The sequence below is a fragment of the Ornithodoros turicata genome, chromosome 8 (assembly GCF_037126465.1).
Source record: "Ornithodoros turicata isolate Travis chromosome 8, ASM3712646v1, whole genome shotgun sequence".
NCBI classification, from domain to species: Eukaryota; Metazoa; Arthropoda; class Arachnida; order Ixodida; family Argasidae; genus Ornithodoros; species Ornithodoros turicata.
This window is the reverse complement of record NC_088208.1, coordinates 1,630,878-1,761,570: the sequence shown is the minus strand read 5'-3', so window position 1 is coordinate 1,761,570 and position 130,693 is coordinate 1,630,878. Positions and strand designations below refer to the sequence as shown.

At 44.7% G+C, this 130,693-nt stretch overlaps 1 protein-coding gene across 2 annotated transcripts; it reads right to left on the bottom strand.

The window, feature by feature from the left end:
* Positions 1-26,171: 26,171 nt before the first annotated feature.
* On the bottom strand, positions 26,172-120,494 carry LOC135366384 (calcium-activated chloride channel regulator 1-like). Of its 2 annotated transcripts, none has more exons than XM_064599066.1 (14): positions 120,422-120,494; positions 91,756-91,921; positions 66,898-67,189; positions 65,382-65,491; positions 63,497-63,670; positions 52,905-53,017; positions 50,169-50,283; positions 48,466-48,690; positions 45,677-45,979; positions 44,627-44,839; positions 39,289-39,559; positions 32,340-32,504; positions 29,194-29,484; positions 26,172-26,880 (listed from the first exon to the last, which is right to left on the bottom strand). In XM_064599066.1, the coding sequence occupies exons 2-14, from the start codon at positions 91,915-91,917 to the stop codon at positions 26,546-26,548; spliced, it is 2,769 nt and encodes a 922-aa protein (XP_064455136.1). In that variant the 5' UTR covers positions 91,918-91,921; positions 120,422-120,494; the 3' UTR covers positions 26,172-26,545. The 2 variants fall into 2 exon arrangements, with proteins under 2 accessions (XP_064455136.1, XP_064455135.1); XM_064599065.1 differs by lacking the exon at positions 120,422-120,494 and adding an exon at positions 100,522-100,599.
* Positions 120,495-130,693: the final 10,199 nt, after the last annotated feature.

Sequence of the window (130,693 nt, the reverse complement as noted above, 5' to 3'; positions counted from 1 at the left end):
AACGCAGTATCATATCACATCAAACTCACCATGACATCGCATCTTTGGCCATCACTCCACCTCAAACTCCACATCACATCACGTCATTGCCCATCACTCAACGTCACATTATTCTGAGTGATGTAATGGTGAATGATCTCGGTGAGGACCATCATGATTAAATTCGCCAACTTATGCAGAGGCGCCCCTTAGCCCTCCCGACCCCGTACCAGATGGGCTTCATACAGAAACCCCACTTGTCGTATCCTAACGTGACCTAGCTGCACATTGAGCTTTGCCACGAACGCCGCAACCTTCCGTCTACTGCTCCTGGCACAACATTATGCATTGCGTCAACATCGGTGCGCTGTTGCGCCAAGTCCTTGCCGTACTTGAGTCCCAGACTTACCTTGTAATTGTGTTTGTGACCGCGCTTGCTGCGCTTTCATTGTTTCTCTAACTGGGCGCATTGCAAGCACACCTTCTATGACCAATGTCTTCTTCTTCCACCACTAGGAACAGTGGCCGCCAGCCACACAGGGCGATTGGCCAGGGTGGCGAATGACCAATGTACCCTGAACACTCAGCTAGAAACCTCTTCTTCCTCACACATCCTGAGCCTCATCCACCAATACCGCGGTCTCCTGAACGTCTCGTTTATTTGTTTTTATTGTACAGACTCTCACTGAATGCGTAGCAGAGTATTGAGACTGCGTCGAATATCCCATGCAAGGGTAGTTAGTCATAGCGAAAAGCTAAAAGAATCGCTTCAGGTACTAACCTTTAGGACGTGTCAGGATGATGGAGCGCAGTAGCCGTAGGGTTGTCAGAAAATGAAATGGTAAACAGTAAAACAGCGGGGCAGGCGTTGCGGAATGCTGCACCCCCTCCACTATAGGCTCCGTGCGCTAACCAGAGGGCGCGGCGAAAATTTGACACGCGCGCCACTTGTGTGGAAAATCGGTATGACTGAACTGAGCGCTGTCTGCTGTCGTGTGTTGCGCAGTGGCGAACACAGCAGCTAGCATCAAGATCAGATGCGACTTGCGACCTCCTAAAAAAGCAAGTTTTTTTTTTTCTTTTTTTGATGTACAACGGTACAAATGTAGAGCAAGGAAGGCTTTATGAGTCCGGACACGTTTCTGAAGTGGGAGATGTCTTCGACACCCGGTAGGGGAGAGGGCGGTAATAGCAACGTGCCTTTTCTCAACTCGTCTTCCCGTTTCAGCTTCATGCATATCTCAGACGTAGGTTTTGTGGTTTTCGACATTTTCCGAACAACACACCCCGAATTATTATTATATTATTATTATTTATTTTGATTTTTTTTTCAAATTCGGCATATTCCGAAAAAGCGGACCGCAATGCGGACGTGAGTATGCTGATATACCCTTGCATTTATTACAACAAAAGATAGGTTTTCCTTGTTTGCCTGTTTTGTACTGACTATAAACAGCATTGTTCATTTAGTATTAAACTTTTGCTTGTTGGTTGTTTCCCTCACTCACAAAATAGCCATTACTTCGCGTGCAATTAAATCGACGCTCGCATTCGGACATCGCGTCCGTCTCGACGGAACCCAGTTGCAGAAAGAATCCGATTTTTAATAAACCATATAAATGTCGATAAACACACCCTGAATTGGCTTGAAAGTAAATGCCGAAAACCACAAACCCATGAAGGGACAGTGCGAGTGTAAAGCGGGAGCGGTGCTGCACTGGCGACATTCCTCAATCTGCACGAATTCGCGTCTGTCACCGATTTGCCACAGTGGCGGGTATCAATCCCAATCTCGAAAGGAACTAACACAAGCCTTATTGTTTTCAGCACCAGTTATTTTCTGCTACGATGAAACTAGTGTTCAAACATTACGCACAGCAGATGACGTGTGTACAGAAGTTTTACCTCGATGCTTTTCATACAGCGTAGCAAAATAGATGATACGCAGCCTGCAGAAATGAAGACGTTCACATTTATTGTAGAACAGGACGCATGTATCACATGAGTAGAATTTGCAGGGTAGATCATACTTCGTTGTCGCGCCAAATGACGTGTATCCACCGTTGACTGTGGCCGCGCTTGTACAGCCGTGCAGGGAAACGATAAAACCTCATACTTCCCTTGGTTCTCGGAGCTGCAAAGGCGCAGCATGCGAGCCATGCGGATTATGGGTACCCAAACGTACTGGTCATTGCGAAAGTCGAAAAAAAATCAACAGCAGCTGCATACGGCAGGAAGGAGAGAGCGGATTCGCCTTCAGTGCCGTTTCGCACCTCCTCGCCGCTTGGGTGGCTTGGGGCGCTGTCTTCGCATCCTCGAAACACTAGCGCACGGTGCCTATATGGACTGTGCGACAAACTGGTGGTGCCGCGATGCGGCCTCCAAAGAAAGTACCTTGCGTGATAGCCGCCGGGTAGCCAGCTTTGCTTACATGTGAAGCGCGGGAGTCTTTTTTTTTGCCACACTGGAACTGTTGCATCGCTAACTGTGTCAGCACCTAAAAGAACTCTTTATTAAGGACCAGATGTTTCATTTCTCGTGATTTCTATGCTTCCAATACCACCGAGGGCACGCAGCGAATAGCGTTTGTGACGCGCGTTCGGCCATTGCATGAGGTGTGCACAACATGAGCGAATATATTCTGTTTCTTTTGTTCTAGTTTCAATGAAACTGAATGAGGACCTGCAAAATGATCAGTGATTTACAGTTGCCACTTTCGTGACGGTGAAACGCCGCTGGATACTGTATCACCGTCAAATGCACCGACCAAACGGCAGCCTATTTCGAGATCATGATTGAGGTGTTTCATCGCCAGTGCCCAGAGCTGATATTGCTCCCGGTAATCTGGTTGACGAGTCTCACAGTGAGAACAGGAGTTCTCCGTTGTCCAAAAGGTTACGCACCGACCATTTCACAGCTGTCGTGCCGCCGGCGGTAGCCGAGGTAAAAACTCATAGAATTTCTTCTTTGAGCGTTATCTGAAGATATTGGAAATACTGCACTACAAGTTCAGACAATAAGTTGTGACCTTACGTGTTTATTTGTATGGATCAAACGGACGCACGATGTAGATTTCAGTGACGACGGTATGTGTGTGCAAAGAGGACGAAAGGAATACAAGACTCTGTCAACAAGATGATATTACAAATGGCTGGAGTCAGAGAAATACAGGTATAGTCTTCGCCAGCAAGCCAGGGGCTTAATCGCTTCATCGTCGTTACGGTCGTTACAAGCTAACGAGTGGCGGGAAATTGAAAAAGGTGGGCACGTGACACATTGCGCGTGACATGTACCACGGCGTTCACGTATCGTGCGAAGAGCGCCGTGCATATGTGTTATCACGTGCCCACCTTTTTAAGTTTCCCGCCCGCCTTTTTGAATTTCCCGCCACTCGTTAGCTTGTAACGACTGTAACGACGATGAAGCGCAAATAACCATTCTCTCGACGTATCACTTACAGGTGCTTTGACCAGACAGACGCCAGTGGCTGTTCTCCTTCCGCACTGTTAGATACATTATAAATACGGTGGTTGCTTCTGTGCAGTTTGTCTCGATTATCTTCGTTCGCGCCCTAGAAAGGTTCCACATTATTTGCACTTTGAAAATTAGCGCTTCTAATTACGACGGTCCCCACGCAAGCTACGGTTCCACTTGAGATTGCATAGAACGGGCGGCGTGGTATCACGTCGGATGCTTCCAAGTTGCCACTGGCGGCGCTGTCGCGACGAAGCAGCGCTCCCCCTTTAGGTGGCGCACGGTCCCTATACAGTGGAGTGCAGCTGTAGCTTCCACAGTTTCGCCACAAAAACCACCGCCCACCTTGACCACGTGATCATCCGTAACGAATCACGACAAAATAGCCGGAAAACGGCGCCAAAAAGCGCGCGCTGGCTGATCGAACTGCGCATGTGCGCTGCGTGCCCTCTCCACACCCTCTCACTCATCTTCTCCCCCCCCCCCTTGTTCCGAGCGCTTCGCCAGGCCATCTGCTAATATTATCGGGAAGCAGAAAATGAAAATCCAGAAGACGAAGGAATTCACATGTACAAATTTATTGACACGGTAAACATATACACAAGAAGCAACATTTGAATGCAAGTAAATCTACACGATTATTACAGAATACTGCAGAATAAATAGTGCCGAGCAACAGAAGGCGTGACTATCATATTATACAATCCTTAAGGAAACCTACTCGGTTTGGAGAAAGTAGATATTATTATACATATATATAGCACATGATGAGTCGCAGAAGCCATCCGCTTCATCCCAGCACAACTGTCGAATTTTCTGGTGACGGGGGCCACATGCTCGTGGATCGCAGGGCCACGAACAGCTGTCGGTGTCTGAATGAAAAAAACAAACAAAGAAAAAACAAGGGAACCTGTTAATAATATGGTAAACCCGAGCACAGGCAACGTTAACTGGCTGAATACGCTCTGTAAGACATGCCAGCGTTACGCGCCTAATGTCGACTAATGCCAAAATTGGAGGAGCACTGCGTACGCGATGCACGCTGTTTTCCTTTTCATGCACACCAGTGTATTATACATCAGACACATTCAAATAGCGGAACAAAACGCAACAAGTAACGCCACGCACAATCATCAACCAGATGATGACTGATAACCGGCAGAAAGTGATGTAATACGGGGCAAGGCGTACCTCCATGCACATAGTTAGGCGACAGTATTAGATGTCTGATCACTGACATGCATCATACGTTTGTCTGCTTACCTTTCATTCAGGCGTTCGTCCATGGCTCGAAGATCTTCGAAATCCACGAAACGAAATCACCGCCTGCTCACATACGTAGACGCGATCTACACAACGGTCAGACCGGCCGGCGCCTCGGAGAAACGAACGCGGGTGAATCCACCGGTTAAATGAGCCTCAGCCCAATCATGATCGAGAAAGGTCACGTGGGGGACGGGAGATAATGGAAAGTAAATAGCCGCAATTTGGCGGGAAATGCCAGCAGCGACACTATTTTCGCGGCGGCGAAACCGGCTTACTGTGCGTCCTCTGCCCTATACGTCTCGTGACCATTATCATGAGCGACGGCGCAGTGGTCGGTCGGGATCACTCTGGTTTACACTTCGCAAAATAAACTTCGAGAATAAACTCCTCAAAATAAATCACGAAAAAATCCACGGTGTAAAGATAAAGCCGTAAAAATCAACTTTTGCGATACAAACGCTTCAGATTCAAACTTTCAAAATAAATCGTCTCTGATTGGTCGACAGGCACGGCAGCCTCGGAGCAGCGAAGGCTTTTGGCTCCCGCGTCTCAAAATAGTTCCGCGCAGGGTGAGGCTTTTTGCGGTGGGCTGGGAACGAGAGTACCGAGTCTGGACGAATCGTTTACTGTATCCTCCGCCGGCTATCAGGATTCTGTTGACACTGCAGTTAATGATTTGCTCTGCTGCTCGCCTGTCAAATTTGAGTACGTCGAACTCTGAATTCGTGTGGTGTCACCGAATGAGTTCCCGGTGTTGGTCCCAGCCGTCCCAGCTATGGTGGACACCTGCTATATTATGAACATTGTCGCGAACATCGCCATTCTCCTGCAGCTGCCTTGGTTGTGAAGTCGTAGAGTTGAAAAGTGACGATCGACGAAAAAGCCTGATTCCGATACCGTGTGGATGTGTTGTGTTTATCCGTCTGTATGTGTTTGTGTGTGTTCCAGCCTCAGAACCGTAGAATCGTGAAATCGGAACCTGCCTGTGGTTTTCCTTGTGAGCCTACGTTCTGATTAACGCACGGAACAGGTACTGGACAGACTCTCGAAATGCATTTCTGCAAATAAGCTGCATATGAATGTGAAGAAATTGTGTGTTTGTTTGCAAGAAAAAAACTATTTTCTCTCGAATGAATAACTTGAGTCAGCAGAGGTCCTAATTTTTTTGTAACCATACGGTAATCTCAAAGTGTAACGAAATAAGATTCTAATTTCAGGAACATCCACATTGATTCGCGCACCTTCCTAGACAACGATTTGCCATGCAAAAGCTGCAAAAGATGTATCTAGACATAATACTTCAAGCACTTTGTTTTCACTGGTCTTTGAATACACTGGAACCGAAGAATGCCATTTTCAAGGTATTAAAAACCATGAAATTTTCTCACAGGAATTTTTGCATCTTTTTTATTCGCGTGGACATACAGTGTAAATTCTGGTTATCAGATGTCGGAACCGAAGAAAACTAAGAGCAATGAAGTAACTGAAATCAGAAGTGTGAGAAATGAATGGCACCCTCTGTTGTATTTGTTTGCCTTCCTTTCTCTCCTATGATCTTCGCATTCAGAAATCCCCAAGTACGTTTATTAGCAGTCACTCTTTATGCCAAGCACCCACGCCAAGAAGAGGTCTAAAATTTACGGTACCAGCTACTTCACTGTATGGTACCCTTGCACCCATTTTTACAGCTTATAAATATTGCGCTGAAATATGAAATCGCTGTAAAACTTGCATCCTGTACGACATTACATTAAATGTGCTGCTTGCAGTTCTGCAGCGTTGTTTCTTCCTCACGTTCGAGTGAAAAGGCAAAAAGAACGCTCCGGGACTTACTCTCACACAGCCATTATTTCGGGGCCATGTCCTCGCACTAAATGGTCACGAGCATACTTTGGAAAACTATAGCGGCACATAGGGAAACCGACATTGCATTTGCACCGACCTTCTATTTCTAATAATTAAACAAGACCTAATTAGTACATTCGCTTCGGATGTAGAACATGTTGTCATCATTTATAACTGCAAAAATATTATTTCTCTAAGAATAAAATATCAGTCCATGGACATGCTATATGCACTGCACCTACTAGAAATTAACCAGTGTTTGTTGAAAATATACTGGTATCTGTGTCTTATGTGATGTATGGCCCACATTTTCTTTTTGACCAGCTATGCCAGTGTGAGAGCTCCTATGCCAGACTAGCTAATTCCTCCTCTTTGTCCTCTATGTGGTCACATATATGTTACGCTACAAGGAAGCTACCTGATACCACAGTACCAAAGAGGTGAATTTACATGAAGACAATCACATAGCAGAGTGAATAACAACCACCATTATTGACTTAGTTTGCTTGGTCGATGACAACTGAAGGTGGCATATTTCTTTCCTCAGATTTTTTTTTATTGGTTTGTTCCAGCTAAAAACAGAAGCCATACACTGAGCAGCAGGGCATAATAAAACCCTCCATAAGCATCACTTTGCCTCTTTGGCTTTGGCAAGCGTGACTTTGCCTCCACAAGCATAACTTTGACATAATTGCTTTGTGCCGTGATATAGGGTACTATGACTGTGTTCGCAGTACGATTTAAAACGTTGGCACCTATAGGGCTAGATTGTAGCCCCTTATTGCGTGCAAATATTCTGATGCCTGCAGAGCTGTAAGCTGTTCTTCCGGGTGAAAGAAAGCTTGAAGACTGCATACGTTGTGGCTCACTGCCAAAGAGATGCGGTTGGAGAAGAAATTACTGGACATAAAGCACAGTGAGGCATGCTCCACCCAGGCCACAAGGAGGTACAATTAATTTGAGCCACCTTCTGTTAATGCAGCCAAAACACCTATTTCCACTGAAAGAAAGACTGTTTTTTTTTTTCTGTTGTGGTTGAAGGGCACACGAGATCATAATAAATTGTTTCCAAAAGCTGTTACGTCGCATTCTGACATGATCTGAGCCAATATGGTCAGCTGATGCTATAAGACCTACAGAAAACACATGCCAGCAGATTCTGAACATGCTATAGGAGAGGGTATGCCCTTGAAATGATGAGATTTGTTCACTTTCCAGATGACTTCAGGTATGTGAAAACAATCATAAATGTTGACAATGCTGTTATGAAGCAGCGACTGCAATTAATCTGTAGAACTGGGCAGAACGGTTCAATGAAGAATTTGTTCAAAGTGTGCTATAGCGTCATACAGATGGGATAGGAATCAGCTGACGAAACATTTTTCTTGCGTAAGAGCAAATACACCTGTAGGTTCTCAAATTTTTTTTTTTTTTTGCGTCCTAGATGGCCTCAACTCACGAACAAGCTGCAGCACATTATGGTGACAATTTTTTTAAATTTTTCTTAAAGAAAAATAAACCTCTAGATTTTCAATATGTTGCAGGAGAGGACTAGTTATACAAATAAGGGAAGATTTCTTTTGGACGACCTATATGTGAATATACTATCTGAAAAAAAAAGTAATTTTTTGCAAGTGCTTGTTATTCTCAAACACATGGTTAAACAATGAATCTAGATCAGCTTGATATTTTTATGTGAAGCTAATCACAAGCAATCAGTTACAGCATAAATAATCTGGGACTCCTTCAAGAATGCTAATGTGTCAGAAATTTATTGTAAACTTGACTCCAAATGTGTTCCTTTCTCGAGTTCTCACCACGTCACCAGATTTATTCTCGTTCTACATACCCTTTGGGATGGCAGAGCCGTGGTTCCCCTCTAACACCAGGCAAGGAAAGCGCACAAATGATGCATATGTAGATGTCAGAAGGAAGCTCGTAAGGGACAACTTCATATTTCGGCACAGTTTAATGTGCCCCCATTGTTCAAGAAAACAAAATGATGAGTTACATTCGAGATATGCATCATCTAAAAAATGCACACAATTTTTTTCAGTGATATTTGACAGAGTCAAGCTACATCTCTGGCTGGTTTTGGCTGGAATAGCCCAGGTTGACAGTTACACAAGCTGATGTATGTCAGCACTGAAAATATTAAGGAAAAAAGACAATTTAAAATGCCTCACTCAATTTACTACTTTTCATAGCTTACACCTTGACAGGTGTTTTTTATCCTAAAATGGTTTCATTGCCAAAATCAACGAGAATGACCGTCATCAGATTAACAAGTTTCAACTGTATACCAAGTAATAACAAACATGTGCTTACTTTTTCTGCAATCAAGATGTAAATTACATCGTTGAGTTGCAGGCTTCAGTGAAAAATCACTGCTTGTGATGTCACTGCTGAGTGAGTACGGCACTGCTAGTGACGCAACATGTGATTCCAGTGTCTTTCACCCCACCCCACGTTATTTCATGAGCAGTTGGCATCAGAATCAATCAGCTTGCATGATGCACTTATGAAGGGTAATTTCATGTGTGCCAATAAACATACTGCAGTGCTAATTTACAATGTAGTTTGTGGCTGTGGAGCACACTCATATTCAGTATGCCATGTGAACTAGGGGAGCATTTTCTGGCATAAACATTAGATGAGTGAAGACCCCCAAAAAATGTAACCACTGTTTACATGCATTTGACAACCCGCATTTTTATTGCTGAGAGGCTCTCTTCGTAGCAAGAGGGAAAGGGTGCTGGCAATGTGGCGCATGTTCATAAGATGTAGAACCAGAGACACACAAAAAAATTGACAGCATATCATGATCTCAATCATGTCATTGTGTCCGTGTTTCTGTCTCCTGTTCTGCATTTGTTAATCTTTTTGTGTAGTTGCTGGATTTTAGCCCAACAGCAGGGGTCAGCAAATAGAGCACATCCAGAACATGCAAGGCATACATTTCCTCATTCTCCGCATTCCTCATTCAAGTAATGTTGAAGAAGTAACCATGCGAAGAAACAATACAACAGTGAAGCTGGCTTCAGTACACTACAACATGTAACAATATACAGTATGCCTCAGTGTTTCCCAAACCGTGTGTCAGGACCCCCATTGAGGCCACGATAGCCCAAACGGGGCCCAAGAGAAAGCAGATGAAGTGAGGGCAATATGCCACAAAACCAAGGAAACTATCTCTCTACGACTGCATTATATTGAAGTTGTTTTACAAAAATGCAAGTTCAGTTCAGCACACAATCAGTCGGGAAACAAGGTAACTCGCAGCAATGCTTTGAATCAAGTGTGCCGCAGTATTCCTCACTGTATCATGACGAGACCGTGGACCTACATCAGACGCTACTTGCCACGCACTAGTATAACATTCATATTTCTTTATTTATTTCGAGAACCCCAAGGGTCCGGAGGACATTACATGGGGGGTGGGAACTGGAGCGTAAGATACATTTACAGCAACTTGATAGAAACAAACAAGCAAACAGAAAAGAACAACACAATTAGCAGTAAGTAAACAGGAAAATAAAGAAACGACGACAATCTTATATGAAAACAAGTATTAAAGCGTGAAACAGGGAGTTCGTTCACATAAGTACAGATAATTAACAAATATGATAAGGGGGAGGTGAAAAATTTCATAGCAACTGACATACAAGCGTGGTGGTCTTGTGGGTGGAGTGAACGGGAGAGGGTGTTACAAAATAGTGTATGGTAGATAATAGTTGCGAGAAGTGATGGGAGGTTGTTCCATTCGATGGCAGTTGAACAAAAGAATGATCTGGATAATGCATTGGTATTACAATGAAAGCATGTGACCTTATTAGTGTGGTGGATGCGAGGAAAAATGACACTCAGGCAGGTGATGGGCGATTGGTACGGTGGCAAGATGAAAAAGAACCAATGGAAGAGGGCTAACTTGGCAAGACGGCGACGATGTTCGAGTGAGTCGAGATTAAGGTTTGATTTTAACGCGGTTACAAGGGATCGAATTTGTAGTCGTTGGAAATGAAACGGGCAGCCCGATTCTGGATGGCTTCTAGGGCGTCGCAGAGATACTTTTGGGGAGGGTCCCAAATAGGTGATGCATATTCCAGCTTGCTTCGTACAAGAGCCGTGAAGGTTAGGAGCTTAAGATGGAGCCCGCCAACCTGAGGGTGCGTCTAACAAAGCCTAGGGAGCGAGAAGCGTTAGTTATTATGTGGTTGATGTGCTCGTTCCAAGTTAGGTTTTAGGAAAGGTGGATTCCAAGATATTTGTAAGAATCTGCTCGGGTTAATGTGATATCACCTAGAGTGTAGGGGAAGGGAGGAAGACAGGAGACCCGTCTTCGAGAAAACAACAAAATGCGACACTGTGCAATGTTCAGAGGCATTTGCCACTCATTGCACCAACGCCGGATTAGTTAAAGGTCACTTTGTAAGGTTAGTTGGTCAGAAGGAGAGAGGATTTGCCTGTACACTACACAGTCGTCAGCAAAGAGACGAATCGTGGAAGATATGCCTGAAGGAAGGTCATTTATATAGAGAAGGAAAAGGAGAGGGCCGAGGACTGAACCCTGAGGGACACCAGAAAACACAGGTACGTCTGGGGATAGGTGGTTGTTGCAAGTAACAAATAACGTACGATTAGTCAGAAATTGAGCTATCCAATGGACGACATACGGGTCGAAGTTAAGCAGATAGAGTTTGTATAGAAGCTTAGAGTGCGGCACCATATCGAAGGCCTTGCGAAAGTCTAAGAGAGCGGCGTCAGTCTGATGATTATTGTCCGCGTGGAGAAAGATGTCGTGAACAAAACTGACTACTTGAGTTTCACATGAAAAGAGGTTTCGAAACCCGTGCTGCAAGTGATAGAAGAAGCATTTTTCTTCAAGGTACTTAACTACGTTGGAGTATGCGTTCGAGAATTTTACATACTATAGATGTGAGTGAAATGGGGCGGTAGTTATTAACGATGTGGCAGCTGCCTGATTTGTGAATAGGGACAATCTTCGCCATCTTCCAGTCCTGCGGTATGGCAGAATCTTGGAGTGACTGAGTAAATATGCAACATAGAATCTTGCTGGAAATAGATCTCGTGTTGTATAGAACCTTCGGGTTAATAGAGTCCGGACCAGCACTCGACGACAGCTTAAGTGACTCAATGATTTTACAAATACCATGAGTGCTGATATGAATGGGGACCATAGGTGACAAGGCGATTATTGATACTGGAGTTTGGGTGTACCCCTTATCGGTGTTGAAGACGGATGAAAACAAGGAAGCGAAAGCGTTGGCGCAGTCGCTGTCGGCGGGTGTCAGTTAGTCTGATACGGTGGGATTTTGGTGGAGATAAGATTTTCCAAAATTGTTTTGGTTTATTCGTCAAGAGAGACGGGAGGTCGATGGTAAAGAACTTATGTTTCACTTCCTTGATCGTGCACCTGTATTCCCGTTCACAGTAGTGAAATTTAGCCCATGATACGTTGTCGCCAAGACGCTTTGCTTTCCTGAATAAGCGCTTTTTCTTGGTTAGCAAGATTTTAAGACTTTTCGTGAACCAAGGATTGTGATCATAAGATTTCACTCTTATCTTTGGAACATTGTACTCGGTAAGGTAGTTTATGTTGTCACGAAAGAGGGACCAGTTATCCTCAATGGAGTGAGGCAAGGTGCCATGAAATGAATTTTCATACAGAGCTTCAAGACCCTCGTTGATGGCTTGGAAGTTAGCTCGAGCATAGTCGTATATGGTTTTATCGTTGAAGTTATGAACATTTGGACTACTTGAAGAGATATCTTAGAAAATGGTCACTGAGACCATCAGTGACATGCAAAGAAGTGATGTGCTCAGGATGGAAGGTTAAAACCAAGTCAAGGGTTGACTGCGTGGCATGAGTTATTCGGGTAGGATGTGGAACGGCATGCGATAGATTAAATGTAAGGCATAAATCCACAAACAGTGTCTCTTGTGAACTCCGGGAAAGATTGCCGTGGAGCAAGTCCCAATTTATTGACCGTATATGTATCAGCGTATATTGAAGGTGTATATTACTGTATATGTATCAGGGCAGATTTCAAGCTTCCTGAGCGCGCACAGACGGTGATCTCAGTTGTCTCGCGACGTAACAGACGGAGAAAGACACCGGCTGACACACAGACATCCCGAAGGCTATGCCCATCTTTGTTGATGCACCCACGAATCCACAGGAAGACTGCCGAAGCTCTCCCACTCGTATTAAGTACCTGTAGCTTGAACTACAAGCAGTTTAGTGCACACTCCACGAAACGAGAACAGCTGATTTCTGCTTTCATGGGCGCGGCCATGCGAGCGGCCATGCGAGCCGAGAAGGACCGTTCAACAGAGGAGCAATTTTAGGTAAGTTCGAACGTGGCGCCAGTCGTCGGTGCAACAATTTCCAGAGTGAACAGAGTTCGATCAGCTCAGATAACGCTTTTTTCATTCTCTTTCTTTCTAGTAATATTTATCATTCTTTTTTATTCATTTCCAATTCTAATTCCAATTCCAGCTCAACCGCTCAGCGCGCTGACACTAGTGCAACGTAGAGTCAATAAATCTTTCGCTTCCTCGTTTCCCTAAGGAGAAGAGTACTTGAAGTATATTCCTGTTGTGTGATTCCTTTTTTCCCTCTCTACGTTCCAGAAACATACGGTTTCTGAGCCAAGACAATATAGTTGCGAGCGCAGTTGACTTACAGAAGTATCCCATACAGATCCCGTACCGTGAAGACCACCACCCCAAACGTGATTGCCACGGTTTCGGTTTTGGCCATTTGCATGTCAAAATTCAGGGATTGATATTTTAATACACGTACGCGTTTCAAAATTTTTAAACGTGGATTTTAACTAGGACAGTCTCTCATATCGGTATCTGGCTTTTGTTCAAGACGTCCTTATTATAGTTAATTAATGAATTTAATTGATTAGTCATCCTTATTAGTCATTACAGTCTCTCTTGGAAAAGATACGCGCCCGTAGAACTCAACTGTGAAAATGACGTGCTCTCGTGACTTTTTTATAAAAGTTTGTCCCCCCCCAAGCTGAAACACACACACACACAAAATAAACGGGGTGCCACATACTTTGTGGTCGTAGCCATATTTTAATGGAGATTTTTTTTAAATAAAACAACTAGGACTCTGTGTACATTAGTTTCGCACGTACGCGTACGCAAGTGGAGGAAAACCTTATCTGCAAGGTATTTTGGCATTCTAATTTGCATAATTCACTAAGATGTATTTGTGTGTGTGTGTGTGTGTGTGTGTGTGTGTGTGAAGCTCTTTTTCTTTCTTCGAGAAACAGAAAGAGCAGAATTGCTGGCAATCGGTTTAGATATGAGATGAATCCTTCATCTATATGCTTCAAATTATTATCCCCAGAGGTGACATTTGTTTTTAGTGCACCGTTTCAGATTTTCCATTATCGAGATACTTCGCTCGCACTACTAACTCGGAAGTCGGCAAGGGGGAGCGAGCCCTAACCTAACCTAACCCAACCTAACCTAACCTGAAGGAGAGCACTGCTGGACATGGAGTTAAAGATTGAGAAGTACGGCATTTTCAAAGAGGTCCTCGGAGGGAAAAATTCGAGGGTGGGGGGTGGGGGGCAGAGCCAGCACTGTGAAAACTCGAGGAGCGGTGGAGTGTTTCCCCTGCCCCCACATTCCGATTTATACCGAAACTAAACAGGAGCAGCTTTCCAAGCTAGGGCTCCGGAACGAACCGACAACAGTAAAAAACAATAAAAGAAAAAGAGGAAGGAAGCACAAAAAAGATATATTCGCTTGAACCGCAACGGGTCAAAAAACATTGCAAACTCGTTTTTCTTGTGCCAGTCATCGGCATTTTTAGCAGCTTTTCTGAACGGTGATGTGGATTACAGGCCCAAATAATCACAAATGAGCAAGCACGCATCCTCGCTGCTTAATTTTTGTTCACTTTACGTCGTTTGAAGTGCAAATTGTTGCGCCTATCACTAGCGCCACATTCGCGTTCAAATTGCTCCTCTGTTGAACTGTCCTTGTCGGCTCGCATGGCCGCGTCCATGAAATCGGCAATCAGCTGTTCTCGTTTTCTGGAGTGTACACCAAACTGTTCACAGTTCAAGGTACAGATACTTAATCCGAGTGGGAAAGCCTCGGCGGTCTTCCTGTGGATTCGTGGGTGCATCAACGGAAGATGGGCATAGTTTTCGGGATGGCTGTGTGTTCGACAGCTGATATCTGTGCGCTGAACTAACTTCTATTTTTTAAAAACAACTTCAATATATTGCAGTCGTAGCTTGATAGTTTCCTTGGTTTTGTCGCATATTGCGTTCATTTCATCTGCTTTTTCTTTTCGCCAACTGGTGTAAACCCTGCTTTGACTATTGCGGCCTCCCTATGGTTTATGTGTCAGTTTTGGAAACACTGATATTGTTACATGTGACACATTGTAGTGTACTGCAGCCAGCTTCACTGTTTGACTAATAATTTGCACGGTTACTTCTTTAATATTATTTGGATTACTTTCATCTGATACTGTACCATTAAATAGGATAGAAATTCATTAAGGTTCAGAATTATTTTTCCTTTGCAATGTTCCCACACTGATCTTGATGACAAGTTGTCTCTCATTAAATTCCTTTTGGGTTGTATTTGACACTGCTTACAGCATAATGTGAGAATGAGAAAATGTATGCTTCACATGTTCTCAGCATCCTCTACAGCAACTGCTCCTGGGCTTAAAATCCAGAAACTACACACGAAAAAAAAAAAAACTGTATAACACACGACACATCAAAAAGGACACGACAAAATGATTGGGACTGTGTTATGCTATACTTTTTTTTTTGTGTGTGTGTGTCTCTGGTTCTGCATTTTTGTGAACATGTGCCATGTTGCCGGCACCCTTGCCCTCTTGTCACAAAAACACCCTCAGACATAAAAATGCAGACAAAAAAGTAGAGAACTCCAACTTAATATAACAAGAGAGAACAATGATGGGGACAACAATGATGGGGACAACAAGAACAAGAGATGGGGACACAGGAAGCTTCTAGAGTCTTGGCACATACGCGGTGACCCCTCGGTTTGTAACAAAAACCGTGGCCCCTCCCCGAACAATACTCCCATCTCCTTAAATAGCTACCGGTTGTGCAGTCTCTCATTCAGTTTGGCACTGATGATGTCCGTCGCATGACGGATGAAACGTCTGAGTAAACCTTGTTATTTTGTTATGTTAAGTCGGAGTTCTCTACTTTTTTGTCCAGTTATGTCGTCTCCCAGCTTTTGGAGTATTTTTGCATAAAGATGCAGGTTGTGAGAGGCACATAAACACTGCTTACATTGCTAACCTGTCTATCACAAGACATGTGAAAGGATTGCCAAATTCAAATTCAGTAATACAAAAATGATCCTGAAATACATAATTCCAATAGAAGGGAGAGTAAACATTGGAATAACAGGTAAAGGTAAAGCACTGAAGTGTTGGCATTCTTCTGATGTGTATGATATACTGCTCTATTTAACCCATGACATATATGTTGTCAAACATTAACTTCTTGCATTCAACATCAAGATGCTATACCTATTCTATCTAAGCGACTCGTCTTTACACGGACACGTGGCACACCATTTTGGCACAAAGATTTGATATCTCTGCTTGTTGGACATATCAAGCAAATACTGTGCCAAAATTGTGTTACCTACATGACATGCTGCATCTGCTGAGATATGTTACGGGAGAAATACTCCTGAAGCGATTAAAGGAAGTGCATACGAGTACATATGCTTTGCAAAGTTGTTCCAAAGTTCCAAGTAGTTGTTACAAAGTATGTTCGTGTTGAATTGGCAAAGCATTAGTCATGTCATAACAAAGTGATAAAAGAAACTAGTGAGAAATGCGAAGCCGCAAGCACTGTTGCATGGCCATGTTCACAATGGGCAATGACGCTTTTCACTTTGTGTACCGCGGACTGACTATGCTCAATGAGTGGTTTGCAGTGTTTATGATTGATGTAGGCCATGGCAACTACCGATGAACTTTGCAGAGTGTGCAATGATATCTTTTGTGAACAAGACAAACCTCAATATATTCCCATGTAATTTTGATCCTACAATTAATTGAGTTGAGGGTTTCAGGTATTTAGGTGTGCACCTCTCTTCTGATATTTAGTGGAAATCACACAGTAGTTACGCATTCTCTAAGCCTCTTAAAAAAATTGTGTTCTTGAAGTGGACACGAAAACTACCTTTCGCAGACAGTACGCTGCTGGCATACAAAACTCTTGTACAAAGTGCCCTGGAAACGGTACAAATGACATCATACTCTTCATCATAAAAACAAATGACATCGCACTGTTCAACAGAGCCACCAATTTGGTACAGTTGAGCTACGCTCAAAGCTAGGGGGGACGAGTTCGCGTCTAAAAGGCACTGTCTTGAGGGGATTACGGTGGTCTCTGAGTGAGCACGCGACTTTCGGTCCTACTTTTCTTTCAAGATGAGGCAGCGAACAAGTGCCCATTCGTGGAACCCAGCCCACCCCTTCCGATTTGTTTCGGTATCAGTCTGTCTACCAATGTCATGATGACATTTATATTCTGTTGAGTTTCTTACGTGCTGTCCGGGACATGTATGTCGGTAGGTATGCCAAGAATTTTTTTATTATTAACCTTTTTTGTAGTTTGAATCCCTCGAAAAACCATTGCATAGCACCAGAACACAAAGGCTACATAATGACCCAGTTTCACCAACCTTTTCAGCATCTGAACTAAGATGAACGGTCATTAAACTATCTGCTTCACTAAAGGAGTTATTACTGAAATATTCACCATATCACCGATGAAAAAAAAGAAGTGTCTGTTAAGTTCAAGAATTGGCAACCCTTGATATTGGTTCAGTTAACCAAAGTTCGTGAAACCGGGCCTATGGAAGTCACCGAAACATTCATCACATCACAAACCAAAGTTTGTAAAAAGAATTGAGTGCTAGCATGAAGTTTTGGCAATTGTGAGTAGCATTTGAACTGCTGCCTATGTAGCTGCAGCATAATTACAAGTAATTCAGAAAAAGTAGTACAAAGTTTGAGGGTATTCTACTCTATCTTCCTCTGCATGGTACTAAAAACTGTGATGATTCCAAGTGCTCATCGTCTTGGCCCAGGTTCTGTAGCAGATTTATCAGCCATTTGTGTTCCTATTTGTGGTACTGTGGCAAACTAGCCACTCCACCCACATACTAGCATTCCTAGGTTACACATAACATGTAGTTGAAGTGTATACGGAGAGGGGAGTCAAGTCCTGTAGATCACATAAACAAAATACACAAAACCGACACTGAAGATTTTTGTTTAAGTTTAATTTGTACAAGCTTGCCCGTGAACCTCCACGCGAAAGCTTCTACAAATTAAACTTAAACAAAAATCTGCAGTGTCGGTTTCTGTATTTTGTTTATATAACATGTAGTTATAAGAGTGGTTTAAACCACCTCGCAGAAGTTGCAGATGTTGTTCATCAACTTTATTTTGAGATGGATAGGGAGTTTCATTGCCTGAGGCAATACTCTACCCCATAGCTGCTTGTGGTGTGAGGAAGGAAAGAATGTCCCATGGAGTCCAAAATTGCCAAAAGAGCTTTGAGAGCAGGCATTCGTGGGCTGATTTAGCCATAGGCCAAGCAATTTTATCTGAAAATGGCAGTTTGGAAAGCTTGGTAGTGTGGGCAATGACACCGAATATACTCTGGGTCTTCTACAGCACTGCAGTGACAGTATCTGAGAGAGTCAACTTGCCTCAGGTGGTAATGACACTGAGTTGTAAATGCCCCATTGAGTCAAGTCCATGAGTCACAGTGCACCATCTTGGCGAGAAGTGTTTTGTGGCATCCAAAAACCAAGCTCTGGGTAAACATTGCTCAGTGTAGACGGGAGGAAAATGTCAGTTGTCCATTGACAGGAAGACTATTTACACAATCCATTGATGTGTTGGTGAACGAGATCTGCTGTCTACATGACCAGTAACAGTCCTTTGCTATCTTTCACTGTGATTTAATTAAACACCTCCCTCATGTGGCGGTGTTCCCGGCACAGTTTTACCTTGCTGAACCACTTTTCGCGGCTCTTATCAAACAACATTAGAGGTTCTTCGTAGGCTGAGGCCGAGGAACGCGAGAGACGTTTACATGATGTTTACGTGATTACCGTCGTGACAAATGGTCGACACAGCAGTTTTGCGGTACGTTTTATATGTTGCTCATCCTGGACATTTTTCGCTACCCGATTTCCTGTCCAAAACAGCTACGACTGCATCAATGTCACTTCACCCATGAATTCCTTCATGGGTTGCACGCGCGTGTTAGCACACCAAGTCGTTACACGTCTGAAAAATACCTGACGAAATCGGCAGAAGAAACATATGCTTTATTAGAGCTTGCAGTGATTATCCTTTTTATGCAGCACATCCCGCAACACCATACGGCTCCGTCGTTACTCCATTTTCTCAAATAGCCTCGTCCCCAATGGTAGCCGAACGGCCGAAGCGTTGTTTTCCTAGTATTCATACGCGTAGTCATTTACGCCTGTAACTTAATTAAATTAATGAATAATTGAGTGATACATGTTGAATACGACACAGAATTGCATAAAGACTCGTTATTCTGGAGTGTGACCCTCTTAAACACTGATTTTCTCACGTAAAACCATGCTTAACACTGGACTGCATAGACCCATTGTGATTTATTTTGACAGCTTGGATTTCAAAGGATTGGAATTTGAAGGGTGGATTTCTTAGCTTGGATTTCAAAAGTTTTATTATTAAGAGTGGGTAACAGGGTACACCCTAACGGTCAATGCATTGCTACAGACAACTGAAAGACTGCGTGACATCATTACATCCTGTCTGAAGAAGACAGCGGCAAAGACAAACACTCCTATTATTTATTGAATCTCAAGATTATTTACTTTGTCCTACTCTTAATGATCTTCATTCTTACATTAAAATTCAACAAAAAAGCACCGTGCATATTAGCGATTTTCACCCCAAAGGCTCATCATGGTCATTAGAATCACAACAGCAGTAAACTACCACTGCTCTTTGAAATAATAAGCGAGACCACTCAACATCATCACCAGGCTTATGTAATACATGGCGCTCAACCTTTTCTATGCTCATACATTCGTTGTCTGAGGCTACACCTGCGAGCAAAGAGGCGCTAAAGCCTGGGGGCAAAGTTCCATTCGCACTCGACGAAGGACTAGACTGGAACATGACTGCATTCCTACTATATTAATGATTATTGCATTGCAGTTTAGAAAGACTATCACAAAAACTACGCTCAACTATAATTTAGGAGCCTTAAAATTCTACTTTCTATGGAAACTGTAATTGCCTGGTTACTTGGATCACTATTAATCAAGCGCTCAATTTTTTCTCTTCCCATTTCAGCCTTGTCACGCAGTGAAGCAGACTCACATCCAAAATAATTAATTTACACTGAGGGTGGCCTGCGCTCAGATGCAAGCATTTCTGCACAAATACCTATAACGGCTGTCTTCAAGATATCGAGCACCCAACAAAATCAAAAAAACATCCCCACTTCCACTAACAGGTTACTATTCAGCTTTTACCAGGAGGCTTTCTTCTGCATAAAAGTAGAGAAAATAAGAAAGAGCAGGAAAAATAACACGCACTTTTGCTCGCATAGCTATAAAAAATAAATAAAATAACGAGGCACACGCTAATAAAATGAGAAAAAGGCACCCATTTCCGCTATCAGATAACTATTGCATAATGCTAAATACACAATTGCATTGTCCCTGCGTGAAGAAAGCACAGAAAAAGGACACACAATTGATCTTAAGCGAGCAGGGAAAGTCGCTTCTTCTCGGACAGCTTAATACCATAGTCTCAATTTTTGCAAAGAAAACGAAGCTTGAATAGCGCTACGAACGTGACAGACACATACTAACAAACAAACAAACACTCCTATTCATTTCTACTGATAGAATTGGAGCTAAAGGTGTGGACCAAACTACAAGAACAAAACACACTGCTTCAGGAAAGCATATTAAATGCACAGCGACAGGACCGGCGTCGGGCACTCTTAAAATAGCATGCCCAAAACAAAGACTTCACCAGGTTCGCGAGGCAATTCATTAAAAACTCTCGGCCTATCCTACATATAGTAATGCAAACGCGATTACCCATACGTCTTTATATTTTTTTATCCAATATTTTATGCAATAGTGCATAAATTTATCGTTCGTGCCACCCGAAAAGGCACACACAAAGCACATACTTGTCAAGTGTGGTCCCAGATTCAGAAAAGCGCGCGCGCGCCCACAAACACACTCACATTTTTGGTAGCCACATCGAGTGTAAACCCAAAGTCAATTCACAGCCGCATAAATCCATATTATTCCTCAGTTCAATAATTATCCTACTATCGTCAAAACGCGGTACAGACATACACGTATACGAATGCGAAACAATAGGGAGTTTTAGTTGGCCACTTCTGCTCCTCCGATAACTTTCCGACTCAGCTTTCTGCAAAATATGCATGCGTATACTGAGTCGGAGATCTCTATCGGCTACAAAAAAATATCGGAATCCCACTCATTCCGAATTTATCGGACTTCTTTCGTGCGAGCTTTCGTGCTCCCACTGAGCTGGAGCATGCGCAGAGCGCTCACTTACAAACAAGATGGCTTAAAACAACAGAAACAATATCGTTCACTTTCGTCGTGCACTGTGAACAATTTTGGTCTGCAACTTCCTGAAATCATGGGTGGGCGACAACCACGGGTACAGCAGCGGACGTCCAGAAGAAAGGATAGTGGACTCTCGACGAGGCGTAGTGTGTGTACTTCACACCTCGTGTGACTTCATTTGGTGACTTCCCACGTCTGGACGCGTAAGCCTAAGTGAAGATGTGCATTGTTTCGCAGACTATTTCTGACCAAAAGCTGTTGCCGGGGCATAAATGCGCACAGAAACATTTAGCGACATTACATCTTCCACAACTATTGATCCAAATGCTTGTAACACGGGTTTCATGCGCATAATGTAACTGGATTCTAGTAAATGAAGTTAAGATTTTTGCGAACAGATGGCGTCCCGCTTGATTTTCCGTATCGGTGGGTCGTTCTCGGTGATTCTTCTTCACTCTTTCACTCAATTCAGCGGCAGATGCCTGACAGCCTGATGCCTAGGTCAGCGTCCCCTGCAGGGACGCTGACCTAGATGTAACGTATCTGGAGACGCACATGAATCTACAACTGCGGAATTTCCATCCGAGTCGTAACATGATTCCCATTCATGTTGAGGCATTCTTTCTTCAGGCGACGAACAAGTTCTTGTCCCGGAATATGACGCTGCGTCGACATTTTCTCTCACGTGTTGTGAACACAGCTCGCTAGCGCGCTTCACCAATCTCAGCTCTCTCCGCCGCTTTGCTCTTAAAAGCGTCTCCATAACGTCTTACCTTCCCGAAGACGACTTCGGCGACATTGAGAAAACAGAACGCACGACGCTTTGAAAACTTCGAGAAACCAACTGACATATGTGCAACGTGCGCGTTCCGCCGGGTAAACAAAGAAGAAGAGGCGTGCATTAGCCGCGCATACTGCAACCGAACTTTCGGAACTTGTTGGTGATAGGAATACTAAAAATGTAAAAAAAGAATCGCAGACGCACACTTTGTCTGTCACACCATATTTTGAAAACGTTGGAGTATTTTTAAAGGTCCTGTTTCCGTTTCCGTGCTAGTATGTATAATCTAATGTAATCAATTCGAAACCGAAACATACCCCGCACCAAGGACATCTCTTGTTGTAAGGGCGCTCTTTTAAAACGACTTGAAGTTGCTCTAACAATAAGTCTGTGCTTTGGGTGTACCTCTGAAGATGTGTGAGTTTTTCGGAACCATATTGCATGTCTTAAACTACTTTGTTGGCCGCTTACCTTGGCACGACGTTGGTTCCTCTTCGCTGTCCGACTTCCATCAGCATGCCACCGGTGTGTGGTCGGCTCGACCACATCACTCCATCAACATATCAAGCAAAGTGAATACTGACACTGGCCCTGATACTGACACTGATACTGATACTGACACTGGCGGAGCAGCAGAGCTGACATTGTAGCACCCTCTCGATAAATCTTTTATTCCAGCGACAGCAGAATGTATTCAAAAAGGCTTCGGGTGTGTAAGGTCAGCCTAAGGAGTGTTGATGGGAGTGCACTGCTCTGTTGGGTACCCAAACTTGCAGTCAGCGATGTAGGAATGATTATTTTATTTTATTTTATTTTAAGTTATTAGCGGCTCACCTATTTAGTGAAGGCCTATGAATACATCTTAAGTGGTGTGGTTTAAAAATGATGAGAGCTACAGTGTGCAGCGAATGATGTTCACATTTAGCCGTTCCACTCTATAGCATTCTTGCAAAATATATGGGTGCAAGGAAATAAAAGCTAAAAGAAGTGAATTCCCTTCTGTATCATAATTGCCGCGCAAAAGCGTGCACCATTTTCCCTTGGACGTATAGCGAACACGCATTCTTTTCTTTTTTGGTTCGCGACGGTCCACTGGCGATATCCTATTACATCCGTAACGAAGACCTAGCTATTAGGGAGTTTTAGTTCCCACTACAATAACACCGATCGATACGATCTCGGAAAAACAGATACGACTCCCGAGTCAGTGCGAATGATTCGTAAAGCGCTTGTCCGCAGTTTTAGTTTGCAGACGAAGAGTCACCGAGAACGACCCACAGATACGGAAAATCAAGCGGGACGGCATCTGTTCGCAAAAATCTTAACTTCATTTACTAGAACCCAGTTACATTATGCGCATGAAACGCGTGTTACAAGCATTTGGATCAATAGTTGTGGAAGATGTAATGTCGCTAAATGTTTCTGTGCGCATTTATGCGCCGGCAACAGCTTTTGGTCAGAAATAGTCTGCGAAACAATGCACATCTTCACTTAGGGTTACGCGTCCAGACGTGGGAAGTACACACACTACGCCTCGTCGAGAGTCCACTATCCTTTCTTCTGGACGTCCGCTGCTGTACCCGTGGTTGTCGCCCACCCATGATTTCAGGAAGTTGCAGACCAAAATTGTTCACAGTGCACGACAAAAGTGAACGATATTGTTTCTGTTGTTTTAAGCCATCTTGTTTGTAAGTGAGCGCTCTGCGCATGCTCCAGCTCAGTGGGAGCACGAAAGCTCGCACGAAAGAAGTCCGATAAATTCGGAATGAGTGGGATTCCGATATTTTTTTGTAGCCGATAGAGATCTCCGACTCAGTATACGCATGCATATTTTGCAGAAAGCTGAGTCGGAAAGTTATCGGAGGAGCAGAAGTGGCCAACTAAAACTCCCTATTGTTTCGCATTCGTATACGTGTATGTCTGTACCGCGTTTTGACGATAGTAGGATAATTATTGAACTGAGGAATAATATGGATTTATGCGGCTGGTGAATTGACTTTGGGTTTACACTCGATGTGGCTACCAAAAATGTGAGTGTGTTTGTGGGCGCGCGCGCGCTTTTCTGAATCTGGGACCACACTTGACAAGTATGTGCTTTGTGTGTGCCTTTTCGGGTGGCACGAACGATAAATTTATGCACTATTGCATAAAATATTGGATAAAAATATAAAGACATACGGATAATCGCGTTTGCATTACTATATGTAGGATAGGCCGAGAGTTTTTAATGGAATTGCCTCGCGAACCTGGTGAAGTCTTTGTTTTGGGCACGCTATTTTATGAGTGCCCGACGCCGGTCCTGTCCCTGTGCTTTTAATATGCTTTCCTGAAGCAGTGTGCTTTGTTCTTGTAGTTTGGTTCACACCTTTAGCTCCAATTCTATCAGTAGAAATGAATAGGAGTGTTTGTTTGTTTGTTAGTATGTGTCTGTCACGTTCGTAGCGCTGTTCAAGCTTCGTTTTCTTTGCAAAAATTCAAACTATGGTATTAAGATGTCCTAGAAGAAGTGACTTTCCCTGCTCGCTTAAGATCAATTCTGTATCCTTTTTCTGTGCTCTCTTCACGCAGCGACAATGCAATTGTGCATTTAGCATCATGCGATAGTTATCTGATAGCCCCCCAGAAATGGGTGCCTTTTTCTCATTTTATTAGCGTGTGCCTCGTTATTTTATTTATTTTTTATAGCTATGCGAGCAAAAGTGCGTGTGATTTTTCCCTGCTCTTTCTTATTTTCTCTACTTTTATGCAGAAGAAAGCCTCCTGGTAAAAGCTTAATAGTAATTTGTTAGTGGAAGTGGGGATGTTTGTTTGATTTTGTTGGGTGCTCGATATCTTGAAGAAGACAGCTGTTGTAGGTATTTGTGCAGAAATGCTTGTATCTGAGCGCAGGCCACCCTGAGTGTAAATTAATTATTTTGGATGTGAGTCTGCTTCACTGCATGACAAGGCTGAAATGGGAAGAGAAAAAATTGGAGCGCTTGATTAATAGTGATCCAAGTAACCACGCAATTACAGTTTCCATAGAAAGTAGAATTTTAAGGCTCCTAAATTATAGTTGAGCGTAGTTTTTGTGATAGTCTTTCTAAACTGCAATGCAATAATCATTAATATAGTAGGAATGCAGTCATCTTCCAGTAACGGCGTTCTGTGTAGTCCTTCGTCGAGTGCGAATGGAACTTTGCCCCCAGGCTTTAGTGCCTCTTTGCTCGCAGGTGTAGCCTCAGACAACGAATGTATGAGCATAGAAAAGGTTGAGCGCCATGTATTACATAAGCCTGGTGATGATGTTGAGTGGTCTCGCTTATTATTTCAAAGAGCAGTGGTAGTTTACTGCTGTTGTGATTCTAATGACCATGATGAGCCTTTGGGGTGAAAATCGCTAATATGCACGGTGCTTTTTTGTTGAATTTTAATGTAAGAATGAAGATCATTGAGAGTAGGACAAAGGAAATAATCTTGAGATTCAATAAATAATAGGAGTGCTTGTCTTTGCCGCTGTCTTCTTCAGAGAGGATGTAATGACGTCACGCAGTCTTTCAGTTGCCTGTAGCAATGCATTGGCCGTTACTGGAAAAGAGAGTAGCAATAGAAAAATGGGGGATGGTCGATGGTTTGCATTTTCCTGGATATATTTACGATGAGCACTGGTTTTGAGTAAGAGGAGTGCGCGCGCGTGTGTGTGTGTTTAGAAATAGTTTGATGGTCTCCTACATTTTCAGATGTAGGGTAGATGGTGTCTTCTACACCAGCCCTGACCGGCGATGATGGAATGTCCCAGCGGGCAGATGTGCGTGACCTCATGCTAGAACCGTGCAGATAGAACCAGCTACGAGACGCGGTAGCGTCCGGCAGTACGGGCGCCTCGTTGACATCCACGGGCCACCACAGCTTCGTTTACATCTCGTTCTAGAGCTTGCCAAAATGTTACGGTCGGCAAATGTCTGCGACAGTACACAGAAAGAGTAAACGTCCTATGGAGCAATACATTGCATATCACCCTGTGGATTTGAAGTGTGAATGCCTGAGACGGAGTTGCGAATCCTTGTCACTGGATGCCGCGCACCTTGTCGAAAACGGTCTATGTGGTGGAAGGCACCATAAAAGTGTGGCTTTAGAACATGCCTCCATATCATGGTAAATGTTTTCTTTATTTGACAACCATGAATGTACATCTCAAGAAAATTCACTACAGGAGGTTCCAAAACAAAAAAAGACTACAAGTTTCAATGGTAATAAAATAAGCAGTACCTTAAACTTATATTGCCTAGTGTGCAATGGCTATTTTTTCTTCGCCAGCAATTCTCCAAAGATAATGATTGGAATCATCGTCGCTATAGCTACATGTAATTAGTGCTGATGTATACGAGAGGGGCAAGTACTCCGATCCAGCCACAGGGGGCACCAAGTTGGCAGTCTTCTCCTGGATCAAGCCGCTGATATTAAAAAATAGAGCACTTGTTCCGGTCGGATGCTAAAAGTAGACGGCTGCTCCGCATTTAGTGATCAGTTCCTACGCTGCGGACACGGAACACATACACTGCCGATTATGATGCTACAGCAGCGTGGCGGCCTAAAAGCAACGGCAATGTTGGAAATCTCGGAAGTTATATTTTGCCCATTTACTGCCTTGGCGACAAAGTACACAGCAGCACCTGGTGACTTGGCTATCTTTGTAACCGCATCACTTGGTAACAACACCGTGATCTTCTGTCTCGTGCCGGGAGGAAGGAGGGTCATTTGTCCCAGGATCACGTGATTCATCTGTAACTTGCCCGCGGAGTCGAAGTTCTGTTGCAGCTGTCTAAGATTCACACTGTAGCGGATGTCGATGTGAGAGGCTGTAATGAAGAAGAGAACGTGTAAAAAAAAAATACGAGAAACAACCTCCAAGTGGTGGTAGTTCTAGGGAGCGCCCCGTGATCTGATCATCATCTATGTGAGTCACGCATGACTTGTCGTATATTGAATCAATGCCAGTAGGAGTATCTCTCTTCTCCAACGTAGGTTACATTTTTGTAATGAAGAATAATAGCAGTGTAACGATTAGTTTTATCGAATATCTGGCTGGGACATAAAGGGACATTGATTGACGTTTGATAATCACGCTTGAAAGGGAGACTTGTGTTTCGTTTGTTAACTTTCCCCTTCTGAGAGATCAGCCAGAAGCACGATAACCTCATCAGTGAGTATCGTTACAGAAAGGAGCTGTTCACTCACACTACTGGCCAATGGAAGGAGTTACCACGAAACCTGACAAGCACGCCTAGCTCCACACCTTTTTCTAAGGCATCTATGGACAAAGTAAGCACCTTAAATAGGCGATTGTCGTTCTTCCTTGTGCTCTCTCTCTCTGCCTCGACCCCCAACTGATGTTTGGCAGTATTCTTCAGAGAAATAAAAACATGAACGTGCCGCAGTGATTTTCTCAAGGACCTGTCTTGAAAGAATTTAGATCGGAGGCGACATTATATCTGCACACATTGTACTGAGCCACAAAACACTGAAACAAATAGTTCTTCTTTCTGTGGCATTTAACGGGAGTCCAAGCCCAGATAGATCACACTTGCGTCCACTCCTGTTAGCAGTATGTAGCATGTGACTTCCTTTTCGTTGCCCGACAGGCGGCAGCGAGAGCTGTGGTGACTCATCAGTTACGGCGTTCCCAGTGCACGTTCTACCGTCTTCGCCGTCATACTCTCGTAGGTGCAAAAAACAGTCTGTTTCCTTTATCTCTGATAACTTGGGATCACCCAAGTTTTAGTTCATGGCTATTTAACATCCCCAGAAAGGTCACCTGCTGTCACAGACGTGGATGACGTGTGCATCCTCAATGCCAGGAAGTCCCATTCTAATAGACGAGGCAATACAATATGCACAAACACAGGCCTGGGTTGCGTCGCCTGCATGTCGAGTTGAAAACCTGCACTGCCCCGGCAACCATGGTCACATCCTAACCATGCTCCTTCTTCTCCGAGTCAATCCTAATGTCGCATGTGCGTGTGTTTAAATGTGTCGCACCTGATGAAGGACGGAAACAGTCCTAAAGCTGGTATTTTCGTAAAATAAATTATTAATGTCCCAGTTTCTTCACATACTACTCAAATACTTCAATTTTTTTCTCTGTTAGCTTGGGTCTCCATCAACAGTCTACTGACAAATTTAAGCTTTTTTATCGCTACCATGGCGTGCATGTCGTCCCTCATTCATCATATCAAGCCACATCCTCTAGGCCGTCAACACACCCCATGGCATAACCATTTAAATGTTTTTGGAGGGGTCAGCTGCTGGCATGGTAGTGAGCCACAACCGTTACAAACACCCAGGCCCCATCGCCTGTAACTTTATCAACTCCTACATTTGAGCAGGAGTGAACAGCGGCAAACCCTCCTGTACCCAAAGTTCAGGACTCAGCTACAACTCGGGGGCAACCTACTCCACTATGTGAAGCCTGTGCTTCTTTTTCTTCTTCTAAATTTTCTTCTTTTTGAATAGCAAGCTGGCATCCCTCTGGCTGGCATGCTTTTTTTTTTCATTGAAATTCCCGACACCACGGTAGATCGGTGATACTGGATTTCAGATATATTTCATTTCAGATATATATGTGTCTTATTCGTGACGCTTCCTCCAGAGTACTTCCAGATTTTTCTCCGGGGCACCGGACTCCACTATGCCCTCTGCCAGGGTGTTCTTTTGATCTTGTCTCACTGACTCCACTGACTATCAGCCCGTATTCGGCGCCAGTCATCATCTCATGATCAGGGCACATCTCATCCCGTCCATCGTCCCTTGGAGAAATGGGCCTCAAGTAGTGAATTTCCCCGTTCATTATCAATAACTTTATCTGCTGTTGTCGTCGTGAAACGTCATGTTTGGGACGTTTCTCCTGGTGATTTTTCAAAATAAATATATAAATAGTTACTGCATCCACTTTTGCATCGACATTCTACGTTGAAAACACCTAAATGTGCTGGAGAGATAAATAATCAATAGAGCAAATTACTAAAAAGCAAAGATGTTACACCGTTCCCATGCATACCGCTATGGCCGACAATTGGGGTAGATATAGTTAGGCATGCTGGCACATACCAGTGTTACTCCCTGCTGTTGACCTTATTAGCTGCGTGAGACAGTCGTATAATAAAACTTCTCACCATGCCCTGAATCCATGTGGGCCCCAGGACACGTCCAGGACAATGTGGTGTTGAGTGGAAGAAACGGTGTTTTTTTCACAACAGATGCTTTAAGGTCCGTGATAGCTCCGGGGGGAATTCTCTTTTCTTCGAAATCTTCTTTGGCTTGAAATGAGCCAGCGTTAGCCACCCTTTGGAACGGGCCGGATCGCTTCACTCTTCTCAGCATGGACTTAGTTCCCTGGGGTGCGCCGCTGACGACATCGAATGCCGCTGTTGAGAATGATTCTGCCATGGGTCCCAGAGTTTTACCTGAAAGAGTGCTTGTTATTCAGAGTCGATCGGTATCATACAGCTAGTCAATAGCATGACTGGATGATTCGTCAGTGATCTGCTGGAAGAATGCATCATCAAGAAATCCCAATATCATACACCAAGTGCAAAGCTTCTTCACCTTACATCAAGTGATCAAGTGATTACATCAAGAGTGATCATAGAGTGAGCGACGCGTCGCTACAGTGCGCCGTTTTTACCTCGAGGGTTTTAGCTGGGATAATCGTAATGCAGGGAGGAAAATATAACACCGACTTCATATCAGTGCAACCTATGGAGGGAACGAATCATTCTCTCCCTAGGCGTCACTGATGGGGTCTACTTTGCATTAAGTCGGTGTTGTTGCTTAAGCTGAGCACCAATTGGGCAAGTATTTGATGCGTTTGGGAAAGGTAGGCGGCGGTTCTACGACAGTTGATAGTCGTATCGATTGTACCTCCCGCTTTCAAGCAATACATGCCTTGTGTATGGGGAACGAGGTCTGTCGTCTGTTTCCGTGAAACCTCGCCTTCGGAAGAATTTAATGATCCTGAATATCTATTCTGTTCGCCCATAAGCTCTGAAAGTTCGCTACCCTATCTTCAGTTCGTTTGTTTTATCGCTTTCTACCGAATACAGAAACTTGTCAACGCATCGCGTAACGGTAGCGAACATATGGCTCACGAAACCTGTAAATTCGTCGTGTAGATGCGCCACCAGTGCCGGATTTAGGGGAGTTCAGACGGAGCAATTGCCCCGGGGCCCCCACCACAAAGGGGCCCGCCCCACCAGTAAAGATCTTGTCCAAGGGAAATCTGTTTTGCATGCCTGAAACGCAGCCCTGAAACGGGAACTTGGTAAAAATCTGTCCTCCGTCCACGCATGACTCCAAATAGCACATTGGATAGACACAGGATACCAGAGGGAGCCCCCACAGCACAGTGCCCCCGGGCCCCCACCACCGTAAATCCGGCACTGTGCGCCACAATTAGTGCCCACGTTAGTGGCCTTGGAGGCCTCGTGACATGTTAACGTAGGCGAGGCGTTGTTGTACGTTTGCATGGACGTGTGCCCTTGGACAGGGTAGTGATGACGGTTGATGGGAACGCAGTCAGATGTAAGGGTGCTTTCCACCAACCATGACTTTCTCCACCAACTTGAGTTGTTTCGAGTCGGCCGACACCGCCAACCACGACCAACTTGATTTGGTCTGAATCGATCGCCAATCGAAAATTTGGGACCCGAGTTCATTCTGTTTTAGCCACTCAACGTCAGGATCATTGCCACGTGAACCTCGAGGGCTTCAAGCTATTTGGTTCCCTCTGTACGGCCGACCATGGGTTCAAGTACGACAGGATGATTGATTTTTATTATTTACTAGCGCCATACAAACATATCAATAAGCATGTTATGGAGATCTTCTTTCGAAATCAAATGACCTCGCTTAGATTAATGGCAGTTGATAAAAAAAAGCCAAGAGCGGATGGAAAGGTTGCCTGTGGGTGGAGTTACTGTTTGTATGTGTGAACACGGAGTTGGCACCGTCTTGAAGTTGGTGCAGAAACTTGGCCTGTGAGAACTCTAGTTGGCTGGTGACTTCCATCGCGAGGAGCGACAACCCGCTACTCCATTGTTGGTGGCACGGTTCCGGCTACCCGGTTATCTTTCAACTGAGGTCAAGGGTTGCTAAGAGTTGCAGTTAACACTCATTCTCTTTTGCAAAGCTTGGTTGGTGACGTGATGAATGTCAAAATGAAATAATCCCCTTTAGTGAAGCAGAGTTTACCGTTAAGTTTAAGTTGACGCTTCAAATGGTGAGCGGCTTTGGTGAAACCGGGTCTAAGACAGCTAAGACAGAGGTTGACTAACGAGACGCGCTTTTCGCGTTGCGACTTGAAGAGGAATACGGAGCTCAGACCTATACTCTGAAAGTCTAAAGCTCTAAAGCCATCTAAACCCGCATTTATTTCTGAACCCCTCTAGTAATTCCCACACCAAAAGTTTCTTTTTTCTCTCGCTTTCTTTCAGCGTTCGCATCGAGACCATATTGAGAACAAGTACGAGAAAAAGACACGAAAACACACGTCATGAGCAGATAGCACATCATAGAAGAGCACGGAAACCTGGAAATTTTGCTGACGTCGGTATTGATTATGTGATACTTCGAAGCAGCCATACCGTGCCTAGAAAACTCTGCTGTCCAAACGCCACTCATCACGTAAGGAGCACCATGGATGATGTCGTCGGTTTGAGGACAGCTGATGCGCATGGTCTGCTTCCGACATCTGCCACGGTGCGTCACCACTCTCGTATTCCGCAGGGGCTGTTCCTAGCACACGACTATACAAGTCCCTGGGGGACCATAATCGCGCTGCAGTCTGTCTCAATATTGCGAATGACGACAATGACTTTAACCAACTTTGGCGACAGAATGAGACCATAAGTTATCCAAAATAGATTGTTTTCGACCGACTGCTGCTATGTATCGCATTATGTTCTTGCTGCAGCACTAGCTGTATTAACGCACAATATTCACAGTTCTAGCGCTTAATTCAATACTCAGCTATGCGTAGCACATTGGTGGTTGTCCCGTGTTCTGTGTGCGACTCTCCGTTTAATTGTGCACTGTTCATCTCCTGCTTATGCTGAAAACTGGACAATTGGAAACGTTCTGTGAATCGCCGTGTCCCCTGATGAGATATCCGATGTATTTCATATCGTTACATGGCAACATAAGATTGATTTGGTCTGCAGACTGGTAAACCTCACTAGCAAAAAAAAGGTTGTTAAATAAATATTGATGATGACATGGTGATGTGATGCTAAAAATACATTGCAATAAAAGATAGCCGTACCTTGTGGCAACCTGTAGTGTGGGATTCCTCTTGCGGGGAATGGACTGTGAGCAATGTACGCCGCGCCTCTGCCATAAACCTTAATGACGACAGCGTATCTGCCTTTCCCATTGAATTTGGTGAAATATCCTGAGTAGACTCCGTCGTCTGGACTTGCGTCACCTCCTGTGAGTGAAATGGGTTCTCAAGATCGCCAACTTACGATAAGCTGTACATGAAGAGCACGGCAATTTTCGTACGACTAATCAAGTTATCGGTGGGAAGATACCATGAGGCGGCATAACATAGGCATGCAACACATTACGGGGAAGCAAGTGCAGACAATTATTGCGGCACCTTGTAAAGCAAATAGTTTTCTCCCATTGCAGTGACAACGGTCTTAGAAATCTCCAATTTTATACAGAAATAACTGCCAACTGTGTTGCCTGCATATGTGCCGGAGAGTAATGGTGAATTTAAAGAGGTTTGGAGTGCACAGCTCCCACAAGTATAGCGCCAACAATTTATATCAAATGTGTATTAAACTGTGGAAACACAGCCCGGAACTACGCTGTGCGGATTCCAACCAGATTTTTTGCAGGATGCGTGTTACGGCACATCTGGCGGCAACAGAATTAGCAGTCACTTCTGCAGGAGCAGTACGGTAACGGAAGTCGTAGTTATTCGCCGGCACGTTACATTTGGTAGAAGGGCCAGACTAACTCGCATTCTAGCGGTTAACCGGCGAATCACCAGACCCCTTTTTTCCTCCGAGGAATGATAATAGGCAAGAACCACTGCCTGTGGAAGAGACACACGGTAAAGAAAGTGGTAGTTAATCGGCGGCACGTTACATTTGGTAGAAGGGCCAGACTAACTCGCATTCAAGGGTATAAGGGACAAATCAGCTGACCCTTCTGTTTCCTCCGAGGAATGATAATCGAGAAGAGACACTGCCTGTGGAAGCGACACACGGTAAAGGAAGTCGTTGTTATTCGCCGGCACGTTACATTTGGTAGAAGGGCAAGACTAACTCTCATTCTAGCGGTTAACGGGCGAATCACCAGACCCCTTTTTTTCCTCCGAGGAATGATAATAGGCAAGAACCACTGCCTGTGGAAGAGACACACGGTAAAGGAAGTGGTAGTTATTCGGCGGCACGTTACATTTGGTAGAAGGGCCAGACTAACTCGCATTCTAGGGTATAAGGGACAGATCAGCTGACCCCTTTTTTTCCTCCGAGGAATGATAATCGAGAAGAAACACTGCCTGTGGAAGCGACACACGGTAACGGAAGTCGTAGTTATTCGCCGGCACGTTACATTTGGTAGAAGGGCCAGACTAACTCGCATTCTAGCGGTTAACGGGCGAATCACCAGACCCCTTTTTTCCTCCGAAGAATGATAATAGGCAAGAACCACTGCCTGTGGAAGAGACACACGGTAAAGGAAGTGGTAGTTATTCGGCGGCACGTTACATTTGGTAGAGGGGCCAGACTAACTCGCATTCTAGCGGTTAAGGGGCGAATCACCAGACCCGTTCTTTTCCTCCGAGGAATGATAATAGGCAAGAAACATTGCCTGTGGAAGAGACACACGGTAAAGGAAGTGGTAGTTATTCGCCGGCACGTTACATTTGGTAGAAGGGCCAGACTAACTCGCATTCTAGCGGTTAACGGGCGAATCACCAGACCCCTTTTTTCCTCCGAAGAATGATAATAGGCAAGAACCACTGCCTGTGGAAGAGACACACGGTAAAGGAAGTGGTAGTTATTCGGCGGCACGTTACATTTGGTAGAAGGGCCAGACTAACTCGCATTCTAGCGGTTAAGGGGCGAATCACCAGACCCGTTCTTTTCCTCCGAGGAATGATAATAGGCAAGAACCACTGCCTGTGGAAGAGACACACGGTAAAGAAAGTGGTAGTTAATCGGCGGCACGTTACATTTGGTAGAAGGGCCAGACTAACTCGCATTCAAGGGTATAAGGGACAAATCAGCTGACCCTTCTGTTTCCTCCGAGGAATGATAATCGAGAAGAGACACTGCCTGTGGAAGCGACACACGGTAAAGGAAGTCGTTGTTATTCGCCGGCACGTTACATTTGGTAGAAGGGCAAGACTAACTCTCATTCTAGCGGTTAACGGGCGAATCACCAGACCCCTTTTTTTCCTCCGAGGAATGATAATAGGCAAGAACCACTGCCTGTGGAAGAGACACACGGTAAAGGAAGTGGTAGTTATTCGGCGGCACGTTACATTTGGTAGAAGGGCCAGACTAACTCGCATTCTAGGGTATAAGGGACAGATCAGCTGACCCCTTTTTTTCCTCCGAGTAATGATAATCGAGAAGAAACACTGCCTGTGGAAGCGACACACGGTAACGGAAGTCGTAGTTATTCGCCGGCACGTTACATTTGGTAGAAGGGCCAGACTAACTCGCATTCTAGCGGTTAACGGGCGAATCACCAGACCCCTTTTTTCCTCCGAAGAATGATAATAGGCAAGAACCACTGCCTGTGGAAGAGACACACGGTAAAGGAAGTGGTAGTTATTCGGCGGCACGTTACATTTGGTAGAAGGGCCAGACTAACTCGCATTCTAGCGGTTAAGGGGCGAATCACCAGACCCGTTCTTTTCCTCCGAGGAATGATAATAGGCAAGAAACATTGCCTGTGGAAGAGACACACGGTAAAGGAAGTCGTAGTTATTCGCCGGCACGTTACATTTGGTAGAAGGGCCAGACTAACTCGCATTCTAGCGGTTAAGGGGCGAATCACCAGACCCGTTCTTTTCCTCCGAGGAATGATAATAGGCAAGAAACATTGCCTGTGGAAGAGACACACGGTAAAGGAAGTCGTAGTTATTCGCCGGCACGTTACATTTGGTAGAAGGGCCAGACTAACTCGCATTCTAGCGGTTAAGGGGCGAATCACCAGACCCGTTCTTTTCCTCCGAGGAATGATAATAGGCAAGAAACATTGCCTGTGGAAGAGACACACGGTAAAGGAAGTCGTAGTTATTCGCCGGCACGTTACATTTGGTAGAAGGGCCAGACTAACTCGCATTCTAGCGGTTAACGGGCGAATCACCAGACCCCTTTTTTCCTCCGAAGAATGATAATAGGCAAGAACCACTGCCTGTGGAAGAGACACACGGTAAAGGAAGTGGTAGTTATTCGGCGGCACGTTACATTTGGTAGAAGGGCCAGACTAACTCGCATTCTAGCGGTTAAGGGGCGAATCACCAGACCCGTTCTTTTCCTCCGAGGAATGATAATAGGCAAGAAACATTGCCTGTGGAAGAGACACACGGTAAAGGAAGTGGTAGTTATTCGGCGGCACGTTACATTTGGTAGAAGGGCCAGACTAACTCGCATTCTAGCGGTTAAGGGGCGAATCACCAGACCCGTTCTTTTCCTCCGAGGAATGATAATAGGCAAGAAACATTGCCTGTGGAAGAGACACACGGTAAAGGAAGTCGTAGTTATTCGACGGCACGTTACATTTGGTAGAAGGGGCAGACTAACTCGCATTCTAGCGGGTAAGGGGCGAATCACCAGACCCGTTCTTTTCCTCCGAGGAATGATAATAGGCAAGAAACATTGCCTGTGGAAGAGACACCCGGTAAAGGAAGTCGTAGTTATTCGCCGGCACGTTACATTTGGTAGAAGGGCCAGACTAACTCGCATTCTAGCGGTTAAGGGGCGACATAGCAGACCGCTCTTTTTCCCCGAGGAATGATAATAGGCAAAAAACATTTCCTGCGTAAGCGACGGGGCCTTTAATATGCACGTCTATAAGCAAGTCGTCCGCTATTGAATAAAACGACCGGAGAGGGCGACGGGATTTAAGACGGGACGTGAGCCATCAAGCAGTGCATGAGCTGAGAAGACGGCTTCCCAGTGTAACGCGAACGGTTTTCTTAGCTTGATTGCAAATGGGTTTCATCGTTCCCTTAGAGAAATAAAAAGCAGTCAATCTGTCCGGCATTCCATTCTTCCAAAGTACTGTCTCTGAAATGGCGGTATCATAAACAATATTCCATTCTTGTTGTAAGGTTAGAGATTCGAAAGGAACCCTGTCAACCTTTTCCAAAAGGCTAATTTCTGGAATATTTTTGGGTCCGAAGTTCACAATGCCCGCTAGGATGTATTTTGTAACTCCTTGAGAGCAACTTCCCGTGTGAGTATTTTTGTCGAGATGCGTCAACATCATGTTACAAAATGGCAGGTTATGGTCTAACGCGGTGTTTCTCAGAAGGAGTTCCGCGGAGGTCCAGCGACCCCGTTTCACCGAACGTGCTACTGTGGGGCATACGCGAATTAATATTGCCAGGACATCCTTGTTATATCGAACAGCGCTCGACATTTCATGTTTGTCATTTGGATTGCCGCCGCCGCTGCTCATGCTGAAGAGCACACGCCTTCATGGGTTAGTTGGGTGCATTTCTCCACCTCTTTCCCGTGTGTGCTACTTGGGGAAAATTTCTGAGCTACTTTCCTGCCTACAATAGACACGAAATTTACAAATAATAGAGACAACCCATGACGCCCTGTCTGTGGGGAAGCACTGTGGACCAATGTAATAATCCGCAATGTATCCCTTTCCGTGTACTATGAAACGGCTGAATAAATTATCAAACACGAGTGACCTGCTGACATCGAAATAGTACGTAATTCAGTAAATTCTAATTAAATATAAATATAATTATAAATATTTGCAACTTTTTCCGATTCGGTAGACAAAAATAGGCTGTACAGGCGAGCATTCGCCGTGAAATCGGGCGTTGTGATCACTGTTTAATATGTCACCGGAGAATTTTTGGGTTAAACGGGCATGAAACAAGCCACTGCTGTGAGACTTTGTGTGACTTTGCTGTGAGAAACATTAATCTTTATGTTTCCGCTCGGAACTGGGACAGTGAATGACAGTGGTATTCAAACACTTGCCCTAGCTCCACAAAAGCTCGTCTTTGTCCCCTGCGTGAGGGATTATAAATGGAAGAGAAATAAGTCGTCACAAATAGCTATCTTTTCTGATATTATGATTGGCTTTTCGGCCGGTTTTGACGAGAACAACAAGTTGTACCACCTCATGAATTTCGGGCAGATATCGGGTTTACCCGAGTTCTTGAAATTCTGTTCGGGAGGGAACTTTCGTGAAAAATCATGTTTAACCCGACAACGAGGAACCCTACGATTACTCCAGTCGTGTCTGTCCGGTGAACTGCCGCTGTTGTTGGAGGCGAACATCATCATTTATCCCAGTTTGAGCGCCATGCTGTGAGGCAACCATGTTTTCTGGAAATTCGAAGCTCGATTGTATCAAAGCACTGACAATTTATAGGATATCTCGGTTTCGAAACAAGGTAGTCATTGCTTGTCCAAATGCAACTAAACAATGTTGCAACTTGGTTATCGCTTGTGTAATAATTGTTGTTTGCACAAGAAAACAGAACATCGAAATATTGAAGCAATAGATTATTAAAATTGAATTAAATGAAAGCGCATATATGTAGGAGTCAGTTCTTGGGCGTTTCTTATTTTGAGTTTATACAAACGACTTGGTAGCATTTGTTGATGTGCCGACAATGTTATATGCTGATGCCACTTGATATGATTTCTTCCCAGCTGTTGTGGATTTGCTTGAGAAGACGAGCAATACATTAACAAACCTGAGTGCTTGGCTTAACTATAATAAATTGTTAGTGAGCTCATCTATGCCACCGTATATTATATTTAGATCACCGCAGGTCGCACAAGTAGATAAATTCAGGATGTGCGTCTTGGTTCTGACGTCATTCACAGACGTTCATAGGTGAGTATTAGAGATTCGACTCGATGTGCACTTTTCAGTGGAATGTACATATTTGTTACATCTGTAAAAAAATCTATTCAGGCACTGATGCAATAGCCAAGATAAATTTATTTTCCTCCTGCATACTTTAGAACAATCTGCATGCCATATATCTTTTTCGTAGAAAGTTTCGCCCTAGCATATGAGAAATAAATAACATGAATAAGAATAAATGCGAACTGCATGTTACGCAGAGGAAAGCAGTACGTATACTATGTTATCACTGCGGAACCACGAGAGCATTTACACTTATGAATATTCCTACAGTGTCAGAATTATTTCATTCCAGGTTATGTACAATTGTATATAATTTGACACATAAGCTATGCATCGTGTCATTCACAACCTTGACTAAAGCCAAGTTACAGCCTCAATACGAAATTATGGGCCATATACCCTTTGTCTACCAAAAATACGTACAAACTATGGATATTTTGCATTTCAGTACTTCGCAGTTAAACTATGGAATTCATCGCATGAGTCTATTCAGGGCTCTATGTGACTATTTATATTTAGAAAACAAGTAAGAAAATATTTCAAATCTCAAAGTTGAAGAATTGTAAAACCATACGAAATTACTGGTCTTATTATTACAGCATATATAGCTCTTGTACTGAAGCTTGTGATATGTGCAATATGTGTAAATATGTTCAGTGATAGTACTACGTTTCTGTACATGCCCTATATGTATTATTTGTTGTTGTCATGTTGTTGTGACGGGGATCAGTGGCACGCGTTTGATCCCTTTCATGTTTTGTCTGAGATTTTATTACTCATCCTGCAATATGTAATGTAAAATAATGTCAAAATAAACAATTTCCTCCCTCCAGACAGAATTTCTTTTAAGTAGTTCGGTAAATCTATATCTGCGTCACGTGACGTTTTTCATGGTGGAACAGAGTAAACGGAGAAACACAGAGGGCTTCGTTTTTCATATTCCTTGCCGACATTCATCTCCTAAAGCTTGATACAACATGATTCTCTGTGCATGTTATGTCTTGTCAGTGAGAGTTTGAACTTGAATTAAATTGCACGATAGAGACTGTGTTCCTGTCACTTTTACTCTGTGACGTTCTTCAAAAGACTTAGACCGATGTTGCATCATGTGTACATACCTGTTCCATCGTCCAAGAGTCGAACGTCTACGCCAGGACCACCTCTTGGTCCTACCACAGTTGCTATCACCTTGGCGCCGAGGACAACGTATTCTCCATATGTAAGTTCCGCATAAATTCTTGCTTCTTCAGGACTTTCGATGGAAGCACTATTCACGTAGGCAATGGCCCTGATTGCCTCCTCAGTTTTCGTCTTGGACGAGATACGCACGTGGAAGTCGGCCACTCCTCCTGCGTCAGTGTTCTCAACTAGCAGCTTCCACGTACCCGCCTGCAAAAGGAAAATTTTCAAGTTCAGACCATGGGAGGATTTGCGTCGTACCGGACTGTACCAAGTCCATATCCAACATGTGCGGAAACCAAATGTGCATGAAGAGGCTTTAAGCAGATGTGGAGAAAATATCTGAACAAAAGTAACTCTGTACAAGCTCAGTTACTGTAAAGAAAACGTGACTAAATTAGCAAATAACTTACAAGTTATGTAAGGGGCGCAATTGGGAGACACGACAGGACATGTCAGGACGTGGCAGCCGTGTCCTGTAGTGCCGAATATCAAGTCACAACGGCGAGACACGTCAACTGCGAACCCGACATCGTTTCGCGACATGTCGAATCGCACGCCGTTTACAACACCTGTCGGAAAGTGTGCTGCCATGTCACACTGGCTGGGCACGGGCAGCCGACAGATACCCGACGCTGTATGTACCCGACGAGTGCAAATGGCGGAGGCGTATTTGTGTTTGCCGCGCTTTCAGTTTATCTTGTTCACAGCAGTGTAGTGAAGCAAAAATGTCAAAATTTTCTATACCGACAAATATCAACATCGTAAAAAAAGTAATTGATAGAATCGATTAAGGTATCGATAAATTATCGATTTTTTAAAAGAAATATTCATATTACGTTGTTTGAAAACCTGTCACGCTATTACTTGATCAATTGAAAAAAAGTTGTCGTCGCATTATTTTCTTCCATGCATATTACCGCACGTGATAGGGGGAATGGCAGGATCGGTTCGCTGTTGGCGGTTGCGACGAACAAAGTGCATTACGAGGACCAATGAGGAACTAGTGGAGAATAACTTGTTCCGGTGAGTGTAGGGGGTGTCTTCAGATCCGCACCTACTTGCCTCCTTATCCTTCGATGCCTGCGAAGACGGAGCTGCAACAGAAAATTCTCGTTGTCGACTGCAGTGTACGTTGCGCACTCAGGCAACTCGTTCCGTCGTTCCGCACGAAATGCAGACCCGGACTATCCACATACTTTTAAAAACTGACAATAATGTCCCATCAAGTGCATCGCATTTTTAAAGGAAATATCAGCATCATGTCGCAAAAGCAAATTAAGATAAAGGAAAAAGCTTTCAGAGAAAAAGCTAGAGGGAGCTATCAGAACTTGATGCGCGATCCTGCACTGGAAGATCTCAACGGATATCGAAGACAGCCATGGCAAGCGCGTGTTCATCCGACAAAAAAAAAAAAAATAATAATAATAGAATGGTGTGGAATAATGAGTGTGCTTGAAGTGTGGTCCGGTGTAATGAGCTGTGATCATAAGTGCTTGAACATAGTTTCAATGTCACACGACACGTGTCATCCGACAGGTTCTGCAGTCACATGACGACACAAGTCTTACGACACCGATTCTGTTGTCGTGTCGCGGCAGTGTCGCGGCAGTATGAGGGTATTGCGGGGTGCCCGATAACAAGCGACATGACACATATTTTGTTGCTGTCGCGGGTGCTGCTGTTTCCCGACCCATTTGACAGGCGACAAACGCAGCAGCTAAGCGATGTTTCAGGAGAAAGATCTGTATTTCCCAATACCTCACGAGGTCAAGTAATTTTAGTTGATCTACGCCACACAACCAAATGGAGCCATCAATTAATAGCGCCAAATTATGTGTACATATATTTTACGGGGTTGTCTCTTTGTGGCAGCTTCCACGCTTTAGTCTTGTTGTTTGTTTGTAGTTTGTTTTTTCCCTAGTTCCGCTGTTTTTACTTTCGAAAGTTCGCATGTTTCCAGCCTAGAAGCTCCAAATTTCGTTTTAATAAAGCAGACTCGCCACCCACTGTACGCCGTGGCCCCCACATCTCTATACTTTATCATTCACTTCAGTAACGTACCGCCAAATCTAGCCGATTTGGGCATACGCAGGGCAACAGTCTCTGACGACACGCGACGAATCTCTACGAATAGTAGATGCCAGATTTTGTAGCCGCGACAGAGCTTTTTTCTCGCTCGAGTGGCGGCGCCGCCATCGATTTTGTCGCTTGTTGCGCGTCGCTAGCGCTTGTCGCATGTTGGGGGGTCCCCACTTATGTCGGCGACATCCTGAGACAAAGACACGACACCACAACACTGCTTTCGACTCCTTATGGCCTCGCATGGTGCTGAACGTCGTGTCGCACCACTGCGACAGGGCCCTAAATTAACTTGAGGTTCGAAAGTTACAAATGAGTTGCTCGGCTCATTCTTAAAGCGACATCTCTGGAGGGTATTCTGGAGGGTATTGCGACTCCATTCGATAGTGTTCCACACGTGTATCATTCGCGTAAAATAGAAGGGGTGAAACGCTTCCCTGTTTTAGCGAAAACGGATTAAATCCCTACGGTTAACCCATATCCGGTTTCGGTATCTCCGTGACGTCACAATTGTTCACGACGACACAACACTCAGCACTTGTTTGAGGTGCAAAGTGAGATTTTCATGTGATACTTGATCCAGTTGGGATTGGCGATTTGTTCAATAACTTATGTTATTCCTAGCTATGTAGCTTGTAACTTTTCCTATGCGGGTGTTGGAGCTGTAAGTGAGTGAGACGCGCCTGACAAATGTTTATGCTGTGTAGGCCAAATCTGTGACGAGAACGAGGTCGAAACTTAACAACACTTACTTGTCTTTTCAAAAGGCATTGGTACTGCACCGAGCTTTTATCCAGGCCTGTGAATATTGGCTACCCCCAACTATTTAAGGGGTTCGGTTTCAGCAAACTCGAAAAATGACACACTCGTTGTTTTGCCATTCGCGTTCTCACTATGCACTAAGGAACACCTATGCTTCATCGCTCAGCATAGAGCTTCACATATGTAGTTAGCAGTCACTGTTAATAAAAAGCAGGAATGCCATGCGCATTGAAAGAACAGAAACAAAAACGGCGACGCACAAGGAACACACGTCCCGCCGTAAGGAGCCGATCAGACGCCGCTAAGGAACGCCCCTGGAAGGAAAGAGAACGCCCCTGGCGTCACGACTCTCCAAGTGCGGCTTTCAGTTGGGGGCAAAAGATCGGAGCCGAATATAAACGAAATATATTGCATGGTGGCTCGGAAAGGAATCATCTGTTGAGGCCCATTTACTTCACATCGGGGGTCCAGACTGTCCTTTTAAATGGTAACCGCATACGAAATTCTCGACGGAATACTGCTGAGCCGACGAAAGCAATGGGAACTTGGCCGATCTCTCGACGACAGCGGTGGACAGCGGAGGCGGCCGCTCACGCGTTATCGTTCCACCAGCGGACGTGGCCGGTATTACGGATGCCCGTGTGACCAACCTGGGAATTGGGAAGGCATGCTGTCGCCCGCCCACTGCTGTCTGAGGGCGCGCTTGTAGCGCTTGGCTCGTGAATATGCTTTCAGCGCAATAACTTCTTCTATGTGTAGCAAAATATGTATCAGTTAACCTCAAGTTCAAGTTTAACACGGACTAAGGAAACGCCCGCTAGGGCGCCACCGTCCGCCGCCGTGGAAATCTGTGCATGCGCGGTTCCTCCAACCGTTTTTCTGTCCAGTTGTCGTGCCGCTGGGAAAGTTGGCCGTTTTTCCGTCGAGAGATCGTCGAATGCGGTTACCGCTTTAGTCGGCTCTAACTGTCTACTTCCTGGATGTCCAAGTACATTTAACTGACGGGGTACTAACAACGGACCTGTTCCGTAGACCCAGCAGTACCTAGCTACCAGCACTTCGGTTAGGAATTTGAACCAACTTAAGCAAACAATAATCAGTTCGTTAACTCCCACCCAATTTAGTTGAGAACGCAATAAGGAAGGCCCGCAGAAGAAGGAAGGCGGGTATATCTCTCTCTTCGATAACATCAAATCAGGCTCCGTTAACCTCATTCAATAATAATGTTGCAAACATCGACGTTATACTTAATCGCCCACCACAGTATTCTTTCTCACGCAGAGCGCATGGTTCAAATCTTCTCGGATATTCCAAGTGTCACCTACAGGCACACGCAAGATCTCCACGATAATCTAGTCAGCTCTAAGGTCAACTGACCAACAAGTCGGATAGCAGGCTGCCATCCCTGGAATGGCCGCAGACGCCAAATATGTAATCCAATGCAAACTGCTTAAGATCACAAATCTAGTTTCTTCGTCAAAATTTATGGTGACTTTGGCTGTAATTCCTATAGCGTCGTTTATGGCATTCGGTGCAACTCGTGTCAAGCACAATACGTGGGTCAAACGAAAACAACTTTTCCGGTCAGATTGAGCAACCACCGGTCGGACGTGAACAAAAAAGCGAACAATTTTAAAGAGCCTTGTGACTCAATTAGAGACTTCTCCCTTTTTATTCTTGAATCAAACTTTTGTTGAGATAGAGGCCGGTAACAACGCGAATCTTACCTCATTTATAAATTCCAATCAATCATTAACGAAGGTCCCGGTGTACCTTGAACAGCAAGGAATCTGGTCGTCTAGATGGGACATACTTTCCTTCTCCTTCTTTGCTTTTTTTTTTTTTTTTGCTTTTCAGGTATACAGCCTAAGCGCAGCTCACCCTGAGCTGGCTCTCCCAGAAGAATGACATCGCAACCCGGACCTAACCGTTGGAATGCTCCAGAATTTGATTCACACGTGACCGGCACGTTGCGTACTTGCACCGATTGTGACGTCACTTACCGAACCCATTTAGGCACTGTGCAACCCCTGCATCCCATTATCCCATTTCTCTTGGCGAAGACAGATTTCTCTTCGACACGATCTTCCTTTTCCCTTTATCTTATCCTTCTCGCAGTTATGCAAGTCTACCGTTACTTTTGAGTATCAGAGACACGTTAATTCTGATTCTTCATAATTCAGTATATCACTATATGTAGACTGCTTTCCCTGAACCCAAAGAATATCCTGCAGGTATTGGAATACAGCCCAAATATTACAATATTTTTTTTACATTTTTTTTAGCCGTAGCTTTCTCTTTAGGTGTTGATGTAGCGCTATTCGAATGTATTCGATTCTTTATTATACGAAGAAATACATATGCTGTTCGTTTTCGATTCGAAAAAACAACATTTCACTATTCGCACAGCTCCAATATGAAAGTAGTCCTTACCGTAGTTGGCGACGGAACATGAATGATGACCCGTGTGTCCGTAAGCTCTCGTGTACCCGCAGTGAAGATCTCTCCTCGGGGATCCAGGAGGGTAATATTGAGGCTGTTGGGTGATGAACTCACAATGGTAACCAGGGTGTCATCACCAACACTATCATCTATAGTGAACTCGATACTTTCTGCACTCGTCGTATTCAGAGACAATTCAGCAATCTGAAAAAAAAAAAGATATATATATACAGTGTGTCCCAGCTAACCGCAAACATATTTTAAAAATATATGACACTTGTTCCAAGATGAAATCAATTGCAATATAGCATATGCTGAAAGGCATTGCTTTGGAGGGCATTAGCAAAGTCGAAAGGCAATGTCTTAATTAATCTGATCATTACAAAAGCTACGAAGTTGTGCCAATGCGAACATCTGTTCCTTTTGGGTCACCTGATATCGTAGCCGTTTTCAGAACAAAAATCCATTCGATAGATCGCCCGCAAAAAATTCGTGAAAGAACGCCATTTTTTCTTTATTTTGTTCATTGCGCATCTTCGCAGACGCGTATTTCCTTCATCCCCAACTTGAGAGGGTGAAGGAGCGGAGTGTAGCCTCATGCGTCGAAGATGAGCTTTAACTTGCGGAAACAAAGAAAAAACAAATGTATCGTGTGACTCTATCGGAACTGGCCTTATTTTGGGTTGTATTTTCTGTTTCCTTTTAATCTTTCACCAGGATGCGAGAGGCGATAGTGTACCCTTTCTCTCCCTCACATTGGGGGTGAAGGAAAGATGCATCTTCTAAGAAGCGTAATCAACAAAATAACGTAATAAAGCATTGGACAGCTGTTTCGGCCACTCGCTCAAACGTCGCCCACGTACGCATTGCTGATAAAGGCCCAATAAGGCTGAAACAGGTGTCCAGTGCTGGATGCTGATGTGGCGACGTTTGGGACTTATAAACACACACACATATATATATAGAGAGAGGGGGGAAAGCCATTAAAGAAATAAGTAAATGTGTTTGAAATTGAACACATGTGTTTGTTGAAACACATACCGTGATTCTCGTGACACATCCTTCAAAATCCCCAGTAACTGCATTTTGAAGAGCAGAGTCCAGAGCGTGAGCGGCGCCTGTGGAGCCTTCGTCATTAAACGTGTACGTCCGTCCCCCTGTCGCATCTGCTACGGCTTCTATCTTCTTTTCCGCATCCTTTCCGAATGCCAAGGCAGATACCTTCACTTTTTCATTAACGAGGTCCGGCAACACGTCTCGCATATATGGGTGTTCGTTTTCTTCGCCATCTGTCATCAGGACTATAGTGCCACCTTCTGCGGAATTCAATCCATATTTAAGAGCCTGAAAAAAAGGTTCATTTGTCACCTAGATAACCACGGATCATAAATACATCTTTATTTGAGACATGTAGATACAGAATACTTTGTACTTAAAGACAGTATTTAAATACTCTAACTACGACAATAAATACGACGAGGAAGATGTCTGCAGAAATAACGATCACCACAACAGCAAACGAAAAATACCGTTTATTTGTTATATCATCATGGGCATTTTAATATTAAAAGTCGCAGACATCTGTTCGGCATCATTTACTGTTGAGGCCAAATTTATCCAATCTATAAGATCTTGCTAGGACCCATATTTGAATATGCTCAAGATCACAACTTGCATGCCAGCCGAATGAAGGTTATTGGAAACAGGGTTACTGTATAAGGAGTCATTTTCGCGTGGAACTAATTTTCGCGAAATTTGCGAGCGCTATTTCCTTCGCGAATATTCGACACCATGATACGTGAACGCGCTATGTAAGAAACTATAGACACTTAGGTTTCACCGTATTGCTTATAAATTGTTCTTTTCCTCGGGGAGTCCAGCCTTCCCGAATCCCACAGTTCCGTGTAGGTGTCGCTCGTCCAGCATAACGTCTATGGGTTTTAGCACGCAGCCTCGCGGGTCGGCCTTTGTACAAGTCGAAACATCACTATCGAGTGCCAATCTGATATAAAAATGAAGGCATAGTTGGCAATTCGGCAGTGACCAGTCGGGTAAGAGTCCCGCCGCCTTCTAAATCAACAGCAAAGACAGATTACACACTTAACTTCCTACAGCTTGGATGTGGAGGACACGCCGTCTAATATATATGCCACAGCAAGCCCAGCTGAGGCAAATTTTGATGTAACCACAGGAGGATTGGTTGTCACAACATCAGGTCGTGCAGTGCGTCAACTTGTAATACTTGACGCATAAGAAGTGTTTCACGTTGTCCCGCAGCAGTATTGTAGCTGTGTGCAGGATAACACCGTTAGTGCTGGTTACTCTGCAGGTCCAAGCGGCATCTGGGTTGCTTTGCAAGTGGAAGCAGCGCGTACCCGCAATACTCACGGTTGGTTGCTGTGAGACATTCAATCGGCACGATTACTCTCAGTTATTGTGCACCGACGTGGAACCGACTTGGTTATACTGTCTGTTAAATTCAAGCTGCGTGGCTATCATGGATTGCTCTGCAGTTGGGACATTCAAGCAGCACGGTTTCCGAGGGGTACCGTAGGGCAGGGCAGGGCTGTCTATTCTGCAGGTGGGATTTAAGGGAGAGGATGAAGAATCCACACCTTGAAACCCGTGACATATGGAGACCGTACTGAGCAAAAAACTGGTGGCGCAGCGCCTTTGGAGAAAGTGCGTGATATCCGTCGGTTAGCCGTTTACTCTCTTTTTTCTCCCTTCTTCTTGTTTTTGCCGCGCTGGAACTGTTGCATCGCTGCTGTGCAAGCAAATGATATTCATTGGAGATGTTCCATGTTCCAGTTCTGATTTCTATGCTTGGAATACCATCGAGGGCATCACATTCGGGCAGTGCATAAGGTATGCACAATATTAACGGATATATTCTATTTCGTTTGTACTCTCTTGGACTCGCAAAAATGATCAATGACCAGATTGGTGACAGAAAAACGATGGTGGACACTATGAACGCCCGGCTATATTTCAAGATAATGATTGATACTGCTCCCGGTAATCTTGTTGAGCAACATCGCAGTCAGAATGCAAGCTGAACGTTGTATAGTATTTCACAACCGTCGAGCCGGAGGTAAAAAGCCATATCAATGGTGTGGTCTACACCGTTCTCAATCTAATTTATTCTGAGGTAATCTCTTTAGCATTCTGACCATATTAGAAAGTGAGACAATGTGTTGTGTTGATTTTTATGGATTCTGTGGCATGCGCGCCGTAACGTGTCACAAGGAATAGTCAAAAACGTCAATGAGAAAAATATTTACTAGCAATCTAGGATTTTGTGAAGCATCGAATAGCCATCCACGCGGGTATTTATTTGGACTCTTTGTTGAGGCCCCTGAAAGAATACACATTGTTCGCACTTTGAAAATTACCCCTTCTGGCTACGGCCACGCAAACTACGGTTCCACAACTCCGGCGTGGTATATCACGGCCCAATTCCACGGAGCACGTTTATATCTCCCCAGTACAGCCCGTAATTAAAACCGCTCGGCCGTGCAAAATATGACCCGTGCTGCATATTTTGTGCACATACTTTTCTACAAGGTCAACAATGTTTGTGTGATTTCCACGCCTTATGTTTCCATTAACAGAATGCGTGCAATATTCTGACAGGATGCGGAACGAGAGTACATTTTCACTATAACATGCGCTATATAAGTTGTTCTAATCGATCAATCAATCAAATCAAGCTGTTATGAATAACGGTGTTAGTTTGTTCTGGTACGCAGACGACTAGATTACGCCTTGCTGCTAGCCACTGCTCGAAGGTACAACCAAAGAAAGGTGATCTAGTGAAGCTGGGTTACCTGCAGTCCAAGTGAGAGACCCGCGCCGATACCTGTACCACCACCAGCTCGCAGACTCTGTATCACGTTAATGAATTCTCCCTGGCTTCTGGAGTCTAGTTTGGTGACACCCTTGAGGAGCTGCGCTTGACCGCTGAAGGTGACGATGGCGACGTCGAATCCTGGCGGGAAGGTATATCGCAGAAGAAACGTAGCAGCATCCTTGAGTGCTTTTATCCTTTCACCCTGAGTTTGTAACACAACTCAATCAATGATAAAGTCCTTACTCTTTATCCTTTACAGAACGTCCGTAATAATGGGGTAAGAACAGCACAGCGATGTTATAATTCAGTTATACGGCAAGGCGGACATGTATTTTTGAAATAGATCAAGACTTATGTAAAATTCATTAAACAACTCGGGGATTTCGGGCGCAGATCAAACCAACTGAAGGCCATTCCATGTGTAACAAATCCTGAAACACGTACGCGTTACAATCTTGTGACTTGGGATTCCATCTAAATATTCTCCCGTTTCAACAGACTCTTCTTGCTACAATTCTTGGAATCTAAATCTGGGTCCGTACGGCGTTGTCAGCATCAGCCGGTTACGTTTTAATGAGTCGCCGGGATGGGACGTGATCGTCACCGTTGTCACAGAAGGGGTACCCGTTTGGAACACCCTGCTTTTGACTATTGTTTCCGTGGACCACCTTTCTTGTTAGGCTCTTCCTGCGGGTGTGCCCATCTAAATTCGTCTATCAGCTCAGGAGATAGCGGAATTACTGTTTGACGGACTTGTTTTGGACAAGGTGGACATAGGCGTACATCTTACACCTCAGGTCTTGGAACTTGCAGTCTCTTCGTCAAGACATTGTACTCATCCGTAAGAAAAATTTGCCTACGTAATCTTGAGCGCGTCGATAAATGAAAGAGAAGCGAGAGCAGATGAAGACAGCAGAAGGAAAGATGGCTGAAAGTCCGATTCAGCTCCTGTATAAAATAGAAGCAGGTGGACATTGATTTCACCACGAAGGTCCATCCTTTAAGGAAAATTGGGTTTAGCGCATCATTTTGGGCATGGATGTGTAATGAAAGATGACATTACATCACGTCAAATCATGGCATGGATCTCGCGCGCCATCTTCATATTGATTAAACGTTTTTGCAGTTCTTGCGAGCTGACTCTTTGCCGAATTTCGATACGTAAATGAGCCCCGGAGACCGCAACGCTCATTTCACGTGAGAGGACCACGTGATTTGGAACGATGGAGATGGTTGAGTTGCGTCTCCGCTGACGCATATGATCGAAGCTCGCCTCACGTACCAAAATTCATTTATGGTTATCTCACGTATGTCACGAGGTCTTTGGTGAATTTCTGAGAGACAGCATGGTTTTCAACGAGGTCTGTCTCGTCCAGAATGTCCTATTTAAGGTGTTGCATTTTATATAATTGATTATCGTATAGTGACGTACTCTCCTAGAGGAGATGTCCGCCTGGCTGTATAACTCACCCATGCAGCACACAACACTGAACCCAACATGGGACACGTTTCGCTGGAACTCTCACCATATTGGTTCATTGGATATAAATTACCGACAAAACCCAAGCTAGTCACTACGAACTAAAGCTTAACTACGAACTAAAACCCGAAAGTACAGAGGAGAATTTGTCTCATTGCAGCCACGTGAGAGGACGACGTCACAGCACTGTTATAGCTTACTTGCATACTTCCCGATACGTCCAGCACAAACACGTATCGCCCGGAGCACTGAGGGCCGTGTTGAATTTCTCTGAAAGTGACTCTTGTAGGTTTGGAGATGTCGCGAGCTTGCAGCCTACAAAATTTACATTGAGAATGGTATTAGTCGAACGAGAGGAAGCAAAAAAGAAAGGCAGCAACAGATGCATCATGATGCCAGTGAGTTAGGGACTTGATAAAAAGAAATCAGCGGCGACTTAGTGGTAAATGCCAGAGAAATGCGTTCATATTAAACGCCTTTTCCGGTCTGTGTTTGGTATCCATTTCCAGTCTAAACCAGACTTCCTGCTGTCCACTAAATTTCCAACTCTACTTCCGGTTCTCGTCTTCCCGTTGTCCGCGTCCGTTCTCTACTTGACTCGTAGTTGGGCACTTTGAAATAGTATATGTGAATCTTTAATTACTGACGGTAACCACGGAGCACCTCAAGTACTCTTTAAGTTCATTTAATTCCCTTTAATTATGTTTCCTTGCTTTCATTACCCCCGATTCCCTTTAACTGTCGTCAATTACCCTCAATCACATTTATTTACATCCGGTAACATTTTATTTAATTTCATCTTCCTCTGAATTACATATATGTTACATTCATCTACTTTAAAGTAAACTTTATTGCTTTTATTCCCTTTGATTACCTCTAATTACACTTCCTGTTAGTTATATTGAACGTCCATCTACACTGTCCCTCTTAGATGAAGAGAATTACAGCCTGATTCCTGGATTACAGCTACCCTTTGCAAGGTGCGCGGAGTCACTTCCTTGGTGTCATTCCGGACCTTTCCTGGTTGACTGAGGTCTCTGAGCTTCGGGGAAAAGGCACGCATCAATGAACTTAAGTTTTTGGCTGGATCTCAATGGGTCGACGTCCAACGCTGAATGATGCCTTGCATTGCCGAGTCAAAGGAGCGGTTAACGGAATCCGAGTCCTATGACGTGCGCTTCTCCACAGGCCCTAATGCCTCCAGCAGATAAGGCACAGCAAGAGCAACGCTGTGTTGTTGTGGCCGCCACCTTTGTTAGTATCGCGGCTCTCGTGCAGGAAACTCGTACCCGGCTGCAATGCCGGTCATGATGCGCCAGTACGATGACAGCGTTGTGCTCTTCACCTTTGCTTCCAGCAGTGCAATGGGATCCACCTGTGGTTCCCGATGTGTGTATCAAAGGCGCTGTTCTATCATAGCATCCAGCGTCTCCATGCTGTAATACTGACAATCACCTTCATTATGTCATCGGTTTCAACCATTTCTAGTGATTCTAAGGATTGTCTGCAGGCTGTTTCACTCAATCTCAGCTGCTATTCCCGCCTTCAAGCGGGTCTCAAGAAGAAACTCGAGGTTCCGTTTACACCAGACTGTATCTCGTCTGTTTCTTTTTACCATGACATTGACGATGCTATCTTCCTGTCTGTCAGGACGTGGTCCCGCAATGTGGCAACTCTGGGATTACAGGAAACACCAGAGCGCGCACCTATTGCTGTGTTCGTCTATTGGATTCAAGCATCTCGAAAGCCGATAGACTGGTCTCTTGGTGGGCGAAAATGCCCTGGTGAAGCTCTCGTAACATCATCGCCCTGGCAGACACTCCCATCCGAAAATTGGAAAAATCAACGCTGGAGGTGCTCGAGGGTTGACTCTTATTTTAATTCCTTGCATTCGATCACCACTATTAGAACACACATTTACAAGTGGATCATGTGTGTTTCTTGCTCAAAGTTAATTATCTTGCTGTCAACTGACGATCTTTATAATTATCCACCCGACCTGACGGCTACATACCTAGCCCGGCCCGAAGGATTCCAAGATTTTCGGCCGAAGCCCGATCTATGCGCTACTCCTCCCTGGCCCAGGGTGTAAAATGGGCTAACTGGTAGCACAATCTCGATGTAGGCCCGGGCTATATTGAGCCAAAATAATGATTTCTTGTTGTGCAACCGCTGCGTTCCTTCAGTGCCGCGGCAACAAAGGCATTCCTCTGGCGTCTGTACACATTTGCCGCAAGTGAACACGAACAAGAGACACCACATTTCCACTGCCATTTTCATTGCATATGTGACTAACTAAAGATGGTTTCCAACGCACTCAGGTGACTGCGATGGAGGCGTTCTCCGTCTCGTGTTGCCGGCGTGACCGCTCTTGTGTCCGACGGGACTCAGCTTTGCTAAGCTGGACATCGCACGCTCCCAAAACGGTTTTGCCGGGCACGCGGATCAAAAAGGCGAAAGCCGACACGAGACGACCCAGTGTTATTGCTGAGGGAGTACTCAGCCTTGCATTCGAATGCAATATTTGAAATCAAAGGGAAAAAAGCCATTCCAAAAGAAATAGTTCGGAACTGTTTCTAAACTTTCAAAAGTTTATAAGGTTACCCTGGGTTGAAATTCACTTTACAGTTGCTTTAAGAAAAGTCCATGTAATATAAGCCACCATAATATAATAAGCCGCATCTAATATATGCCAAACCATAGTATAAGCCACTACAAAATGCAAGCAGTACTTGCGGGTGACGCTCCCACAATTTATGGCAAGCGCATAACACTTTTTAGGGAATAATAATAATACGTGACGAGTAAACGATGTAATTCAAGAGAGCCGCAGAATTTGGAAAATGGCTACCCATGATCATACGGTGATAGCAAAGACATACTTGGCGAAACTGGCATGATTGGCGCATGAATTGCAAAGAGGAATCATTTCTCACCCTACAAAATCTTTGTTGCTACTGATCACTTCCCACGTTGACTTTCCTTGGCACTTTTCATTGTGCTTATTGGGGGCGATGGGGTTGTGACGGCTGTCACAAAACAGGGAAATCTGCGACACAAAACATAATGTAAATATTTTCACATACTAAGAAGTAGACTTTCAATTAGTGAGTCACTTGATGCGAAAAACTTGCTCGGGAAATTAGCAGCACATACTGCGCATTTTAATAATGTCACGAGCGTCAGAATGAAAAAGTTGCGAGCACGGGCAGCGATTTGGTGTGTGGTATATTCGCTGGAAGTGCCGGAGTCATGGACAGAGCGCTGGACAGAGCTCGTTCAGCGGAGCAATAATGACACCCTTTGGAGACGAAACATTTGCGCTTTTGATGAGAACAAGAATTATGATAACACTTGGCCTGTTTGTCAAGTACTAGTGTATTTAGTGCTAGCTGTTTTGTCGCCAATTTCTTTCCCACGAAAACCTTCCCACAGGCGTTACAGACCTCCGACTGCTTACGTCCGACACACTACTTGGTTGGGTTGGGGTAGGGTAGGGTAGGGTAGGGCACTCCGACAATTTTGGGGTATCACACTGTCTTGAATACATGTGCCCCTTGGTATGCAACGGTGTACAACAAGGATGGCAAGTATTTCGTGTGCGACTCCTGTACGCAAATACAAGCATGCTGGGTGTCGTGTCTTGCTCGGACCAGTTCCAGAACACTTTATTGATCACGATGGCACTCGTGCCTCTACACATGCGCCATAGTAGCGACACCACACTGGGCTTTGTTTCGCATATCTGATTAGTAGTCCCCTTGAGATGGTGCATATTTGTTTATGCATTCTAAAGGTGCAGATAGAGTCCGACGTAACTGTGCTGCGCATACGCGCGCTGCACAGTTGCGCTACGCCGGGGGAAATCACACCGCCTATAGCCTAGTGGCTAGCGCGGCCGGCGGCATTTAACGCGCTAGGACGTCGCCCGCGCAGAATAGAACATGTTCTATTTTTCGCCGACAGCGCACGCGCAGTCACATCAGCGCAGTCGCGCTGCTCAAGTCAGAGCGACGTTGCGCATGCGCAACGGTCGCAGGCCGCTGCTGACGCGCGTCTGACTATAAATGTATATTTCCCAGATCGTTTTCCTTCGCGCGTCTGACTTCGGCTGTCGCTGACTGCCCAAAGAACACACACGGTCCTCACGATGTCCTCACAGTGTCATCGTGTCCTCGTCCTTCGACGTATATCCACAGAACGTCCTGAGAATGAAACTCGCGGACTGTCCGTGGAGAATCATTCAGGTACGTCGTGTGCCTATCCCTGTAGGTAGCTAGAGGGACGAGAAATATTTCTTTTTCAGTTTACCTGTTCAGACTCCCTAGACACATTTGTTTTGTTTTGGGCCATATTTCTTTCTGATCGTCATATAAGAGGACGGCTGCGTATTATGTCATATATGCCATTTGATTTGCATCGAACACATTTCAGCGCGTTGTTAACGTTAACTTTTGTTTTGTGTCACTGCTCACTTTAGCTGAAAAGGTTCGTCCACAAAACCTGCCAAAGGTACTATACTGGTTTTACACTGCACCATGCAAGGCAATCAGTCGATTCGGCAAGCAAAACTGCCACCAAACTTTTGAAGCACTTGACAAGCAGTCAGTAGGATAAAGTTATCGAAGCCAATGAAGGAGTAGCTACAGTCGAAATAACTCACGTTTTGCGCAACACATAGGTTTCTTAATTGTCAAAACACGAATGTTTTAATTGGGTCGACTTCTTAGGAGGGGATATCACCTGCGGATCCACCACCATAGATTTTCTATGGAAAAAAACTTTAAGCTCTCGTTCGGTAAATAATGAACGGATTTTCATGAGTCCGGTCTTGTTCGATAGCGTTCGGAAGTGCGCATTGTTTCTCCTTCGAAAATTACTTGTTTTCTTAAGTTATTTTTTAAATACATTATACAAGTTGAACAAAATTGGATATTGGACCCTAAAGCTTTGAAACGCTCTAGTGAAAAAGAGACGAAGGACTTGACAGGACGGATACGGGACCAGAACCGACGATGACTCAAAACCAGCTAATGAACTCGTTATTGCTTCTTGCACTTTCTCTATGTTGAATAAGGTGTTCATTTGCTGCTTTTGAGTCATCGTTGAAGTTTCTTGTCCCCTGTCTCTCACGTCCAGTCCCCACGCTGCTCCTTGGACTCACGGAGTTGTTTCCGTTCAATCGTATACAGCAGCTCGCTTTCCTCCTCTACTTATGTTCATCGACTTTCCATCTTCAGCGACAACAGTGAAAAACTCCCCGTCAAAAAATTTTCTCGTGCGCTGCAGCCATTGCCCGGAGTTCCCAGTGAATGACTGAGTAGAATTACCGCTAACGGTTGCATCTTAAGTGTTCCTCAAGTGACGCAAGAAGGTCACGAATCACATTGTCTCCAAAATTAGTGTTGTCCTTTCTGTCCTCGCTTCCAAGACTGAAACAGCAGGCGTGATAATGCCCTCATTTGCACATTGTGCTGTTTTCTAGAAATCTCCGACAGAAATCTCCGAACACACGGGATGCCTCTAACCAAGATAACCTTCATCGCTGGAGGCTAACAATGTGGAACTCGAGAGAAGCCCACAAATGCGGGAGGATGAGATATGTGTATATAACTGTATTTTAAATATAAATACGCCTAAAAAGGTATTTAAATATAAGTATATGTACATTGTTCTTGTCTTATTTAAATGCGTATTTTAAATGCGTGCATTTATATTTGAAATGCAATATATTGAAATACCGCCCATCCCTGAGCCACCAAGGTACGTAGTCTCGGAGGGTGATTCGTATTTTTCGCCACTGGAATCGGTTCGCAACTGTGGCGAATATCACAACGTATAACAACGTAATGAAACACGTTGTTAACCAAGCCGGTCGAATTGTTCATGTGAGCTACGGCGACGCGTCAAGCAGTTCATGTTAGTTAGGCTCTGCACCTGCACCCCTCGTTAGAACGTTCCCGAGTGGGTCAGTGTAACCTGATATCCAAAGCAAAGTCTTCCAAGGGGTGCATGTGGTCACTGTTTCTGGTGCCTCTGCCTCTCCCTACTTTTTTCTAAAGAAAATAGTCGTCTCTTTTCACAACTTTACTTTGACTTTGGAGAGTGGGGAGGTTCAACGCCAGAGGGGATACTCTACCCCATTGCTGGTGGGAATGTGGAGAATAAAATAACGAGCCCCTTCACAATAACGATCGAAGTCCGATGGTGTCCAGAAATGTCAAAATAGCTTTGAGCGCAGAGCGTTGCTGGGCTGGATTGGGCCAGGGACCAAGCAATTTCGGTAGGGAGAACGGGCGAGAGTCCAGCTAACGAAGAGACTCGGAGAGTGCGGTTCGGGAAGGTTGGTAGTGGGGGCAATGAAGAAGAATATGATCCAGATCATCAAGAGCACCACAGTGGCAGTAGGTGGGAGAGTCAACTTGTCTCAAGCGGTAACGCCACTGAGCTGTAAAGGCCACATCGAGGCGCATTCGGTGGATTAATGCAGCATCTTGACGAGAGGTATGTTGAGGCATGCGGAAAGCGAGCGTTGGATCAACTCTGCTCAATATAGAGGGGGGGGGGGATGTCGGTTGTCCATTGGCGGGAAGCCAGGAGTGTCACGAGGCGTCGTAGAATGGAACGACGATCTCCTCTCAGCATAACAATACTGGTCCATTTCAGATACGAGAGTGCTGCTTCTGCGGCGCTGTCGGCCTGCTCGTTCCCCACTACGTCACAATGGGCTGGAACCCACTGGAGAACTAGTCTGTGGCCTGCTGCGTAGATAGCGTGGTAAGCCATTAACACATCTGTGACTAGGGGTGCGGAGGGTCCTCGTATGCCGGAATTTTCAATTGCTTGAAGTGCAGATTTGGAGTCTGTGAAGACTGCCCATTCCCGCGGTGTAAAATCAGCGATGTGCTGTGGAAAGAAAAGGATCGCATAGAGTTCCGCAGCTGTGGAGGAGGTTGGATGTGAAAGGCGTCGTGCCTGTACTACGCCTTCGGATGGTATGACGAATGTTGAGGCGGACTTGTTGTTTCGGGATGCGCCATTGGTATATGTTGCCGTAAACGTAGAAAACTTCTCGTCGACCAGAGCCTGAAAATGGGCTTGAAGGACTTGAGGGGGGACCTGATCTCTTCTTTCCAGAAGGATTGGGAGGCGCAGAAAAGTCGGCGGCACCGGCAGAGACCGGGGGGCTACCGGCGGTATAATGTCCTTAGCTATGAAGCCAGTGAGAGTCTGGCGTGTCCTCTGCGCTACTCGATTGAAGTCGCTTTCAGGGCGGTATCGAATTTGGCCTGAGGAGCGGGTGACGGGGAATGCGAGCACGCAAACGCCATTCACCATTTCAGCCATTCTTGGAACTCAGAGGCATCGACGAAGGCTTCGAGCAAACAGGGACCGAAGGGTATTTAATGATGTTGTTCATATCCTGCGCAGAATCGGAAGGCTGTAAAGCACAGTCGCCCTCACCAACGACGCGTGAACCGCGAGCAGGGAACGCTGATCACAGCCCCATTCTGAGCTAGAAAGATGTTGAATTGCGGGGAGTCATCTCTGCACTTTAGTTTCAAGCTGTTTAATGTGCCGAGCCCAGCGCAAGTCCGAGTCGATTACCACCCCAAGGAAGCAGTGGAAGCGTACCGGCTCAAGCTTCTTTGCACCAAGCCAAAGAGGGAAATTGGCCATAGCTTTACGCGTGAAAGGGAGCTCGACACACTTTTCGGGTGAAAGGTCCACCCCAAGGTGCGTGAGGTACGTATTGACATGATTTAAAGCGAGCTGCAGGCGGCGCTGTATTGCTGGGCGTGATTTTCCTACTGTCCAAAGGGCGACGTCATCTGCATACACGCAAAACGACACTTTGCGAGGAATTACTGATTGTAGGCCGGCCATCACCACTCTAAAGAGTGTCGGGCTGAGAATATTTCCTTGGGGGACTCCTTGACGAACAGGATGCTGAGGGCTTTGGCCTTGGGACGTACGGACAGCGACAGTTCGGTCCGTAAGGAAGTCTTGGAGCCAGATGAAGAGCCGACCGGATACCCCAAACGAGCGCTAGGCGTGCAGCACACAAATGTCGCGCTTGATGTCGAAGAAAACCGATAGGACGAGCCGTCGATGGGCACGAACATATTGAACTGTAGAGACTAGGTCGAGAACTGGATCAATGGAGCTTCGGTGGCGACGAAATCCAGCCATTTCGTGAGGGAACGCACGTTGTTTTTCGAGCCACCAGTCGAGGCGATGCAAAACCATTATCTCCATCAGTTTCCCTATACAGCTTGTCAGGCTCGCAGGGCGAAAGGAGGATGGGGCATTTGGGGGCTTGCCTGGTTTCAGGAGGGGAACAACCAATGCCTCCTTCCATGTATGTGGTAAAATTCCTTGTTGCCAAGACGTATTATACACATTAAAGGACAGCTTGGAGTGACCGCCCGTCAAGGTTTCGCAGGGCGGCATAGCTGATTTTATCGGGTCCAGGGGACGAGCCGGCGTTCACAAGCTTCAACGCTGCCTTTAGCTCGATTACTGCGGAGTAGCGGTCCATAACTTCCGGGGGACGGGGCCAGTCTTGGTGAAGTTCAGCCGTCAAACTGCGGACAAAACTGCGGTGTAGTGGCGTCGTCGAGGCAGCCGCCGGAGTCGTTAGTACCGCACAGAAGTCCGTCGCTAGCGTGTTTTCGTCTACACCCTTAACGATAGCCAATGCCGCGAGAGGATTCTTTTGAGGGGGGCGCCTCCTTCAGAGATCGGATTGTCCGTCAGACCTTCGTGGCCGGGTCAAACGGTGAAAGATGGTGGCAAAACTTACGCCAACGCTTCCTGTCCTCTTTCTTAAGTTCTCGTGTTACTTCAGCTTTCATCCGGCGGTATTCCACAATGTCCGTAAGATGCCCTGTCCGACGAGCCGTTCTTTCTGCTCGGCGACGTAATGCTCTAAGGTGGTTAATTGCTGGGGAATGACCGACATGGCCTGTTACCCTTTTAGACATGACCACCGCGTGCTGAATGCCGCGGGTAATTGCTTGCGAGAGAGCCTTTGGGGACATACCGGTGTGCACAGATGTTCGGAGACCCGAACGAAAAAGTCTCGAGTTTGTGAAATTTCGTCTCTTGTCAAAGCTACGAAGTGGTCGCGTCTTTTCTGCTCTCTGCGAAGTTCGGCCGCCCCACGCTTGGTTCGACGGACTTACACGAGCTTGTTTTGAGTACGCCAGAACCCGTCGTGCCCGCTGGACTGTCACGATACAATACGAGGATTTTGTGAACCAACCGGAATAAAAAGGCAAAAAAAAAAAGAAACCTATAGTTGCTGATGGTCCTCCAGGCATAAGTTTGTCCAGCCCTGAGGTCTCATAGCACGTTCCATCAAGTTCGAAACGTGGCGACATGGAACGCGTAAAGGTATGGAGGAGCTACTATTGCTGCTAAGTTTGCTGCAGTTGTAGCGGGATAAGTTGACTTATCGTCTTCTACAGGTATGACCCCTTGATCAGACACCGGCGGCGATATCTGAGTCTGAAATCCTGCCATTCTCAAATTTATCCTTCTAGTGCTCTAGCGAGCGATATCCGCTGCGGTCTTCTTAGCCTTCTCAAGAACGTGCCGAATTATGCCGGCTGTGCCAACTGATACCGGCAGCGAAAATGGGTCCTCTCCTTCAAGTGTATACTTGCCCAGCACGCAGCCTTTCACAGCATCTGTGAACAACTCGCCTCGCATATCCACACTAAGTCATATCGACTGCCCAAAAGATGTAGAGTTCTTATGGAACCTCACAGAAGAGAGTCATGCGAGCGAATGAATTTATTGTCTTGCTCTTCTATATCTCATGCACTCATATCTCCTCTCCCACATAAGTCACTCATTTCTTCTTTCTTTCCTTTTTTTTTCTATACTCAGTTGTTAGAGAGGGCTACTATACTGTTGGTTGTGCTGGAAATAGTAGAATGGGACAAGATCAGGGTTGCCCCCATCACTTTTTGAAAAATAGTACTGCCCTAAAACCGAATTCTCAGTTGCGAAATTCCTGAATTCCCAATTTCAAAGTACCGCACAAAAAAGAAGCAAGAAAGAAAGACAAAGTGAAAATGTTCGATTGCTTCGTGAAATGACGATGATGATTAAATTATTTAAAAATCCTACATCAATATTTAACTACTGAAATTCTCGAGATTTTCAGGACGTGTTCAAGTCTTGTTCACGAACGAAAACCATGTTTCAGCGGCTGTTAGGCTTAGCAGATCGGTGACGCCGGAGTTGCTTAGTTTGTTATTAGGTTGCTCCAATCATGGTGCTTGCATTTTGCGGTAAAGGTTAGTGCAGGTTAGACGTTGGAACTCCCTGCACACGACCGAAGAAGGATAGTCTCTGTTGCGCGTCCCGAAGCACTGCCTACTTCTGTGTATTCGCCTCTCAATCTGTGCCACACACTGATCATGTCTCCCGCATGGAAAGCGAAACGCCTGTAGTAAATTGTTGTTGTGTTAAGACAGTGTTTGTTTTTTATTGGTTAGCTCTCCTGGCTTTAGGAGTATTTTTGCACGGATTCATTTATTTCCAGTAATTTACTTGGCGTTTTCAAATCAAAGTTTTTCTTTGTTGTGTTTCTTTCTCACAGCCTGTCTTCATCGTCCCTAATCCTGAACTGCGCTCACCAGAGCGCACTTGTTTTTTATTTTCCTTTTTAGTAATTCTTTAATTATCTGCCATATTGCACAGAGCGACTTTTCTGTACTACTGCACGTTTTTTAAATTCACGTATTTGAAAACAAAGAATGTTACGGACTTGATGTTAATGATGACGGACGTGATGAAATGTTACGGCGATGATCCGCAGAACAAAAGCTAATCTATTCTAAACGTCGCCTATTTTCAAAATTGCGACGTCCAAGGGTTTCGATATATCCCGATTCGATTCTACTGGTGCCCTACGAATTAATTTCTGTATCGTTTGCGCTCCATAATAACATACCTGTTAGTGTACATGAAGCCGTGAGGGTCTGCCGCGAGTCAACTGAGGTGCGCTCGTTTGGCTTTCAACTGTCGCCACCAGGGGCGATATAGTAGCATGCACTTAGTACTGGGCTATGCCGGTAAAGGGGTCCGAGTCATTTATTGCTCCTTAATCTAGTTCTAGAAATACATTTAATACTTGTCAAACACACTGATTTAACCACTGAAAATTTCCCGTCCATGTCAAGCACAAACGTTCATTCCATCGTTTTCGGATCATCTTAAGGAACCATCTCATGAGTTAGTTCCTCATGTTCATACACATTAGCTTTTTCAGTCATTTGTCTTCTTTCTCCCATGGGTTTTTGCGCCTACGCTGTTCACCTTCATAAACGTCACATTTTTGCTAATTCTCAGTTGCTTTTGTTTCTTATATTTATTTAATTTGTTTGTTCCTTTTTGCGTATTGTGCTTTGTCCCTTACTGTGACAGAACATCCTTATATTGGATAACTTGTTCCGATGTTGTCGCCACATATGATATGATATTCAGATTGTTTCCGGGATGCCCCACCTCTAGCTATGCTACGGGGCCCCCACTCTGTACTCTGTATGGCAAATACTCATAATAAAATTGAATTGAATTGAAAAACGTGTATAAAAATATAATGAGCTTAGGAAATGCTGTGAAGTAATGTCGGCTAATATCAGTAGTCTCGGTCTTAGACTTAGCTAGACTAATCGATCCACCGATCTCATACATGGCTTCGCGAAATGCGTGCATCTAAGCCCTGTGGTCATTTCGTAGATTTTTTTTCCAATAGTATGATTCAACAGCTAGTGTGTGATAGGAAGGTTATCGGTATATCTTCTTGGATGACACTCTAGCGTAATCCTGCGAGCAATGTTCATTTCCTGTCTACGTGAACATTGGAAAGATGTTGTTTTTCTGCGTCTATCTCGGAAAGCGGTTCTGCGTTGTGTTTAACTACCTACTGGAGAGTAATATTACTCTCTAGTAGGGTGTTAAATGGTAAGAAAGGAGTAGGAGTAAGGAGACTCCTTTTTGAGAGTAATTTTACTCTCCAAAACGGGAGTATTATATGTGGCAAGGAAGCCAGTTAAAACGCACCTTTTTTTAACAGCGTAGGGAGGTTGCTTACGGGATTTCGAACCCCCCTAAATCACACATTTGATGGTGCGTTTGCAAGTGGGTAAACGAAGGGGATATCCTCCTCTCTCACGTAAAGTGACAATGGTCATACAACATGCCACATGCATTGTGCTTGAACGTCTGTGATGTATTTTTTTTTCGCCGCCGAAAAGAAGAAACCGTTCGTACATCGTAATGTCCGCACACCCAAGTGTCCGATATATCCATACCCCACAAGTTCCACAATGCCCTGAAATGTCGTGCCTGTCGTTGACTCACTCAGAACTGTACCGCCTACAAGCTTGGATTGAATTGGATAGCCAAAGCAGAGGAGACTTCATAGATGGGGCTTTATATCGCACGCTTAGAAGGGATCTTCCCAGACATTGGCATCTTTAGCGTTATGATGGGTGTGCGTTCGTGATCAGTGCGGAGGGCCTACACTGTCGCAACGGTAGTATCGACTGGAGTCCCACCCGCAAAAACGAAACCCAATTTGATACGCGTATTTATTCTGCAATAAGTGTACCAAATGTGAGGTTATGTTTCTTTTGAGTAAACTTCAGCTCAGAATGTGTGTATGAAGGAAGTACAGGAAGTCATTGAGAAGGTTAACCAACCGCCGTACTCGAACTTCTAGATTAGGGAACGGAAGATGTGGGTTCGAGCCCTTTTCGGTCACTTTCCTCGTTCACTGTTTCACCTTGAGGCTTTGTGTGTTCGGTGTTGCGGGCTCAGAACACCAATTTCCATCAAGAACGCGCGTGTCACGTGATCTCAATGACAGCTCCGAATCTTTGCGCGCGTGCTTTGAATTTGAGCCGTTGCAGTGGAAGACCCGTTGCACCGCTCAGGAACCGAATAGGTAAATGTAGAAAATCACGATGCTGGGAAGGAAGTAACAACGCCGAAGAAGCTTGCGATGTGACTGTGTAACTATCCCCTTTGCCACAGCTGTGGTACAGTGATGTCTAGAGACGTCGTGTTTGCATATGTATAAACACCCTGGAATCAATACAGCCTTTAAATTCCAATATCTGCCTCTGTCACTTGATGACAACTACCTTACAGACCGGTAGAAATACCAACGACAGGGCATCCACCATCTTTGATAAGTATGAAAAGCTCCAGCGAATGCGCATACGCACAATTAGTCTTGCAACCATTATGGCTCTATTTATTGGCTGGCATGAAAAATGTCAAGATGGCGATCAATGGGAGTGGTAGGTCTCGGTTGCTATTCGCCGGTTCCTATTCGAGATACGAAATGAACGCTTTTTTTCTGTCTGGTTAGTGCTGGACGGCTGTTCTGCTTGGCGAATACACAAGACAGGTACGTACACGAAATACGTAATTGGAAATGGGCTTTCTATATCATGTGCAAAGCTCTGTTCAGTGTGGTTGTGATCTATATACATGCACTCACATTTTCCATGGCTGGCATGAACATGATGGATGATTCGCTGGAGAGCACTTGAGAAGGGTCAGCATAGGGGATGCAGTCGTCCGATACTTTACACTCGTCGTAAAGCTTACACTTGTCGCCGCTTGCCGTGGCAGGGAAGAACTTGATGTCTCGCGAGCATCCGTTAAGTCTGACCTATAAACAACGCCATAAATCGGTATCGTAGCAGCAATTGGAGCTGTATGCAATACATATTATGCATGACATTGGCTTTTAAAGCATCAGGGGAGATTTTTTTCCCCCGGAGGTAAGGAAGATTTGATTGACTGATGGGTGCGAAAGCAAATGGGTGACGAAACAAAAACAACAAAAAAAAAAGACCTTTCCGGCCCTGATAGACAGTTACCTCTGAATATCACTTGAGCGTCGACCTGGAAAGATGACGTTCCCGTAACATCGTAATCGGGTGTTATCGCCCTCGCGTACGTAATGAATAGCGTTGGTGGTTCTGTAATGGCCGATCGCAGAACCACCCCTTACGTACGCAAAGGCCCACTTTCTATTCTGTTACGGTTACAGGTGAGAGGGTGCTCGGAAAATAGATTGCGCACAAATAGGTTAGATAAGTGCAAAAGGGCTCTGATGAAAACAGGGGCCAGCCTTTGAAACATTTAATGTGCATTCCTAAAGCAGAGACAGGAAAATGGCGTTGACGACACAATCATTGTGAAAGTAAAGCCCTTGTTCTCGGAAGGTTGATTTGGAGGGCGGGAGAGCTGGTACGACGACCTCAAACACTTGCGACGAACATGTGACACAATTCGTTTAACAAATACCAACTCAACTATTCTTTAGGACCAAGAAACTGTAGAATCCGGTCCTCTAATTTTACTTCCACGGTAATGAGTTTCATAAGTTTTACAAAAAATAATACTGAAACAGTATTTCCAGCCATCGGCTTTACGCTTGGTCGATGGTGCTCCCCATGCAAAACCACACACATGGGATGTGAAAACACCACTGGCTATATAGAAGCATATATATACAAAATTTATTCCCCTCATACAAATTTATTCCCATTATCGCAGCAACTCGCCTCCCATCGGGTGGTGTAAATGAATCGTCGAGGGAGGATTGATGCAATCAGGTGCGATAACTCAAATTGATCAATTTCTGTGGGGTTCAATTTACCGTGGCTTCCATTGGCAGGATGGGATAGATATTTCATTGGAACATGGCCCGGAAATTGCTAGGTTGGCCCCAGCAGTGGATCACGTAAACCGTTGCTATGTTTGAGTCGCTTGAATAACGTCATCGCGTTCGCTCGTCTACGAGATCCGTCGTCGGATAACCACTTCGAATGAGGACCCGGATGTGACGACAGCGGATATAGTTGGCCAATCCGCTGCCCCATGGCCACGAGGACGGGCAAATGTATGGCACTCAGAAAGCGCTCCGCAAAACTATCGTGGCAAAAATAATTGTCACACCGATTCCCCAGATGAGTCATATCCTTTTCACATTGCTCGTTATGGAAAGAAGTTATCTCGTTTTTCCAGAGAGCCGTCAATAACCGTCTTTTACTGTATTCCATCACACTCTTTCGTATGGATCAACGATTCGCCAGGATTGACTTTCGAAACTTTTTGGTTTGCAAAATCCTGAGCTTACGACGTACTTCCGTGAAATGGACGCTCTCTGTAGTGCGTAGAACGCAGTACTGCCTTTTAGTCGAAAGAACATTTGGACAGACCGAGAGCTGGACTGGGGTGCTTACCTTCACCTGAGTGCACTGAACCTCTTACTTGATTCGTCTTAACTTCTCCATGGGTCGTTGTGTATAACGCGCGATTACGTTATCTACGGACTACATATGAGAAAATGTGCATAAAAAAAAATTAGTTACCTTTCCGCCATCGCAGTAGAATGCTGATTTGCCCTCTGGATCACCGGGTGCTGCGTACTCGTCAAACACACCGTAACGGAAATGAGCCCACTCGTGGATCAGATGATAGGCTGAATGGTACAGTGAAATGAAACATCATATCAAAAAATGAACCATGACTTAATCACGTCCTAACATTGGAGAGCAATTACAACTTGAATTGCCGGCAGCCAGATGATATATTAATATTTCCAGTCTTTTTCAGCGAACGTTTGTCCCAGAGATTTACTCAACGGATTTGTTTTCTATGCTTAACAGTTGTTCCTCATCAAGTCCAATCATAAAGTGATCGCCGACCAAGATCATTCAAATGCACAATACACTGTCTTAAAATTCAGCACCATTGATTGAGTTTCCATTGACGCTATCTTTTTTGCGACAGAAAACGTTTATACCGAAAGTAACAACGTACAATCTGAAGGGGTAGAGAGAGTATTTCATGCGCGGACTACAGGGTTGACAAACACGTTATACATCTAAATGTCTCTGACAAGAGCCGTACTTCATAATGTAGAAAGGCAGCATCAGGGATGCCAATGCAGAGCCACATCCCACGATGTATTAAACGGTACACAAGTGTGACAAAACGCAATTTAAACGGTGTTCTGAAGAATGCAAGGTAACACTATTTTCCATTTGTTTCTGGAAATAATCACTGTAGCAGCCTGTAATTTAGTGAACTGTATGACTGGTATTACCTGTGTGTATTCGTGCTGTACCTAAGTTCTCAAGTAAATACCTTTGTACTTAGTAAATACCATTGCGAGCTACGTTTTAGTAATACGTTTGCTGTTCACACAAGTTCAACGAGTTTTTTTTTCACCCTATCCCCTAATGAAGAAAATAATGCCTAACGCCTGCTAATAATAATGCTAAACGCCTGAGAAATAATGAGGAATGTTAAGGCCCCCCTTTCGAACACCTTGGCAAAATCCTTGTGAGGAAAGTGAGGGGCACGTTGTGTTAAAAAGAAACACATGAGAGTTTTAGTACCCTGTCCACTTTGCTTGCGTAAGAGATAGTGTACAATAATGGGGTATGGTCAGCGGCTGATTTCTTGAAATGCTCCGCAACTTTGATTGCTCAGTCACCACAGAATGAACATATTCAAAAGAAAAGCAAATCTCATTACCAAGGAGGAAGAATTTGAATGTCGTCTATCATTAATACGATCATAATGAAGGTAACCCCTCAACAATATACGAAGGGAGTTGCCTCAGGACAGGAGCCGCGGATATTTCCAACAGCGACTGTTTTTCTTCTCTCATCTCTCTCGAGCAGTCTCTGTTCGAAATATCGGCGGCTCCTGTCTTGAGGCAACTCCCTTCGTATATTGTTGAGGGGTTACCTTCATTATGATCGTATTAATGATAGACGACATTCAAATTCTTCCTCCTTGGTAATGAGATTTGCTTTTCTTTTGAATATGTTCATTCTGTGGTTTTTTTGGTTTGGTTTGATCCGAACAAATACATACCTGGGTTACCATAGTTTGTCTTGGTGGTCGACTTGAGGTTAAGGACAAACTCTGGTGTGATACGGATATAATGTCCGTGTTCCCCACAGTTTCGCTTGTGGTGGGTGTATGGGTTGTTTCCATGGGGCGAGTTCTCCACCCGTACGTGGGAACTCATGTACTCATCGGCCAGGATCCTCTTCACACCTTTCCTTACCTGCCACGTACTCGGCACGCCGATTGTAACAGTCTTGAAATAGACGCGTCCGCGCGTGGCTCTGTGTAGGAAATCTGACGCTGCCTGGAACAGTAACTGCAAGAAGGTGTGTACGCTTAGTAGGAATCGAAGGGAAAACACACATACTACATCTGTGTGGCATATTGGATAACATTTACTGCCATTTTCTGATTGCTGCAGTGATGGGCAAAGTCCCTCAAAATTATACTTAAAGTAAAGTACCAAGTACCTGGTGTCATTAGTACAGTACAAAATACCCAATTCCAAATGTACTTCAAGTAAAGTACAAAGTACTAGGCAAAGTACTTCAAGTACTCATCAAGTACATCGCCAATTTAATTAGTATCACTTTGCATATCACTGTTTAATATCTGTGTCTTGCTCCTTTGGCAAAACTTTAGTGAACATTCTTGACAAATGCTCTGAAACCGTAAAATCATATAGCTTAAGTGCTAATTAGATGTTATAATTTGCCGTTACATGTAGAGAGGTAATCAGTCAGCTGTGCTGTGATTATGCAAAATAGTATTATACGGTGACTGATCCAAGATCACCCCTCTAGCGTGATGTTCCGGTACTAATTTTCGGGTATAGGAGGCTAGATAATTTCAGGGGAAAAAAAGCACAAGCCAACAGAGATTATACATTTCTGGGTATTCCTTGCTGCTTTTTGAAAAGCAACATGTTTAAAAAAAATTATGAAGAAAATTAAAGAGGATGAAACACGATGTAAGCCTTTATTTTTACACGACTGTTATATGCATCAATGTAATCCATGTGACCAATTAAAAAAATGCAAAATGTAAAAAAATGAAAGCATGTGTGTCTTTCAGAGTGTTCATCGTGTAATGCAATCACACATTGTGATATAAATCGATTATCAATTGCCAATGAAGGAAACAATATAAAAAAAGCATGGAACCTTGCACTGGAAGAGCTGAAATGACAATTGACCAAGTCATTGTCCTCCCGGTTGCAGTGTCATAATGTATGCGTGTCTTTGGATTCCATTCATTTTACTCAATCATATAGAAGAGTTAATACTTTTTCAACATTTCAAGCCTCGCAACAACAGACTTGCTTCAACAGATATGCTCTTTAAAAGCACAAAAATCCATTTTGGTAAAATGTCATACTGGGAATCTTGGTACTGCATTTCAGTAGAAGCGCTAAAATGATGCAAGAAGACGAAAACTCAGATATATAGCCCTATCTGTATGTTTTCTTCTTCGGGTTGTCATTTTAGCGCTTTTAGTAGAGTGCATTTTTGATACTTTTGATACGTTCAATGGAATTTCAATAGAATGGGTCAGACAGCCATGAACATGGCATATTTTTGAATGAGCGCAGTAAGTGTTCCTTACGATACGCATAAGGAATCAAAGAAGAAAGAATAGATATATGCTGTCCATGGATCTCTACCTGAAATTTCATGTACATCGTCTACGTAGGCAAAACGAATGAATGAGGTGAAAACAGCCGGTGACCTTGTTTTCGCGCACACGAACAGCTCCATACATACAAGTACACAATAGCATAAATAGATTTATGTCAATGTCACTGTCCGATTGCAGAATTTTCTCTATAGTATATCTTGCATCCCAGACAACATGACACTAACATGGCACTACAAAGGGTGGAGGAAGAACTATAAGTGGGATATATACAGGGTGTTTCAAAAAACGTGTCATTCGGACATTATAAAAAAACGGGGAGACGGAAAAATACGGGGTAAACGGCATTTGTGTGGCAACTGAATTTGCCACCTTGAAAAAATATTTTCATTTGATTTTAATTAAGATAAATTTAATTTCTTTAATTGAACTCCAAAATTTCCCAAGTCAACGTAACGTTTTTCTTGCAGAATTAGAGAGCCCGTAGCGAACTTAGTCAGATCCACTAAGAAATCCGCTCGATATTGCAAATGGAACTGCCCAAAAAAAAGTCCCGAAATTGAGGCTTCAAAGTTTCGGGTATTCAACGGCGCACCAAATCAGACGCAAAGATTCGTGGAGAGGAGGACTGTTCCTGCCCCCACGAAAGATAGAAGGTCGAAAAAACACAGGGCGGGAAAAAAGAGGCGGAATCATTTTTGTTTGCCGCTTATCAACGTATGGTGGAATGTCACCTGCCTTGTTATCTGCGCGTCTTGTGCTGCACGCCGGTCCGGCGATAAACTGTTATAGCTTCATGGGGGCAGGAGCATGTCCTGCCCTCCGCGCATTTTTCCGACTGATTTGGTGCGCTGTTGAATACCCGAAACTGTGAAGCCTCAACTTCGGGACTTTTTTTGGGCAGTTTCATTTGCAATATCGAGCGGATTTTTTGGTGGATCTGACTAAGTTCGCTACGGGCTCTCAAATTCTGTAAAAAAAACGTTAGGTTGACTTGGGAAATTTTGGAGTTCAATTAAAGAAATTCAATTTATTTTAATTAAAATCAAATGAAAATATTTTTGCAAGATGGCAAATTCAGTTGCCACACAAATGCCGTTTACCCCGTATTTTTCCGTCGCCCCGTTTTTTTATAAAGTCCGAATGACACGTTTTTTGAAACACCCTGTATAGTTGTGGAAGGAAAAAGACAACAAGGAAGTTATAGTTTATTTAATTGGAAGAAATTGTGAAATGAAAAAAAGCCGACGTCTGAGCAGTGGCACTGTCTTCGTGAGGCCAAAATGTGCATATATAAATATATATATATACGACGTTTCGAACGGTGGACCGTTCTTTTTCAAGTGTAAAGATATAATGAGTTGGTCAAACAGAAAACACTCACTTTCATGTACTTCGACAGCGGTGGGGAAAGGGAAATCGCAGTGCGTTGAGGTCGAAGAAGGGGGTTCATAAATTCTGTGTGCGGGGTCCTGTCGAATGTGTTTCGCACGTGGGTGGGGGTTTTCGGGAGGGGGGACTTTCCCTAAGAAGCATTTGCGTGGAAAAGACACGTTTGCGTCGCGTAAACGGGTGTAGCTTCTTGTTGTGTTGTAGGCGTTATTATTTCTTCATGTTTTTCACAGTGGACAGCGATCCCGGGTGTTCGTTTAGGGCCGGATTGAATTTATGTATTAAAAAGGATTCCTTCATTTCACGATCCCTATCGCTCTTGAATCCGGATTGTAATATGGCAATAGAGAGTTTCTCGATTGCATGTTCTGGAAGGGCCATATGCCTAGATAGCGGAAGCTCCGGTTTTGTTTTGGTGTGGGACTTGTGGTTGTTGAAGCGAATTCTGAATGATGTGCAGGTTTGTCCAATGTATTGAGCTTGGCATATGGTGCAATGTAGAAGGTATAGTACGTTTTGAGTCCCGCAGTCAAAAGTGCTATTGATAAGGTATTTGAAGTTTGTGGTGGTGCTGGTAACGTCCCGTGCTGACAACATGAGAGGACAAATTTTGCAGCGGGGTTTTTTGCAAGGCCTGCAGCCAAGGAATTCTTTTTGTTCCCTCGTGACTTTTGAGTTCACCAGTACGTCCCGTAAGTTTCGCGGTCGTCTATAAACAATCTTGGGAGCCTCTGGGAAGACTTTACGAAGATGTTGGGATTGGTGCAGAATATTGAGATGGCGTTTCAGAATGGATCCGATGCCAGCTACATTTTGATTGTAGGTTAAAGTTAAGCTCGGTGCGCAGTACTCATCGGTTTTTGAGGAAGCTGTGGGCTGGTTGGGACCTAAACGGCGAGCTTTTTCAATTGCGTCATTAACGACATCGGGAGGGTAGTTGCGATCGGTGAATGCGTACCGTAGATCTCCTAGGTTTTTTTCGAGATCGCTGTCCTCTGTGCAGATACGCCGGTATCTGCATGCTTGACTATAAGGTAGAGAGAGTTTGCAGTGACGGGGGTGTGAGCTATTGAAGTGTAAATATTGCTGACTGTCAGTTGGTTTTCGGTACAGCTTAGTTTCCAGTGACTGGTCACTGATTGTTACTGTGACGTCCAGAAAGTTCGTAGTTGTGGTCGAATAGTGGTGGGTGAAATTAATGCTGGGGTGCGCGTTGTTGAAGTCTCGAATGAATTCCAGTAGTGAACTCTCAGTGTTGTCCCAAATTATGAAGATGTCGTCGATATACCTCTTATAGAGAAATGGCCTGATGTGGCACCGCGACAGGAAACATGTTTCCAATTTACCCATGAAGATGTTCGCGTAGTTTGGGGCCATTTTTGTGCCCATAGCTGTGCCATTTATCTGGACGTAGTGTTGGCCATTAAATTCGAAGTTGTTCAACGTTAGTATCATTTCTAATAGTACCTTCAGGGTGGCGCTGTCCACGTGGTAGGGGCTGTCGGACGGTGATTTTGTGTAGGCTTCCACGACCGCCTCAATGCCGTCAGAGTGGGGAATATTAGTGTAGAGGGACGCTACATCAAGGGTGACAAGGAAGCAGTTCTCAGGTAGTTTGAGGCTGCGAATGGTCTTTAGAAAATGGTTGGTGTCTTTCACATATGACTGAAGGGTGGGGGGGATGTCCTTGATGAGGTAGTCCACAAGCGTTGACAAGTTTTCTGTCACTGTGCTGTTGCCCGATATGATGGGTCTGCCTGGATTGCCCGGCTTGTGAATCTTGGGTAACAAATAAAAGCGACCAGGTTTCGGAGATTGTGGAAGGAGGTGCTTATGTGTATCAGGCGTGATTTTTTTGTTATCACTTGATAAAGAACGGTCCACCGTTCGAAACGTCGTGTCTATGTAATTTCAAAATGAATTAAATGAAGTCATCTCAAAATATTCCTTTGGTGGTGCTCTGTGCGAACTTATTTCTTCTGTGTATTAATACGGCGCCGTCTGAATCTTCAAGACCTTCGAGAATGTGTTTGCCAACGGCACCTGTACCTCCTCGCACCAGAGTGTCCACAACCAATGAACCTTGGAATTGGAGCAACATTGCAATCATCGGAACTTCTCTGCTCGAGCATCTACATACCAGGTTTGACAACACTCACCATCCTCCCTTGTTCATAATAAGAGATCGAGCTCGCATATTCGACACCATTCCTATGATAAATCAGCTTCCTTCCCACGTCACTACGATTTTTCTCTACGTTGGAACTCACGACCTTGAGGATTCGCATCCTACTGAATGTTTCGAGAAGTACAAGATTGTGATCGATCATATCTATACTGCAAGACCATGGACAGCAAAAGTAATCGCGACAATCGTGCCTCCTCGCTTCGTCAATCGCCATCCAAACTGCCCTGACTGGGGGCGCATTGCGCGATTCAATATTGACACCCATCAGCTCAACACAATGCTCCTTCAGCTCGCTGCAAACGACGAAAGAGTTGGCTGCCTGGATCATCGTTTCTATGACCACGACCCCCTTCAAGTTCTCGCAGCCGACGGACTGCACCCCAGCCCGCTCGGAACCGACACAATGTCATCGCAACTGTCGCACATAATACCTTTGCTAGAAGCGCGATATTCTTCATATACATCCGGACATCCGGCATGCCCAACGGATTCACGGACGCTAAGACCCTGCTGGTACCAAAAACAACCAGGACTACACGAAATGCAAGAGCGTAGACAAGACCACAGCCGCACTGGATATGCAACCGACACGGTAAAAGAAACCCACAACTCTGTCACAACTAGACCCCAGACTGCCTCACACACAGTCTACGAAAGAAAAGAAATCCGGAGCTTTCCTGGCATCCAGGAAGTTATCTGACAAAATCATGCGATACGAGAGCCATTTCAGTTTCATCTCCAAACATCTACAGAACAAATCAATTCCAAAAGGAGCGCGACTCTCATCCAGGCTGCCTTTTGCTAACTTCAACGCAACTCATCTGTCCGAGTGGGAAGCTGTCTTACATGATGCGTCGCTCGCCCTTCTCTCTATTGCATCACGCCATTGTGAAGATCAACTCACCGATCTACGAAAAAAGCAACACGAAATGGCTTCACTTCTGACGTCTACGGAGAAACGCGCTCTCGCTGATTTTGAGACAAAAAAATCCAATTCCTTGCGGGCAGTGAAGGACAGAAAAATAGAACGCGATCTTCCGTCGGCATACCAGGGAGCTGTGCAGTCACCTCAGGACCCGACGAAGGCCATTATTGAACCACCTTCGGCAGGCCGTTCTTACAGTACCCCCAAATCCATGGTAAATCTCTCATCAGTCACGCTAACAGAAATCGACGAACACCTTCTATCAAAAGGACTCTCCTTCTGTCCAAGTACAACAGGATTGAACGAATTCCAACTACACACAGATCTTGAAAACTTTGCCCGTAAACTGCGCCTGAGGGAGTTTTTCCACGATAAAGGGAACTCCAGACAGACGGCTTCCCCTTTCAAAACAGGTTCCAGCTGGTCACCCCCTGAACAGAGGGACCGCCATCTCGATGACTACATCCAGGCTGTGCAAAAGGATATCCTCAAGGTAACTTCCAAAAGAGGAACGCCGCGACACAATCTGTCAAGTGAAGAACGCAAAGCACTCAGCGATCTCGCAGAACGAAAGGACATTGTCATCAAACCTGCGGACAAGGGAGGTGGTATTGTGGTCATGGACACTGACGCATATATTCGCGAGGGAGCCCGCCAACTGGAAGACACAACGTTTTACGAGAGGCTTGATTGCGATCCCACACCAGACTATGCGTCAAAGATCGAGAGGACCCTAAACGACCTCCGTGATAACAAAAAAATCACGCCTGATACACATAAGCACCTCCTTCCACAATCTCCGAAACCTGGTCGCTTTTATTTGTTACCCAAGATTCACAAGCCGGGCAATCTAGGCAGACCCATCATATCCGGCAACAGCACAGTGACAGAAAACTTGTCAACGCTTGTGGACTACCTCATCAAGGACATCCCCCCACCCTTCAGTCATATGTGAAAGACACCAACCATTTTCTAAAGACCATTCGCAGCCTCAAACTACCTGAGAACTGCTTCCTTGTCACACTTGATGTAGCGTCCCTCTACACTAATATTCCCCACTCTGACGGCATTGAGGCGGTCGTGGAAGCCTACACAAAATCACCGTCCGACAGCCCCTACCACGTGGACAGCGCCACCCTGAAGGTACTATTAGAAATGATACTAACGTTGAACAACTTCGAATTTAATGGCCAACACTACGTCCAGATAAATGGCACAGCTATGGGCACAAAAATGGCCCCAAACTACGCGAACATCTTCATGGGTAAATTGGAAACATGTTTCCTGTCGCGGTGCCACATCAGGCCATTTCTCTATAAGAGGTATATCGACGACATCTTCATAATTTGGGACAACACTGAGAGTTCACTACTGGAATTCATTCGAGACTTCAACAACGCGCACCCCAGCATTAATTTCACCCACCACTATTCGACCACAACTACGAACTTTCTGGACGTCACCGTAACAATCAGTGACCAGTCACTGGAAACTAAGCTGTACCGAAAACCAACTGACAGTCAGCAATATTTACACTTCAATAGCTCACACCCCCGTCACTGCAAACTCTCTCTACCTTATAGTCAAGCATGCAGATACCGGCGTATCTGCACAGAGGACAGCGATCTCGAACGAAACCTAGGAGATCTACGGTACGCATTCACCGATCGCAACTACCCTCCCGATGTCGTTAATGACGCAATTGAAAAAGCTCGCCGTTTAGGTCCCAACCAGCCCACAGCTTCCTCAAAAACCGATGAGTACTGCGCACCGAGCTTAACTTTAACCTACAATCAAAATGTAGCTGGCATCGGATCCATTCTGAAACGCCATCTCAATATTCTGCACCAATCTGAACATCTTCGGGAAGTCTTCCCAGAGGCTCCCAAGATTGTTTATAGATGACCGCGAAACTTACGGGACGTACTGGTGAACTCAAAAGTCACGAGGGAACAAAAATAATTCCTTGGCTGCAGGCCTTGCAAAAAACCCCGCTGCAAAATTTGTCCTCTCATGTTGTCAGCACGGGACGTTACCAGCACCACCACAAACTTCAAATACCATATCAATGGCACTTTTGACTGCGGGACTCAAAACGTAATATACCTTCTACATTGCACCATATGTCAAGCTCAATACATTGGACAAACCTGCACATCATTCAGAATTCGCTTCAACAACCACAAGTCCCACACCAAAACAAAACCGGAGCTTCCGCTATCTAGGCATATGGCCCTTCCAGAACATGCAATCGAGAAACTCTCTATTGCCATATTACAATCCGGATTCAAGAGCGATAGGGATCGTGAAATGAAGGAATCCTTTTTCATACATAAATTCAATCCGGCCCTAAACGAACACCCGGGATCGCTGTCCACTGTGAAAAACATGAAGAAATAATAACGCCTACAACACAACAAGAAGCTGCACCCGTTTACGCGACGCAAACGTGTCTTTTCCACACAAATGCTTCTTAGGGAAAGTCCTCCCACCCCCGAAAACCCCCACCCACGTGCGAAACACACTCGACAGGACCCCGCACACAGAATTTATGACCTCCCTTCGGCGAATTTGGGGAGGTTACAAAACCTAGTTTATTACATAGGAAGACGGTAAAAAGTAAAATGGGCAAGGGGTCGACGTTTCGACAGTGCCACTGTCTTCGTCAGGACAAAAGATGCGGAGCTGGTTACACATTACCTAAATAGGTTTGGTACATGACGTCATAATCGGTACGGGCATGCCACACGCGTTTGTCAGTGAGTCAGATTCGGGAAGATTCCAGAAGGTCAAGCCCGGGTGTGATGTCATTCGCCGAGGTCACTGTCCGCTTTGGGGAAAATTCCGGGGCAGGGTGAGCGCTGCTTCAAACTTTGCTGAAAGAAAAAAAGAATGACAGAAAAGAAACGAAAAGGAAGAAAGTGTAGCTCATCTTGGCGGCCAGATTTCTTACCGTTGAAAGTGCTCCCATATCTTCGTTAACGGTTGATTGGAATGTGTAAATGAGATAAGATTCGCGTTGTTCCCTGCACCGATCTGAGCTAAAATTTGACTGGAGAATAAAACGTGACACATTATTTAGTGAATGACCTGGTTGTTTGAAATGGCGAGAGACCGGGAGGTTTGCCTTTTTTGTAACGTCAGATCGGTGGTTGTTGAACCTGATCCGAAATGATGTTTTGCCTCACCTACGTATTGTGCTTGGCACATGCCGCACTGAATGACATAAATGACGTTAGATGAATTGCAGTCGAAGTCACCATTAATTTTGACGGGAAAATTGGAATTAGTACTTTTAAGTACTTGGGTTCTTTGCATTAATTTGCATATTTGACACCTGCAACCATCGCACGGGTGACAGCCGTTTCCTGGATGCGCTGCTTGGCTAACCTCAGAGCTAACTAGATTATCATGCAGGTTGCCGGCGCGCCTGTAGGTTACCCGCGGTGGCTGAGGGAGAATTTGTCCCATGCGCTCCGATTGGAGAAGGTTACTATAGTGACGGTTTAGTATACTGTTAACGCTTGGAATATTGCTGCTAAATGTTAAGATGAGGTTTACGGAACCATTATCTAACATGCGTTGGTGGTTTTGGAACAGGGCTTTGCGATCTGCTTTGCGGGCTTCGTCTGCGGTCGTCAACTAAGCTAAGCTACCTTAGTCTCTCGCCATTTCAAACAACCAGGTCATTCACTAAATAATGTGTCACTTTTTATTCTCCAGTCAAATTTTAGCTCAGATCGGTGCAGGGAACAACGCGAATCTTACCTCATTTACAAATTCCAATCAAACATTAACGAGTATCTGAGAGCACTTTCAACGGTAAGAAATCTGGCCGCCTAGATGAGCTACACTTTCTTCCTTTTCGTTTCTTTTCTGTCATTCTTTCTTTTTTTTTTTTTTCTTTCAGCAAAGTTTGAAGCAGCACTCACCCTGCCCCGGAATTTTTCCCAAAGCGGACAGTGACCTACGGCGAATGACATCACACCTGGACTTGACCTTCTGGAATCTTCCCGAATCTGACTCACGGACAAACGCCTGTGGTGTGCCCGTACCGATTATGACGTCATGTACCAAACCTATTTAGGTAATGTGTAACCAGCTGTGCATCTTTTGTCCTGGCGAAGACAGCGCCACTGTCGAAACGTCGACCCCTTGCCCATTTTACTTTTTAAGGTCTCCCTATGTAATAAACTAGTGTTTGTAACTTCCCTAAAATCTGTTTCCATGTTTTTTTTGAACTTCTGTAAAACTTCGGGGCCGTTTGATAATCCTTTTACCTCAACCTATATATATATATATATATATATGAAGAGGGGGGAAAAGCCATTAAAGAAATAAGTAAATGACGCTAGACATGTTTGAAATTCAAACTTACAGATTAAGATGGCTTCTATGGCTGCACGTAGAGAAACAGATACTCATGGAACGATGCGACAGCACCAGAGGACACGTGTTTCGCCGTGTTTGGGGCTCGTCAGCCCTGGGTAGCTGCAGCTACCCAGGGCTGACGAGCCCCAAGCACGGCGAAACACGTGTCCTCTGGTGCTGTCGCATCGTTCCATGAGTATCTATATATATATATATGTATATAGGACAAATAGGTTAATATATCAGACGGCTACGAAGTTGAATAAAAGTGAAATAATAAGACGTGGACTACAGATTACAGGAACGTTAAAAAAAACTAATTTATTTAATGGGCAATTTAACACAGATTAAAAAAAGAATGGTCGACGTTTCGACAGTGGCACTGTCTTCGTCAGGACAATGTTTTTTTAACGTTCCTGTAATCTGTAGTCCACGTCTTATTATTTCACTTATATATATATATATATATATAGAACAAATAGGTTAATATATCAGACGGCTACGAAGTTGAATAAAAGTGAAATAATAAGACTTGGACTACAGATTACAGGAACGTTAACAAAAACTAATTTATTTAATGGGCAATTTAACACATAGATTAAAAAAAAGAATGGTCGACGTTTCGACAGTGGCACTGTCTTCGTCAGGACAAAAGAGGTACAAGGGTTGCATATTGCTTAAATAGGTTTCCTGGGTGACGTCACAATCGGTGCAAGTATGCCACGTGGCAGTTGTCTGAGTCATATTCTGGAACATTCCGCAAGGTCAAGTCCGGGTGGTGATGTCATCTTTCTTGGGGAGCCAGCTCAGGGTGAGCTGTACTGAGGCCATAGCTGAAAAGAAAACAAAGGAGAATAAAAGGAAAAAAATGGGAAAGTATATCCCATCTAGACGACCAGATTCCTTACTGTTGAAAGTACACCGGGATCTTCGTTAATGATTGATTGGAATTTGTAAATGAGGTAAGACTCGCGTTGTTCCCTGCCTCTATCGGAGCTAAAGTTTGATTGAAGAATAAAAAGGGCAACGTCATTTATTGAATGACCCGGCTGGTTGAAATGACGAGAAACAGGAAGATTTGGCTTTTTATTAACGTCCGACCGGTGGTTGTTGAACCTGATCCGAAAAGATGTTTTGGTTTGACCTACGTATTGTGCTTGACAAGCGTTGCACTGAATGGCATAAATGACGTTGGATGAATTGCAGTCAAAGTCACCATGGATTTTGACGAAGAAATTAGCCACCACCACCTGTACACACCCACACCACCCTGTACCGTGTACCCCCTGCACCCTGTACCCCCTGCACCCTGTACACCCACACCACCCTGTACGAGTACTTACTCCCTAGAGATCCCGTGCCAGGCAGATTTTACATGCTCCCCAAAATCCATAAACCTGGGAACCCAGGGCGCCCGATAGTTTCCTGTAACGGTACAGCTACCGAAAATATTTCCAGCTTTGTAGATTATCTTCTTAAAGATATACCCCCAAAACTTCCATCCTACATTAAAGATACAAATCACTTCCTGGAAATATTAAGTCAGTGCCAACCTCCTCCCTCAAGTTTGCTGGTCACGCTAGACGTTTCTTCCCTCTATACCAACATCCCCCACGAAGATGACATTGCTGCAGCTCAAAGGGCGTTTTTAAAATATTCGGACAACTCATACGATCCTTGTGTTCTATTCACATTCCTTAACCTTATTCTGAAAAATAACAACTTTGAATTTGATGGTAAACATTACTTGCAAGTCAGTGGCACGGCTATGGGCACTAAGATGGCACCAAATTATGCAAACATCTTTATGGGTAATCTGGAGGAGGCATTTCTGTTCCAATGCGAGAAAAAGCCGACGTTGTACAAGCGTTTTCTGGACGACATCTTTATGGTTTGGCCATATTCCGAGGACGATCTCAATATATTCATTAACAATTTTAACCAAGCACATCAGTCTATCAAATTCACCCATTCTTACTCAGCTCTAACTGTTAACTTCTTAGATGTCCAGGTAAAGTTAACGGACGGGGTCCTAACTACGGACCTGTTCCGTAAACCTACGGACTCCCAGCAGTACCTAGCTTTCAAGAGTTGCCACCCGCGGCACACTAAACTTGCTATCCCCTACAGCCAGGCACTTCGTTATAGACGCATCTGTTCCAGCGACAGTGATCTGGATAGAAATTTGAACCAACTCAAGCAAACATTCATCAGTCGCCAATTCCCACCCAGTTTAGTTGAGGACGCAATAAGGAAGGCCCGCAGGGCAGATCGCAAAGCTCTGTTCCAAAACCGCAACCGCAAATCAGACAATGGTTCCGTCAACCTCGTTGTAACATTCAACAATAATGTTTCCAACATCAACAGTATACTTAATCGCCACCACAGTATTCTTTGTCAGTCAGAGCGCATGCGACAAATCTTCCCGGAACCGCCACGTGTGACCTACAGGCGCTCGCAAAACCTCCACGATAATCTAGTCAGCTCCAAAGTCAACCGACCAACAAGTCCGACGGCAGGCTGCCACCCGTGCAATGGCCGCAGATGTCAAATATGCAAACTAATGCGAAGTGCCCACGTGCTTAACAGCACAAATTCTAATTTCTTCGTCAAAATCCATGGTGACTTTGACTGCAATTCATCCAACGTCATTTGTGCCATTCAGTGCAACGCTTGTCAAGCACAATACGTAGGTCAAACCAAAACATCTTTTCGGATCAGGTTCAACAACCACCGGTCGGACGTTAATAAAAAGCCAAATCTTCCTGTTTCTCGTCATTTCAACCAGCCGGGTCATTCAATAAATGACGTTGCCCTTTTTATTCTTCAATCAAACTTTAGCTCCGATAGAGGCAGGGAACAACGCGAGTCTTACCTCATTTACAAATTCCAATCAATCATTAACGAAGATCCCGGTGTACTTTCAACAGTAAGGAATCTGGTCGTCTAGATGGGATATACTTTCCCATTTTTTTCCTTTTATTCTCCTTTGTTTTCTTTTCAGCTATGGCCTCAGTACAGCTCACCCTGAGCTGGCTCCCCAAGAAAGATGACATCACCACCCGGACTTGACCTTGCGGAATGTTCCAGAATATGACTCAGACAACTGCCACGTGGCATACTTGCACCGATTGTGACGTCACCCAGGAAACCTATTTAAGCAATATGCAACCCTTGTACCTCTTTTGTCCTGACGAAGACAGTGCCACTGTCGAAACGTCGACCATTCTTTTTTTTTAATCTATGTGTTAAATTGCCCATTAAATAAATTAGTTTTTGTTAACGTTCCTGTAATCTGTAGTCCAAGTCTTATTATTTCACTTTTATATATATATATATATACGCTACAAAATTTAGGTTCGAACGACCAGGATGTTGAATATAGATAGGGGAGAAAAGACACCAGAGACTGAAGTAGGGAGTAGGGGAAAGTTATTTATTAAGCTGGCATTTAAACTAAGGGTCTGGGGAAGTCTACGTTTCGGCGGAAGCTCCGCCTTCTTCGGGACTGAGAGGAAAATCTATGTACAAGGTCTTTTAAAAGGTTACAAAAGTGTCGTCACAGTTGGTACAATTCCACTGCGAGGCTATCGTCAGTGAGTCATGTTCTGGAAGATTCCGGAAGGTTCCTGGGTCATCGGCTGGGGAGATTACGTGTCAGAGCCTTAGGTCGCGCTCGTTGAAAACCTGTTGTCCGGGGTGTTCTTAGAGTCATTGTGTCCAGCTGTAAAGAAAAGAAGAAAAGAGGCAGCGGGCACTCCGAGGACATACAGAAAAAAAGTTATCCGGATATGCTTCTTACAGTTGATAGCACTCCTTTATCCTCATTTATTAGAGATTGGAATTTGTAGATCAAGTACGATTCGCGTTGCTCTCTGCAGCGATCGGATGTGAAATTTGACTCTAGAATAAAAAGTGCGACGTTATTAATGGAATGACCGGGTCGACTAAAATGGCGAGAAACCGGGAGGCTACCTTTTTTCGAAACATGTGATCGGTGGTTATTGAATCGAATCCTAAATGAATTTTTACTTTGACCTACATATTGCGCGGAGCATGTTGTACATTGAATGATATAAATAATGTTACTGGAGTTACAGTCAAAGTCGCCATTGATTTTAAGGGAGAAGTCGGAGTTTGTACTCTTGACCGCTGCCGTGCTTTGCATTGATTTGCATATTTGGCATCTTTTACCATTGCATGGATGGCATCCCGCCGTAGGTGTTAATGGTTTGGGAACTTTGGAGTTGACTAGTCTATCTTGGAGGTTGCGGGCACGTCTGTAGGTAACTCGTGGCTTTTCGGCAAATATTTGTCGTGTCCGTTCAGATTGCAGAAGGATGCTATGGTGGCGGTGGAGGATACTGTTAATATTACCCGCGCCTGCACCGAAGGTAAGAACAAGGTTTACGCGGTCGCCCTTGGGTTCGTCGTTGCGTTTACCGAATAAGTTCCTCCGGTCTGTTTGTCGTGCTTTGGACAGGGCGTCTCTTACTAGACTGAGTGGAAAATTACGATTAACGAAGGTCTGCTCTAATTCCGCGAGGTTTTTGTTTAGAACATCGTCGTCCGAGCAGATCCTCCTGTATCGGAGTGCCTGGCTATAAGGAATGGCGAGTTTAGTATGGCGCGGGTGGCAACTCTTAAAGGAAAGGTACTGCTGAGCATCAGTTGGCTTTCGGTACAGGTCAGTGGAAAAACCCTTCTCGGTTAAGGTTACTTTTACATCTAGGAAATTAACAGTCGTTGTCGAGAAGGAGTGGGTGAACTTCATGGCGGGGTGTACCAGGTTGAAATCGCGAATGAATCCTGTGAGATCTTCTTCGGAGTGTGGCCAAAGCATGAATATGTCGTCCAAGAAGCGTTTGTATGACTAGGTTTTTTGTCGCGCACGGCTAGAAATTTTTCCTCTAGTGCACCCATGAAAATATTTGCGTACGTTGGTGCCATCTTGGTTCCCATAGCTGTGCCATTTATTTGTAGATAGTGGCGGCCGTCAAATTCGAAGTTATTATTTTTGAGGATCAAGTTGAGTAGAGTTGGTAATACAGATGGGTCAACCGCGCGATCGGAGTACTTCAGATACGCCGCCTCCGCTGCTAGCACGCCATCCTCATGTGGGATGTTAGTGTAAAGGGAGGTAACGTCTAGCGTTACAAGCAAGCTTGCATTGGGTGGTTCACATTTGCTAAGTATTTCGAGGAAATGATTGGTGTCCTTAATATATGAGGGTAATCGGGGAGGTATATCTTTAAGGAGGTGGTCAACGAAGCTAGAAATTTTCTCCGTGGCGGTGCCGATTGAGGAAACTATAGGTCGCCCTGGGTTTCCTGGTTTATGGATTTTCGGTAACATGTAGAACCTGCCTGGTTTAGGATTTTGGGGGGCTAGAAATTCATATAGGCAGGAGTCGATTATTTCACGCGCTTTTAGGGATTTTAGGGTTTTGGTGATTTCGGCAGCTATCTTATCTGTTGGATCACTGTCAAGCGGCTCATAGAACGTGTTACAGCCCAGTTGTCGGAAGCCCTCGTTAAGGTAGTCCTGTTTGTCCATCACTACGATTGCCCCTCCCTTGTCTGCCCTTTTGATAATGATATCGCCACAGTTCTGTAAGTCGGAGAGGCTGCGCTGCTCAGCTGCTGTTAAATTTGGTTTAGTTTTGCGGTTAGTTTTGCGGTTTTCAACGAGCGCGACCCAAGGCTCTGACACGTAATCTCCCCGGCCGATGACCCAGGAACCTTCAAGAATCTTCCAGAACATGACTCACTGACGATAGCCTCCCAGTGGAATTGTACCAACTGTGACGACACTTTTGTAACCTTTTAAAAGACCTTGTACATAGATTTTCCTCTCAGTCCCGAAGAAGGCGGAGCTTCCGCCGAAACGTAGACTTCCCCAGACCCTTAGTTTAAATGCCAGCTTAATAAATAACTTTCCCCTACTCCCTACTTCAGTCTCTGGTGTCTTTTCTCCCCTATCTATATTCAACATCCTGGTCGTTCGAACCTAAATTTTGTAGCGTATTATCCAACGATGGCCAGCAGAAGACACGGAGAGAAGATAGTTAGGAAGTATCCCTTTTACGCCCCTACAGTTGCAGTACTTGGCGACTCCCAGACTAAGCACTTGCGCCACCATTTCGATTGCAGATCCCGTTCGATGCCGACGATGTTTGTGTCCCGAAGCGGTGGCCGGATCCTGGATTTCATCGAGGAGATAGACCAGCTGCCGGGGTCAGTTAGGCTGGTGGTTCTGCACTGCGGGACCAACGACATGCCATACGTGGAACCGGAGTTGGCCATCTCGCACTACAAGCAACTGCTCGACAAGATCCGAGCCCGACGCGGGATTGAAATGGCGGTATGTACACTGATCCTACCTCGATCCTACAACCGACGGCGACCTTTTATTGACAGGCGCAGGGAGTTCCAGTGCAACCCCCGGGCGTTCGAATTTAATCGGCGACTGGTAAGGTTGTGCAGGAGCTCCCCGCACCTGTGTTACCTCGACCACGGCTTCCAACACCAACGCCCACCCCACGTGCTAGCCGCGGACGGCCTCCACCCCAACTTCGAGGGCGTCCGACAGATCAGCGCTCATCTTCAGGACCTCGTCCCACGGCTCCTCCGACGACTACGACGACGACGACAGGACAACCCTGCAGTGCCGGATCCGGTGTGGCCTGCACCACAGGAAGCAGACTCCCTCCTTCAACAACGGCAGCGACGAGGAGGCCGCAGCACCACATCGAAGCACGACTGACTAACCGCCGGTGAGCGTAAATTTTCCCAACGAAATAGCGACATAACTCCCGAGACTGAAGCGTTCTTTAGGCTCCGTCAAGTATGCGATAAGAAAATACGCTACAATTCTCACCGCGCCGCACTCAAACTTTACAAAGAGCAAGAAAAAACTCCTAGAGGGTTGACCATTAAAGTGAACCCGACGTTCCCCCTCGATGATAGACTTTCCCGTCAGTGGAATAACATCGTTCAAAATGCCTCTACTGCGCTCATAGATGTACTAATCTCTCATTGCGATGACTATATTAACGAACTTTCTCGAGAAGCGAAAATCATCCACGATACGACGACATTATCCGACGCCCATCAAGAAGAATTGTCAAAATTTTGCAGGTCCCGTGAACAGCTCGTATCGAGAACTAAACACAAAAAACTTGCCAGGTACGGAGTATGCTCACCTATTTTACCTGATAATAATGAAACGCCTCCAGAAAGTATCTCGGTAAATAAACACCCGGTCACCCCTACTCAATTATTACTGCCCCAACTTCAACGTGATCATGATGGTGAATTGAACGGTGCGGCCTCTTCCGTCCAACAACGTGTAACTGTATCACAAAACGTTGTGAACTTGTCATCCCGCACCCTCACCGACTCAGAATTCTCACTTCTGAATCGGGGTCTGTCATTCTGCCCCAACAACGCTAAACTAAATGAATATCAACTCCATCTTGATTTGGACAATTTCGCAAGACGTATGCGCCTAAAAGAATATTTTTTCGACAAACCTAACTCCCATCCGAATCCCTTTAAACCAACTTCTGATTTCACACCCGATGCCAACCGCGACAAAGCCCTGGATATGAACATCAAGGCTGTTCAAAGGGGTGTACTTGACGCATACTACAATCCATCTAACCGCAAAACTAAACCAAATTTAACAGCAGCTGAGCAGCGCAGCCTCTCCGACTTACAGAACTGTGGCGATATCATTATCAAAAGGGCAGACAAGGGAGGGGCAATCGTAGCGATGGACAAACAGGACTACCTTAACGAGGGCTTCCGACAACTGGGCTGTAACACGTTCTATGAGCCGCTTGACGGTGATCCAACAGATAAGATAGCTGCCGAAATCACCAAAACCCTAAAATCCCTAAAAGAGCGTGAAATAATCGACTCCTGCCTATATGAATTTCTAGCCCCCCAAAACCCTAAACCAGGCAGGTTCAACATGTTACCGAAAATCCATAAACCAGGAAACCCAGGGCGACCTATAGTTTCCTCAATCGGCACCGCCACGGAGAAAATTTCTAGCTTCGTTGACCACCTCCTTAAAGATATACCTCCCCGATTACCCTCATATATTAAGGACACCAATCATTTCCTCGAAATACTTAGCAAATGTGAACCACCCAATGCAAGCTTGCTTGTAACGCTAGACGTTACCTCCCTTTACACTAACATCCCACATGAGGATGGCGTGCTAGCAGCGGAGGCGGCGTATCTGAAGTACTCCGATCGCGCGGTTGACCCATCTGTATTAACAACTCTACTCAACTTGATCCTCAAAAATAATAACTTCGAATTTGACGGCTGCCACTATCTACAAATAAATGGCACAGCTATGGGAACCAAGATGGCACCAACGTACGCAAATATTTTCATGGGTGCACTAGAGGAAAAATTTCTAGCCGTGCGCGACAAAAAACCTAGTCATACAAACGCTTCTTGGACGACATATTCATGCTTTGGCCACACTCCGAAGAAGATCTCACAGGATTCATTCGCGATTTCAACCTGGTACACCCCGCCATGAAGTTCACCCACTCCTTCTCGACAACGACTGTTAATTTCCTAGATGTAAAAGTAACCTTAACCGAGAAGGGTTTTTCCACTGACCTGTACCGAAAGCCAACTGATGCTCAGCAGTACCTTTCCTTTAACAGTTGCCACCCGCGCCATACTAAACTCGCCATTCCTTATAGCCAGGCACTCCGATACAGGAGGATCTGCTCGGACGACGATGTTCTAAACAAAAACCTCGCGGAATTAGAGCAGACCTTCGTTAATCGTAATTTTCCACTCAGTCTAGTAAGAGACGCCCTGTCCAAAGCACGACAAACAGACCGGAGGAACTTATTCGGTAAACGCAACGACGAACCCAAGGGCGACCGCGTAAACCTTGTTCTTACCTTTGGTGCAGGCGCGGGTAATATTAACAGTATCCTCCACCGCCACCATAGCATCCTTCTGCAATCTGAACGGACACGACAAATATTTGCCGAAAAGCCACGAGTTACCTACAGACGTGCCCGCAACCTCCAAGACAGACTAGTCAACTCCAAAGTTCCCAAACCATTAACACGTACGGCGGGATGCCATCCATGCAATGGTAAAAGATGCCAAATATGCAAATCAATGCAAAGCACGGCAGCGGTCAAGAGTACAAACTCCGACTTCTCCCTTAAAATCAATGGCGACTTTGACTGTAACTCCAGTAACATTATTTATATCATTCAATGTACAACATGCTCCGCGCAATATGTAGGTCAAAGTAAAAATTCATCTAGGATTCGATTCAATAACCACCGATCAGATGTTTCGAAAAAAGGTAGCCTCCCGGTTTCTCGCCATTTTAGTCGACCCGGTCATTCCATTAATAACGTCGCACTTTTTATTTTAGAGTCAAATTTCACATCCGATCGCTGCAGAGAGGAACGCGAATCGTACTTGATCTACAAATTCCAATCTCTAATAAATGAGGATAAAGGAGTGCTATCAACTGTAAGAAGCATATCCGGATAACTTTTTTTCTGTATGTCCTCGGAGTGCCCGCTGCCTCTTTTCTTTTTTTCTTTACAGCTGGACACAATGACTCTAAGAACACCCCGGACAACAGGTTTTCAACGAGCTCGACCCAAGGCTCTGACCCGTAATCTCTCCGGCCGATGACCCAGGAACCTTCCGGAATCTTCCAGAACATGACTCACTGACGATAGCCTCGCAGTCGAATTGTACCAACTGTGACGACACTTTTGTAACCTTTTAAAAGACCTTGTACATAGATTTTCCTCTCAGTCCCGAAGAAGGCGGAGCTTCCGCCGAAACGTAGACTTCCCCAGACCCTTAGTTTAAATGCCAGCTTAATAAATAACTTTCCCCTACTCCCTACTTCAGTCTCTGGTGTCTTTTCTCCCCTATCTATATTCAACATCCTGGTCGTTCGAACCTAAATTTTGTAGCGTATATATATATATATATATAAGTGAAATAATAAGACGTGGACTACAGATTACAGGAACGTTAAAAAAACATTGTCCTGACGAAGACAGTGCCACTGTCGAAACGTCGACCATTCTTTTTTTAACCTATGTGTTAAAGTACCTATTAAATAAATTACTTTTTGTTAACGTTCCTGTAATCTGTAGTCCACGTCTTATTATTTCACTTTTATTCAACTTCGTAGCCGTCTGATATATTAACCTATTTGTCCTGTATGCATATAATATACAGGGTGTTTGAAAAAACGTGTCATTCGGACTTTATAAAAAAACGGGGCGACGGAAAAATACGGGGTAAACGGCACTTGTGTGGCAACTGAATTTGCCATCTTGCAAAAATATTTTCATCTGATTTTAATTAAAATAAATTGGATTTCTTTAATTGAACTCCAGAATTTCCCAAGTCAACCTAACGTTTTTTTTACAGAATTAGAGAGCCCGTAACGAACTTAGTCAGATCCACCAAGAAATCCGCTCGATATTGCAAAGGGAACTGCCCAAAAAAGGTCCCGAAATTGAGGCTTCAAAGTTTCGGGTATTCAACGGCGCACGAAATCAGACGCAAAGATTCGTGGAGAGGGGGACTTGCTCCTGCCCACATGAAAGTTAGAAGATCGAAAAAAAAGCAGGGCGGGAAAAAAGAGGCGGAATCATTTTTGTTTGCCGCTTATCAACGTATGGTGGAATGACACCCGCTTTGTTATCGGCGCGTCTTGTGCTGCACGCCGGTCCGGCGATAAACTGTTCTAGCTTCGTGGGGGCAGGAACATGTCCTGCCCTTCGCGCATCTTTGCGACTGATTTCGTGCGCCGTTGAATACCCGAAACTTTGAAGCCTCAATTTCGGGACTTTTCTTGGGCAGTTCCCTTTGCAATATCGAGCGGATTTCTTGGTGGATCTGACTAAGTTCGCTACGGGCTCTCTAATTCTGTAAAAAAAAAACGTTAGGTTGACTTGGGAAATTTTGGCGTTCAATTAAAGAAATTCAATTTATTTTAATTAAAATCAGATGAAAATATTTTTGCAAGATGGCAAGTTCAGTTGCCACACAAGTGCCGTTTACCCCGTATTTTTCCGTCGCCCCGTTTTTTTATCAAGTCCGAATGACACGTTTTTTTGAAACACCCTGTATATATATATACAGGGTGTCCCAGAAAACGTGTCATTGAATTATAATAAAAAAACTACACCACCTAGAGTCATGCGGTCAACGGCATTTGTTCTTACTCGGTTTTTGCCACCTCCTCATGTGAATGTCGTGTAACGTAAGTTTAATTATGTAAATTTTTGCGAGCTTAAGTCGGAAATTTGCCTAGTAAATGACACTTTTTTACCCCACCAATGTGAAGAGCGTGTCTAATTTACTCAAATTAATTACAATTGACAGGGATATTCAGAAGCTATCCCATCGGAAAAAATAGCCGAACATCATGCTCCACGGAGGTCGCACAGAATAGCGCACGATGAATTTTTCAGCGCGATCTTTGTCAGTCCGACGAAAGGAGGTTGGAAACCCAGCCCTCCCCGACGTCGCAGAGGGAGATAAAACAGGCACGACTTATCACGTCCGACTTTCGCTGGGATAATGCTTTCCCTCTCCCAATTTTAGGAACTGTTACTTTTTCTACTATCACTCTGTGGGCTGGCTTCGGAACCTCCTTTCGTCGGACTGCAAGCGATTGCGCTCAAAAAGACATCGCGCGTTATGGTCCGGTGCTCCGAAAAGCATGATATTCGGCTATTTTTTCCAATGTGATAGCTCGTGAATATCACTGTCAATTATCATGAATTTGAGTGAATTCGGCACGCTCTTCATATTGGTGGGGTAAAAAAGTGACCTTCCCTTGGCAAATTTCTGAGTTCAGTTCGCAAATATTTACATAATTAAACTTGGACTACATGACATTCCCATTAGGAGGTGGCAAAAACCTAATAAGAACAAATGCTGTTGACCGCATGATTCTAGGTGGCATCGTTTGTTTATTATAATTCAATGACACGTTTTCTGGGACACCCTGTAGATATCCTAAGCTGAATTTGTAGTACGTATATGTGAAAGTAACATCACGGGGTTTGAACCCCGTACCTTGTTCCCCTGTTGCACCGTGAGAGGTCGCGTTTGACTAAATCGCTTCCAAAACGGCGCTCAAAATGGCCAAGTGGCCAATTTCGGGTCTTAATATCATTTGATATAAAAATAATGTTAAAGATGTCCTAAGCTAACTTTGTAGTATGTATATATAAAAGTAAGATCACGGGTTTTGAACCACGTTTCTTGTTCCCCTGTTGCACCCTGAGAGGTCACTTCCAAAATCGCTTCCAAAACGGCCCTCGAAATGGCCAAATGGCGAATTTAATCAAGTTCGGGGATTAATATCATTTGATATAACGATTATAATATAGATATCCTAAGCTGAGTTTGTAATATGTATATGTGAAAGTAAAATCACGGGGTTTGAACCCCGTGCCTTGTTCCCCAGTTGCACCCTGAGAGATTGCGTTTGACAAAATCGCTTCGAAAACGGTATTTGAAATGGCCAAATGGCGAATTTAATCAAGTTCGGCGATTAATATCATTTGATATAACGATTATAATATAGATATCCTAAGCTGAGTTTGTAGTATGTATATGTGAAAGTAAGATCACGGGGTTTGAACCCTGTACCTTGTTCCCCTGTTGCACCCTCAGAGGTCGCGTTTGAAAAAATAGCTTCCAAAACGGCACTCGAAATGGCAAAATGGCCAATTTCGTCAAATACGGGGCTTAATATTATTCGATATAAAAATATTATTAACGATGTCCTAAGCTAATTTTGTAATATGTATTAGTGAAAGTAAGATCACGGGGTTTGAACCCCGTACCTTGTTCCCCTGTTGCACCCTCAGAGGTCGCGTTTGACTAAATCGCTTCCATAACGGCACTCAAAATGGCAAAGTGGCCAATTTCGTCAACTTCTGGTCTTAATATCATTTGATATAAAAATAATGTTAAAGATGTCCTAAGCTAACTTGGTAGTATGTGTATATGAAAGTAAGATAACGGGGTTTGAACCCCGTACCTTGTTCCCCTGTTGCACCCTCAGAGGTCGCGTTTGACTAAATCGCTTCCATAACGGCACTCAAAATGGCAAAGTGGCCAATTTCGTCAACTTCTGGTCTTAATATCATTTGATATAAAAATAATGTTAAAGATGTCCTAAGCTAACTTTGTAGTATGTATATATAAAAGTAAGATCATGGGTGTTGAAACCCGTATCTTGTTCCCCTGTTGCACCATGAGAGGTCGCGTTTGGTCAAAATCGCTTCCAAAAGGCCTTCGAAATGGCCAAATGGCGAATTTAATCAAGTTCGGGGATTAATATCATTTGATATAACGATTATAATATAGATATAATATAGATATCCTAAGCTGAGTTTGTAATATGTATATGTGAAAGTAAGATCACGGGGTTTGAACCCCGTACCTTGTTCCCCAGTTGCACCCTGAGAGATTGCGTTTGACAAAATCCCTTCGAAAACGGTATTTGAAATGTACAATTTTGTGAAGTTGTATAGTTTCACATAACAGCGATGTAAATTACAAAACCATATCAGTTGTATATTATTCACTCAACGCAAAGTTGTCCATTGTGTCAGCCCTTTGGAGATCCGGAAAAAATGATCGTCCGCCTTTCGAAATCCTTCAGACGGATCGTACAGTCTCAGCGCATGCGTATTACGATAATACTGGGACTTAGTCCGTCGGGCTCCTAGAAGGGGAACCCCGACTGAGTCGCAACGTTGAAGGCCCTGGGTGCATCAGGATTAACGCTCACACATCGTGCCGTGTTTAGTATGTGGCCTGGAGGACGTAGTGAACAAAAATAGAAGATGACATTTCCAGAATTTGACAGTCTTTGTCGAAAAATCGCAGTCTTAACATGGGCGCTGTGCAAAAATATCCCGTGGACACCTCGTAGGGCACTCATTCACAGGAAGTTCATTCACCACTGTTCTCGAGATGTCCTAGGTGGCTCAATCCGCCTCTCCGTTGTCCTCTTTGACCCCGTCTTCCCCGAACTCCCTCGCAGGCACACAACGTGACAGGCAACGTAGCTTCCTTTCTTTCCTTTTTTTTCTCGCATTCTTTCCCTCTCACCATTTACATGTCACATATATTCATGTACCGTATGTTGCACCATTACACCTGAACAAAATTTAGTCTGCTGCATGAAAGTCCATCCGTGGTTCTTTAATGCATTGCCTCTACCCGGATGCTGACATCTGTATTCTGCCTTAGGCTTGGAAAAATTCCATAGCTGCTGTTTGTACAATCAGATATGCTGATTATAAAATAATCCTTACCTTAATGTTGTCCACAAGCTTCTCACTCTCAGTCACATCTCTGTGCAGTGCGACCATGATATTTTCGTAGCCGCCATCCCTTTTGTCAATTTGGATGACGTGAGTGCAGAGTGATCCCTTGAAGATCGCGAGCACAAGGAGTACAGCAGCGAGTGTTCGCATACTCCTGCAAAAACAAGGAACTTGTCAGTTCTTGGACTGGGAAAGGTAGAAACATATTTTGCCCGCCGTGACCTTGTAACTTAAGTGGCTGCATAGGAGAGCATTACAGGGGTGGCATCCAATGTATTCTTCCGTAGACGAAAGCGTGTTGGGCGAACGCAAGTCATCCTGGACAGGTCCTGGTCGCACGTCACAGCAAACATCAAGGCACACTTTGCCTTAAAGATGGCGGCGCCCGTGATCGGCGGCCAAACAATGAGGTTGTTTTCTCTGCGCCACGTTTTGGACGTATTTCGGTAATTATTTTTGTATAATCTCGCAGAAAGACGCGCAGGCCTCGTAACTGTGTACGACTTCGAATTATGTGATGATGACCGCGCCTTAAGAATCAGTGTGCCGATGCGATGCACTTAAACTAAGGAGAAATGGGGCACCATGTTGAAAGAAGCACAACATGGTTTACGCAGGCAAGCTCCCTTCGTCTATTGCCGTCATGACGGCGGAAATATGTCGACAAAACGACATCTAAGTAAAGTCACATGACCTCACAATGATGTTTTCTATGGCGTACGACCAGAACAGGATGGCAGCTTTGCCAAAAGCACGCACTCAGAGGTAACAGTGGCGGGTTTATGTCACCTGTGTGGTTCGCCATCAAAGCTCCAATGTCACATCGGCGATTTCTTTTCCAAATTTAAGGGCCTTAAGAAATACGACAATGACACTTTGAGAAAACAAGAAACGAGCTGCTACTATATTATAAAATCTGCAAATTACGTGAAAACTGGGTTGTATGGCAGACAAGCACAACATGGTTAGCCTATAAACCTCTACCTGACAAACGTCATCATGACGTTGGTAGACAGACCGAAACCAAAACAGATCGGAAGGGGAGAGCTGGGTTCCACGAACGGGCAATTGTTCGCTGAAAGGAAAGTAGGACCGAAGGTCGCGTCCCTTTCAGAGACCATCGTGACCGTGGCATCAGGACCGTGGCTTTCGGACGCGACCTTGTTCGCCACTAGCTTTGAACGTAGTTCAACTCTACCAAACTCGTGGCGCTGTCGAACGTTATGACGTCATTTGTTTACAAACAGGTAGAGGTCTATTACCTTCTTTCTATAGAGTGCATCCCAGGAGATTGCTAAACTTGCAAGTTCTTTTATTGTATAATTCTTCCATTGGGATTAGTTTTGCATAAAGCTTGAGATGACGTACAGCAGCGAACATGAAAAGTCACCCGCCAAGTTCCTCGTACCGGACTTTTTGTGTTTCTTCTTTTACCAACGATTTACAGGCGTCACACTGGATGGGTGTGGTCTACACTTGGAGGCAGCGGTTTTGTAAACCAAACTGCGTAGCAGTGCTAAAAAAAAAAAAAAAAAAAGAAATCGTGCTTTAGAAGGCGGTACAAGTTTTCCACGTATTAGGTAACACTTTACTGAACCTTGAAGGTAGTGTGGCATCTTATGAATCTAAGTGGGCCCAGGAAAGAGAGCTGCAGTGCAGTCACTAACGGCTGGTCCTCAAGTTTTTCAAGTTGGTACCCGGTACCCTCTCTTTTCTAAAAGAAACAATAATGTTATTCTGCTCCTCTTTCCGAGCCCACGGCCATGTTTTGCAATTGCCTGTGACTGCTTTACTGTTGTTAGAATGCAAATCCCGGTCCCATGTCAGAAGAACAAGAAGCTCAATTTAGTGCAATGTTGGGCTTACTCGAAAAACTTAACGCCGGTCAGGAACCGTTGCTCAAACAAGTAAAAGCTATCCAGAAAGATCAACAAGAATTTCGAGCTTCTTTAACTAACCTTACTACGCGCGTTGGTAAAATAGAGTCCAATGCAGACTCAATGCAAGGTCGAAGTCATCATCCAAGTCATCAGCACACAGGGTATGCTCTCAGCCATCCCATCGGACATGGCTTCGCTAAGATCACGCATTGATGACCTTGAGAGCAGGTCCAGAAGGGACAATCTGTGTTCTATAGTATTGAAGATGCTAGTAATGAAACATGGGCAGAATCAGAGGAAAAAATTAGGAAGCTGCGCCAGGATAGCCTGGACGTTGTGGTCTCAGCTGAGCATGTCGATAGAGCCCCCCGCCTAGGACGTTTTCACGAGGCAAGGACGCGTCCAATAATCGTGAGGTGTGCTAACATTAAGGTTAAGGATGCCGTTCTAAGAAACTCTTACAAGCTAAAGGGCACTAGTATAGCTGTGTCAGAGGATTTCACTCACGCTGTCCGGACTGCCAGAAAGAACCTGATTGCCTTCGGACGCTCGCAGGGTCAACCTTTTCGCCTCCGTTTCAATAAGCTGCTGGTTGGTAGCACGTGTTATATGTACGACTAGGAAACACAACTTGTTCGAGAGGCTGTCTCGGGAAACAAACGCAATTTCAGCCACAATGACTAGCGATTAGCAATCACTTGATGTCACTAGTTCCTTGTCTCATCACTGTAGTTTGCAGTAACAGGGTTCCGCTTTGGGCCCTATCTTTTTTCTACTTTATGTAAATGATTTTAGTGAGGCCATCCCCTCGAATAGTATCATGTATGCTGACGACACCGTGTTACTGCCCTACAATTGGTGTCATTCATGAATAGATTGCTAGTCTGATTCCTCAGCCCTTGGAATGGCTTGAAGTGAATTCTCTGACACTAAATCTTTTGAAAACAAAATATATGGTATTTAGGCCATATCGTAAGACTGTTTCGTTAACCGATTTCAATATAGTTACTGCCGGAACAACAGTTGAACGTGTTGACACCATTAAATACCTTGGTGTAATTTTGGACTCCCACTTGCACCGGAAGCCACATATAGAAAATTTATGCACTAAACTATCAAGAGCAAATGGAGCGCTCTTCAGAGCACGTCGGCTGTTCCCAACTGCTGTCCTGAAAAGTCTGTATTTTGTGCTCATCCGATGTCATTTGCTTTACTGTGTAGAGTCGTGGGGGCACACGTATCAATCTTATCTTAAACCGGTTGAGGTCTTGAAGAATAGAGCAGTTCGCATTATATCCAATACATATAACAGACAATCTTATTCATGCATATATAAGACGTTACGCATTTTACCTTTCAATTTACTATGCTTTGAGCGAACTGTGTTAATGGTTAATTTTTGTACACTAAATGAGGGAATAATTGATGGTGTCAAGTTAGTCTCAGTTACTCGAACAAGCCGTACTGTATTGGAACATCACTTTATTGTACAGTGCTTCTCAAACATATGTGGTAAGCGCCTTCTCCAGCACCAAGGGGTCATAAAGTGGAACTCCTTGCCCCTAGATGTCGTTGTAGCCAAGCACCTTAAATTAGCCGTCCGGAGGTTTCTGTTCGACTCTTGTTGAATATGTCGATATAGTGATGTCAGTAAATAGGATTGATATATATTTATATCTCTGTTTTTGTGTAATCTTAGCGCTTGTATAAATGTATGTTTCCTCAGCTATTCTTTGTCTTAATGTAACTGCCGCGTTTGAACAAGTAAATGTTGAAAAATATTATCGGATCGCACTAGCTTATAGTATGATCCGATTGGTTTTCACTTATCTTTTCAAATATTAGGAGCATTGTACGCAAGCGTGAAGAACTGTTATCTCTTCCCCAAGAACACGCTGATATCCCTCACTCATCCTGAGGATGTCATCGCGGGACAGCAGTGACATCCTGGGAATATCCCCACATGATCCTCAATTTGTTAGAAAAGTGTTAGAATGAGACTCCAGAGATGGTCCTAGGGACAACATGTGGGGACAAGACTGGGATACTCTCAGGAGCAATATAGGATCATGTAAAATCCTCCAGTAAATCTGCTTTAATTTCTCACTTTCAGAAGTATGCAGACGTTTACAGTGGAAATGGAGTCTCTCTCATGCAGTTTTTAACCTCGTCCACCAGCTTGTCATTTTCCGTCTCTCATTTTTGATTGTGTTTCGATGACGAACAATGGGTGCCGTGGTATAAAAAGCAAAAAAACATAAAAGGTCATGTGCCACTAAGTGTAAGTCTAAGACAGCAGACTTTGAAAGGAATATACAACACTGGCATTTCCTTTCGCAGATAAAACATACACTATATATTGCTTATCTTGCTAACTCCCGCATGTGCGAGAGTCCTCGTAGCATCTCAGTCAAAACCAAGGATGAGGTGCTTAAATTTAATTCAATATCATGTATAAGCAACACACCAGTGACGAATTCCTTGGAGTATAAGGATTCAACCAAGGTAACGTCCGTGTTTCCTACTTAGTTGATTTCAAACATCCACCGAAAGTCAAGCACACGCTGTAAAATGCCATCACTTTTCTGTATCTTCCACGGAAATGCTCCTTGCAGCATCCCGTCAGGGAGCTTGCACGGATGTTCATGGCAACAAGATCACAATGAAAGGTCTAGCAAGTTATATTGTATCGCACATTGAACCCAGTGCATGGAGCATCCGTTGAAATCATTCAATTTGTATTTGTACCACTGTATTTTTTGTATTTTCTCTTTGTAGTATTTTTGTAGTTTATACATGATCACAGGCGATGATTTGGTTGAATTTGGTTATGACAAACAAATCGAAACACTAATTAATGGGCGCAGGCATAGAAATGCACATCGCATTATTAAACTAATTTACTTCTCCTATATATGCCCTCCTTCTGGCGGCCGCAGGATGTACGCAAATGACTATCACTGGAAGATCCCATGATGACACTCTCCGGATCGCCTCCGGACATCCCATCACGGACGAGGACGCGATGACACTTTGAGGATGTCCTGAGGATCGCGAATGTTCTTGGGGTTATGGGAACAACGGGAGCTGCTATTGTTATTCTGACCGAAACATGGTTAACACCTAACGTTCATGATGCTGCCGGGTTTTAGAGTGTACCGTTATGATCGTGTTGAAAGGCGTGGTGGTGGGGTGTTGCTTGGCATCAAAAACGAATTGACATCCCTGGTAACATTGAGATGGTGTGGCCTTTACTTGTTCACTCCCACAATAAGATACTTAATTGAGTTTGTTACCGCCCGCCTGATCATGTTTGTCTTGTCACCGAGCTTCATAAAGCCCTTGCCTTTGTTAAAAGCAGTTTTCCAACTCTCATAATAATGCTTTTCGGTGACTTCAATTTCCCCGATATCGACTGGAATGACGCCTATAAGCCTCCACGGTTTTGTCTTCCGATTTCTGTGATCTATGCGTGTTATTTGGTCTGCAGCAGTTGGTTACCCAGCCTACGCGCATTTCTGCAGCCTGTCAGAGCATCCTTGATCTAGTGCTTACCACGTCGCCAGAGCTATTTTCTGCAGTAGTAATTTTTGATGGCCTCAGCGACCACAGATTCATACACACCTCCATAAAAGTACCCTATACCGAACGTAAGAATATTAAATTTGATATAGTGGACTACAACAAAGGGAATTATGACGCCATAAACAGAGAGCTAGGTACGTTTTCCACGAGTTTGTCCGCCTGTTTCCGATGCGATCTGCTGAGGATAATTGGTGTGCCTTCAAAACTGCTCTTAGCAATCTGACTGAGAAGTACATACCCAAAATTACAATTCCGTCATCCCAGAACGCTCCCTGGTGCGCTCCCCACGCAAAAGTGTATACCCTTGCCGTTAAAAATGCGCAAGTTTTTCAGCGTGACCTTACCTTCTCTCTTAAATAATAACCCTAGAAAGTTCTGGAAGGTTATCAACCCAAGTACGGACTCCCATATACAATTAAGAGGTAGCTCTGGTGACGTGCTGCCCTTAGAGCAAAGTGCCGCCTTATTAAACAACTATTTTTCTTCTGTGTTTGTTACTGAGATAACTTTTGATACTTCTGGCTTACGCATGCTAGACACTGTTATAATGCCCAGTATCACCATTGACCATCCTGGTGTTGCTAAGCTTATCGAATGCACCCGCTCTTCATCATCACCTGGCTTGGACAACATTAACCCCAAAGTACTCAAGAATACGTCACCAACGTCTAGTCGGATTTTGTCGCTCATCTTCAATCAGTCCCTTCTAACGGTGAGTTTCCGAACTATTCGCGCGTCGCCAAGGTTATCCCTATATTCAAAAGTGGTGATACCTTGGCCCCCTCGAACTCCAGGCCAATCTCGTTAACTAGCATTCCCTGTAAGTTGATGGAGCATATCATATACGCGAACGTCGCCCGGCATCTCACTTCAATTAACTACTTCTACGAGTTCCAACATGGGTTTAGAAAGGGCTACTCATGCGAGACGCAGCTAGTTGAGTTTATACATGACATCCAAAGTTGTCTCGATTCAAGGGAACGCATGGACGTCATCTTCCTTGATTTTTCAAAAGCATTTGACACTGTGCCACATTCTCGTTTCTTGACTAAGCTACACTACTAATGCACTACTACACTACTAATACACACTACTGCATGTCAGGACGTGCGTGTCGTCTCAACACTAAACCTCGACCCCTTTGTTTTATCCTGGATAAGAGCCTTCTTGGCGGACCGGAAACAGGCCGTTTTCACTAACAACACTCTATCGAGCTTCACTTCCGTAACATCCGGTGTACCTCAGGGATCCGTTCTTGGCCCTTTATTGTTTCTTGTTTATATAAATGACTAGCCTCAGTGTCCTAGTAGTACCGTTCGACTTTTTGCGGATGACTGTGTCCCATATAGGAAGATGACGTCCGGTGCTGACCATGATCTTGTTCAGGAGGATTTGCTCGCGGTGTCCCGATGGTGTAACACTTGGTCCATGCAATTGCCTTGCATGGACCAAGTGTTAGGTGTGTTAGGTGTGTGCAAGGTCATGTCCTTCTCACGTTCCCCTTCACATGTCCCTTCATCTTATCAGCTACACGGCTCTCAACTCTTATGCGTTCCCACGTATCAATACCTAGGCCTGCATTTAGATTCAACAATGCGTTGGTCCCTGCATATTGATAAGATTGTGTCTGAAGCTAACAGGACCCTGGGATATCTTCGCCGCCATCTTGCACTTGCTCCGCCTCACATCAAACTCCTATCTTATTGGGCACTCGTACTACCCAAATTAGAATACGCTTCTGCTGTTTGAGACCCACAGCAGGAGTATTTGATATATGCCCTCCCAAGCAGCAAAATGTACTGAAAGCCGAGTGCAATAGGGGTGGACGGTTAGCAGGAAGGCCTTGAACAGACTCGTGAAAGTAAAGAACATTGATAAGACACATACCGTCCACCCCTATTGCACTCGACTTTCAGTACATTGTGCTGCTTGGGCTGGAATCAGTTCAGAAGAGGGCCGCACGTTTCATCACCTCCAATTATTCATCGGATTGTAGTGTCTCGGGACTAAAACAAGACATTGGCATTGATCATCTCACATCCACACGAACGGTCTCCCGCCTTTTTCATCCACAACAAAAACACCCATGATCGTTTTTTCTCCCCTGCAGAATACGTTTGTTCACGTCACGACAACGCGCACAAGATTAGACCCCCACAATGTCATACTAATTCTTTCATGTACTCCTTCATTCCTAAGACTATTAGAGACTGGAATCACCTGCCGGAGTCCCTCGTTTTCATCCAAGACCCTGCCCGCTTTAAGGCTGCCATCATCCAAGACTACAAAACATAGTCTAATGTCTCATGATCGTTCCAGTGTCGCCCCTTTCTGCCACCTTTTTTTTTATTTTATTTTCTCACCTCGACCGTCGCATTCTTTTCCTTTTGTATTCATCCAACGTCATTTCTGATTGAGTCCTGTGCATGTATTCCGTTGTTAGGCGCCGATAGTGAATGTTTGAAATATTTTTGCTTTGTTTTTTTTTGCATGTTTGGCTTGCTTGTCTTTTCTTTGTTTGTCTCTTGCCCCTCCGTTGTGTAATACACCCTGGGGGTCCTCAACGTATGGAAATAAATAAATAAATGAGGTATAACAGCAGCTTTCGAAGGCTAAACTTGCAGAATGTCTCGCGGCTATGTGTAACTAGAGTAGACCGGCTGCTGTGTAAGCACTTGATCACACGAACATCGATGTAATCTGTTGGCAAGATCTGCAAATGGAATATCTGGAAGAATATGCCTCTATCTTGTTGTGTTCCAAGATAAAACGGTTCTTTGGGCGACCTCCTTGATCATAGTAAAGATCTGCTCAACAATGGCGTCCATTGGTGTACTTGAGAAAGAACGGGACCCGGCTCTTGTGTACAATAAACATGTCGTTAGCGCGCTCATCTGATTTGAGCGTTCTCAATCTCTCCATGTCGTTGTCAAACTCGACCCTTTAAATACCCTGGGGAGAGATTCCTGGAATTGGTCCGAGCTATACAGGACATACTTTATACAAGCAAAGAAGAAATATGGCAGATACCCCTAACACTTACGAAGAGGGATCGCGGGACTCCTCGTGTTTACCGTATCAGAATATGATTGCTACATGCGTTTTTAGTGGAACAATCGAAAGCACGCGTGTAACTGGAATCCTCTCTAGCGCGGTCTTTCGTTAAACTAAAACAGTTTTCATAATATGTTTCCGTACACTTTCGTCACCGCACTGACTGACACGGGATATGGAAACTGCAGTCACCAACATTGCTCTCACATTATGACTGACAACCAATCACACTTACCTGCTTCGCACAAGCCCTAACGTGGGTGGGGTGCTCGCAGGTGCTCGCTCTTATATTCATGTCCTTCCCAACTCTCATGACCAGGAATCCGCTACAGCGGAGTTTAGTTACGGGAGCGACCACCACGTGGCGTACTGGACATGAACTCTCCCCCGTCCTCCCTTCCCTGTCGGGTTTTCCCCTTCTCTCCCTCCGTTTCGTCGTCTCACCCAACGTTCCCAAAATGAGTCTCAAAGACGTGGGCTACTTTTCAGTGAACAATACCGTTTATCTTGGGGAGAGACTTTCCAGTCTGCGGGAAACCCCAGTGCCCAGTGAAAACGTCAGACAGCTCAGCCGGTACGGGGATTCGATCCCGCGCCACCTCCCAGCCTCGGCGTGAATGGCGATCATCCTATCCGCTACTCCACGCGAGCAGGTACAGAAAAATGTACGTCCCGCTCTTAATTCCTCCAAACCTGAAAGGATAGCTGTGTCATCAGGCCTATAGAATCTACAGTCGCAAAATCCGTGCGTTCTGATTGCACATCATTCAGTGGGAGGTCACGCAGGATATACTTCTTAGTATAAGAAGAAATAAACAAGATAAGAATATCCCAGCCAAGTGGGCACTTTGTATCAACAAACGTGACAATTGATTGCACCGTATTCTCTACGCGAAATCATAAGCGATGTGGCCCAAGCTTTCCAAGTTGAATAAGTGGTTAGTACTTTTGTATTGATTTGGAGTCCGAGGACTTCAAGGCCGGCAATATCGCAAACGGGGATTTCGCAACAATTCCACGCGTACCAAAAGTGGATGTTTGTCAGGGGACATTTTTTCCGGGGTCATTAATTCCTGAGACATTTTTCCGGGAACATTTTTCCTGGCTCTCTTTCTGCCTGTGCATGTCTTTCATTCCTCTCTGTATCTCACTTTTTTGTTATTCAGTGGACCACAGACAAAGGGATTTCTTTTAGATAGACCGGGAAAATGGGACGCTACCTTCTGTATTAGTACCAATGAAATAACATACGTTTTTTCCTACACCCCCAGGTGATGACGGCTGCTCTACGCGAAAATTTGGTGAAGCGCGCCGACGCAGAGAACCTACAGGTTTCAACAGGTCCCCCAAGGTCGCCATTTTCCCATGTATTTGTTCCTATCCCGATGCGTGCAATGCAGGAGGCCGCCCTTAGATACCCCATTGTTACCAGACGTTGGCTTGCGTGGATTGCAGCGCGCTAAAGATCCAGTTGAAGCACACTCCAAGCCAGGCCAAGTCACCGAAGAAGAAATGGACGACTGCAGCGCCTGCGGCGCCTGGTACGACAGGTACGCTATGTGATGCACGCAGCCGTGCACTAGATCCTTCCGATCGCTCAACACGTTTAAAAAGGGACCAAAAAGTGAAACACGACAGAGAAAGTTGTTATACGCGTTTTATTTGGACATATAAAGACTAGATTCATTCGCAGAAACAACAAAAACATTTTGCCGCTAAACTTAGCGCGCTGAAGTGATCCGGAACGGCAACAGTGGGGTATCTAGTGGCGGCCTTCTTCGTTGCACGCTTTTCCGAGGTGAGTTTGGGGGACCTGGGTTTCAATGCAGACCCGGGATAATTTCAACAATGGCCACTCCTATACCTGTAGTATTAGAATCCCAGAGTGCGTTTGGATAAGTAAAATAGATCGAGATATATAACACCCCAACGTTAGCTTATACGACGAAACTTTAGCCAAATCCGCTGGCGTAGGGAACGAAAAGATTTATTTCTATATTTGGAAGGGTGAAACATTCAGCCATGTTACTTCCCTACCTGTTTAATAAGAATCCCAGAAATCATGTTGAGAGATTAAATAGCTTACGGGTTGTATTACGATAAAAATACCGCACCCGGTGACAACGGCCGCTCTACGCGAAAATTTGGGGAAGCGCGCCGCAACAAATGATATCGCTTTTATGTTACACTCTTAGAAATGAAGGTGGTGGTGGTGGTGATGGTGAAAGGGCTTGCCGTTGTCGGCCTCACGTAGGTGGGCAACGTCACGACTGACGGGGAATGTGCGTCTTGGGCCGACTTCTAAGGGAACTGTGCCGACATATGTCTGAAAGCGTCTGAGGAAAACCCAGGAAAAACCCCAGACAGCACAGCCGGCACCGGGATTCGAACCCGGGTACCTCCCAGTCTCGACGTGACATGGCCTTCGCCGCATAGCACGCTCCCAGCCAACCATCATCTCGAATGATATCGTTATCTGCCCTGATTTAATAAAAACGGGAGGCATACGGCTTTTTTGTAACAATTATGAACAGCATAAGTATCACAAAAAAAGGCGTACGCCTCCCGTTTTCAACAAATCGGAGCACATAACGATATCATTCGAGATGATGGCTGGCTTTGAGCGTGCTATCCGATGACGTTCATTTCTAAGAGTGTACTCATTGAACGGTGTGCAAATTTCATTATCAGTGAACGCACGAAAAAAAGGGGGAGAAAATGAATTCCAACTACTCGGGAAAGCGAATGGTAGCACTCGGTCGGCCGTGAAGTTATCCGCAGCCACGCCCAGTGAGGGCCTCTTCTTCCGCACACAAAACAAGGGTAATTTTTTTTCTCCGCTTGGAGAAATGAATTTTACCGCATAGCACTGTCCTAGCCAACCATAATATCGAATCATATCGTTATCTGCCCTGATTTGTTGAAAACGGGTGGCGTAAGCTTTTGCGACACTTACGCTGTTTCTAATTGTCACACACACACAAAAAAAAAAAAAAAGGCGTGCGCCTCCTGCTTTTAGGAAACCAGGACAGATAACGATATCATCTGACATGATGGTTGGCTAGGAGCGTGCTATGTGGTGAAGTTCGTTCCTAAGACTGTGGGACAAAGTTTTTTGCGATACTTCATGTCCCAAATTATCTGCTTGCCTCAACAAGTCCTGGTCTTTACTTGCTTAGGTAAATATAATTCCCCCTTCCGCTGCCAAGAATTTGCACTAGGTGTGCAAAATCTTTTTTTTTTCTTCTTTTCTTTATGTATTCACCTTGTTTCCCCTGTCATATTTTCTTACATGCGTTTCTGTGGTTGCTTGAAATCCAACGTCGGAGCTACAGTTCATTGCAACTAGAGTGAGCAACAACAACAGGGCTTTTGAAAGTACTCGGATCGGCGATTAGAGTGACTTCCAGGGGGACAATGTGACTGCGGACGGGTTTAGATCATATAACGAGAACCTTGATGGAAAAGCCCGTGCACCACGTCATGGAAAACCATGACAAAATGCTGAGCAAGCGAGGATGAAAAGGTGAAAACAGGGCACGGGCAAAGCGATGTAGAAAGTTCTGATAGCATTTAGGAAACAGGTCAACTGAACGCATGACAAAGAGGTGCTCCAAACACGCCATCGGTGCCCCACTAACAAAATGTCGAGAGGACTGAATGGCAAGAGCCTCCCAGAAAGGATTGTCTGTGTGACGGTGTGTACAATAATAACAGGTGTTTCTCCCCAGGCGATGCTGTTCGCGTTTGTACATAGAAATATTCTGTCGCCTACGCCGGTGCGTTGGGAACAATTTTCGTCATTTGGGCATACTTTGGGGTCTTATATCTCGCAAACTATTTCGCTTATCAAAATGCACTCTGGGATTCATGTACTGCTGGTATAGAAGTGTCACATTTAAAAATTTCTCGATTCGGCATTAAATACTGTAGGCTCCCTGCGTCGGCGCGCTTCCCCAAATTTTCGCGTAGAGCGGCCGTCGTCACCGGGTGCGGTATTTCTATCGCGTTATGACCCGTAAGCTATTTAATTCATCAACATGATTTCTGTGATTCTAATAAAACATGTAATGAGATAACATGACTGGAAGCGTTATGTTTGTACATAGAAATATTTCGTGGCCTACGCCGGTGCGTTGGGCTCATTCTTTCGCCATGTTGGCCAACTTTGGGGTCTTATATCTCGCAAACTATTTCGCTTATCAAAATGCGCTCTGGGTTTCTTATACTGCAAGCATGCAATTACAAATCTGCAAAGTTATTTGTTCGTGGAGAAATATCTGTTGGTTCCTGATAGGATCGCATTTCTTCATAGAGATACATGTATTTCAGTAGCCCCCCATGGAACCAACACAACTGTTCACATAGCGTTCTAATTTGGTGAAATTGCTCATTTCATAGCATACCCAGCAATTCCTCGAGTGCATATCAATTACTTGAATAGAAACGAAATTATTTATAAAAATGTGTTCCAAATACATGGAGCTAATGGGCAGGGTGGAGTTGGGCTTCACCCAATGCCTTAGTGGGTTACGTGAAGCCTGCTTTACGTTTTGGCGCGGATTCTTGGGAATGTCGTAGCAGTAATCAAGTCATCCTTTTTCTATCAGGTTTTCAAAATATTTGAACTCTGCAAGACTTCGGGATGTGCGTTCATGTTTCAAATTGTGTGCGTTGATAGTCCAACGAAGTCTCGCTTACCGATGCGACTCAGACGAATTCCCTGTTGTTTGCACCAAATGTACACTTTTTCCCAGCTGATTACAATTGACCATTTTTCTAACCTCATTGTGAACGTCAATTTTATTATTTTCAGCGAAGGTTTATTGGTTGGTAGCTCTTGTCGCAGTGGGCCGAACGGACGGCCAATAACAATGCATTGGTAAGCCCAATGGATGCTTTCTCGTGTCGCTACACTTCCTTCGCCAAACCAAAAAAGTATAGTCGTCTACGAATGGAAACTTTAAAGGGGACAACTGTCAAGGAAAAATACGCAGGAAAAAGCCACCCAAGGCGACACCTAACCAATTCATCTTATTCATCATAATAATTCATCTTATCTTCGCAAATGACTAACATAAATCATGTATAGTTAACGTAGTAGGAATACCTAATCAACACCAATTTCTCTCACTTGGACAAATGTCTGTGTTTCAAGATATGAACTCTTCTATTTCTTTTTAAGCTTACGGGCACTTCATGGGGCGGCTCTGGATTACTGTAGTTGTTTCTTGAGAGTGGAATTTTCCAGGTACCCTCGTGACGTATGCTGGACGAGGAAACTCCAAGTTTTAATAATTCAATAAAGGTTACGTTGTGCAGGTTTCAGGATTGCGAGTATTCGGTAGTGATACAACTTTGAATGATATTAAACTTGACAAACGGTCTTTCTACACGTTCTAGAAATTATCAATTTGCTGCGCTCTGCTGCTAAGACTGTTTTTCCGTAACCTTAACAGATAGTGTAATTTATCATATGTCGTGGTCCCCAAAACTATAGGGTGCAATAATTGTATACGAACGATAGAAAGCATTGTAGAAAATTAAACTTTTCTTTGTATATCTCCCAGAGATTCAGATAATTTACTCATCTCGGCATGATCGTGATGTAGCCATCGAGCGTCCCTGTTCTCCTGTGGAATTTTTCTGGACGCAACGAACGTGAGCCGTTTTACTCTAGAACGGAAACTACGAGAGGGTGCCCGATGATTTGCAAAAAGCACATTGATCAATTAGAAAGCGTACAAAATAAGGCGTTAAGATTTATATTTTCTTCATACAGTAGGCTTACACCCGTAACTGAATTGAGAAATCGCGCAAACCTTGATACCCTCGTGAAACGTAGGAAACTAAATCGACTTAAAATGTTTTATGCGATTTATACTGGTCAGCTGGGGGTTGATGCTGCTCGCTATATGTCTACAAAGTTACAAGAAAGACCGTTACGGTCAGCTCATCAGCATATGTTAAAGCCATATCAGAGCAGAGTGGACTTATCCAAGTTCTCTTTCTTTGTGAGAATGCTGGAGGAGTGGAACCGGTTGCCAGTTCCTCTGCTTAGTGAAGTGTGTTCTTAGTCTGTGTTTACTCGGCTATTAGAAAGTGTTGTGTAGCATGGTAGTAATTGCGTGTATTGATGTTTAAAGCGTTTCCTTGATGTACTGATATGTTATCTGTGTGAACATGTGGCTCTCCTGTAACGGCCCGGTAGGGCTCACGGTATTAATAAATAATAATAATAATAATGTAGCTCTGCAAGTAAACAGCGAGTACCTATTGAGTATTAATAAATTCTGTGTTATCACATATTTAAGGATATTTTTCAGCCTAAATAATATCGCCCTGGCATTACAGGCGTTATTCTTAAGTAACTTGTTTGCTGTCCATTGGTAAATATTGCCCTTGCTTGCCATATAGTTCCAACAGAGTGACGTCATGTCAGGGATGGGCAGTATTTAAATACATTGTAAATAAAATACTATTTAAAATATAAATACATGTATTTATATTTTGTATTTAAATACAGACTCGAAAAATGTATTTATATTTATATTTAAATACCAATTTTCGGGTATTTATTCTTGTAAATACTCCTAAATACAGTATATACTGACTCGTATCTTAAAGTTGCGTTGCATTTGACCTTTCGGGAAGAAGACTGAGTTTGGGGCGCAGTTATGCCGTGTTTGCGCTAGCATGCGCATGCGGCAAACCATATTAGACGGCAAGTTTCTCACTTTGCGGTCAACGGTCGCGACTACCCAATTACCCTGTTGTACGAAGCATCTTCGTCAAATTTAATACAATCATTTCTTCATCGGCACCTGTGGAGACGCTGTTCTCCTTTGCGAATCCGATTGTACGGCTGAACAGAAGATGCCTAAAAGATGCAGTCTTCGAGAAACTTCTAGTATTAAAATCGCCATGGTAATCTAACAAATAAATGCAATTGTTCGTTGCTGATTTGTTGTTACGATCATCGTTATTTCTGTAGTTCCAGATGACATTTTCCTCACAGTATTTATGGTAGTAGTTGCGGTATTTAAACACTGTATTTATATTTTGTATTTAAATACTCATATTGAAAAGTATTTATGAATATTTAAATACCCGTTTCAACAAAGTATTTTGTATTTATATTTAAATACTCAAAAAATGTATTTATGCCCATCCCTGCGTCATGTCCACAACCCAGGGAGCAGACGAATATTGGTCCAACATTGGACCAATGTGGACTGCCAGTATTCGTCCAACATGAAAACCAGGCTCCCTATTGGACCAACATTGACTGCCTGTATTGCAAGCGCCAACGAAGACTCCATCTAATAATGAAGCATTATTCCTTTTCTAATACCCACCACAAACAGTAAAATTACTTGTGCAAACCTTCTAATTGGTCTGCGATCATAATGGTCACCTCTCATCATCACCACAGTGGATTAAACTCGCCTACCGGAGGTAGAGTGTGGCTTGACAACGTCTAAGCGAAAAACGTCAAAGAGAAAATGTGACCGATGGACGGATAATATAATGAACATGGAACGCCGTCTACTCCATAGTGTAAACCTACCTAATGTACCTAGATAACCTAACCTACATAATGTAAAACCTACATACATATCGTGTTTCAGCTTCTGCATTGTAAGTGAACCCGGACATATATTCGGAGGAGGCCACGTACGTTTTTTGTTGCTACAGCCCTAGGAGCCGAGTGCCTTTGGAACTAGAATCAGGTCTTTCGTCCTAGGCTGCCTCCGTGTCTATGAAAATAAAGCTCAAATTGAAATCCATAAACGAGAAGGCGCGCAAGAAGGACCAAGCTGTTACATTAACTTCAAACTGACACATTAAGCGGCCTTGGTAGTCGCCATTCATTCCACCTTTCTCACCCTATGACCTTGTTCCAAATGCTGGAGAGGAAGAATCGGCCCTTGTGGTCTCCCGCCTTTCGGTGCATATGAGCATTCGGGAGTTCTGGACGTTTGGTGGTTTTGAGCCGGTTCTCCCCTCCTGCTCAAAACCACCAAAAGCTCAAAACCACCATCTTTTTTTTTTTTCGGTACATATGGGCGTTTGGAGGTTTGGAGGTTATGAGCATTTGGTGGGTAAAAAGAAACGACAAGATGAATAGAACCTCCTCTCGTGGCGGATCAAGTATTATCTTTTGCCGTTTTTGCCTGGCACGTCGGCCAAAATATGTTGGCACCGACTGTTCCATTGGTGGAGCAAAAGAAAAAAGAGATTACGAAAGAAGCGATTACCTTGTATCTATCATGCATGCAATAGACGACACTCAATACTTGCTCTTATGAGTGCCTTTGAAGAAAGCTCTTATTTGACACATCGAGAAGTAACTTTGTATTTCAGCACTATACAACCCTACACTATATACGTGTCATCCTTTTCTTTACAAACAATATTCGCTCGTACCCTCGATTGATGAACGCCCTCCCGGAAAATCCTTCATAAATCGAGGGATTAATAAACCGAAAATTCCTCTAAATGAGTACTATCAGGCCGATGCAACAGTATTGGCGAGTTCGGACTGTGTTTATAATGCAGTGTGAAATTTTGCTATTGACCATGCCTCCTGCTGTATCAATTTTGCAGAGTATTGGCACCCTTCTTATTATGCAATGCTGAATTGTGTACGACCCGCCGTAAGGCGCTTCTTTCGGGCTCGCGATGCTTCCAAGTGTGGAGGAAAAGTCCTCCGTCCAGTGAACAACTGAGCCACTCTTGCTCGCTTCGCACAATAGCTGACACAGATGGGGACCACGTCAATAATGGTCCTTCTCACCCCATAGTTTCACTGCTGATCTGCGTTTGTTAACCTACGGGTGACTGCGGCTACCTTATTCATAAATAGAGGTCAGGAACACTTGGTCCAGCCCCGTAAAACTCGTTTGGCGTTCGGATTTACAAGGGGTGGTAGAAAGTTAAAAAGCTTCATCCGTCTCGGCGTCATTCACTAGACCACGGAACCATCACTTTGAAGATTTACGTTGAGCTCGGAACGATCCGGCGTTCATAAATTGAGGGCAAAAACGCTGCGCAACTCCTAGTTGGTTTCAAGAAATTCCATTCGTCCTTTGGATATCGAGGTTCATAAAACGAGGGGGAAATGTATGTGAAAACTTGTGGTACCTGTTCGTTAAACGTGGGCATTCAGATATCGAGGATTGAACGTAATCGTTTTCTTCTTCTTTTTTGTGTGCGCTCTTCCTGAGTGCAATTCTTTGCCTATCGGTATTGTTCGGAGCGAAATTACTCTAGTATTCCAAGACCCAGTTGACAACATTTGCGCTGGTTGAGATTGCTAAAGTTCCTGTAAGAGTGTTTCTTTTGTGCGTGTGCGTGTTAAGTTGTTTTGTTGATTATTTGTTTACACTGTGAACCCCCCTTTCGTAGGGGGGGGGGGTGTTCACAGTGTAGGCAGTGTCGGCCCGGCTCGTAGTATTTGAAAATAAATAAATGAATAAAAACCTCAGCGGTTACGTTAACTCTGGTTAACTTTGAGCCGAGATGAAGCGTTGAATGAATTCCTTTTATGGAAACGTGAGGTGGTGACGTGGTGAATGTTCCAATAACAATAATCCCCTTTTAGTGAGTTAAATACAAGGTAAGAGATCTCGGTTCCAATGTTAATCCAGAACAGGATGAGTGAAATGTGACAGATTTATTTTTCTTTTCCTTTTTGCTCGTGCGTCGCGCAGGTAGCCGAGTGTCTCTGCTGAGCGCAAACACTGCCCGTCCCGATGTGTGTAGTTATATTGTGCGATTCCAAAGTAGTGCGCCGAACACCACGTGACCAAAGACGACCTATAAGAAAAGCTCACGCGGGCTTCGTACCGTGCATACTGTCATTCCATTGATAAAGCAAGCCTGCCACAGCGGGGGCATTCACGCGACAAGAACTCAGCGTAAAAACAGTCCTCTAGTGGAATTAAACACACGGCGTGGAACACTTGGCAATACAAAACACTTACCATGAAAAAACAAAACAAAAAAGGATGACGATGATGAGGACTTTTGCGAAGGTGATATTTTACAGAGTGGGAACCGGATGAACCATTCTTGTAGCACACGTGTGCCGGTTACTCGAAAAAAAAAAAAAACGAATTGATTACCGTTGCCAATTACTCGGCTCCAAATGTAATTGAGTAACGAGTAGAAAAGTAACGCGTTACTTCGGTCGTTCGCTTAAATGATACCTGTCTTTCTGTGCTTGAGAAAGGAAAAGGAAAAAAAAAGTTGAGCAGCAGGACAGATGGACAGAAGAGGAAAAACAAAAACGTGTGTGACATCTGTAGGTGTGACGGTTTCAGGATTTGCTTCTGTGAGAAGTGAAATGGCTTTCCCGAGGGAGGCAACTGTAACACGCCTTGCGCGAAGTTGCAGTGCCAAGGGGGCCATGAGGACTCGTCCTGCAAACGTTCGGCCACATGTTTTCGGGTGTTCCCGGTTTCAACACAGTGTCCACGAAGAAAAATAAAGAGCGAAAAGAAAAGCCCCCGAAAACGAAGCGAAGAGGCGGTTGGTTCGGACACGGAAAGGAAGCATAGAAAACGAAGCGACTGATCGCCAGAACCGAGGTTCAGCGGCCAGTAAGTTGCTGTAGTTTTCTCCTGAATCGGCCACCGCCCCATAATTCGAAAGACGTCACAACCCAGGACTGAGAATTCTTGGAGAAGCATCCTATCTTTTGTCGACGCCGGGATCCTCGCTTCAGCCAGTCATCGGCCCCTACGCTTCGGACGGGAATCTCGCCCCGAATCAAGGATTCATGGCTGTGTGACGAGAGACGACGCACTCGGTGAGAGCACTGACTTTGTCACCGTGCCGGGGTCCTCTTTAGGTTAGGAACGCAGTAGTAGATCTGTCTGAGCATTTCCATCGTCTACATCGTGTATCGCATTTGCCACATTAAATGTTTGTTGCTTCTTTTGTGCTGAATCTCTCTGCCTCTGCGGGTGCCCACGTTAGCGTTTCCCATCCCTTTGTGCTCCGTCTGCTCCAAAGCCGGGAGGCGTCACATAGGCGTACTGTGCTTATCGTTCGAGAAGGCCCGATTTGTCAAGAGCATTGCGAGGAACTTGTCCACGACTTACTAAACCTCCAAAGTCTCAGGTATACCAGCACACAGGCGTCGCAGGAAGAGATTAGGAAGCAAGGAATATGTTAGTTTTGGAACGTTAATACAATGACCTCCGCCCAAAAATGGCTGACGAAGCTTGACATGGGGCAGGACATCTGAAAGACACCTCTGCTAAAAGGTATGAATTACTGAGTAATCTATTACTCCGAAATGTAATTGATTACTCGGAAAATTACTCAGAAAAGTAATTGATTACAAGTAACGCAATTGCTCATAACGGGTTACGTGCTAGCCTGTCTAGGAGAAAAAGTCCCAAGCAGAATCGTCCTCGGAGAAAACATTTCCGCAGAACAAGTCCTCTCAAAAGTCCGTCCCGTGGAATTCTAATTTATTGCTCGTAATTCCAATCAGAGACCATTAGAACTCTAATTTTTATTCTTTTTGTCCTCGACAAACTTGAGCGCTCAAAATACAATTCTTTTCCAAACTGAGCGGAAATATAGGTTCAAGAAGAAGAAACAATACAGCCAGCGTGGAAGTTTCTGATACCGAAAAGGGGCTATCTCGGCACTCAGAAACACGACGTCACGCATATTTTCATGACCGAATTTCAAGATCTTAATTTTTCCGCGTTTTATTTCAGTGCCACCTATCTGGCCGCCTGTGCCTGTTAGCTCTATCTCGACGTCCAGATAACCGCTGCAGGTACATTATCTAGAGTACAATGGACGGTTATTCTACTATAAACGATTTCAACGAGCCTGACACGCGTAGGATCGACGTTGGGACGCAACGATTCCGAAACGGAATGGTAACAGTACAAGGACGTCATATCCTCTGGATTGCGCTTTTATAGCAGCTACAATGCAATATGCTTATATCCTATTACCTTTATAGGTGTGTGCTTAGAGATTTTACGTTATAGTTGCCTGACTATTTCGTGAGCTTTTATTGCACAATGGTGAATGCTCTTCTTACACAGAATTAAAAACAATTTAGCCAACAAACGCAATCCAATAAAAATTGTGGACCTTGCGCAGATCTTTTTTCCTGTTTTCTGCTGTCTGTCCGCGAGTAATAAATATGCGCTTTTCAGTGTAGACAAAACGTGTTAGCTGAAGCTTTTCTTTTGACGTTCACGTCAACTATTGCATTCAGGATGGAAACTGTATCCGTGAATGACGCACGTTGATATCCGCTTCGTGGACTGTTTACATTGCGTTGCAAACTCGTGACGACCGTGTCATGCCGAACCGTAAATATGGAGCTCTAGTATGTCTGCGCGGGCCTACGCGTTAGTATGTCTTTCGTGCGCCGTTCGTGTGCGGTTTACAAAAACCCGCTTATGTTGCTTGCGTGGTCTTCTCTGAGTCTCAACAAGCGAGTAATTTTTCTTACATGCTTTCTTTTACGCGGCTTCCCATTATAACGTCCTAAATAAGAGTCTCTGCCAAAGCAACGAGAAAAAAAAAGCAGAGTCCGCAGCAACTTCAAGGAACTTTTTTTTTTCTTTTTAACGGCAAAAATAAAATAGCGGCGCATATATTAGTCCATAACTCCCGTAGACAGAGGAAAGATGCTGCAACGCCATTGCACCAAAAGTATAAAGTCGCGCAAACGTCGTCACGTTCCTCGCATATGATTGTTCTGGAATTATCGAGGGCGTTTGAGCGCTTTGGTGTGAAACGGGGTGAAGATGACGGAGAATTGCAGCCAACCGTTCATATCGTGTCTCGCGTCCAACAGCCTGAACCAATCAGTGGATAACATTCCGAATCACTTTGTAGTCTCTGCGCCAGAAAAATCCTGATCATCATCAACATTCCGAATCATACCAAATTGGCGCTTACAGGCACTATAAATAACTTTACAGACGGTCTTCAAAAACTGCTTTTATGCGTATTGCTATTGTATAACGAGAAATAAAAGACTTGAACTAGCCAGCGACGACAGACACCGCATTACCATATGAATACACTTCGTAATATGGGAGAAGCGGTTAAAAAAGAAAAAGAAAGGCATCCAAGTACAAGTTATCTCACCCGTCGGAAGCACTGTAATGCTTAATCCGCGCTCTTCGTGGGACGTGCATTACTTGATATGAAAGTTTGATTAAAATGCAATGAAAGCCATGTTAGCGCGAACAAGAGCGTAAAGGATCAACCAATGAAACTTAAAAAGAGGAACGAGTGGTTTTGACCCCACGCGCCTTGCTCTTGTAAAGATACCGGTTAAAGATGCTCTTTCTGCTGTTGTTCTGTAATATTAAAGCATTCTACAACGCGAGGCCTTCCCAAGGTATATCTGAACAGGTAGAGCAACTCCCATCTCTTCAGAATGACGCCATGATAGAGACGGTTGCACGGACTACTACGATTGTAAATACATGACGTTGGATATGACATCAGCACTATGAATAATAAGTAGTGCATAATTAACCATGGCACGTTTACATTCGGGCACTTTGTTTGTGTTGTATTCCCTTTTACTCACAAGGGAACAACACCAGACGATAACACAGAAAAATAAATCATATCAGGTTTAATGAAAAATATCATTTCGAAATACATACAGTTATCACAGATTTATACAATTCCAGACTGAAGGGCATCGTGATGACCACACAGAAATCAGGAATGTTTTTCTCACCATAGAGCTATACGTTGCATGAAGTGATTAGACGTTTGCATTTATTCAGTGCGTGGCCATTATAGGTTGCATTATACATTGCAACGAAACATGGCATTGTTGGTGCACAGCTGATTCCTACTAACGCTCACGCTATCATGGCCGCTTGTCCCATGACGATTTTTTTCCCCGGTGCCAGCAACAGGGGATGCATTGTACTCGTATTTATCTGTTCACACGTGTAATTCTTGGTCTACAGCTCCGAGATGTGAACGTCGCTTCCTGTTTAACCCAAGAAGTGTACGAACACCGTGTCATAAAGCACGGACACACGGCGCGGATACAGAGATGCACGGATAAACACGCCCACTGTGACACATGCGCAAAGGGAGCAGGACGCGGAAATGTACTCAGGTGGTAGATCATTTCGTATATTTCCACGAGTGGTGCAACAGAAAGTTTTTTTTTCTACATTGAAATTATGGATAACGTGTTAGTACACACATAATTAGCCATGCCCATGTTGTAACGTTTTTCTGTTTACAATCGTGCCTCTACTACCAACGCCCACAGGATCGCTCGCGCCTCTTCCTGGTAGCTTTGTCGGTGGGTCTGACTTGGTATTTTCGCTTGTTTTCCCTACAAGTTTAGATATACCTTGGCCTTCCTCTTACGATGAACTATAGACCCGGATGCAATGGGAAGTAAGTTGTCATTGTGCCCATTAATAAGCCATTCAGGATTAAAATTATGCCCTTGCCTCGCCGAAATCTCAAAACTCTCTTCCTGAAAAACACGAAAGGCAGGGGCCTCAGATCGAACCAGGGTACATGAAAGCCAGAATTGACATATGCAATACTGAGGCAACAGCTCAACATGTCGTCATCTTGAAGGAGAAGGACGCAATCGCTTCGGAAGGCACACTGAGGCAGTCGATCGTGTAAAAAAGAAGAAGAAGAAAGAAAAAGAACTGGGACATACTACAGATGTACGAAAAAAACCGTAGAAGACAGGTTCAGCTTTCATTCCTGCGATGAACACGTTCGAAGAGGACGGCAATTTCTATGGAACACGTTGCTTTCTCGAAATACAAGCACAAAGGCACGCCATCGCGTTTCAGACGGCCAAAATGGGTACCACACAAAAAAGAAAAGCTTCCATTGCTGTCGTATACCACCTCTCATAGATGTGGACACGTCTTTCTATAGCTCAGGGCCAGCGGATATTCCAAGCCCTTGCGCGTAGCTTCAGACGGGACAATTTGGTGAGGTCTGAAACTAGGGTGAGTGATGTGTATTCACATTGAGGGGGAAAACGGTCACGAAATTATACACAAGTTGCAGAAAAAGACGAAGATTTCAGGGAAGTAACAAAAACTAGATTATTACGTAGGGAGACGATAATAGCGCAAAGGCAAAGGGTCCAAGTTTCGACAGTGGCACTTTTTTCGCCCATAGACAGTAGCCCTGTCAAAACCCTTTTTCACGTCTCCCTACGTAACAAACAAGGATTTATAACTTCCCTAAAATCAATCTGCTTCCGCCTCTTTCTCAGCAACATATATATACAGGGTGTCTCACGTAACGTGTCAAAAAATTATATTTGAAAATCTACACGTCGGAAAATTAAGGGGTCAACGGTATTCACCTTCAAAGAGTTTTTGCCGTCGCGTGAGAACACTTTTTTGAATTTTTAGCCATATGAAATTTAATTTCCGGAATTAAAGTCCGGAAATTGCATAGTCAACGGCACATTTTTTCGACCCATTCGGGAAGCACGGGTTTTGTTTAGCCCAGCACGGAAAAATTCATTTCCCGCTACAAAAGTAAGGAGCGAAAAAAAAAGGGAAACTCAGCTTTTTCTGACGCGCGTATTCCAGCCACGAACCATGTCATTTGGGGGTTATAACAAAACGGTAGAACGGAAAAATATGCGGTCAAAGGCACCCGTGCCGGAATTAGGTTTGCGATCTTAAAAAAATTTTTTTGTCGAATTTCAGTTGCAATAAATTGAAACTTCTGAATTGAACTCTGAAATTTGCCTAGTCACCACAACGATTTTTTTACTGAACCAGGAAGGCCGTCGCGAACTTAGTCGAATACACCGGAAGCCGAAATCTCTAATGTTACAGCGAGGTAAAAAGAAAAAAAAAGCCCCTCCTTTCATGACATGAGGACATGAGAGGAGGACAGGGTCACGTGACGCTCCATGGTGAGTCATGTGGGACTGACCAGAATTTTCATTAAGATCGCGGTTTGTTTCCCAAAAATCGTCGCATATAGCTATTTCCGCTTACGTCCTACTCAAATGTGGTGGTGTATCATGAATTAGTGCATTCGTTGATTACTTTTATAATTAATATTCATAAGTCGTGAAAAGAACTTGAGCGCACAATTGCGATTTGTAGAGCATAACCCTGAGAAGTCTAATCAGCACCAGACCTCTGCGAAATCACGCATGATCGCGATAACCCAAAATAACCGGCATCACGATCACCAAAGGGATGAGTGTGGCTGTGATTGCAATCGTCATTCAAGTGCCCTTGCGATAATCACGGCGCGTTGAAATAACATCAAGAAAAGCTGTGGTGTTCGCGATCGCGCTCACGGCAGTAATCTGTATTTCGTGATTCCTGTATTGCGATAACGATGCCGCGCCTCTGCAGGCACTCATGGGAATTACAATGTGATTGCGATCAGGCTGTTTGCCCTGAGCGCGATTATTGCATGATCGCCCTCCGCGATCATGTCATTCTGCAAAAGCGCAAAGTACAGGGAAGCGCCGACTTTCTGGACGCGTTCGCTACGCCGTGTGTTCAGTTCCATTCTGATTAGTTTTATATTATGGTTGATGCTCTGCTTCACTGCTGTCTACCCTCAACATGCCCCTGCCCATAAAGTTCAAATATAAGAGGCGATATTTGCATAACGCTCGTCTTTGGATGATTTCTCAACTGTTCGTATCATGCTCCGACGTCTCTGATTTTTCGTATCTTGTCTTCGACAACGACTGTGTCGTTGTGAACCTGTTGCAACCTGTCAACGCGATCAGACATGATTCTTCGCTGCAGTATAGTGGCGCAACACCTGTTGCCTGCACAACCAGTGCCCAAAGGACCCACACCCGGGCTCGAACACCTTTTTATTGCCATTGCGATCTTTGATTTGCCTATTTCTAGCCCGAAAGCACAATCACAAGAGGAAATTCACGCCCTCCCTGCCTTTGCTGTGTGTGCAAGGTGCCATGTGCCAACAGCGCAACTACATATAATCGCGTGAGGGCGATAATGCCTAGATATCACACGAACGGCCTTTGGCTGATATCGTGATGGCACTCATGCAGTCACCCTCATGATCTCAAGCAGCACAATGTACTGAAAGTCGAGTGCAATAGGGGTGGACGGTATGTGTCTTTTCAATGTTCTTTAGTTTCACGAGTCTGTTCAAGGCCTTCCACCTACCCGTTCACCCCTCTTGCACTCGACTTTCAGTACATTTTGCTGCTTGGGATGATAGCTGCATGCGCGATCAACTCATTCGTTCGACGTTCTGATTGCGATAAACAGTGGCGCGAGGATCAGCGCGATCCAGTATCGCGCTCATGGTGCACAGCGATCACGCGCCATATCAGCCTGAGCGTGAGTGTTGGTCGGCTTCAGCCTCACGCTCGCCTTATCAGATGATCGTGATCGTGAGTTCTTTGGGGCCGAAATGCCGACGTCTGGTCAGCACGAATCGTAACAGTGGTATTCTTCTATATGGTGTTAACAAAAATGCGAAATCGCACTGTCTTCGAGCGGTGCGCTAGTTCCGCGGCCGTTTTTTTTCCTATCACACTTTCGCTCTCACCCTTTGAATGCACTGGTACCATGCCATTCCTCAAAGCAACACCGCTTCCTAACGTCCTGGTTGATATCGTTACTTTCCTTCTACTAAAATCTGCTAGAACGCACCGCAGATCGAGAAGTTACCCGTCAAAAAGAACTCGTTACGAGTTACCGTTTGAAAAATGTAAGTTATTGAGCCTGAAATGTGACTCATAGTTACCTGAAGTATGAAAAAAATATAAAAAGTGAACGAGTGACTTCCAAGTTACTTGCAACACAAAATAGCACAACACAAGTGCAGCTCGCGTGCTCATTTCAGTTGGACTTTGAGTTGCCTGCGGAGGAGTGCAACACGCTTAGATCGTTTTCGTTCATGTCCAACAATTCGAACGCTTTGCATCTTACTCACTGTGAACTCACAAGGCTTCAACTTCATTTCTATAGCATCTAGCTGTTCTTACTTCCTGAATAGAATACTGTCAATATCACGTTTTATGGCATGAAATGCCACGATTGAACCGGGGAGAAAGCAAGAAAATATGCAAACGTGAGCGAGAAGCGAATTAAAAGTAATTTGGAACATAGCTCAAGTTTGGAAAAGTTTGACGAAAAAGAAACGAGTTCGTCTGAAAGTTACCACGGCGCAAAAGTGCCGAGTTAACTTACAAGTTACCCAAAAAAAGGAACTTAGTTGCTGTAACGAGTTACCTCGAACTCTGCTACGTACACACTTACGGAGCAGCAGAATCAGTGATTTTATTGTCGTTATCTGCGTGGATTTCAAACTGATAGACTGCTAGTTTTATTGCATGACACTTAGCACATCATATCGAGCCTTTGGAGGATCGAGCAGATCGTGACTGAAATAACTGATATATATATATATATAACGGAATAATATAATAACTGAAAAAAATCGGCATTTGTTTATGAAAACGTAGACTGAGAAATTTCCCCCGCTTCTGACGAGAAAGCGGGCCATGATTTGAGGAAGACCCTAATGTCTATTGAGAAAGGGTGACACCGAGATAGGAGAAGGGGAAGTGGCCGGGAAAGCACCACAGTGCTCAATTAGTTTGTATTTTCCCACATTTTTCACAAAGCACAAAAAAGGCGTGATTTCGGTTCATGCGGGGTATTCCCATCAGTGCTGTTGTCTACATCTTAGCAATTACGCAGTCAAGGTATTTTCACTACTTGAGCCTCTGTATGCAATAAGGGGATAAGTCGAGAAATCCCAAACCGAGAAAACTGTAAGTGAATATTTGGTAAAATAATTGCAGGTAAGTTTCGTCGAATAACGCAAATGCAAAATGTGTAACATATATGCATGTGTCTCCTTTACATGCATGTCCCATTCGCATCATTTCTGTGTGTGTGATTTAGAAGAAATGGAACAAAATCCAGGAGCATGCCATATCCCCTTTTTAACACCGCACGTGCAGGGTTTTTGTGCTCGAAAAAAAACAAAAAACAAAAACAAAAACAATTTCCACGAGTCGGACTTTCATGGTGACGGCAGGATGGCCGAAGTGACCTTCGTGCAGTGGAGCAGCCTATATCGTTATCATCATGCTGCTAAACGAGCGCTATCTTGAAAATAATGTTCTGTATGGCCAGCAAAATATGACTTATTAGCACAGTGCGCACGTTTTTCCGATTACAACGCTCAGTAGCACTGCTGACACGGTCACGTGAGGTAGGAAGAACATGTTTTTCGAGTGGAAGTGGAAGTTCATTTCCGCATCGTAGCAAAATGTAAGCCTCGCCATTTGTATGCATGTGTAGAAAAGGGGCATGATCTGGCTGTCTATCCCATTGACACATATGCATTTCCCGTTTCTTACCTTCCTGTAGCCAGTCAATAAATTGCAATATGGTTCTAAATTTTATTTAGCAGGTACATACTGCTATGTAGATGTCATTGCAACAGAAACACTAAAAAGGGGATAATTCGACTTCTCCCCTTATTGCATACAGAGGTTCAATTATGAAAGTTAATTAACGTCTGCGCTATTTACTGATACACCGCCACATCTGAATAGGTCCCATCGGGAATAGGCATATTCAACGACTTTTGCGAAAAAACTATCCAATCGCGCGTGTAATAAAATTCAGACAGCGCGTCTGTATTGAAGACTTGTAGACGAAACCGTGTAGAACGGGTTCTAAGCTATTTCTAAGGAACAGCCCATCAACGAGCGGAATTACTGGGATTTAAAGTGATCTCAGGAAATATACGGTGCTGTTTTTCGTTGTTGCATTTTTTAAGCTGGGGCTCTTATATCATTCGTAGGAATGGCGGATGTCCTGTAAGAAAAAGCACATGACCACGGGGCTATAAAAAATCATTATGCACTTTTAATGAGATGTTTTCCGGGAAAAGCGGGATAGCATCATTTGAGACAGCCATGAATCAAATTCATTGTTTGTATTAAATACTCCTCCAAGAGCGCACTTTCCACTGTAGAAAGAGCGCTGTAAACGTGAGAGGGCTACGCACCCTCCAGCAATGGACCTAATTCGGGTCAGCGCAAATCCAGATACACCGCACACAAGGTTAACGTCAACCAGATGGCTTACTGAACTCAAGGGCTTGCTCTCTGTGGTGTCGCCGAGTCCCGAAGAATGAGCCGTGCTCGAGCGTCCGTGCTCCCAACTCAATGCCTTTATTCTTTCTCGTCGTCATCCATCTCATATCACAACATTCCCCCCTTCCAAAAAAGAAAGAAAAAACAGAAAAAGTCAGTTAATAATGAAAACGATTCGGTCCACACTTGTTCCTGGTAGATCGCCGTATCTGTCTTGGTGTGTGGGATTGGGCGTGGGCCTTCCGTTTTTCTCGCTCTGGTGCATGTCGCTGCTGATAAGGTGCTTGTGTTCGTGGTGCAGATGTGCCAGATGCCTGCGGTTGTTCGTTGTGCTGGCTCTCTGACGGGTCCAGATGTTGCCACAGGGAGCTCATGTGGAGGTCCACTCCTACCGTTGGTTTGTCTGCATTGCGGATGTGCTTATCAGAGCTGTCAACTTGTCTGGCGAGGATTAACTTCGAGGCGTTCCACACCTTGTTGCCTTGGAGAAGATATGAGTGCTTCCCGCACTGTTTCAGTATCTTGACCGGCTTCGAGTACGCTGGTTCTGCTTTGAAACGTGGCTTAATTCGAATGCGTACGAGGTCACCAGGACGAAAAGTAGTGGTTTTTGCTCGACGTCTTTCGTCTGTGATCCTCTTCATATACTGTTGTTTCTGCTCCACGTGTTCCCTTAACGCTTGTAATGTTTCTGTTGGATCTTGACGAGTCGGAATTCCAACAATGCCTAGCCTCGTACGTGGCCGTCTTCCATGTAGTAGTTTCGCTGGAGACTGACCAGTGGTGCTATGGGGGTTAGTTCTGAACACGCCGAGGTACTCTGTAACAGCCGTGCGCAGGGGTCTCCGTTCCAAAGATGCCAGTTGGACATACTGTTTGAACGTGCGGTTGAACCGTTCCACTAATCCGTTCCCTTGCGGGTAGTACAAAGAGGAGCCCCCAGAGATGTTTAATTCCTCGCTCTTTCAGAAAGTTCTCAAATTCACTTGACTTGAACTGTGACCCGTTATCAGAGACTATTTCTTGTGGATATTCCCCTCTGCTGAACACTTGCTGTAGAAAGGTGATAACAGTGGCTGACATGACAGAAGAATACTTGTGGCCACTTACTTTAATAGTCCACGAGTGTTACCGCAAATCTGCAATCTGGCGATGCCTTCTCGAATGGCCTGGGGATGTCTATTGCAAGCCTCTCCCACGGCATACTTGGAAATGGTACGGGAGTAAGCGGTTGGCAGTTTTATCCGCGGCTTTGCAGATTCCACAACTGCGTACCACACGTTCCACTTGCGCATCCATGCGAGGCCACCAAAAGATGTCTCGTAATCTTTGTTTTGTCTTCACTATGCCTGGATGAGACTCATGAGCATTTTGTACTATCGCTTCGGTAAGTGCTCTTGGTACGACTATTCGGTCTTCCCGGAGAAGTATGTCTTCAATGCAGGACAGTTCTTCTCTTACGTGGAAGTACGGAATATCTTGTTCTTCCAAGCACTGCTTATACCGTTGTCAGACGGACACATTTAGGGCCTTTTATCTCAACTGTTTTGTTAGATAGGGCAACAAGTTCGATGCCGCAGGGAGCGCGAAACAGTGCTGCGTGAATGTTCTCTATCTCAATTGTGGAATTTCCAAAATGCCTTGAGATAAGCGGTCCTGAATGTGCCCGTGTGTCAGGGGTATTAGACGGCCAACCGTCTGCGACGTACTTCTTGATTCTTTGAAGCGTTGAGTCCTCTGTTACCTTCTCCTGCAGTATTTCTCGACTGATGGGACCTGTCACAACTGATACAATTTATTCTTCGAACTGTGTACGAGTCTCGTCGTTCATCGGAAGGCGAGACAATGCATCCGCAACAACATTTTCTGTGCCTTTGTAGTACTGAACTTCGATGTCATAGGCCAGTAATCTTGCACACCACCGTGAAATACGTAGCGAGCGGTGACCAGACCCTTGTGAAGATAAAAGCGTCACGAGTGCTTGATGATCAGTTCGAAGAACGAAATGTCGCCCCCATAAGTGCACGTGCCAGCGCTCACAAGCCAATAAACAGGCTAAGGCCTCACGCTCACCTGCAGAGTACTTCTTTTCATGTGGGGCCAGTGTTCTTGATACAAAAGCAACGGTTCGTAATTTACCGTCCTTTTTCTGTTGCAACACAGCTCCTACTCCAATGGATGATGCATCCGTTGTCACTATGACGTCCAAGGTAGGGTCGAAAGGTTGCAGGATGTTCTCTGTGGCCAGCAGGGTTTTTAGTTCCCGAAACGCATTATCAGCTTCGTGGTGCCAGGCAAACTGTTCTTCTCTTCGAAGCATCTTGCGAAGCGGTTCTACAACGTCAGCATAATGTGGTATGAATCGTGAGTAATACCCTGCCATGCCTAAAAAAGAACGTAATGCTGCTACATCTGTTGGTGCGGGTGCGTCCAAGGTGGCTTGTACCTTGTTTTCATGGGGACTGATCCCACGACCACTGACCTTGTGCCCGAGAAATGTAATTTCTTTCTGAGCGAAAATGCATTTGTTATTGAGTTTGAGCTCTGTATTAGCAATACGCCGTAGTGCTTCATGGAGATTTCTTTCATGTTCCGCTTCGTTTCGTCCGTAAATGATTATGTCATCAATGTATACCATTACACCATTGCAGCCACGTAGAACCTTGGTCATCATTCGTTGGAACGCTGCTGGAGCTGACGACAGTCCAAAGCATACCCGTTTAAAACGATATAGTCCTTCATGTGTGATGAATGTGGTAATTTCCCTGCTTTGCTCGTCCAACTGAAGTTGATGATATGCCGAAGCCAAGTCCAGCTTTTAAAATACTGTGGATTCAGATAAAGAGTTCAGCATCTCTTCTATATGTGGTAGACAAAAAACATCCATGATAATTGCCTTGTTGACTTCACGCAAATCCATACAAAGCCTGATGCTTCCATTTGACTTTTGGACGACCACGACCGGTGAAATCCATTCTGAAGCTGTAACAGGCTCAATGATGTCTTTATCCTGGAGGCGTCGAAGTTCCTCAGAGACTTGTTGACGGAGAGTGTGAGGTAAACTTCTTAACTTTGCTGCAACCGGCTTTACCTCGGGACGTATTTTCACTTTGTGAGTGAAACCTTTGGCCATTCCAATATCTTCCGAGAATAAGTCTGTAAATTCATTCCTGAGGTTCTGCGGTAGTGCAGTTGCATACTTAGAAACTGCAAAACATTTCAGTTCTGCTCCGTCCAACCGAAGCTTTAGCTTGCTAATGGCGTCCATGCCTCAAATTTGCCTCAACATTTGCCTCAAAGCATCCTATTACTGGTATGGGACTCCCTGAGTAGTTCCGTAGGGTCACGTTGGAATTATGTAGAGGAAATTTGTCCCGGAACTTAGAACGAAATATGTCAGACGACATGAGTGATGCCGATGACCCTGTGTCCAGAAGGAACTTCAATGTCTCCTGCTCTACTGCAACTTGAACAAAAATTCCTTTGGAGCCTTGGCTGGTATGCTCAACGTGCAGTATACTTGCGACTTCTTCGCTGTCAATTTCTTGAATCGGTAAGGATTTGCTTCTGCAGACTGATTTGAAATGCCCAACTTTCCCGCAGTTTTAACACTTCTGCCAAGTTGCCTTGCACGCCTTATTATTTGCTAAGTGGTCTGCAGATCCGCAACGGTAACATCTTGCAGTAGATGATGTCCTTGCTCTTTGCCCGTCGCGCTTCCGTTTTTGTGTCCTCTTGGGACGACCCCGAAGCAGCATTACTTGTTCATCCTCCATAGGAAGAAATTCACGAGCTGCCTTCGCTCCTTCTTCGAAATGGGTTGCAATTAACTGTAATCTTCCCAATGTAAGCTTCATCCCTTCACTTAACAAGCGCTCACGTAGTGCATGCGATGACGTTCCCTCGATGGACTGGTCTCTTACAGCTTCGTCGGCCGCCAGGTCGAATCCACATGTTGCTGCAAGCCCATGTAGCTCAGAAATGTACTCCAAGTAGGATTCTGTAGGCCTCTGCTTCCGACTTCTGAAGCGGTGACGTTCGACCAAGACTTTCACTTTCGTGCCGAATCGCTGCTCGAGGATACTAAGTGCTCGATCATATACGTTGTCCGTCGAAGGTACTGTAACATCTTCGGATGGCGGTGGTGCGTCCCCACCTTCTACGGCCTGCGCTCCACTTGTTGTTGCAGCAACCTGTCTCAGCTCAGCTGATTTTTGTAGTAGCGTGAAGAGCCTTTGACCTTCGATTTCCAAGTTGTGAACTAATATGGCCTTCTTACGTGCTGCGGAGAAGGCGTCAGCACCAGCTGCGGCCATGTAGTTCGAAAATAGGCCTACCCACCGTGTCCATGGAAGAGGCGGTGTTCCCGGTACGTCGAGGAACGGAGGCGGCGGTGCAACCACAAAATTCATTGTAGAGCGAAGCGTAGTAATGGCTTAGCGTAGAAATGGATTACATTGCAAATCCGTGATGAAATTCAGGTTTTCCAATCGTCGCCAAAATGTGGCGTCGCCGAGTCCCGAAGAATGAGCCGTGCTCGAGCGTCCGTGCTCCCAACTCAATGCCTTTATTCTTTCTCCTCGTCATCCATCTCATATCACAACAGGTTCGATTCCGGACGGCAGCAACGTAGGGGAGGTTAGAGTGCCGACACTGATGTCGAAGGGAGAGCGCCATCGTGTTTCCGCACCACACTATCCACAGCTGAGGATCAAAGACGGCTAACATAATGCTTCCTGTGGGATAGAGACTGTTGTGCGATAATCCATGTATTGTCCACCAGAGCGTCCGAAGGATGTCAAGGTGAGCTTAAGGCTTGATGAGCTGCTTACAGGAGAAAGGAACATTTCACCCGCGCACGATAGATGGCATCGTGCGCTAAAGTGCGCCAGAGCCGTTTATAGGGAGAGTTTGGCCATTAGGAGGAGCCTAACTTGAAGCGCGTCACGCGACGTCACGGCTAAGCCACCTACCTCGCCGTGCTCTATTATTGTCCTGTTGTCAACCGGTCGCCGACGCTAGAGCCACGAGATAAGCTGTGCAAGTGCACCACTCAAGTGAAAGAGACAACATTTAGGAACTGTATGCGGTCTTGTGCAGGATGCTAAGTGAAAGTTTTACCCCAACCGATGAAATTTTAGCCCCCATGAACATTTTATAATGTATTTTCCTTGCTGTGACACTCACTGCGAAGCACAAGCACTGCAAGTGCGCCACTCAAGTGAAAGAGACAACATTTAGGAACTGTACCCCAACAACACACTGCACTCCTATGGATGTCCGGGGAATATCCGAGAATGGACATTCGAATACCCCTTGTACATCCGTTTCAGGTCCGTTCTATGCGTGAGAGAAGGCCAGAATGAGACAGAAAAACAGTGCCCAGGGATGTCCCGTGCGGACATTAACGGACCAAAATAGGCAGTGCAGTGGACGTATATTGTGTTTTTATATTTCTGTCGGTTTTGTTTCGTACGGCCAACTTAATGTTGACATAATTTACACACTTCTATATTTCTCAACAAATACTCGGACTCGTCCATGGGTAAAATTGTTTTATTATGCAAAAAGATGCACTGTGTAGAAATTGGTTGTTTTCTTCAGTTGCTCATTCTTTGCAGCTCCAAGTGTCGTGTCAACAGCCGTCGAAGCAACATGCGAAAAACCGCTGGAAGCTTCCTCACGCACATTTGACAAAGTGTGACTAAACTTTCGTTGCAGCTTTTGGTAAAACGTTGACCTAAGGTGCGTCATTTTCAACCGGCGTTTACCTGAAAGCAGGACGTCCACCTATCTGCGTACCACATTCACGTCGCCGCAGCGTACAACGTAACTCGCACGAATGTGTCCAAATTTTACGTTCCGTTAGTTGACGTACACTTTGTGTCGTGCCTAGTAGTTACAACAAGAATTCCTGTTACTATGAACTCCTCAAACACACGCAGACGCGGCACAATGGAAAGGTAAGCGCCTGCCACACACACAGCAGCACGCGGTAGCAAGTGTTGGAAAGGGAGCAGAGGAGTCGACGCTGACGCCATCTAAGCGTTCAAGTTGAAATTACGCCGTCAGATATTTCCACCAGCGATGTTCTCTCAGATTAAGCGTCCGTCAGTGAAAACGACACTTTATTTTGAGTTGTAAATGACACATTTGAACTTCATTGATTACTCCACCTATGCCGGCTGCCCTTTTTCACTTTTTGTTCCAGATGAGCGTGATAAATCCTGTCTGGACGTTCCCCCGCGCGCCATATCGCGCACTGGGCAGCACTTAGCGATTTGGGCGGACCCGGCTCCTAAAAGAACGTCCGACGGATGTACTTTAGGGACAGCAGACATTCGGATCTATCATGTACATCCGACGGACGTTCGGTGTTGTTGGGGTATGCGGTCTTGTGCAGGCCTAGTGAAAGTTTTAGCCCAAATTTTCTCTCTTAGACATTTTTCATGTATTTTCCTGGGTGTGAAACAGTGCCTGAAGGAACTTGTGCATGCAATGACATTTCAAATGCATCGGTCCTCCATGCACCTGTAACAATAAAGCCACCTTCAATCGAAACGGAAAGAAAAACAAAGAGCTGGTTATCACACTTGTTTCACAGTAAAGTTGCTGTCGCAGCTAATAAACGCTGCCCAAGACAATATGTTGCTCTGCTTTCCATGCAGGCGTGCATACGCTGCAATAAGCAAGCGGTCCCAACTTTGCGGACATCCTGCCGCAATTTTCCAGTCCAAACTGGATATCTGACTGCAAAACTTTGGACCACAGAAGTTGAACGAATTGTACGGTCCATACTTATCACGTACTGCTTGTCCGTACCGACCGCTTTATCTCGCGCATGTCTAGTCTCGACCAGTGGGCTCGCGTGCATCACTGCACGAACTCCACTATACGTATATGCAAAGAAGCAACAAAAAAGCAAAGAAACGCGAATCGTAACGTTCCTAGCTGCCTATCCCTGCCTATCTACCCGCACCGCGCACCAGATGCTCTTTGCTGGATTGCGGGTTGAAAGTGTACTCGATAGATGGCACTGTCGACGCCGTCAGGGGGCGCAAGTGCGCCCCGCGAACAAAATGGCGACCCGCTCTCTCCAGTACCTCAGTGTCGCTACTCTGAAGCGTAGCTTATTTAGTGGCTCTAGCCAACGCCATATTGATGCTGATCGTTGTTTACTGCGCAAAGAGGGAAGACACGTGCGTACATTGTCCTTCTAAAGCCCTTCGCCCTTGAACTCTTTCAGTTTGGCAACAAAGCCCCCCTTCTCACAGGCGGCTGTGGGTCATAAGCCGGTTATTCCTGTAGATTGCATTCACTGCGACAACAAAGCCGACGGACAGCATCAATATGGCACGCACCAGATGGCTGCTAAGCGGATTCTGCTTGGATTCAGGCTTTTTGGGCGGCGCAATGACGACTCCGACGTGAAAACAGGCGCCACCCACGAGGCGGCAAAAGATCAGAGAATGGCCAAACTCTCCCTATAAATGGCTCTGAAGTGCGCCTGAAGTGCGCGTGGGTAGCGTGGCGCAGAAACAAGATGGCGCGTGCTCGCTCTTGGAACTCAGTGTCGGCACTCTGAAGCGTAGCTTATTTAGTGACTCTAGGGGAGGTAAGCATTGCTTCCAGCACAATGTGTGAGCACTTCCTTCCTGCCGCATCGCAGGCACTGACGCAGGCGCTCATCAATAGGCGAGAAGTCGTCAAGAAAAAGCCATTTGTTATGTATCAGTTATAAGAGAGAGACTGGTCTGGGATAGAGCCTCAGTGCCGTAGTCTTCATTCCCCTAAAGCGCCCCCATTCGTGCATCCTTGTTATCTCTCAAACCCCAGGTGGTGAGATTGCATGTGGATTACAGGGGGATGAACTTGTACTATAATCCTATTGTCGCCCAATCGTTGCACCACGGTTGATTTTTTTGTCTCCCTGATGACGTATGACGCTTTCTATTCTCTGGCGGTGCTTTGGCGGAGTTTCCTTGACGTCGAGTGAAATCAATAAGGAAGCGTTGGCTGTTTCTGTTACACAAAGTGTTTGATTTCGTGGGATAGGTATTTTCAAATCACAGGTATGCAGTTGCTATAGCTGCGCCAAACGCGAACATGATATGAACATTGTTTCTGAAGTTCGAGTGATATATAGGGAGGCAACTTTGCATTTGCTGATAGCTCATGTCTCACGCGGAATATTTCGTTGAACAACAGCGCCATATTGACAGCACAGGCACACGCACTCACAGATCCACATGGCAGAGGACAAGTCCACAACCATTTGCTGCTTGTTGAGGCGTCTGGTTGACCCGTCGTAGAGGAACTTGTGTAGCCGGTGTATCGGAAGATGATCATGCTCCAACCGCTCAGAACGACTTATCCATGCAGATGTTTTTTTCTGTTTTTTTTTTTTTTTTAGATATGACTATACCTGCCTGAATGCTGCGTATACAGGGTGTCCCAGAAAACGTGTCATTGAATTATAATAAAAAAAAACTACGCCACCTAGAATCATGCGGTCAACGGCATTTGTTCTTATTAGGTTTTTGCCGCCTTGTAAAGTTAATGTCATGTAACCCAAGTTTAATTATGCAAATATTTGCGAACTGAGCTTAGAAATTTGCCAAGGGAAGGTCACTTTTTTACCCCACCAATATGAAGAGCGTGCCGAATTCACTCCAATTCATGATAATTGACAGTGATATTCACGAGCTATCCCATCGGAAAAAATAGCCGAATATCATGCTTTTCGGAGCACCGGACCATAACGCGCGATGTGTTTTTGAGCGCAATCGCTTGCAGTCCGACGAAAGGAGGTTCCGAAGCCAGCCCACAGAGTGATAGTAGAAAAAGTAACAGTTCCTAAAATTGGGAGAGGGAAAGCATTATCCTAGCGAAAGTCGGACGTGATAAGCCATGCCTGCGTTATCTCTTTCTGCTATGCCGGGGTGGGCTGGGTTTCCAACCTCCTTTTGTCGGACTGACAAAGATTGCGCTGAAAAATTCATCGTGCGCTATTCTGTGGGACCTCCGTAGAGCATGATGTTCGGCTATTTTTTCCAATGGGATAGCTCGTGAGTATCCCTGTCAATTATCATTAATTTGAGTAAATTAGACACGCTCTTCACATTGGTGGGGTAAAAAAGTGACATTTACTAGGCAAATTTCTGAGTTCAGTTCGCAAAAATTTACATAATTAAACTTACGTTACACGACATTCACATGAGGAGGTGGCAAAAACCCAGTAAGAACAAATGCCGTTGACCGCATGACTCTAGGTGGTGTAGTTTTTTTTTATTTTAATTCAATGACACGTTTTCTGGGACACCCTGTATGTCACTGCTGTGGTGCTATTCTGTTCTGAGCGGTAGAATGATATAGGAATGCACTTACCTGCCATCGAGTAGGTAGCGGAAAAAAAGCAGTACTGGTCCTTCTTGAATCGTTGTCGCACCAAACAGGCGAACAAGAAAAAATGATGTCTCCGAAGGTTCAGGGGGTGATTCAACTCAGGCAAGGTGGTCCGGACACCGTCACTGATTTTTATTTAAAAAGTATATGTTGTAGCTTGACTTATATTAGGAACGGAACAGCAAGTATTTTTTCTTCTAGTTCCCGAGAAAAAGAAAAATCCGAAATAATATGGCAGATCTGACGCGCTTTCAGGCATAGCGATTTTGGCGTTCAATATCTTTCGAACGAACGCGTTCACGGCTTTGAATTTTTTTCCTCGCACTGTCAGCTACGTTGTCTTCCAGCCATTGGGTTTAGTTCTGGTGGAGATTTTGTTATCTTGCAGCTAAAAATACGCAAAGTTGGTGGCGACGACGAAAATCACTCATATTCTTGCGGCTATTGCGGCACTTGTGTACATGCCAGTGAAACGGGAAAGGCATGGCCGTGTAGCGGAGACTGAGCTCTAAAATTCAATATAAAATTTAGGTGTCTACGCCAGGTTGCTGTCACGCATGGAGGCGTCTACAACACGTGACATATGAAAAAAAAAAAAAGAATGAGGTTTTTGAGCGCTCATATCTAAAAAGAAAACACCTCGAAAATTCTTCAGACTGCGTGGCACATGCTTCTGCATATGATATTTGACTGCACAGAAAATTGAGGAGTTTTTCTCCTTGCACAACAAAAGTTTGAGCGTGCCAATGTTTCAGTGTCCGACTGTGGTCACCATGCAAACGTTGCCACAAGTTAACTGGTCGATATTGGCGTTTTTCTTGTGACACCCGCCCGTGCTGTTCGTGCTCATATTTGAGAA

Excerpts from the sequence above, each read along its gene's own strand:
- LOC135366384 (XM_064599066.1), bottom strand. The coding sequence starts at position 91,917 with ATGCGAACACTCGCTGCTGTACTCCTTGTGCTCGCGATCTTCAAGGGA. Across the intron at positions 63,671-65,381 it reads TCTACTGCGATGGCGGAAAG|GTCAGACTTAACGGATGCTC; the intron begins GTAACTAATTTT and ends CGTTGTTTATAG. Across the intron at positions 50,284-52,904 it reads AGCAACAAAGATTTTGTAGG|GCTGCAAGCTCGCGACATCT; the intron begins GTGAGAAATGAT and ends TAAATTTTGTAG.